The 141,007-nt window shown below is 38.8% G+C and overlaps 10 protein-coding genes and 1 long non-coding RNA gene across 32 annotated transcripts; 4 read left to right on the top strand and 7 right to left on the bottom strand.

Moving 5' to 3' along the window:
* Positions 1-4,808: 4,808 nt before the first annotated feature.
* a6 lies at positions 4,809-7,160 on the top strand. Its single transcript, XM_017254164.3, has 2 exons — positions 4,809-5,168; positions 5,283-7,160. Exon 2 carries the CDS (start codon positions 5,285-5,287, stop codon positions 6,596-6,598), a length of 1,314 nt encoding a protein of 437 aa, XP_017109653.2. The 5' UTR covers positions 4,809-5,168; positions 5,283-5,284; the 3' UTR covers positions 6,599-7,160.
* Positions 7,161-7,190: 30 nt separating this feature from the next.
* On the bottom strand, positions 7,191-10,319 carry LOC108134015 (uncharacterized). 8 transcript variants are annotated; one of them, XM_070278363.1, is made up of 11 exons: positions 9,430-10,319; positions 9,256-9,321; positions 9,012-9,149; positions 8,847-8,909; positions 8,664-8,729; positions 8,492-8,557; positions 8,309-8,374; positions 8,144-8,206; positions 7,972-8,037; positions 7,798-7,863; positions 7,191-7,690 (listed from the first exon to the last, which is right to left on the bottom strand). In XM_070278363.1, the coding sequence occupies exons 1-11, from the start codon at positions 10,211-10,213 to the stop codon at positions 7,299-7,301; spliced, it is 1,836 nt and encodes a 611-aa protein (XP_070134464.1). In that variant the 5' UTR covers positions 10,214-10,319; the 3' UTR covers positions 7,191-7,298. The 8 variants fall into 8 exon arrangements, with proteins under 8 accessions (XP_070134464.1, XP_070134465.1, XP_070134470.1 ...); XM_070278364.1 differs by lacking the exon at positions 8,144-8,206; XM_070278369.1 differs by lacking the exon at positions 8,492-8,557.
* On the bottom strand, positions 10,265-12,704 carry LOC108134016 (alpha-ketoglutarate-dependent dioxygenase alkB homolog 7, mitochondrial). The gene is made up of 3 exons (XM_017254163.2): positions 12,563-12,704; positions 10,580-10,905; positions 10,265-10,516 (listed from the first exon to the last, which is right to left on the bottom strand). The coding sequence occupies exons 1-3, from the start codon at positions 12,702-12,704 to the stop codon at positions 10,265-10,267; spliced, it is 720 nt and encodes a 239-aa protein (XP_017109652.2).
* LOC108134020 (coiled-coil domain-containing protein CG32809) lies at positions 11,720-34,403 on the top strand. 8 transcript variants are annotated; one of them, XM_017254168.3, is made up of 18 exons: positions 11,720-11,997; positions 12,990-13,120; positions 13,192-13,242; positions 13,339-13,484; positions 13,539-14,159; positions 21,749-21,839; positions 22,223-22,315; positions 22,761-22,875; positions 23,258-23,356; positions 24,996-25,159; positions 25,315-25,380; positions 25,465-25,548; positions 25,690-25,752; positions 25,903-26,365; positions 26,420-26,602; positions 26,666-26,759; positions 30,497-30,712; positions 31,398-34,403. In XM_017254168.3, the coding sequence occupies exons 2-18, from the start codon at positions 13,015-13,017 to the stop codon at positions 32,484-32,486; spliced, it is 3,744 nt and encodes a 1,247-aa protein (XP_017109657.2). In that variant the 5' UTR covers positions 11,720-11,997; positions 12,990-13,014; the 3' UTR covers positions 32,487-34,403. The 8 variants fall into 8 exon arrangements, with proteins under 8 accessions (XP_017109657.2, XP_043065619.2, XP_043065621.2 ...); XM_043209684.2 differs by having other exon boundaries at positions 13,189-13,242; XM_043209686.2 differs by lacking the exon at positions 31,398-34,403 and adding an exon at positions 27,977-28,020 and having other exon boundaries at positions 13,189-13,242; positions 30,497-30,673.
* b6 (pentraxin-related protein b6) lies at positions 14,268-20,497 on the bottom strand. The gene is made up of 5 exons (XM_017254176.3): positions 19,934-20,497; positions 17,680-17,773; positions 17,480-17,600; positions 17,147-17,368; positions 14,268-15,229 (listed from the first exon to the last, which is right to left on the bottom strand). The coding sequence occupies exons 1-5, from the start codon at positions 20,388-20,390 to the stop codon at positions 14,558-14,560; spliced, it is 1,566 nt and encodes a 521-aa protein (XP_017109665.2). The 5' UTR covers positions 20,391-20,497; the 3' UTR covers positions 14,268-14,557.
* Positions 23,334-24,127, bottom strand: LOC122320997 (uncharacterized). The gene is made up of 3 exons (XM_070277864.1): positions 24,085-24,127; positions 23,765-24,008; positions 23,334-23,710 (listed from the first exon to the last, which is right to left on the bottom strand). Exons 1-3 carry the CDS (start codon positions 24,098-24,100, stop codon positions 23,353-23,355), a joined length of 618 nt encoding a protein of 205 aa, XP_070133965.1. The 5' UTR covers positions 24,101-24,127; the 3' UTR covers positions 23,334-23,352.
* A 1,222-nt stretch (positions 34,404-35,625) lies between the features above and the next one.
* hfw (leucine-rich repeat domain-containing protein hfw) lies at positions 35,626-38,615 on the bottom strand. Its single transcript, XM_017254175.3, has 4 exons — positions 38,429-38,615; positions 37,009-37,871; positions 36,440-36,950; positions 35,626-36,374 (listed from the first exon to the last, which is right to left on the bottom strand). Exons 1-4 carry the CDS (start codon positions 38,444-38,446, stop codon positions 35,982-35,984), a joined length of 1,785 nt encoding a protein of 594 aa, XP_017109664.2. The 5' UTR covers positions 38,447-38,615; the 3' UTR covers positions 35,626-35,981.
* A 624-nt stretch (positions 38,616-39,239) lies between these two features.
* LOC108134024 (protein Nazo) lies at positions 39,240-43,186 on the top strand. The gene is made up of 2 exons (XM_017254178.3): positions 39,240-39,740; positions 42,869-43,186. The coding sequence occupies exons 1-2, from the start codon at positions 39,539-39,541 to the stop codon at positions 43,087-43,089; spliced, it is 423 nt and encodes a 140-aa protein (XP_017109667.1). The 5' UTR covers positions 39,240-39,538; the 3' UTR covers positions 43,090-43,186.
* dor (vacuolar protein sorting-associated protein 18 dor) lies at positions 43,143-46,614 on the bottom strand. Its single transcript, XM_017254177.3, has 4 exons — positions 46,157-46,614; positions 44,008-46,095; positions 43,796-43,947; positions 43,143-43,733 (listed from the first exon to the last, which is right to left on the bottom strand). The coding sequence occupies exons 1-4, from the start codon at positions 46,467-46,469 to the stop codon at positions 43,257-43,259; spliced, it is 3,030 nt and encodes a 1,009-aa protein (XP_017109666.2). The 5' UTR covers positions 46,470-46,614; the 3' UTR covers positions 43,143-43,256.
* Positions 46,615-51,871: 5,257 nt separating this feature from the next.
* Positions 51,872-100,140, bottom strand: br (broad-complex core protein). Of its 4 annotated transcripts, none has more exons than XM_017235074.3 (8): positions 99,229-99,534; positions 80,703-81,426; positions 77,053-77,241; positions 76,521-76,974; positions 75,681-75,948; positions 75,470-75,615; positions 75,185-75,235; positions 51,872-53,177 (listed from the first exon to the last, which is right to left on the bottom strand). In XM_017235074.3, the coding sequence occupies exons 2-8, from the start codon at positions 80,886-80,888 to the stop codon at positions 52,366-52,368; spliced, it is 2,106 nt and encodes a 701-aa protein (XP_017090563.1). In that variant the 5' UTR covers positions 80,889-81,426; positions 99,229-99,534; the 3' UTR covers positions 51,872-52,365. The 4 variants fall into 4 exon arrangements, with proteins under 4 accessions (XP_017090563.1, XP_043065774.1, XP_017090562.2 ...); XM_043209839.2 differs by lacking the exon at positions 51,872-53,177 and adding an exon at positions 56,248-57,544 and having other exon boundaries at positions 99,229-99,532; XM_017235073.3 differs by lacking the exon at positions 51,872-53,177 and adding an exon at positions 61,927-64,990 and having other exon boundaries at positions 99,229-100,140.
* On the top strand, positions 88,515-138,193 carry LOC108121140 (uncharacterized). Of its 5 annotated transcripts, none has more exons than XR_011443580.1 (5): positions 88,515-89,585; positions 97,441-97,641; positions 105,463-105,525; positions 132,846-132,920; positions 138,104-138,193. It is a non-coding gene; the product is annotated as an uncharacterized lncRNA (long non-coding RNA). The 5 variants fall into 5 exon arrangements; XR_001773111.3 differs by lacking the exon at positions 97,441-97,641 and having other exon boundaries at positions 88,616-88,695; positions 89,334-89,585; positions 138,104-138,173; XR_011443579.1 differs by lacking the exon at positions 97,441-97,641 and having other exon boundaries at positions 88,618-88,695; positions 89,432-89,585; positions 138,104-138,174.
* The last annotated feature ends 2,814 nt before the right edge of the window (positions 138,194-141,007 follow it).

Raw genomic sequence — 141,007 nt, 5'->3', positions numbered from 1 at the left:
GAAAGTGGGTGGTAAGTTGGTAAGGACCGACCTTCTTCCCATCCCCATGAACAACTTAATGCAAGCACACTTACAATTCCCACAAAAAAAAAAAATAAAAATAAAACTTCCACCAAAAAGTGTGGGCTGTGTATCGAATAGTCGCCAAATATAGATACATCTTTCATATATATATAAGGAATATAAGGAGGTACAAGCATAATGCGATCGTAAAAAGGCTTTTCATTGCGAGCATAAAGTATTAAGCTACTTTGCAGCATCTTTGCATGCATTACCAAGGATAATACACAGACAAACGTCGCAGGCCCAACTCCCTTCCAGGACTCTCCCAACATCCAAACTTGCACACGAACACATACTCGCTATCACGTATCCTTCGACCAGATTAGCAAGAGTACACTCTAGGATGAAATAATAGATGAAGTTATCTTAATATGATGGATTCTAATAAAGTTAATTTCCAAAAAATAATCCAAGGTTTTTAGATCTATAATCCTTTCAGATCTTTAAAGAAGGGAGCTATACTATTACAATAGATTATTATCTTATTAAAAATACTATAATACACAGTTCTAGATGATATAGAGTAATAAAGACAAGAAGATCCTAAAGTTTACTTCCAAAAAACAAATCTACAAAATTTTCAGACCTATTCCTTGAACCCCAAGTATACCCCCTCTCTATAGTGCCAAGACCCGTTTCCATTTCGATCCATCTCCAAAAGAAGTGTCTTCTTCGGGAAGATGAAGATGAAAACTCGCGAAATTCAATCCATCGCCTTGCAGCTGATAACTCGGCTGGTGAAATGAAATTGCCATTAACTTGGCTATCAGAGAGTGAGTGAGGTCCTGGATCCTGCGTCCTGGCACTAAGTCTCGTCCTTGTCCCCCTGTCACTCGGTCTCAGACGGGAAAGAACAAACCAAATTTATGAAATATGTATATGTATACTTGGCTTCGATTCGATTCTCATATGGTAGAATGGATTTACAAGCGTTTTCTGCAAGTGGCCGAAAAAGAGATATTTATTGCACTAGAGGTCCTTCCGCTGGTCATATGGCAAGGATGTTGCAAAAAGGATTCACACACTGGGATGGAGAAGGATGCCTGTATAAATACATTTTTGCGACGCGTTTGTTTATTTTTGGCTGCGACTTCAGTTAACTTCGTTTTGGAAGTACAACCCACACACCGCCAGCCAGGACTCGACCAGGACATGTATGCAGGACACACACACACACACACACAGATACAGAGACAGAGAACTGGTCGGCGACATTTTCGTTTTGGCATTTCGCATGCAATTTGCGGTTCATTGATTCGGAAGTTTTCCCATTTAACTTAAGCCTCTTTAACAATCCTATTGACGCAAATTTCTACTTACCGTTGCCTGCCACTTGTCACCGATACTGTTACATTGCTACATTTATAACTGTTTCCATCTAACAGATACATCTACATCTAAAGATACAGATACATATTGTAAGATACCTTTGATGCCGTCCATCTGTGTCCACTTAGAAGTCTGTGTCCTGTGTCCTGTCTCCGGAATTGGTAGCAAGTCATTCCACCTGCAGGATAATTATAATAATGTCATTGAGCTACAAGGATTCAGGGGTCCTGGCCTTTAATTGTTCAGATCCGGGGCTTTAAGATCCTTAACAAAAGATGCAGAGTGCACTGCACAAAAAAAGGGTTTAAATATGACTTTTAAAGATAGTTTCTTAGGGTTTTTTTAAGGTTAGAATATAAGTAATAGTGTTATCGATAAATAAAAGCTAGTGATGGGAGTTAATAGCCGTACATTATGAGACAGCGCCCCTCTACATATAATTCCAAGAAAGATTTCTATTACAAATCACCTTTAAACTTGATCCCCGATTTTAGAAATAATTAATAGGCTTTGGAAATTGAATCCTTAAAGCCGCTAATCCTCCATCTCCATGTGTGGTAACATAGACTCGACTAATACACTCCCCTGAAAAGCCCCCTAATCCTGTGAACATAAGGAGTTGCCCCAGTTAAGTGGGTAACTTCGATTCAAGCCCAGCAGCGATTCCAAAACCTAAGACAAAAAACTAAAAGCACCCATCGTTTATCAAAAAAACAAAAAAAAAGGACATGGACGTAGTGGGGGTAATCCTTGGAGTACTTCTGGAGGATCATCAAAGTAACCGATGCGGCAGCCACATCAGCAACAGCTCAGCACAGGCCTCATCAATGGAGCTGGCCGTCTGAGAGGAGGAGTAGCAGGGGATATCAAGCAGGATTCAGGATGCAGGACCAGGAAACATTGCCAAAAATAGGAGGGGGGAAGGGTGGGGGCTCCAAGGACAGGTGCAATGTGCAATCTTTTGGTATTTTGTTGGCTTTGCACATTTGGCGTAATGCCAAAACACAATAAAAAATAAAATAAAAAACAGGACGTGGAGTCCTTGCAAAAGCAAAACAACGCCGGCAGACTATGGTAGAAAACAACAAAAACAACAAAAACAAAAAGGACAATGCCAACTCAACTCTACTCAACACCTGAGAAAGGCAAACACTTGAGGAAGCAAGGAGTATAGAGTCGCAGGACCTCCAACTCCACCTCCACCTCCACCACCACCCGGATGAGCAGCAAGGACGTGCATTCATTCAAATCGACTTCAGGACTTCCTCCGCCGCCGCCGCCGTCGTCGTAGTCGCCGCCCTTGTCCTTTTGCAGAAAAGGAATTCATTTTAATGCAACAGCGGGGGATGGCGCATGGTGGCGTGGGTGCTGCCAGGAAACGTTTTGCCGGCACAGAGCAGGGTCCTGCCGCAGGAGCAGGAACAGTTGGAGATCCTGAACCAGAGCCCGAGCCAAAGCCAGAGCCAGGACGAGTCGATTACGGCTGCGTGTGGTGCGCCAAGATGCGGCTGCCTTATCCTTGCCGTTACCTCCGGGACCCCCGACCATCCTTTTTGGCGGATTTAAACGGGCAAAGTGCAATCCTCCGCAAACACAACACAAACCAGTCAAAAGGACCCGGTGCCGGTGCCGGTACCGGTGAAGGTGCAGGGAGTCCTTTGAACGGTAACTGGAACCAGAGCCGTGAGAGTCTCAGGCCTTGGGTCTATAATTTTTGTTGTGGTTCCTGTCTATTGTCTTACGACTGCTCGGTCTGCCATTTAGCCCGGTTACTCCCCCCCTCCCCCCTCGTCTGCTTGCTAGCCTTCGCCAAGGACATGCAGTTCGAGGGGGGACGCTCCTTCTTCCTTCTGGGGAAATGAGCCATTCGCGTGAATTACGGAAATCGGATCTGCCGCGCCCACCACTCGCCCGCCCTATTTTTTTTCCTCCCACCCCATCCCGCGGCAGCTTATTGGAGGACTCTGGGGTCCTGGGTGTTGCAGGATTCCCGATTCCGCGCCTGTCGATTCCCACTTGCCATTTAAAGCTAACCGCGCGCTTTTACTGAATCCTGAATCCTGTTGGGAAAATGATCCTTAAACTAGGAATACTTTTTTTTTTGTAAAATAGAGGTGGAATAGGGATTTCATAGATTTGTTATTAACCTATTTATTTTTTAAGGCAATATTGGTAATTAAGGCTTTTTTTTGAATGTTTGTTGATTTTAAAATAATTTTTTGAATTTCTTAGGTTTTTTTTAAACAGAAAATAAGCATAATAATATATAAACTACCTGTTTTGTGGGGTTTAGGATATTGGATATAGGATATAGTTTAGGATATATTTTTAGGATATTGTAGATATAATTATAAACATTAATAAGAGACATGTAATATTTTTAAAAATTTATTTAAAAGATGTAATTTTAAACGAATTCGAAAAAGAAGATACATTGTTCATGTCTAAAATTATAGATTTTTTTTAAGGAATTTGCTTGAATTTTAAATAATTTTTTTCTGTAGTATCGCTAATATATATCCTCACGATCGGCAAATTAAATAATGAACCAATTGAATAGTTTCTTAAAAAGAAACGATCGCAATCTGTAAGAAAAAATAATATAATTATGTTTTTTATAAAAAACTGTCCCTTAAAATCATAACCAAGTCGAGATATAAGCAGAATTTAAAGTTTAATTAACAAAACAAAAATTTATAAAGATTTTACTTTTAAAAAATATTTAATTTTTACATAAATAAAGCTTTCTATTAGTTTTAAAAACAAACAAAAACCGACTTTCCTTTTAAAAGTATGTTAAAAACCAAAATAACCTAGCTTAGTGTTTGTTTTTCATACTTCTTTTTAAAAACTTAAAATATATACAAAGTAAACTCCTTAAAACAAAGGATAACCTCTTCCGTAACATCCTCTTCTGGCATCCGTGGCAGAAGACGACGAATGGCCAACTGCCTTTAGCGGGAGTTCGTGCCGCCAATATGGTTGTGGGGCGGAGTGAAAGCTTATACCGGAAGCGAGTGAAAGCTTGGAGAAAGGCACATGAAAAACGAAGCGCCGGCGCCAAATGAGTGAAACTCACAATTGGGGGTGGTGCCAAAATGAAATTGAGTGGATTTTTAATTAAACAAAAAGCAGTGGGCGTTTTCTAAGATTTATCTAAGGTCTTTCAACTATTATAATTCTATTATAAGTTTTTTTAAATACCAAACAATTAAAAATGTATGTAAATAATTTTTAAAACTATTTTAGTTAATAAAAAATGTTTTTCTTAAAAACATTAAAATTTAAATAAGAGCGCGCCTTTTTTCAAAAACGATTATTCGATTGGTTTAACTATCGATAGTACTATGAGGGTGGGAAAAGTGTGTTGATAAACACCCTACAACGTTTTCGTTTAATCAGTATTGTGAAACGTGTTGAAAGCAATGTTGAGAATCGACACAAGTTTTTTGGCGTCGCAACTTGTTTTTTAATCTTTCTAGTTGACAAATAATAAACGATAAGGCTCGATATTTTGATCCTTAGGAAGCATAGTGCGGCGGGGGCCGAGTGCCTACGACCGCAGAGCCGCCATTGCGAGCAAGTGCAGCGCCCTGGAGCGCAACTCTCTGACGCAATTATGCAAGTTGCAGCCGCAGAACTAACTGTACCCGCCTCGCCACCCGTGGCAGCACCCCAAGTGGTAGTGGAAGTGGAAGTGGCAGTGCCCCAGAGGAAGATCCAATCCCGTTCGGCCCATGATCCTTGACCGCATCGAGGAGGAGCAACCACAACCAGTTAGTATTTGTTTTTGGGAATACAAATCCTTGCAATCTTTTCATTTCTAATCGTTTGTTTGTTTTTGTTTTTTTTGTTTCTCTGCTCGACGATGAAAACAAACAATAAAACAGACATGAACCAGAGACATTCCGAACCATTTTACATATCCCCCCGGCTGTTTGATAACAAGCGGTTGAAGCGGCGCCGCTGCCGGTGGATGGAACGCCTGAGGGAGCGCCAACGGCAAGTGATGGCCCAGATGCGCTCCCAGGCGCTCACCTCCAAGACTGAACGCGCCCGAGGGCGAGGTCGGGGGGTGAGGCGACGGCCAGGTCGCCACATAGCCGCCACCCTGCCCGCAGACGTCACCATTGACTTGCTATCGGATGAGGATGACGAACCAGGACCGGCTCGAGTCCACCCCATCCCTGTGGCAGTCCCAGCCCCAGTTCATCTACCCGTTGCTGTTTCTGTTCCTGCCACCAACCATCGTCCGCTTGTACTGCAGCCCAATATGTTGTTAATACCCGCCAGTAACCTCAGGCCACACTATGCGACCGAGAGCATCCTCATAACTAGCGATGACGAGGACACCACCATCGGCAACAGTCAGCCGGCAATGCGAAGGAGTTCACCACCGCCCCTGGCGCCCCTTAGCCTCTCGGACACCGTGGAGGAGGTGACAGTATCGCTGGTGCCGCGCACCTCCACCACTGCCAACTGTCAGGCGCGACAGCGGCACTCCCACCCGCCCACCAGTCTCCTTAAGACCTGTCGAAGAGCTCCCGCCACAGCAACCAACGGAATGACAGCCTGTGCCTCGAACAGTGGCAGTGATGGCTACCTGGAAGTGGACATCAATAGCAGTGGTCTGCCGGACGAAACCACCGTGCACACGGTCATTGCCAATCGCATCTACGAGCTGTCGCTGAGCAAACTTCGCGAGGGTCTGGCCTCCAGTGGTGTGCCGGAGTACTCGCACGATCTGATGCCGGAGCATCTGCAGAAACTGTCACCGGCGTTGCGCGCCAAGGTGGCTCCACTAGTGACACCCTCGCCACCGGCTCCCATCTCCCTAAAGCTGTCCAGTGACCTCAGCATATCCCTGATCTCAGACGACGATGATTGCGAGAGTGGCGGGCACGGGCTAGGGCATGGGCATGGCCATAACCATGGCCCCGTGCATGGGACCAGCAATAGCTGCCTGAAAGGAGGAGCACTTGGTCTGGGTCTGACACATCCGGTGGCGGCGGCAGAAGCCCATGCTGCTGCCAAGCTTCTGAAGCAGCAGCAACCACAGCTATCGGTGGTCCAGCACTTGCAGTATACTGGCGGTGGACTGACGGCGCCGGTGGCATTAGCTTTGCCGGTAATGGCCCACACATCCGGAGCGTCCCGAGCAGCTGGACTGCCCTTGCAGTTGCCACGACGTCGGAAACTGGGTTGAAAAGATGCTGATGCTGGATGGATCCTGGAGCCTGGAGCCTGGAGCCCGAAACCAACGCCATAAATCATTCCCCCGAGAGAGAGAGAGCCGTAGTTTTTTTTTTCTAGCCTCGGCTAGCTTCTAGTGCAAATATGGTCTTAGATATAGTCATACACCCAGTTTTTCCATCACAAACTATCACCTTTCCTTCCGAAAGATACCTATCTCTTTCACACTCCCACGCCTGCCGTATTTCCCATCCCTGTCTTTCTCATAATTTTAAGCTTTAAAAAGAAACGAGACAAAAAAAAACGTACAAAGGAATCTATAAAAAAAAATAAAAAATAAACAAAATTTATAAAAATCCCAGATATTTGAAAAAGAAAAAAAAAAGATTTGTAAAATTTATAGGAAAGATTTTAGGAAATTCCCAATATTTATACACACACGCATCAGTTAGTTTTTAGGTTTTACATTACAGTGTACATTCGATTAAGTGGATCAGTCTGTATTACTTTTAAAAAAATGATCAAGAAACGACCCAAAAATCGTGAAATAAAACTTTCTTGTATATACCTGTTTAGATGTTTATGTTTTATTTCAATTCACAGCCTTTCACTTTTCGGCACAGTTTAAGGTAAAAATTTTTTGTTTTTTTTTTTAATTAAATGTTTCTTAAAATTATTAGAAACTTTTGGTCGGAATGCGACGGAATCTCTGCTTATAGGTCGTCGTCAGTGTCCGACTTGCATTGTTGGTCCGATAGGACTTTGCAAGGAACACCATATGCCTGACCGTGCTCCACATACCAGAAAAGCTGGGTGGATGTTTCAAAAGCCTCGACATCAGCCTCAGCCTGGACACCAGCCCCAACCTGGACAGCAGCTTCAGATGATCCTGGTGGTTGGACTACAGAGATTTGGGTAGTGGCGGTCTGAGTACCCTCGACTTTAGTCTCAACATGGACAGCAGCTTCAGATGGTCCTGGTGGTTGGTATTCAGGGGTTTGGGTAGTGGTGGCCTGGGAGGAGAAAGTCTGGGTGGTTTTGGGTTCAATAGCCAGTATGTCTTTGATTTTAGATCCAGCAGCCTTCATCAATAGCTCATCGCCGTCTATATTTTGAAAAAGAAAAATTATTAAAATAAAGGGAATAAATCATAAAAATATTAATAAAAATATGTTTGAATTTCTAAATCTATTTTTAAAAAATCGAATGCACCTTTCGGTAGGTTAAAGCTGGTTTTAGATCCAGAAGGCTTCATCATCAACTCATCGCCGGCATTGTCTATATTTTAAAAAAGACAAATTATTAGAATTTGGGAAATCAATCATAAAAATATTGATCAAAATATGTTAAGGATTTTTAATCTTATTTTTTAAAACTATACTGCACCTTTCGGTAGGTTAAAGGTGATTTTAGATCCAGAAGGTTTCATCATCAGCTCATCGCCGGCATTGTCTATATTTTAAAAAAGGAACAAATTTTAGAATTGGGGAATAAATCTTTAAATATTGATTAAATATGTTTAGAATTTCTAAATCTATTTTTTAAAACTATACTGCACCTTTCGGTAGGTTAAAGATGACATTAGATCCAGAAGGCTTCATCTTCTCATTGCCGGCAGTGTCTGTTTTGAAATTTAAAAACAAATTTTTAGAATTTAGGGAATAAATTAAAAATATTGATAAAAATAGGTTTAGGATTTCTATTTTTAAAAAATTGACTGCACCTTTCGGTAGGTTAAAGATGGTCTTAGATCCAGAAGGTTTCATCAAGAGCTCCTCATCGGCATTGTCTATATTTTAAAAAAGACAAATTATTAGAATTTGGGAAATAAAGCATAAAATATTAATAAAAATATGTTTAGAATCTCTAATTCTATTTTCAAAAATCTTTAAAAACTATACTGCACCTTTCGGTAGGTTAAAGATGGTTTTAGATCCAGAAGGTTTCATCAACAGCTCCTCGTCGGCATTGTCTATATTTTAAACAAGGAAAAAATGTTAGAATTGGGGAATAAATCTTAAAATATTGATTAAATATGTTTAGAATTTCTAATTCTATTTTTAAAAACAATACTGCACCTTTCGGTAGGTTAAAGATGGCTTTAGATCCAGAAGGCTTCATCATCAGCTCATCGCCGGCATTGTCTATATTTTAAAAAAGACAAATTATTAGAATTTGGGAAATAAAGCATAAAATATTAATAAAAATATGTTTAGAATCTCTAATTCTATTTTCAAAAATCTTTAAAAACTATACTGCACCTTTCGGTAGGTTAAAGATGACATTAGATCCAGAAGGCTTCATCTTCTCATCGCCGGCAGTGTCTGTTTTGAAATTTAAAAACAAATTTTTAGAATTTAGGGAATAAATTAAAAATATTGATAAAAATAGGTTTAGGATTTCTATTTTTAAAAAATTGACTGCACCTTTCGGTAGGTTAAAGATGGTCTTAGATCCAGAAGGTTTCATCATCAACTCATCGCCGGTCTGGGTGGTGTTGGGTACACTAGCTAGTATGTCCTTGATTTTAGATCCAGCAGCCTTCATTAATAGCTCATCGGCTTCTATATTTTGAAGAAGACAAATTATTAGAATTTAGAGAATAAATCATAAAATATTGATAAAGTAGGTTTAGGATTTCTAATTCTATTTTTGAAAAATCGAATGCACCTTTCTGTAGGTTAAAGAGGGTTTTAGATCCAGAAGGCTTCATCATCAACACATCGCCGGCATTTTCTATATTTAAAAAAAGAAAAATTATTAGAATTTGGGAAATAAATCATAAAAATATTGATAAAAATATGTTTAGAATTTCTAATTCAACTTTTACAAACAATACTGCACCTTTTTTCGGGTTGCATTCGAGTCCAGCTCCTGGAATAGTAATCTTGTTGGTCCAGAACTCCTCGCCAGTCTGTGAAAATGGCATCCAGTCCCCAGTCGGATTGCGCTGTTCTTCCATTCCCAGTGCCAGGTCAGTACCAGCTTCACTTTCAGTTTGGGATTCCGTGTCAACTCCATGCTGGTTTGGAGAAGCAGCCATTTCGAATTGCTTCTGAAATTGTTCCATATTGTCGAGTAGCTCCTGAGGAGGTTGCGGTGCGCAATTGTTTTTAATATAATCCTCAAAAGCATCCAACTCGGTCTTGTTCTTTTTAGTCGAATCGTTGTCGTCCATATATTGGGGTATCTTACGCTTCCTGAAGGACGCAATCTGTTCTTTAGAGTAGACATAGCTGGTTTGGACACTCTTATTGGCACACATCTTCACGATCGGCTTCTGGGTAGGAACTTTCTTCTTGGAATTATTCTTGTACCAAATTATACCAGAGATAATAATAATCAGGACGGTAAACGAAAGTATTCCTGGCGCCATGGCGTAGAGTATTTCAAACATGTTCATTGGAGACTTCTTGATAATCTCGACGTCGCGCACCGAATCGGCAGGTTGAGCACGTGGGTCGATCATGTCCTTTATTTTTTCGATTGGAGCCAAGCATTTACCTTCCGCCAGGTCAGTTTCTTGATTCTCACCCGCCCGGTCGGTAATACCGACCAGAGGAAAAAGCTCCTTGATCCTGCTGCGGGTCCAGATCCAAGCCAGAAGATTGTAAAGATAAGTCAGCATTTTCGATGAAAGATCAGATATTTGTTATAAGCTTTAGGTTTTTTTTTTTCGTTACGGCTCGTTACGACAAATGACTGAGACTCGACGCTTTCGAAGTATCAACTTCGATTGAAAGGTTGCCAAATCTCCAACAAGAATCTCGTGGGTAAAGTGATATCGGGCCAGGCACGACATCACATAAAGGGAACGTCTGGGAAGGAACAGATCTGCCCAGTATGGCACTATCTTAGCATCCGAAACTTTGACCAATCGCATAACACTATCACTCAGGAGGCTGAGTCCAGCAATGGTGTCGCCACAAAACTATAAAGTTATTTTATTATTAATAAAAAATTATTATTTTATTATTTTTTTATTAATACAAACCCTTGTGCTGTCCACATGTGGCTTTATTACCCCACTCTCGGCCAGATCTAGGACATGTACATAGGGCATAGCCTGTCCATTAAAGGCCAATTGGCTTATCCTTTCAAGGATTAAACGATTCCTGGAATTCCAATTCCTCTGCTCTGTTTCCCTATAACCATGAATGGCCTCATCCCAGTGACTTGTTTCGTAAGGCAACCGGCGGAGATGGGGCTCTATTTCCTGCAGAAGGCTCTGCTCCTCCTCAGCTGTTACGAAATCCTGCCGGACTCGCATATCCTTTTCGAAGGCACATCTCTCCGAGGCAGGCCATGCTCCGGCAAAGTCTATAAGGTTGTGTATTGTCCGGGAAAATTTATTCCCCCACCTGGTTAGCCTTCTAAGAACTAGCATAGCTGGTCATTGGCCACCTGTGTCACCTTTTACCCTTTTCAGTTTTTTTTTTATTTTTTTTAAAAAGCACAATCGATAAACGATAAATATTGAGGAATATTTTTGTGTAAGCTATTAAAGATTTTTTATAATAGAAGGCATTTAAATAATTATTAATATTTTTTAAAATATATTTAAATTTAAAATAAATATTTTGTTTTATTATCGATTCTCCAATTTTTTTTTATTATCGAAAATTTCCAGCTTCACCGCCATGTTTTGGAGAAAAGTACTAGGGATGCCAGATTACAAAATGGCGGATGTTTGTTATGATTCGAATTCTGATGAAATATGCGTAATATTTGCTATTTGCCACTGTTGAAGAGTGTTTTTATAAAAAGAATGGATATTGAAGAACTATAAGCTTAGATCCATAGGCATATGACTATAAGCTATAAGTTATAGAAGTTGTAAGGTGAGATCTTTCATATTATCCATAAAAAAGCAATGGCTTCCTCCTGATTTGTTTTTATTATTTTCTAGCCACATAATTGTCTGTTAAAAACATCAAAAATAAAGCAAAACTTTCCCGCCACGAAATATCAACTGGAGAATTCAAAGAAAAGGTCACGCGCCCAGCACGCCTGATGTGCCAGGGCTTCCACGGGCCAACCCCCAATGCGCCTGCGCCGTGGCAGCCCCATCGCTATGGGACTCGGTTTAGGGCGGAAACGCTTTCCGGTGTAGATATACCAGAAATATTTGTGCTCTCCAGCCGTTCTGCCGTTCTGCTGCGGCTCTGGAGTGCTCGGTTGTGTGTTTTTTTAGTAACTCTCGGTGTGTCTGTGTGTGTGTTTGCAGAAGTGCAGGAGGAGATTGGCTATTCCGGATAGCAAAAGTCAAAAATCATAAAATCAGAAAACTTAAAGAAAAAAATCTAAAAAAAATAAAACTATAACTATGAGTTTAGTTTTGAGGGCCTAAGAGTTTAGAGCCCTTGTGTTGTGTGTGTGCGTGGGATTTTGGAATCTTTGCTTGAAAGCCAGGTGCGTTTATTAAAAAAAAAAAACAAAAAAAATAGTGAAAACGCCGCCGGCGGTATAGAATCCAATTCCTGAAAGAGTTAATTCTTAGAAAAATAAAAAGTCAACAATAAAAATGATGGGGTGCATCGCAATTGCATTGTCCTGCCAGCGAATCGTCCTGGATGTTTCTGGCACACACACCGCCGCCCCCTCCCATATCTCTCTTGGCCCTTCTCTAGGGAATTTTCCCCACTCTCCATTTTCCTCGCTCTCTCTCTTTAGTCAGAGCGTGTAAATAGAGGCGTTCTCGAGGAGAAAAACTGGGCAACGCCGCACCTCTAAATTCTAATCTAAAATTCCTTCAGTGCCCGCAATTACGGCGTAAAAGCGTGCCACTCCGTATACACACACCGACCAAAAACAACTCCTCTAGAAATATTTAAAAAAAAATTCATAAAATACAGAAAAGTAAGGAGAAAGTATGTGTGTTAGTGGGTGTGTTTTAAAGTCATTCGAGTGGGAGGCATCATCATCCACTCCCCGGGGAGTTTATCTTTGCCGGGTTGCATTGAGCCTACCTACTGACCAAAAATGCCAGAGATCTCTGCCAGGATTTTCCGTGGCGGAGTTTGCGCACTCCCATTGATGCTGAGGCCGTCCGCATCCTTTCTGCCACACTTGCCACAGTGTTGCACCGTGATGCTACTGCCACTGCTACTGCTTTGCATTCCACCACACCTACTCGCATTCTCAAAAGTCAAAGGACGAAGGGGCGGCCAAAAACCCAACCCATCCCCATAACAAAAAAAAAAAATCAGCATCCCACCCACTTGCCCAACCGCCCACCTACACACATACCCTTAGCATATATTTTTTGGCTTATCTACACCAAAAAGTTGGACCTTAAAACCAGTCCGATACCAAAGTATCCCAACGACATACATATGTACACATCCAGTTGCCGGTTGCTGGTGTTTGTTTTTCGGGAAAAGTAAACAAATGGTTATTTGCAGATCGTGATATAGATTCCTGGACAGGATGTTGATCCGCTGGAAGAGCAAAGACAAGAGCGCCTCCTCCAATCAGAGCGCCTGTGGCAGCAGCAGCTCCTCCTCCAAAAAGAAGCGCAAGGGACGCGAAGGCGGTGAGTATCCGGGCAGGTCCTTGTTGTCATCAATAGGGCGGAGAACTAGGTATCCCCATCTCTTCCAGAAGAAGACTGGCAGAATGAGAACAAGTCGGGACGAATGCCGCCAAACGAACAGGGTGAGTACAAAAATCATTTAAAATTAATTTCCTTAATTTTAAATAATTAATTAAGATAGAATTAAGAAGACCTAATGGTTCTGTTTAATTTTCAAGGCGGTGGCGATGAGCGAAGACGTAACATGCGACGGGACGATCCGAGGCGAGACACCCTGGGCGGGGATATGCTCGTCTACGGTGGCTCCCAGCATCCGCACGCCCACCAAATGGCCCCCCAGCAGCAGCGGGCCATGGACCTAGAGGTGAGGTCCAAACAAGAACTTTAAATTAATTAAAAATTATTATTTTCCCTCCAGATGAGCACTCGCGCCCAAAAGAACAAGAAGAACCAACCCATGCGGGGATATGCGCCCGTCAACCAGGGTCCGCTCTTCGACGATGATCCGGGCATTATGTCCGAGGTGGAGACGGCCAGCACGGGCTTTCGACGCGGCGGCAAGCAGAGGTCCTCCCTGCCCGTGGTGCGCACACCCTCCAAGACCCTGGAGCGTCCTCTGGGCCTGGTTTTTCTCCAATATCGGTCGGAGACGAAGAGAGCTCTGTTGCCAAATGAAATTACATCGATCGACACGGTGCGGGCGTTGTTCGTAAGATCCTTTCCCCGACAGCTCACCATGTCGTATCTGGAGGGGCCCAATGTCAAGATCTATATTCATGATGCCAGCAAGGATATGTTCTACGAACTGGAGGATGTGAGGTCGCATCTTCGGGAAATACGGGATCGTTCGGTGTTGCGACTATTCGAGTCCACCGAAGTGGCTGCCCCGCCCCAGATATTGCCCGGAGGTCCTGGCATACCACAGCCCCTGCCGCAGGCACAGGCGCCCAATGCCAATGCCTGGGATCAGGATCAGAGCTATTTCAGTGAGCCGGAATTCGATTCGGACTACAAACACCAGCATATACACAAATCAAAGGTGAGTGGGTGGCTCTTTTGGATAAAGGATATCCATCTGAAACTTTTTATACTCTATTATTGATATATATCCTTGATATATCCTTCAGTCTTAATGCAATCTCAAAGACTCGTTCTTGGTTTTAAATATGATACATCGTTTTCTTTATTATTCAATATCACCGCTTATTAATGGGTTTAGGGATTTTAGGGATTAGGATCTCGGCTGATGATTGGGAAATAATATCCTGTCCATGAGCGAGTCAAGGTGTTTGCCTCTGACATTGACTTACTCATGGACAGGCCGGAGAAGCGGAAGATCCCTAGCCAAAATCATACATATATACAAGTTATTAAAAAAAAAAAAATCATAAAAAGCTTAAATAGATTTCCGGATGGGAAGGAGCCACCGGAAGATAACTAGAAGTTGCCGCAAGAGCCGACACTGAGTCCTTTGAGGGCATTGTTCATCTGCTCGCGGACATCCTTCCAGGCAAACACGATGGCGCCCTGGAAGGGTTCCGTGTGGCAGGTACTACATATCGCCATCACCGCCTTGACCTCCTCCTCGGCCGGCTCCCGGTCGTGGGTGCTGATCTCCTCCTCGAGGTTCATCTTCAGGGTCAGGTCCTGTTTGAACTGCTGGCCCCCGAAGTCGGCCAGGCCATTGTAGATCTCACTCGCCCCGCTTCCATCGCCAGCAGTCGTTCCATCGTCCACCACGGAGCCGTCCTCCAGCAGGACCAGGCCACGTTTCTGGAGCTTCTTTTCCGTCTCCCGCTTGAACTTGATGTGGGTTTCCGTCTCGTCGATGAACTGCACGTTGGCCGAGTTGCTCAGCATGTGGAATCGATTGCCGCCACTTTGGGCGGGAAGTCCCAGCAGTTGTTGGGCCACCAGTCGGGATCCGGCATTGATCTGTCCATTCACAAAGTTGGTATTGATCGTGATGGCCTGGGGGTCGCTGCCTGGAGCAGCTGGAGGAGCCGGACTGGCACTATTCGCCGGCGGGGGATTGGCCAGATTAATGCGAACTCTGGTGGGGATTTGTCCGCTGGCAAGGAGTGTGTGCATCGGCTGGGGGCGATTTATCTGCAAGGGGATTAGAGAAGATATGTAAAAATAGGTTTTTATAGAGAAGGACCTAATAATTCATTGAAGAATATATCTTTAAAGCCTTAAGAACCATAACCTACTCTGAGGATAGACTTTTGCTGGGGAGACCTCTTGAAAAAGTGTGATTTCTAGGTATGGCCCACTGCGAAGGCCATATCTCGACCAATTCTCATCCGGTTCTTGCGAGGAATACCTTAATCGATTTGTGGATTGATTTCCCATGAATCTGCATCAAAATCTGGCAACAAAATATTTTTTAGATTTTTTTCATATTTTTCCTGGGCAGACCCCTTCAAAAGTGGGTTTTTGTCTTACAGCCCCCTGGGTAGGCCATATCTTGGCCAATTCTCATCCGATTCTTGCGAGGAGTACCTTAATCGATTTGTGGATGGATTTCCCATCATTCTGCATCAAAATCTGGACACAAAATATTTTTTAAATTTTTTTCATATTTTTCCTGGGGAGACCTTCCTTCAAAAAGTGGGTTTTTGGCCTATAGCCCCCTGGGAAGGCCATATCTCGGCCAATTCTCATCCGATTCTTGCAAGGAGTATCTTAATAGATTTGTGGATCGATTTACCACGAATCTGCATCAAAATCTAGCACCAAAATATTTTTTAGATTTTTTTCATATTTTTCCTGGGCAGACCCCTTCAAAAAGTGGGTTTTTGGCTTATAGCCCCTGGGAAGGCCATATCTCGGCCAATTCTCATCCGATTCTTGCGAGGAATACCTTAATCGATTTGTGGATCGATTTCCCATCATTCTGCATCAAAATCTGGACACAATATTTTTTAGATTTTTTTCATATTTTTCCTGGGCAGACCCCTTCAAAAGTGGGTTTTTGTCTTACAGCCCCCTGGGTAGGCCATATCTTGGCCAATTCTCATCCGATTCTTGCGAGGAGTACCTTAATCGATTTGTGGATGGATTTCCCATCATTCTGCATCAAAATCTGGACACAAAATATTTTTTAAATTTTTTTCATATTTTTCCTGGGGAGACCTTCCTTCAAAAAGTGGGTTTTTGGCCTATAGCCCCCTGGGAAGGCCATATCTCGGCCAATTCTCATCCGATTCTTGCAAGGAGTATCTTAATAGATTTGTGGATCGATTTACCACGAATCTGCATCAAAATCTAGCACCAAAATATTTTTTAGATTTTTTTCATATTTTTCCTGGGCAGACCCCTTCAAAAAGTGGGTTTTTGGCTTATAGCCCCTGGGAAGGCCATATCTCGGCCAATTCTCATCCGATTCTTGCGAGGAATACCTTAATCGATTTGTGGATCGATTTCCCATCATTCTGCATCAAAATCTGGCAACAAAATATTTTTTAGATTTTTTTCATATTTTTCTGGGGAGACCCTTTTAAAAAGTGGGATTTTGGCTTATAGCTCACTGGGAAGGCCATATCTTGGCCAATTCTCATCCGATTCTTGCGAGGAATACCTTAATCTATTTGTGGATCGATTTACCATAAAACTGCATCAAAATCTGGCAACAAAATATTTTTTAGATTTTTTTCATATTTTTCTGGGGAGACCCCTTCAAAAAGTGGGTTTTTGGTTGATAGCCCCCTGGGAAGGCCATATATTGGCCAATTCTCATCCGATTCTTGCGAGGAATACCTTAATCGATTTGTGGATCGATTTACTATGAATCTGCATCAAAATCTGGCAACAAAATATTTTTTAGATTTTTTTCATATTTTTCTGGGGAGACCCCTTTAAAAAGTGGGCTTTTGGCTTACAGCCCACTGGGAAGGCCATATCTTGGCCAATTCTCATCCGATTCTTGCGAGGAATACCTTAAACGATTTGTGGATCGATTTCCCATGAATCTGCATCAAAATCTGGCAACAAAATATAATCCGGAAAGATTTAACAACTCACCGTTGGCGGAGCCCTCGTAGTGCTGGGAACCTCTTGACCCTCGTGATCGAAATGATGGACATGATGATGCTTGTGATCCCGATGGGCCTTGCCGGCGCTCAACGCCACCCGGTAGACCTGGACGAGGGTCATCTCAAAGTGGAGGCCGTGGCTCACCTCGCCGGTGACGGAGCTGCCGCCGGAACGCAGCTTGCCGTTCGCTGGAACTTTGTGGCCCACAAGCTATAGGATGGCGATAGGTAGACAAGTAGGGTATATATTAGATTACTCAATCATTTGGCAATTCATGTAATTGGAGACAAAATGGCCAAAAGCAAACGCCAATCCACTCACCGAGTTGTGGAAGCCGCGCCCAATCCGTTCTGCCTTCAGCCAGGCCTGCCACTCGCCGGTCTTGCCATTCCACGAGCTGCACATATGATGCCACTGACGCATTTTCAATGGATAATTCAATCTAAATCAAAAGAAAAAAAAAATGGAAACCAGATTTGATCAATTGGCCTGATGATCGATGGTGCAGACACCTCACTTACCTGAACATTTGCTGACCTTTTATGGCCATCGATAGGAAACTGGAATTCTGCGCATTGGCGACCCAGATTTGTACTTCTCTTGGTTCCTTGCCGGCTTCAAATCAAAAAGATTGTGAAATTATAACACTTGCATTTTCAGATTTTTAGACAATCGAAAGTAGAAAAAATTTAAAATTATGTTGAGGAAATAGATGAGATTACTTGATCACCAGAGATCATTTAATCATTTAAACATTTCTCTCTATAATGGGAAGGGGTTATACAACCGGCTGGAATAAATCCTGTTAGGCTTAGCTCTGGCTATGGCTATGGCTCTGATATGCATATATTTAAATATGAATCACCCCAGCAGAGTGTGTGGGAAAAACATTTCCTATCTCCCCCTCCACTCCCAAATCCGGAAGCAGCTGGAGAGATCACCGGACCGCTACTCGAATTGAGGCTTTGGAATTATGTCAAATGCTAAAGTCAGTCAGTCGACTAGACAGTCGGTTGGATTCAATTTAAAAAAATATATATATATAAATAGCAGAAAAAATAATACTATGATATGGTGAGAAATAACTGGGGAGTGAGGAGTGAGCGACACCAACAATGAAGACCAAACGACCGACAGACCGACCACGACGACGACGGCGACGACGACATCCAACTGGAAACAGGTAAATTATCGCTTATGTAATGCGACCGCAACGCCAACAACAACAACATATAGTAACTAAATCGCAGCACCAACAACAACATTGGAGCAGTTAAAAATTTTCACAAAAAAAATTTCCGAAAAAAATACGAACAAATTTTTAAGACGAAAATAAACCTTTCTTTTGGTTGACTTTTCCATCATAAACTATAAAATATATTGTTAATAGGAGTCTATAATTTTTTACATTTTATCAGTTTATTTATAAAATATTCAAAAAATGTTAAGCATTTTTTTCAACTCAAATACATACTTTCTATTTGCATTCTAAGACCACTTTTCTTAGGAATTATGGTGGAATTTCATTACAAGTCTGGTTGACATTTAAACTAAAAATTATTCCAGACAACTACATGGAATTTATAATAGCTGGAATATTTGATGTTAAAAAGATATTGGTCTGGAATGTTTTAGTTTAAAAAATTCTTTTATATTCTTAGTTTTATTTTGTTTAAAAAATATTTTTTAAGCTGGGAAAACTTAAGCCTTAACTCTGTCTTTAAAAATGGTTCTACAAATTCAAGCTTGTATTTCTTTCAAAAAATCTTTAAAAGAGTATGTTTAAAATGGCTAAAAAATATTTTTTTTCTCCTAGAATAAGTTTTTAGCTTTAAAAAATATTTTAGAATTTTATAAAATGCATTTTTGAAAAGACAAAAATTTAGTTTTAAAATCCAGAAAAATCTATGTGTTTTTCAAAAACAAATGGTATAGGTATAGGTATTAGTCTGTTTAGGTTATTTTATAATAGATTTTTCTATAAAAACAAGGAAATATATTTAAGAATTTTTTAAAGAAGCTGGTGAAGATTTTAAAATCTTGAAGATTTTCTTTAAAATATTTTTAAACTATAAATCAGTCAAGTAACTATTTAATTTTCAAAAACCAATAATTACAATATTCTTCTAGAATATTTAAGAAAAGACTTCCTTGAAAAAAAAGGCCTTTAAACCACGAGGTTAAACTTTAAATATTTAATTCACTTTTTCTACAAATTCTGAACCCCATTTTCTTTGAGTGTATCTCATTAGGTAGCTGATAGCCAGACACTTCCTATCAGCGGCATGTCAAGACCCATTTGGCGAAGCACACCTTTTCTATTTTGACATTTGCCACCACACTGTGGCATCTCCGGCAGCTGTCGATCAAGGAGGAGCCGCCAGCCACTAGACGGCATCTACCAGATGCCAGCCTCCGTCTCTGTAATCTCTGAGCTAACGATCTCGGAGCATCAAGCGGAGCAACCTGTCGTCTGGCTGGCTGGATCAGGAAGTGGGCTTCCTTTCACTTTCGCAGCCAGGTGCGATCCATTGGAGCGTGGCCCACAAATTTCATTGCCCAGAGCGAAGGTCTCTGTTACTGTTACTCTTACTCTTACTCCTATTATTATTATTTTGTTTTTTTTCTGTCTGTTTTTTTTTTTATGGTGGGTCTGCCCATCAAAAGATCTGCTTATGCAACAGTTCATTGAGATCGCTATTGTTGCAAAGTCACGGTGATAGCCGGAGTGAGAGGTGGCAACGAAAATCAAAGCCATATCTTTGGATTACTCACCCTCGTAGGTCAAGAGGACATGGTCGCCAGTGTGATTGGTGAATCGCATCCAAAAGCATATGGTGAACTGGTCCAGTTCCGGCAGATGATTACCATACTCCACTTCCCCATCCTGGTTAAAGGCAAACTTTTTCACGCTGCACTCGTTGGAGCCGTACAATGGAGTCCTTGTGAAGCCATGATCCTTGGGCACAGTGGCATCCTCCAGGCTGTAGGACTCGTACTGATCCTCAAAGGAAATGGGCCTGGCCCGGCTAAGGAGTAGCTGGGGGTCCTCGTCCTCGCCGGCACCTGTGGGATCCGTGAAACTGGTGCTCAGCTCGTGGCTGCTGCTCGCCGCCCCGGGATGCGATTGTTTGAGGCTGTAGGCCGCCGTACTGCCACTGATGGGCTTCCAGGCCAGAGCCAGGGATGAGCTGACCCCCAGTACGAGTAACACTCTGAATATTCCCTGCATTTTTTAAAGTTGCTATTTAGTTTATAATCCTATATTTTTTGTTGTCAAGTCCTAGGTCTGCAACGTCCGATTGCCGCGATGTCTCGCACTTCACTAATCATCCACGCATGCGCCACAGCCAAGTTGAGTTGCTTTGCGGCCAAAAGCATTAAAGCCAAGAAAAAAAAAAAATAACAAAAAAAAAATTGTATAAAAAACAATAACACCACTATGCCGCGCTCCAATCCGGCGCTCAGCTGCTCTCGCCGAGTTGTAACAAAAATTGTAAACTGTTGGGATTTTTTTTCTGTTTTTTGTATTGAAATTGAAACTGAAACAGAAACTGGTTGAGAGGTTTCTGCTGTGGTGGCTGCAAACCAGCAATTGTGAATGAGCCAACAACAACAACAACAGCAATAACTGTAGCAGCAACAACAACAAGAGCCAAGAAATAAAACCACCAATCCAACCCAACCCAACCATCCATCCAACCACTTGCACCACTGGCATTGCACTCAATAATTTATCATTTGCAATTATTATTATGATTTATTTTTGGGTTTTCGAGACAAGAGAATAGATCCTAAAAACAGTATTGCCCCTGACCCACTGGATCTTATGAAGAATAGGGAATATTCGATTTGGATCCACTAGCGGGTGGTGGCCAGTAAGTGTGGCAATTAAATGGTTATTCATCTTGCCACTGCCACCGTCCCTGGCACACGCCTCGATTTTAAAAGCGTGGATCCGAATCCATCACGCTTCAGTCCAAAATCCAAGTCCAAGACCAAGCCAAAGTCAAGGCACTGCTAAAAAATGTTATATAACTTTTACAAAAGTTGAGAGAAAAAATCGTGAAGAAATTATAAAAAATAAAGGCCAAACTTTTAATAGTTTTTGTCTTAAAAGAGGCTTTAAAAGCCTATAGAATTTATAGAAAATAATTTATAAGAGAAATAAAACCCAAACAATAGATTTAAGACTTCTAATAAACTAAGTTTTAAGTTAAGAAATTAATATAATTAATAATAAGACTAAAACTATCATAAATATTAAACCAGGAAAGGCTCTCTCTATTGTAGTTTTCAAAGACATACCTATTAGGAAAATTATTTTAATAAAATAATATAATCTCCTAATTTTCTCCCAGTGTATGTTTATGAAAAACGTGCTTGTATGTGCAATGTTTTTTCGTGTTTTAGGGGATAGGCCGCTAAATTAAAAAGAGGAGAAACCATATTTAACTTTTCGCCACTTGAACGAAGGCCAATTGGCAAAGTAGCAAAATCAGTTAGCCCTCCGGCCATTCATTCAACAAATCCCCTTTGCTATCACTCTATAAATATTTATATATTTTTTTTTTGTATTATATTTTACAGATTGGAAAACAACCGGCACCGTACTATGTTGGCTCCTCCCAGACCCTGCCCCGGGGCATGTACTCCTCAGAACGCAACAAAGTCTCTATGGGTGCGTAGCGAGTCGAGGGAATTTCGACTAATTTTTTCCTACTTTTCGTATTCCCATTTAGTGGACCCAATTTTCAGTTAATCGATCCAACAAAAAAAAAAAGATATATATGTATTATTAATAAAAAATAATTTTTAAATAATTTCAAATGTAATGATACCTTTTTGTAATCCTGATCCGTACATCCTTGACTTCTCTTGCGTTCGGTTCTGTTCAGTATTCAGTATTCTCAGTTCTTCTCCATCCATGTGGATTATCCAAAATCTATATATGATTCATGATACCATCCATTAACCGATTACCACACCATCACCACAATTTACCCAAAAAAAAAAAAACAAACAATCTGAAAAATATTTTATCGAAATCGAAAATATAAAAAGGAGCGCCAGTGAAACCACTCAGATCACTTAATCCAAGGGGTAGCATGGAACCCCTGTTCCCCTACACCCCGGATCAGTTATATAGCATTCCAGGTACACAACGAGAACTTATATTTTAGATATACATACATAGCTACCATATAGCTAGCAAATAGCTAATAAATAGCTAAGATATAGCTATAGATATTGTGCCATATATCTATATGAAATCACAATCATAACCATTCGTCATTCATATACTTCTTCTGATTTAAACATTTATTGGCTTTGGCTTGCTTTCTGGATTTGCTGAACTGAAATTTCAATTTATCTATCAATTTTATGAGATTTGCACTAAAAAATTATGCCATTTACATAATACACGACAATCGTATTGGAAAGATTTCAATCAAAATGCATCCCCCATCCGTTTTTACTTTCATTTTTTATTGTTTGTCTTTTAATTTTTGTTTTCCCAAATTCAAGACACTTTTAAATATATTAAAACTTAAATATTATTCATAAAAATTCTTTAAAACTAATGTTTAATGATCGGTAGATGGTTATACCAGTTCTCCGGAGCGGAGTAGCCGTGGGAATTACGAAGAACCCTATTATAGTCAATATGGAACCAGGGGTACTGTTGTGGCTCCGATTATAGATGAAGAACAAAGGTGAGTTTTAGAGTAGTATTATTTGATATAAAAAAAATATTTAAAAATTTGTTTTATATTTTTTTAACATATATATATTAATATCTTTTATTTAAGCTATTATTTAGCCTGATTGATTAAATATAATTTTTTTAAAACAACTTTTAAGAAACCTATTTCAAAAATTTAGAACCAGAACTATCGGTTCATGTTTATAAGAAAAAGTCTCTTGTCTAAAAATCGCATAACTTATTATATATTCAAGATATTGTTCTCAAATGTTGTATTTAAGTTCTTAAAAAGTTAAGAAATAAAAAAAATGTGATTAAGTTATCTAAATAATTTTTTAAATATTTTTTTTAGAGACTTTAAAATTTGACTAATATTTTTAACATTTTTTTAGCGATGGAACCCTTACCGAGGATCAGTATGCTCTCTATGGAATCAAGGTGGGACCCAATCGCCTGCCACATCGTGGAAACCAGATCTACGATCCCACTAGGTGAGTATCCTGCCCCGAATATTCCTCATATACGAGGCATAGTCCTGCTGAAGAATACTACCAATAGGACTAGGATTAGGTTTACTTCTCCGGCCCCTTCTATAGACCTTGATGCGTTTGGTGTTTCCATTGGAGGCGGCGGTGCTGGCCACTGGGTGGAAATACGTAGTGCCCTTGCTCTTGATGGCCTGAACAATCAGACATAATAGATAGCCTCCGAAAGATAGAAATGCCAGACCCGTAATGCTGATTTGAAAGAGAGTCTGAAGTTTAGTCGGTTTCTGTTCCTCCCAGGAACTCGGCGAGGGCTGATGGTGATCCGAAGAGTGCCAGGGTCCAGGATCATGACCACCTCTGAGATAATTATTTTAAAGGTTATACCCAAACTTTTAGTTTTAAAATTCTCACCTATCTGCTGCCATTAGAGGCAGTCTTTCTGGCATTTCTTCCTTTCCCTCCAATGGAGTTTCCATAATCGTTGCAGTGGTTGTTGTGGATGTGATACTTCTACTCATAACCGAGTAATCGATGCCCGCCTCATCGACAAACTCCTCCTCCAGTTCCATTCTCTGGACCGATTTCTTGAGCAAAAGCAGTTCATCCACCTGGAAATTGGCCAGACATCGCGCAAATCTTGCCGGCGTGCTGGTCACTTTCGATCAAATGGTTTACACAATTGCTTAACTTTTATTTTTTTTTTCTTCCACGTTAAGATTAAGAGTACATACCACTGCAAGTAGTCATGTTGCTTTTCGGTTTTTTTTTTTTGGATCCAATCCCACTGGCCTTCGACAGACGACTGAGCAATCTGCTTCAGAAATTGCACTACTTTTGAACCGTCACTGGGTATTGTTGGGGTATATTCGACAGACTAGACTTGGTGGTTTCTATTCATCATTTTAAAGCGGTAGAGGGTATTAGCTTGGCTGTGAGTTAAAGCCATAAATAATAGCCACATTCTTGCCGGTTTGTTTTGGGTTTCTTGGTTCACGCTCTCATGCACAAAATGCAGTTTTTCATTTCAATTCCGATTCCGGTGTGTGAGAATCTTAACACTCTAAAGGTTATTAGATTAATAGAGCTAGAGATTTAAGAAATTTGAAAAATATTTTTAAAGAAAAGGTTTAAAAAGGGTAGGGGAGTAGGTGATCTAACCTTGTCCGACTGTCCATTTTTCCATTTTCATTAAATTCTTATAGCTTTTATGTATTTATACAAGTACTGGAATTAAAATAGAAGTCTTCAAAAATATTATACCAATATTAGAAAAATAGTATGGAAAAATAGAACCTTTATAGCCCTGCCCTCGTGTCCGATTTTTCAACTTTTGTGATAAAAATAAGCCCCACTAGAGCATTTATCAGAGCTTTTACATATCTAGACCTCTAGATCACCATAATTTCTTTACTAACTCTCCTTTAAAAAACCATCTCAGTGGGTTAATCTTAACCCAAAGTAATTGGAGCACTACAAACGGATATGTGGCCCAGTAAACTCAAAGCAAAAATTACAAAAAAAAAACACGCAATACTTTGGCGACATGTTTGGACTGATTTCGCGTGTTTTCGCTTTTATTTTTATGCCTTTTTCTTTAAAATGCGTCTTTTTGCGTTAATTATTTTCGGTTTTTTGGTTTTAGGCCAGAAGACCTGCACCGGATTCGCGTGGAGCACATGGAGCGGCAACTGGCCAACCTGACGGGTCTGGTGCAGAAGGCATTGGTTAATCAGAACCCGCAGATTGCACCACTGGCGGTGCCCACATTGGATCCCAATTACCTGGTCGTTCCATCACAGATGCAAGGTAAGTACTTTTCTCATTTTTATGGATATCTGTGTGTGTTTTGTGTCTCTGCACTCAGCTTTGATGCTTCGATGCTTTAAGACTTCAGGTCGTCAGGATCTCACATCCTTTAATCCTTATGCTTTGATCCTTTTATTTTTCAATTAAATGCACAGCCAATGGCTCTGGGGATGATCTGTACATTAGGGAGAAAGCTCCCAAGTTGGGCAAGAACTCGTGCCGTAAGTTGAAAATTTAAAAAAAATAAATATATAAGAGTCCTGGCCAAATTCTAGACATCCTTGCACCTTGTCCTTGTCTTGCAGAAAAATCCGTGTCCTTTGAGAAGTCAGTGTCCTTTAGCGATGACATACAGGGAATACCCAAGTCTCACAGTCCTCTACATGCTGGTAATTTCAACTTTTTAGATATTTTCTTTTAAAGATTATTAGTTTCTTCTTTTGTTTATTAGACTTTTGGTTTAGAATTATATCTTTAGGGGTTTAAATTGCTTAAGATCTTTCTGTTTTCTGTGTTTCCACCTGGGATAGCTGATACGAAGCCAACCAAGCCGGCAATCAAGTCGTCCACCCTACCGCGCACCTCATCCCAAGGTAAGACACCCGGATCACGCCTGCCACAGTCACTGATCACCGATCACCGATCACCAATCACTGATCACAAGAATCACCACTCACCTCTTACACTCTTTCGTTTTAATCCTTAAATCCTTATAAATATAATATATCATTTGAATATCTCAGAACGCGATCGCTTGAAGCCTCCTCCGCCACCCAAACCCATTGTTTTGGCCCAGACCGCCCATCCCAGCTACCGGGCGGACATTGCCTTGGCTCCCGAGGTCTACAATCATTTGCGTGGACTCCAAAAGAAGGCCAAGGATCTGCGTATGGAGGTACGCACCCTGAGGCGCCTCTCCCAGGCCCAGGCCGTGGCCGTTCGCGAGGACATCAAGGGCACTTTTATGCGCATTCGGGCCACACTCTTGGCCAGCAGTGGCAGCTTTTGGGGCCATCAGGGCGATCAGGATGCCACACGGATATCGAGAGAGGAAGAGCTCTACAAGCAGGAGGTGATCCGCCTGGAAAAGGATCTCAGCGACCTGGAGGCCTCTGTGGAGAATCTACGGGGCGAGGTCATCAATCGGCGAACTCGCGTCAACATGACCGCCGTGGAAGACATGGCTCTGGTGCTGAGCAGGGCCAGGTAAGCTGTTAATTATTTTTTAAATAATAATATTAATAATGTCCTGTCTTCTAGCAAAACCGTGGCCGAATTAAAGCTCAAATTCCCAGCTTTGTCCAATGGACTGCGTTGCATCCTCTCCAATGAAATGGAAAAGGTGGTACGCGAAGAAAAGTTCCTCAAGGAAGAGCCCGATCGCCTGGAGTCGGCGCTACGTCGCTGTAAAAAGCTAACCGGCACCCTAGTGACACTAAAACGGTTTGTTATTTAATCAAAAAAATATTAAAAATATTTAGAAATTAGAATATATATCAATTATAGCTTGGCAAGTGTTCAGGAGCAGAGACTGCCGCCGAATGAGCCGACCATCAGTGAGGAACCACCGCGTTCTGCGGATATCTCGGCGCCCGACAAGGTTAGTGACTGAAACTGAATACAGGACTTGGGCTTTTTAGAACAAGGACTTGGGAAGGGTAATGGTTATTAGGGACATAACAGGGGAGATGCAGAAAGATCCTGATACTACACTGAGTTAGTCAACAAAATCCAAACAGATTCAAAAATGTTCAAGTCTTCATTCCATTCCAAATAAAACACACAAGTCAGTGTCCGCTGTAGGACATGATTTATTTTACAAAATATATACTAATGAATATTCTAACAATATATATTATATACATATGTATAAAAATATTTTTCAAAAATATTTTAAATCCAAAAACTAGATGCTTTTAATCGAAAATGTAATGAGTTTGCCGAAGCTTTCATTTCGCAGGACAACGTCCATCTGTCCGTCTGTCCGCCAGTCCTTCTGTCCGTTTGTCCGCCTGAACTCTGACCCATCGGGTGTATATATATATTAGATTTACAGATACTGTAGTGAAAGCAAAACTCTTTACATGATTATCATTTTGAATTGGGTACTTGTGTGCAAAAAAAAAAACAGAAAAAAAATGAAAGAAATTTTTATAAAAAATAATACAAAAAACCCATTAGTTGTATCAAAAACTGAAATGACCTTGATTACGTTAACACTTATTCGTTTGTAGCCTTTGGTTGATAAACATGATATTATTTATTATTTTGTGCGATTATCTTATGAATAAGTTGCAATTGGCTGTTGTTACATATAAATAGTGTTTTGGTTCATCGTTCATTTCACACACGCACACAAAACCTGAAAGAAAAGAAAAAAAACAGAAATCAAGTCAAATACATTTCGAAAAAATATTCAAAAATAAAATAATGGACAAAAAATGTATTAGAACAGTGTCTAGCACCCTGCCAAGCACCGCGAAGCTTCACCGATCCGCTCCAGACCCTCAGACCCTTTGAAACCCTCAGACCCTTTGGCTCTGAAAATCCCTCTAAGCTTTGCCTTGTTGGATCTTATGGATCTTATGTTTAAAAAAAACCAAACACAAAACACACAACTACAAGAAGTACTCTTATTTCTCATCATCACATGCCGAGAACCAACAAAAAAAAATCAATTTTTAATAAGAAAAACACAAAAGAGTAATTTATATAGCTTAACGTCTTATAAAATGAGGTTTACCTTCGTTTTCTCTTCTTGCCTTTTCTCAAACATTTTTTGAATATCGTTTACAACAACAACTACAACCCACATAGTTTAACTGGCGATGGAGTTCAAACTTCAAAGAGGCAATTACTGAGTAATGACTGAAATCCAAATATAAAAAGAAACATTTACAAAAAAAAACAAAACCTTAAAAAAAAATTAACCAAAAAAAAATCCAAAATACAAAACCCCCAAAAAAAATAATTTATAATGAAAAAAAAACCCTTTCTTGAAAAGATGAAAAAAAAAAATAATAATATAAATCAACTAAGTCAATTTTCTTTTTGCTAAACATAATTTGCTCTGCATTAAACATACTAGTTTATATTTTGTATACTATTTACTACTGCTATAAACTTCTAAACTAAACTAATACTCGTACTAAAACTCAATCCACATATCTCAAAAATCATCAAAAAAATCAAAAAAAAAAACAAAAAAGCTGTCCATAAATGCCACCGAAGACAATTCCCAAAGCAATCCCTGAGCAAAACCCGTACCAACAGTTGCATATTCATGTTCGTATGATGTACATATGATGTACATATATTCAATAAGTGTGTGTGTTTCGGTGTGTCTCTGTGTGTGTGAGTCTGTGTGTGTGTGTGTGTGTGTCAGTTCTTTACTCCAAAATCCATCATCTCATTTCCGTATTACCTTCAACTTCCAAATTCCGAAACTGTCTCGAAGGACCAAAATGTAGGATAATGAAGTACAAATCATTTTTTTGATGAACCTTTCTTCATAGCTCATAACTAACAAATACTCTAAAGTGCGAATGAGTTCAAGTCCCTGGTTTGATTTTATTGACCTTTTTTTTTTGCACTTAATAATCCCATCCACTGGTCCCTTACCTCCCTGTATCCCTTACATGGAGTTTGCTGCTTTGCAAGTCTTCTGTTCTGTTGATGTTTGTTCTTAATTCTATGTGTTGTTTGTTTTGGATTCGCAATCATTTCATCTGCACGTGGTCCGAAAAGAAGAGCATTAACTTCCACAGAAATATAATACTTCCACAGAAACAACATAAGTTACAAAGATACTCAAACACTGAGATGCAGATAAAGATACGTTTTAATTGCCGCCATCTACCGAATTTTTTTTTTCATTAAGTTTTTATTCGTTTTTTTTTGGTTTTTTTACGAATAGCAGACAATGGAGTTGAAAATCATCATCATTTTTTTTGTTTTTTAACATTTAATTAATATTTTGTAGTTGCGAGCAATGCTTTTGTGTGTCGGTGTGTATCGATATTAGAGAATATGTGTATGTATTGTAAAAGACCCATGTTTTATGTACCATCCAGCTTCCTCATCCAAAACTACTCTCCACTCCCAATAATGTTCCAGACAATTAATCTTAATCAGACAATCGAACGGCCAATTGTATTTGCAGTCAATTTTAATCTCAATCCAGTATGCAAACAGTCATCACTGTTCAGTTCAGATCAGTCACTGTTCTCACTCATCGATTGTTGTCTTTGAAGTTTCAACAATCTATCTACCTATCGATCAATCAATCAATCAATCAATCAACCAATCCAGCCATCCATCATCAATCACTCACTAACTATGAGTTCTGGTTTCATACATACTACATCAACCAGAACTAAGTAGTCACTAAGTCATTACCACAATCACATCAAAAACACTTAAATCACAAAATATATATCTTTTTTTTATATGGAAGGTAGGATCAAAATATATACCAAACACTTGGTATTGAGAAAATATAGCAACTTGTTTCGGTATTCATTTTTTGAAAAAAAAATACTGCTTATATAAAATATTTGGGAACTAAAAAATAAATATCGAACAGCACTAGATACTTTTAGTTTAGAAACATATACATAGTATATTAACACTCTCAGTCAGAATCGGTGAAGACTTCTTTCGGAATCATGAATGCATTTTTGTGTTTTATTTAGACCAATACTTATAGAGCTGCTAGAGAATCGAGAAACCACTAACTTACTTCCCTGGGAGTCCAAGTCATCATTCATTCCCCCCGTTTCGATGCTTTCTCTCTTCAGCTATATATCTACTCTATATATACTCTCATACCCGACATGCCTGACATTACTTGCCTGATGATCTCCATTATCCTAGTCCTAGATTTTAGATGCTTTCTGCTTGTTGCTTGCTTGCCGTTAATTCTAATTAAATTATATAAATAATAATAATTATTATTAAATGATGTGTTTTTTTTCATTGGACGTGTCGGTTCTTAATATTAATCCTATTTTTTTTTGCACTGCATGATCCTGCATATTTCCATTCTGCACTCTAGCTAATATATGTATGTATATTGCTGGGTTACTTCCGTTTCCGTTTTTTTTTACGTATCAGATATGTGTAATCGGATATTGCAGTTTATTATACCTATGTGTATCCCTTACGCGTACGTAATTGCCCAAAAAAAAAAATTATTAACAAAAAAAATACTGTAAACTGTAAATGTGAGATTGTTATTCGACTCCTAATTGTACTCTGTATTTAAAAAAAAAAAAGTTAATGTTTTATAAATATGTGATATATATTATATTATTGCGATATGATTTCGTCTTGTAGCCAATCCCAACACCCAGGATGGGGTCGTTCACTATCGGCGGGGGACTCGCACCCGAAAACGCACTCGATGCTCTGCTAGATGAGCTCAAGACCTTCTCCAAGCCCATTGCCCAACAGCAGCAACAGCAACAACAGCAGCAGCAGCAGCAACAGCAACAGCAGCAGCAACTGCAGCAGCAACAGTTGCAGCAACAGCAACAACAGCCACAATATGAGGTAAGTTGTGGGGTTTCATATGATTAGAAAATAATACTAGTTATAGTATGTTTTCGGGAGTTATTCTTGGAAGAAAGTTTAGTATTTTCAATGAAAATTGAGTCCCAAGTACCAGGTATTGTATAGTGTTTGAAGATTATTTTATAATTATTGGTATGGTATAGTATTTAATCCTTAATATCGGGTATCTTATAGTATTTTAGCAAAGGTTTTATAGAGAAAAGTTTTTAATCTTAAAAATGGGATATTTTAGTAGTAAACTTTGTTCCAAGTACCGGGTATCATATAGCTTTTAAAAACTATTTTGTATTATAAAGTCTAGTAGGTGATTTTATCTCTTGTATCGGGTATCTTATAGTATTTCATATAGAATTTCAAAGCCAATAAGTATATTTAGTACCAGGTATTATATAGTTTATAAATAGAGACTTTATAATAGAAAGTACCGGGTATCATTTATCATTTAAATAATATTATGTATTATGCATATAGTATAGCAGCCAAAGTATCTCTTGTACCGGATATCTTGTAGAATTTTATATAGTATTATATATGGTAAAATATAGAATTTCAAAGTCAAAAATCATACCTAGTACCAGGTATTATATAGTTTATAAATAGAGACATTATAAAGGAAAGTATCTTAAGTACCGGGTATCACAAATTAAATTATAACCACTTTTAGATTCGCCCAGAGGATTCGGCATCCGATGAGAGTGCCCAGGCCGCTGTCCAGAGCACCGTCACCACCCAGATCTCGCAGGCCCGTCTCTACACGGAGGCCACCAGCGTGCAACAGGTCACGACCAGCAACATGGTTATGGCCGTGGCCCAGGCCCAGCGCGGTGTGCTAACCCATCAGCAATCTCAGTCCCATAATCATAATAATAATCAAGTTCATAATCCAAATCCGAATCTGAATCTGAATCAAAATCAAAGCCAATCACAGCTGATGGTGCACACAAATATGGGCAGTTTGAGGCGTTTGCATTCGTATCCGAGCGAATCGGATGGCGAGGTGCCACCGATGGCAACGGTAATGGCAAATGGGGGCACCAGTAGCAGCAGCAGTAAGCCGCCAGTGCCGGAGCGTAATGCCGATCTGATTACCAAGGTGGGTCACAAGCGTATACCGCCACCCCCGCCGCCGCGCACCAGCTCACGCAGTCCACTGGCCAGTCCCACCAGTCCGAATGTGCCACAACAACAACAGCAACAACAGCAGCAGCAGCAACAGGATGGTGGTGTTGCCGGAGTAGACTCCTCAAGCGGCGACAATTCCAGCGGCAATGAGTCCGGTAACGATCATGTCCAGCGTCAGGTGGCCCTCGAGATGAGACACCAGGAGCTGTTGAAGAAACAGAAACTGTTGCAGGAGCAGTACCAGCGGTTGCAGCAGATGAGCAAGCTGCCGTCGGTGGATGTGGCATGCCCCCCGGGAGGGGATAACGGCGGCGCCACCAATACCCTGCGAAAGCTCGGCAGCGAATCGAATATACAGCAGAAAATTGCCGCCCTGAGCCTGGCCTGTGAGGCAAGTGGGGCAGCTGCGGCGGCGGCGGCTGCTGCAGCCGCTGCTGCGGCAGCATCCACCAATGGCGGTGGCGGCGGAATGGTGGTGATGTCCAGTGATGCTACGGGCGGTGCGGCTGGCGGTGTTGTTGCTGGTGGCGGTGGTGGTGCAGTTGCTGCTGGAGGCGCCGCCGTTGCAACAACAACAACAACAACAACCACAACTACTACCAAGCAGGTGTACGAGACGGAGATACTTTAACACAACTGGAAATTGGCTTGGAACGAGGCTAAAATCGATATATGAACAGAGCCCCCCCCTAAACACTGACGTGAAACAGGACGAATGACAGGACATACACTCTCTCTCTCGCTCTCGATCTATCTCTATCTCGCTCACATCTCATATTGTATTTAGCGTCTTAATGTCGTACATTGAAAGAAAAAAAATATGTGTTGCACCATCAACCATCATCATCATTATCATCATGATTATAATGATTGTAAGGATAACGATAAACGAAATCGAAAACGAATTGAAAATCAAAATAAAACAAAAACAAAAACTAAAAAAAAAGGATAAAAAGGATAATTGTGCACTCTAAACAGAAAGGCAGAAAGAATATTAATGTATTTAATCCATGTATTTGCTTACATTGATGTACTTGTTGTATGTTGTATGTTTTCGTTGTTACTTTCGAAAAGAAGTTGCACACAAATGTTGCACGAACACACACACACACACATGCGCAGAGAGAAAGGACGAAAAGGACTCCCTGGGAGTTGAAATATTAACAAGCCACATCCTTTCCCCAAAAAAGATAGCACATCCTACACATACTAGTAGTTAAAGGATCTCAAGGATCCAAAGGATTAGCAGGCACACACACACATACACGATACAGGCTCTTCAATCACTCACCAATACTATTATGCATATGTACCGAAAAAAACCACACATACATATGTACTTAACAAAAAAAAAAAAACCAAAAAAAAAAAAAATGAAAAAGGAAACCATATATAATGTCACAGATTTTTATTATATCCTTGGTACCGGGACGTGAGACTGATAGTTCTATATATGTAGCTCATCAAGATGCATTATTGTACTTGGAAATATTTTGTTAGACAAGGTGACTTAGCTAATTTTTAACCAAAAACCTTTATAACCTTAAACCCTTAATCCCTGATCCTGCCACCAAATAACTTCGGTTTACCGACGTTCTCAAACCCAATCTTGTTAGGTTTTTTTATTTTTTTTTTTTGTTTTGTTTTCTTCTTAAAAAAGCCTATTAAAAATAGGTTAGAAATCTAGAAAGCATTTAGAAGCAACATGCAACATCGAATCCAGTAACCAGTTGGCCAACAAAAAGAATCCTTCAAAATCCCCCCGGCCAACATGGGTAGTATTCGTGGTTGAGAGCTCTTGACTGCATTTATATACCTATTCCACTTACTATATATATGCATATAGACTAACACATAACACATATACATATACACCACATATATACATATATATACGATATATATATATATGTTTTAGCGAATCAAAATGTTTGTATAGTTAATTGAGAAATCGTACATAGATTTGTTACTTTACTGCGCTCAGTATTATAAGCTTTTAATTATTTCAAATTTGAAAGTAAAAAACAAAAAAATATGGAATATAAAAATAAATTTGTTGCACCTATGCCAGATTTTGAAATAAACACACACAACATCCACACACACCATGCATACCCCGAATATATTGTTCAATTTTCAAAAAGACTAGGCATAAGGATACACAGAGCCCCCTGCCCTTTAGGAGAAGAAAAAAAAAAAGTATTATATCTGCATTTCATAGTTATATTACCATGTATAACCCCCCCGAACACATAGACTTTTCAAGACTCCCATCCAGAAATGAGAAAAAAAAAATCCTAAAAAAACTGAAAAACTAAAACCAATCGAATCGAAGACTAATAATGCCAAAAAATAAAAAATAAAAATATTTATAAACTGCATTCGATCGACGAATATGTATAACATATATATATATATAAAATAAATATATATATTTACATGCAAATCACGCAACGAATACACACGGAAAAATAATTTAAAAAGAAAAAAAGGACACTCTCACACACACACACACCAACGACGATTATAAAGATAATAAAAGGTCCCTAAAAAATAAATGAATTAAATTAAAAACATATAAAATGAGAATCGAAGAAACGAATAAATTCCAAAATAACTCAAGCTATTAAGTATAAAGTTAAACAATGTCCTTGAATGTGCATCGTACACCTAACTATAATCCTTATAAGGCACACACACACACACACTTACAGGATACACAATCTGACACACTGACCCCTCACATTCACTCACACACTGATACTTATTAAGCAAAAAAAAAGGAGATCACGATCACGATCCATTATCCTGCCACTGGGCAGAAGGATGCAGCCTCGCAGCATCCACAGAGTTAGAAATGCGTATTTTTTTCTTAATAATAATTATTCTATTTGAATCACAACAAACCACAACAATAAATATCATTCGTAAAATGGAAACACAATTGAAAGGGTAGTTTCTTTTAGTATATGGACGAGGGGGGAAGGTATTCTTTCAGAAGAATTCTAAAAAAAAAAAGGTTTATAGAGAACTTTTTTTGATTATCTAGTTTTTAATTTAAACATTAAATACTTTTTTGAAAACATTTACTTTCTTTTTAGTTTCTTCTTTTTCCAAAATTCTTTTTTGGAGGTGTTGGATGAGTTTTCTTTTAGAAGAACTCTACGAAAAGATCTGTATACAGTTTCTTTAGATTATCTAATTTTTATTATTAAAACTAAAGACTTGCTTTAGATGGTCAAAAGCTTTTCCTTTTGAGTTCATTTTGCGTTAGAGATGGATAGTCTTTTCTTTCAGAAGAATTCTTCAAAAAATGTCGAGTATCTAGCTTTTACTCTAAACATTTAAAACTCTAATTAAAAGGTTTTAAACGTTTACTTTCCAAGATCTTTTTAGATGCATGTGGAGGTATTATCTTTTAGAAGAATTCTACAAAAACAGGTATATCTATTTTTTTAATGCTTATATAGACTATAGAAAACCCTATTGAAAGGTTACAAACTTTTACTTTTTTAATTATGTATTTTAAACTGGAGGTGGGAAGGGTTTTTCTTTTAGAAGAATTCTACTGAAAGACCTGTATAGACTTTCTTTCAATTATATATATATTTTTTTTAATCCTTTCATCTAAGACATCCTTGAAAAGGTTGGAGATGGTAAAGATTTCCTTTCAAAAGAGTTCTACAAAAATTGAGGTTGATATACCCCTTTAGATTTATATTTTATATGGTTTATATATATTTCTTTTAATCTTAATACTAAAACACCTATTTAAAAGTTTTAAAAACATTTACTTTTGAGTTTCTTTTAATAGTTTATAGTTTAAAAAAAAAATTGTCATCATAAACACATAGTATTACACATCTATATAATTAGAATCGTACATTGTCTACCTAAATAAAATCAAGTCTGTATATTTCCAGATGCACCCACAACATCAAAAACAATATATATATATGTATATGCATTTGGCTCTTAATCCTAAACGACTAAAAACAACAAAAATCGTGTTGAAAAGGCACATTGATCCGCTAACGGAGGATATTAGAAGGATAATGCCTTCTGTCATGTCAACTATCTCTCACTCTCTTGACTCTACCCATCTCTGTCGGTTTCGGAAGAATCTTTAAGATTCGCAAAGCCAATCGCAAGGCAACTTGGGCATCTTGCTGGCCGGCCAGGGTAGATACCCGGCTGTCTTGAAGACCCAATAGTCGTAGGAGACCTTGGCGATCAAGGCCAGCAGAAGGATCACCTCGGCTGCTATCAGATAGTAGATGTAGTCCGTCCAGTCTGGCGGGGATTGACAGAGCTTGGCCTCCTGCAGTTCGATTACACTCTGGGCTGTGTTCCGGCACCGGATCTCCATGTAGTCGGGTATGTCCGAGCTGCGCTCCTTCAGCCAGTTTTGGAGCGTCTTGGCCGAGTTGCAGTCGCACTGGAGGTGATTGCCCGCCAAGTAGATGCGTCGCCCCAGCCCCGAGTCCATCAGGGCATTGTTGAGGAAGTATTCCGGTATCTGCAGAGCATAACACCTTGCATTCAGGGATGAATCCCTTAGAGAATAGAGAGTAGCGTGCTCACCTTGCTCAACGAGTTGTTCCGCATGTAGATGCGCTGGAAGGTCTCGATGAACTTGGTGCCCTCGAATTCGTACATCGACGAGATCTGATTGTTGTCGGCCACCAGTCGGTTGATGTTGTGGTAGGTGGGATTGGTCTGGAAGTGATCGCCCAGGCTGGTGATCCGGTTGTTGGTGATATTCAGCACAAAGGTGTTGTCCGGCAGGCGCTGCGGCAGCTCCACCAGGTTCATATTCGAGCAGTCCACGTGGCACTGCGGCTTCGACTGATTGTCCTGGATGATCATGATGTTCTCCAGCTTGCACCGGCAGCTTCCATGATTCGGTATATTGGGACAGTTGGTCAGGCAACGTTTACGGTTCTCCAGCTGCTCCACAGAGACCTTATCGGTGGATTGGAACCACTGGCGTGTGGCGTTGTACTGACAGTAGGAATGCTCGGGATTCACAAAGTTTATGGACTCGTTGTAGATCAGTTCATTCAGAGGATTGCACAGCATCCGCATATTGCCACTGGAAGGGATTCAAATGCTTAGGAAACTAGGAGCTAGGAGCTAGGATAGACACTCACCTGATGTCCAGGGTAATGTTCTTGTTCTGATTCCGATGCGGCACCACTGAGAGATTGTTGTGTGACATCCCAAAGAACTCCAGATGGGGCACATCCTTCACCGCCCTGGCGGGTATGTCGGTGATGTTGTTGTTGGAGATGTTGAGGCATTTGAGGGCCGACATCCGAGGGAAGGCGCCCAGCAGACGCGTTATATTGCCGTCGGTGATGGCCAGCGACTGGAGGGATCGGAAGATGGGATTGGAAAAGTCCACAGTCTCCAGGGTCATGTTGCGGACATGCAAGTTGATCCATTTGGACTTGGTGGAGCAGCTGGAGATCATGGTCATTTGGGTGATGTTGCAGCAGTACCAGGAGTTGGGCTTAAAGGGATGCTCCTTGCAGTGGCAGGTGTTGAGGGAGTTCTGGGCCTGCTCCGCTGCCTGCTCGTCATCCGGACGGGCCTCATCCTCCAGGCTGTTGCTTTCCTGGCACAACGACTCCTCCGCGTAGAAACAGTGCTTCAGATACTCGGGCTGTTCGGGAGCAGCAGGTGGTTCTGGCACTGCGGGAGTCGTGGAGGTGGAGCTAGTCGTGCTAGTGGTGGTCGAGGAGGTACTACTACTAGTAGAGGTGCTAGTGGTGGTACTGGTGCTGCTCGGATGGCTGGTAACCGCTGCCGTTGGAGCAACCACACTGCTCTCTGTGGTGGGGATGCCCGAGTTCTCAGAGCTGCTGGCGGGGATTACCTCCGCAGGCTCTGGAGCTGCCGATGGGATGAAGCTGGTGTCCTCGGGAACTGCTGCCAGTTGATCTCCCAGCTCTGGTCTGGCCGTAGTTGGGCCCACAATCAACAGTAGCGGAAAAAAGAGCCAAGCGGCGCCCTAAAATGTTACAGAAGTCTTTTATTTTTTCAGCTACGTGTGGTGGGTGCACCCCCTCTCTAGATAAGGGGGGGGGGGTGTCTAAGTACCGACATATGCAAATATTGGCTTAGTACTTGTTTGCCCAACGAATTAGACGGCAAAGAGGGCTTGGCCGTACTCGGGCAATTACGGAAAGTGTTACGGCGCGCCCGTAAGCCCCAACCACCCTCCTCCCTCCCTGCCCCATGTTGTGGGTTTATATTACGGGCCGATTTTAGCGGCCCGAAACTTGCTAATTCGGCAATTAATTAACGAGGAATCAACAAGTTGGAGATGTGATAAAAGGCCAATAAAAAGATTAATTGGAAAGCCTCCCCCGGCCAGTGGGTGGTAAATGGCCTTAACGGGCGTTACGGTTTCGGTTGCAACAATCATTAATATACAATATGTTCTTTTCTCATTTAGAGATAAGTATTTTTTTTCTTTTTATTTATTAAAAATAAAAAAAATAAATAAACTCACAACACACACACACTAACAAACAGCAAAACAACAAAGATGCGCGCACGACTTACGTGTTTGGGGGAAAACATTATTTTGGCTTAACCGCTGGCCACCCAACTGCTTGGAAACTAAGGGACAGACTTTATTTAAACAATAACTAGTGTCTTAGTCGCGTCTAAACAATTAGATAGTCCAGGAATTAGACTTCCTTTTTCATTTAAATGATTTGCGCACATCCCAGGCGAAGAGTATGACCGTTATGATTTCCCAGGGAAATAACGGGAAGGTTTGGCGTTTTGGACACACTGCTTTAAACTGCTTGCTTTTTAAATTAAATTTGATTTTATTAATTTAGGAATACTAAGAAGAATATGACTAAGTTCTTATTAAAATTAATATAAGCTGATAATAATCATTTAATTGTATTATATAGATAGTTAATTAAAGTTTTTTATTTAAAGAAAATAGGTTGTAAGTACCTATTAAATATATTTTCTTTTTTAGTCTTAAAATCTTAATTTAATTTTAAAAAACATGCAAGTCTTTAGTTTGTCTTAATAAAAAAATAAATTTTTGGTTTTTGGAGTAAAACATAGTTTTAAAAAACTTAAACTTAAAAAACAATGCTTTAAATATTTGTCCCAAAACTTTATTCAAAAAATACCTAAGAAGTAACTAAATTTAAGGACAAATTTTTTATTGAAAGTCTAAAAAAAAGTTTTAAAACAAATATTTAAGACATAAACACTAAAATTTATACTATTAAAAGCCTTCATTTTATAAATTAACGAAAACAAGCAGTTTAAACTGCTTACATTAGAAAAATCCCTTACTGTTGTCCCAAAATCTGGTATGTTCTTACTTCCCTCTACTGGTCACACTTTCATCAAAGTTTGCAACAAATAAACAAAAATTGCGTCGCCCGCTCAAAAGTTTATTTTTAATTATCTGTTTTTATAGTTTATTTACAATCTCAGCACCCAAGCTGGCTCTATAAATAGTGTTGAGAATTTATATTTTTCAAAAATATAAGTGTACTGCTTGAAGGATTTGGAACTGGATGACACATTTCTTGATAAGGCGACAAAGCTCCAAAGTCTAACAAAACGTTGTCGTCACGAAATTACGAAATTCCCAGCCAACAGGAGCCCTCCACGTAGCAGCAAAGTTAAAGGTCAAAGATGCCCATCGATACCCGGGAACTGATGGAGGCGATTGCCATTGTGGCGGACGAGCGCAATGTCCGGGTGGCCGTTAAGCAGTCCGGCAAGGGAGCCGCCATTTGTGCCGCCTGCTCCTTCGCTGGCGGCATGCTCCTCGGTCCTGTGGGCCTGGCGGTGGGCGGAGCTGCTGGTGGAATTGCCGCCTACAAGATGACCAGCGGTAAGTTGACGTATGCCACTTGGGATTGGTTTCCAAAAGGCTACTTCATCTGTCACATTTATCTCATTATAGAGCTCCAATCCTTAAATTTCCCTCTATGAATTTTTCCCTTTTTATAAAAAATATCTTTATAATTAATAGACTTTATTCCACTAAAGGGAATCGATCCTTATTGGTCAAGATATGGCCTTCCCAGGGGGCTATAAGCCAAAAACCCACTTTTTAAAGGGGTCTGCCCAGGAAAATTTTGAAAAAATCTAAAAAATATTTTGTTGTCAGGTTTTGATGCAGAATGATGGGAAATCCATCCACAAATCGATTAAGATACTCCTCGCAAGAATCGGGTGATAATTGGCCAAGATATGGCCTTCCCAGGGGGCTATAAGCCAAAAACCCACTTTTTGAAGGGGTCTGCCCAGGAAAATTTGGAAAAAAATCTAAAAAATATTTTGTTGTCAGGTTTTGATGCAGAATGATGGGAAATCCATCCACAAATCGATTAAGATACTCCTCGCAAGAATCGGGTGATAATTGGCCAAGATATGGCCTTCCCAGGGGGCTATAAGCCAAAAACCCACTTTTTTAAGGGGTCTCCCCAGGAAAATTTTGAAAAAAATCTAAAAAATATTTTGTTGTCAGGTTTTGATGCAGGATGATGGGAAATCCATCCACAGATCGATTGAGCTATTCCTCGCAAGAATCGGATGAGAATTGGCCAAGATATGGCCTTCCCAGGGGGCTATAAGCCAAAAACCCACTTTTTTAAGGGGTCTCCCCAGGAAAATTTTGAAAAAAATCAAAAAAATATTTTGTTGTCAGGTTTTGATGCAGAATGATGGGAAATCCATCCACAAATCGTTTAAGATACTCCTCGCAAGAATCGGATAAGAATTGGCCAAGATATGGCTTTCCCAAGGGGCTATAAGCCAAAAACCCACTTTTTGAAGGGGTCTCCCCAGGAAAATTTTGAAAAAAATCTGAAAAATATTTTGTTGTCAGGTTTTGATGCAGGATGATGGTAAATCGATCCACAAATCGATTAAGGTATTCCTCGCAAGAATCGGGTGAGAATTGGCCAAGATATGGCTTTCCCAAGGGGCTATAAGCCAAAAACCCACTTTTTGAAGGGGTCTCCCCAGGAAAATTTTGAAAAAAATCTGAAAAATATTTTGTTGTCAGGTTTTGATGCAGAATGATGGGAAATCCATCCACAAATCGATTAAGGTATTCCTCGCAAGAATCGGGTGAGAATTGGCCAAGATATGGCCTTCCCAGGGGGCTACTAGCTAAAAACCCACTTTTTGAAGGGGTCTGCCCAGGAAAATTTTGAAAAAAATCTGAAAAATATTTTGTTGTCAGGTTTTGATTCAGAATGATGGGAAATCCATCCACAAATCGATTGAGGTATTCCTCGCAAGAATCTGATGAGAATTGTCCAAGATATGGCCTTCCCAGGGGGCTATAAGCCAAAAACCCACTTTTTGAAGGGGTCTGCCCAGGAAAATTTTGAAAAAAATCTGAAAAATATTTTGTTGTCAGTTTTTGATGCAGATTCATGGTAAATCGATACACAAATCGATTAAGGTATTCCTCGCAAGAATCGGGTGAGAATTGGCCAAGATATGGCCTTCCCAGGGGGCTACTAGCTAAAAACCCACTTTTTGAAGGGGTCTGCCCAGGAAAATTTTGAAAAAAATCTAAAAAATATTTTGTTGTCAGGTTTTGATGCAGAATGATGGGAAATCCATCCACAAATCGATTGAGGTATTCCTCGCAAGAATCGGGTGAGAATTGGCCAAGATATGGCCTTCCCAGGGAGCTACTAGCTAAAAACCCACTTTTTGAAGGGGTCTGCCCAGGAAAATTTTGAAAAAAATCTAAAAAATATTTTGTTGTCAGGTTTTGATGCAGAATGATGGGAAATCCATCCACAAATCGATTGAGGTATTCCTCGCAAGAATCTGATGAGAATTGTCCAAGATATGGCCTTCCCAGGGGGCTATAAGCCAAAAACCCACTTTTTGAAGGGGTCTGCCCAGGAAAATTTTGAAAAAAATCTGAAAAATATTTTGTTGTCAGTTTTTGATGCAGATTCATGGTAAATCGATACACAAATCGATTAAGGTATTCCTCGCAAGAATCGGGTGAGAATTGGCCAAGATATGGCCTTCCCAGGGGGCTACTAGCTAAAAACCCACTTTTTGAAGGGGTCTGCCCAGGAAAATTTTGAAAAAAATCTAAAAAATATTTTGTTGTCAGGTTTTGATGCAGAATGATGGGAAATCCATCCACAAATCGATTGAGGTATTCCTCGCAAGAATCGGGTGAGAATTGGCCAAGATATGGCCTTCCCAGGGAGCTACTAGCTAAAAACCCACTTTTTGAAGGGGTCTGCCCAGGAAAATTTTGAAAAAAATCTAAAAAATATTTTGTTGTCAGGTTTTGATGCAGAATGATGGGAAATCCATCCACAAATCGATTAAGGTATTCCTCGCAAGAATCGGGTGAGAATTGGCCAAGATATGGCCTTCCCAGGGGGCTATAAGCCAAAAACCCACTTTTTGAAGGGGTCTCCCCAGGAAAATTTTGAAAAAAATCTGAAAAATATTTTGTTGTCAGTTTTTGATGCAGATTCATGGTAAATCGATACACAAATCGATTAAGGTATTCCTCGCAAGAATCTGATGAGAATTGTCCAAGATATGGCCTTCCCAGGGGGCTATAAGCCAAAAACCCACTTTTTGAAGGGGTCTCCCCAGGAAAATTTTGAAAAAAATCTGAAAAATATTTTGTTGTCAGGTTTTGATGCAGATTCATGGTAAATCGATCCACAAATCGATTAAGGTATTCCTCGCAAGAATCGGGTGAGAATTGGCCAAGATATGGCCTTCCCAGGGGGCTATAAGCCAAAAACCCACTTTTTGAAGGGGTCTCCCCAGGAAAATTATAGGAAATCCATCCACAAATCGATTAAGGTACTCCTCGCAAGAATCGGGTGAGAATTGGCCAAGATATGGCCTTCTTAGGGCATCGTAGTCACAAACCCTCCCAACAACCCGCATCCTGCCGCATCCTTCGAATCCCAGCTCAGCAATAATGAACTAATCCTTCTCCTGCTTTATTTTCAGGAACCTTCCGTCCGCTGGGAGAGATCCTGCTGAACGATCTAACCGACGACCAGAAGGAACAGCTGGTGAATCACGTCTCCAGGGCCGTGGCTGAGATCCATCCCACCGACGTGGTGATGCTACTGCCACTGATCGTCCAGAACGCCTCCATACAGCAGGCGGTGCTCAACACGGTCATGTCGTTCGTGACCAACGAACTGCGCATGCAGATCGTCGACTGACCGCCATCCTGTGGCCAAGTCGATCCTCGAGAGACCTGTGACTTGAATGTGGCTTGTGATTTGTATAAGTTTATTAATAAATACTCGTCTATATGTACACGGATATTGGAATATGAAAAGAAAGCAGGAGGCATGGGGGGCAGGCAGGGGGGTCATCTAGCTAGAAGCTATTCCCACTCGACATTGACCTGATCCCAATCGTCCACCAGCGGCTGGTCCACGATTTCAATGTAAAGGCCACAGAACAAGCAATCGGCCGCCAGGATATCTTCGATTTGGGTTCTAATCTTCATGCGTTTACGTTCCAATTCCATAGCCTGTTGCTTGGAGACGGCACCGAGTGACTGCTGGGACTGAATCTCCGCCTCCAGTTGGTGCTTCAGGGCGGTCAGTTCACGACTACGTTCCTTGGTTAACAGCGGCACCACTTGCTTCTCCAGGCAATCGTTGTGGAACTTGTGGCCACACATAAAGGCAAAGAACGGTTTGGCCAGCGCCATCATGTGGCAGAGGGAACAGTTGTCCTCGGTGGTAATCAGAATCTTGTGTTCCCGCAGCTTCTGGAGTTCCTTTTGGACGCGATCGGATTGCTTCTGGGTTTCGTCCATTTCATGGCGCAGTTCCTGAATACTTTTGTTGTATTTCTGGAAGAGATTAAGAACTCTTAGGACTTCTCTTTAACAAGAGAATTCTTCTCCAGGCTCACCTCCAATGCCTCACAAATGGGATCCTTGAAGTTGTCGATCTTCTCAAAGTCGGCAAAGAATGGCAACAGATCCTCGATCCGCAACAGATCGCATTCCTTGAGAAGATTCAAGGCCTTCTTGACGTCATCGGTGTCCTTGATGTCGTGGTAAGCTGGAAAGCAAGTGGATTTTCAGGACAAAGGATCAAAGGACATAAAGAAAAGCAAGTCACCTATCCTCAACCACAGTCGCCTCTTAAGCTGGGCATCTGTTGGCCGGTTGGCCGTCTCCTTGGCCAGCTTAATGTCGAATGTCAGGGCCAGGGCCACCGCCGAATCCCACATATTGAGGAGACACTGCAGAAAGACACACGCCTCCTTCACATCCAGATCCGTGCATACTTTGAGGGCGTACTGGATGTTGTAGTGGACGAGGGTTTCGTCGCGACCCTGAATCTCCAGGTACTTCATCAGCTGCTTGGGCTGGTGCTCCGCGTACAGGTGCAGGAGGATGTTGTGCACGGCATCGTAGGTGGTGTTCAGCTGGTAGATGGCAAACTCCAGATAGCGCATCGTCTGCTCTCGCTGCTCCTTCGTCTCGATGACCACCATTGCCGGCACTAGCTTCTCCAGCTCCAGGCGAGATCCTTGCGCCATCAGCGTGTCCACTGTGGGCTTGGGCAACTGGGCCATCAGCAGGGGAGTGTATTTGTAGAAGAGCTGGGGCTTCCTTTGCTGGGCCAGGGTCTGCAGCGCTTCGGTGTAGTTCTCGGCTTTCAGCTGCTGGGTGACCACCTGCTCGTAGTCTCCGATGGCGATGGCAAACTTGGCCATGTTGGTGGGATCGGCGTGCTGGGCAATCAGCTGCTGGGCCTCGGCACTGTTGTTCAGGGTGAAGGCCAGGACGTGCGGATCCGCCATGAACTCGTCGTACTCCGTCTGCCACGCCTGCCGCCTTTCCGCTTCCTGGTCGGGCATATTGATCTGGATCAGATAGAGATCGATGAGCCACAGCACCATGGCCTTGACAGCATTCCCATGGTCTTCGTCAACGCTGGCCAAATCCAGGGGCTTGCCGGTGGTCAGCTTCTGTAGACGCTTCCTCACGTAGTTGATGATGGGCCGCTTGTCGGGTAGAACCATGAACTTGAGGCACACCTCCTCGAAGGGATGATCCGTTTCGGCGTAAAAGTTGGCGGCCACCTCGTGGGAGCCCTCTTCAAAGGCAGCCTCCGCCCTTCGCTCGAGGACTACTTGCAGATGCTCCAGATTCCCAGCCGCCGAGGCCATGGCCCGCTCGTACTGTCCCTTCTCGAGGTAGATGTGCCAGATGTTCCTCTCCTCGTTGGTCACCTTGAGATTGAAGAGCGCCTTGGTGGTGTAGACGTATATGGAGCCCGTTAGCTCGTCCCGTTCGATGTTCAGGGGCCTGCCCACCTCCGCCTCGTCGAAGGACTCCTTGTAGACCAGCTCCTGGTTCAGCAAGCAGATGGCCCGGATGTGGTCCGCATAGAGGAGCACGGCATGGAACTCGGTGAGGACAAAGGCCTTCGGAATATTCAGTCGTCGCTCCTCGTAGGAGAGGTAGGTTTTCTTGTCAAAGTCGAGGGAGATTAGGGTGTCGCCCACCAGCGTGGCGCCACTAGTGTCCTCCACGGCCAGCTCACCCACTCGTATCCCAACTCCGCACAGCCACGCCCACTGCTTGGGATACTTGCTCTGGGGCGTGGCGTAGAACCTAAGCTGAGAGTAGGTCAGATCCGTTTTCCGTTCCTCACAGTGCGGCTCCTGGACGCCGCTTACATAGTTGGCGAAAATGGGATTCAGGGAACGCTCGTCCACCCGCAGGGTCTCCTTGAACGCGTATATGCACTCGGGACTGGTGACCACCACCATATACTGCCTGCCGATGGATGCACGCAAGAGCCTCAGACCTGTGATGGGATATTTCAGGCGTCCCAGTCCCAAATCATAGACCTGTTTCTTTGGTATGCTTCCCTCCCCGGCAGGACTCAGTTCGGTTTCAAAGATCAGTCCCCGACTGGTGCCCAGGAGTATGGAACCCGTGGTGTTGTCATTACCATTAAACGGATTAAAGGCCACGGCTGTTATCTCGTGATCCTTGAACTTCTCGATGCGGCGGACCTTCAGGGTCTGGGCTTGCGCCGTTTGGGTACAGTGGACATACAGGAAATCTGGTGAGACACCAGAACCGGCTGATTTCGGTACCAGAGACACGATCAGATGGTGTCCCGTGGGGTCAAGGAAAATGCGGGTGATCTTGTAGCCGGTGCCGGAGAGATACTTGTCCAGGGCAGCCTCTGTGGGTGGATATTCATAGTTAACGAGGATTCAAATCAGGTTTTAAGGTAAATAGCATACCGCCCGGTGGAATGGCTCTGGGCAAGAAGAATCTCAGCAGGGTCGTCCTCTCCGCGTTGTTCATGATGCAGAATAACCAATTCTTGGAGACGGTCAGGTGCAACATCTCCCCGTTGGCCTTGGTGGGGATGCGGAGCAGCATCTTGTGCTTGCTGAAGATTCCCTGGGGCTCCTCCTCCTCGTCATCTTCGAAGGGGTTACCGGAGGAGGTGGCCACAAATGGATTACCGGAGGCGGCCTGTGGTTTGCTCTGCTTTGGCGGCCGGTCGACGCGGGGCAGGAATGTGGGTTCCTTGGGCGTTGCATGCGCCATTACTGCTGCACTTTCTTGGCCGAGGGGGGCAATAGGTCACCAATGGTTTGTGCTATCTTCGCAAATTCCTTTTGTCTTCAATGTTTACTATTTCCCTAATTTTTCCCCATACGCCCACAATCCGCGAATATCGATAGCCGTGTGTAACTATCGATAGCAGTGTTGGAAAGTGTTTCAAAACGGTTACTTTTTGAATAAACTTTCAAGCTTTAAGGGGGGCAGTCAATACAATAAACTAAAATATAAAATAAATAAAATATATAATATTTTATATAATAGAGCTGGAAATACCATTAGTTTTTAGTTAAAATGTAAACCATGCTGTTTTAACAATAAACTCTCAGTAAAAAACAAAGATTTTAAACCTAAAGCGAGGATTTAGCAAGAAAAACTAAGCATTTCTTACGATTTTAAACCCATTTCCCCCCTAAAGCTCACTCTAAAGCTTATTTTGTTTTAAAGATAATATAGCTTATAAATTTTAAATGTTTCAGAGATTAAATCACATTTCTTTTAAAAAAGATGAATTATTTATGTTTGCATAAATGCAATTAAAAATATAATATATAATCAATAAATAAAAGAAAGATAATCCCAACTATATACCTCTGAGTAACACAAAACCTACTCATTTTAAGAATCTATAAAAATAAAAATATTTCTTGGAAAAGCAAAATAGTCTTTATTAATACATTTCAATGTGATCTCAGTACTCTATGGCCATTATAGTGATTATGTTTCTTGGAAATCAATGTTTTTCTATATCTATTCGTGCCCGTGGGTCATTAGAATTCCTTAGAAAACCACATCTATTTCTTTTAAAAGCATTTTATTTTCCATTTTTGCAATCATACGACTTCCAAGAATATATAAAACAAGTCATTCCTAGCGTAGTTCTGACATACTAACCCCAAAAAACCCAGTTTTAAAGAATTAAACTACAGGGGATTTTTGTTTTTTAAATTTTTATTAATAATTAGTGTTTTTCTTTTTGTATACATGTAATTATATTATTTATATATATTTATGTTTGATGCGTGTCTGTTGGCCATTGTCGTTAACGGGGGTCATAACACTTGGCATGCACAATGCAATCCGTTGATAAACATCTCTCGTATCTTTGTATCTTTTCATCTTGTATCTTTCATTCGACTCAACTGCAATCTTTCACTTCTATTTTGTATTTTTAATTTTTATTTTTAATAAATGTTTTTTTTTGTGGTACGACGACGTATTTGAGTCACAACTATCGTCTAAAGTTTGTTATTCGTTTGATTCTTTTTTTGTTTTTTTTTTTTAATAGTGTTAGTAATAAAAAAAATGTACAATTATTTTTGTATACATGAAATCGGTTCGTTTCTCATCTCGTTACTTGTGCAGTTTATTTACTAATATTTAATCTTTGCTTTTTTTATTTACTTTTAATGATAATTACTCATGTTTCTCCTTCAATTCTCTCGACTTTTTAATAAATTCGGACTTTAAAAGTGTTCGAAATTACAGATATATATTATGTCTAGTAAAACCTACCAAAAAAAAAAAAATTAGTTATATTCTTTATAATGTTTCTCGATCAGGTTTCCATCTTCAAGTACAACTAATTGCATGTGCGTGGACTTATCCTTTTGTTGTTTTGTAATGATTATTTTGGCGAAGGATGTGTATCTGTATCTTTATCCGTATCCGTTTGAATATTTTTTTTTTGGGTAAATTATATTAAATATGTATATATTGTATAGCCGAAAGTATTTTGGAAAATGCAACCGCATATACATTTTTGACTATTTTTGATAAAATCCAAAAAACATTTCTCTCTTTTCTTTTCTTCTCTTTTTTTTTGGCAATAAAGTATAAACATCGTTATCGCTATACAATTAATTTTTAAAATTTAAATTTTTTGTAGTTAATCACAGATTTTTTTTGTTTTAAATACCGAAAAGTTAAATTAATAAACAGCATAGTTCCGAAATGTATTTTTATGTTTTTTTTTTATAGTCACATATACATATATGTCTGTACACATCAAGATTTATTTGTTCACATATATATTGTATATGTTAATGTATATGTTGTATATGCATATGTATTTTTTTTTTTTTGGTTTTTGTATAATATTTAATTAATAATTTTGACTAATAATTTTCAATTATCTAATTGTTTTGTCCGAATTTTTGTAATAATTTCCCTTCTCATGTGATATGCGTTGCATTTTCATCATTTAATTTCATAATTTCTCTTTTCTTATCTCTTCTTCGATCAATCAGATACAAACAGATATATATTTTTATGACGAGGGGTGGAGTGGGCAGGGTAAAAGGTCTTAGGTGAAAGGGCAGGGGGGCTGGAAAGTGCGTCAAATACATATACGACTCTAGGTTTCTAAGAATATATCTTTATATGAACGTTAGAGCTATAAACTACATTAATATGATTCAAAATCTTCTTATTAATGGTACGAATTAAACGCTTCTCCATATTTCTCAGTTTATTTTGGCCATGCTAGAGTTCCATATCCGATTCAGATTCGGATCATATATATATAAATATATATAGATAATGTGGTAAGGGCGGTATCTTCCATTTGTTTTTTTTTTTTGTGGGGGATTTTGGAGACTTCTTACAAGTTAGAGTAGTTCCTGAACAGTTTCCCTGAGGTTTTCATAGACATTTTTTTGTTTGTTTTTCGTTTCTTGTTTAAAAACTAAATAAAAAAAAAGTTAGAAAATATAACCAAGAGAGAGTAAGCCAAGAGTGTAAAATTTTGTTTTTGTTTTTTTTTGAAAATTATTGGTTTATTGTGTGTGTGTAACATAAGGCCAAACATATAATTTTGAATAAGTTTTCACTTTTTTTTTTGTTGTTTTAAACAATATACGTGTATAATATAGAGGTGCACAAAAAATAATACAAAAGTTCGCATTCACAGTTTTTTTTCTCTTTTTCTTTTCCTAAACATAAATTTTGCGAGTGATTTAAAATAATCGTCTCGTTATTGGGATAACATAAGTTACAAAAAATTAATATAATATATTATATATTTAATAAAAAAAAAATATATAAAAACAGCCAAAACGGAATTTCGAACAAGGAAAATGAAAATTTTCACTTTGTCAAAGATTTTTTTTTCGTAAGATCACAGTTTGTTTTTGCATTTGCATTATTTTTCGTTTTTGTCTCATATTTTTTGTTTTTTTTTTTATTTTTTTGTTTCAAAAAATAATAATTATAAATCGGATTAATTACTTAAAATACAAAAGAGTCATCAAGTTGTTTAATTTCGCTTTCAAAATTATAGATATAATATAAAGTAATAATGTATTTATTAATAATAATATATATATATATATAAGTGTTTTTAAAAACTATAAACTAAAATTGTACAAAAAAATCATAAATATGTGTGCGTAGCAGATGTTTATATGTGAGTGAGTGTTGTGTGTGTGTTTGTTTGTGAAAGTGGATTAAATATATATTATATAATATATATTTAAATCTATGCCATGAAAATATAGAGAATCCTAGGACATTATAGCTCCTCTCCATTCATTAATCCCTTGCTTTCGAACTTCTTGAAAAACTGAAATTGTATCTTGCCAATAGATTGAATAAATTACTATTTTTTATATATTATATATATTATGGATCTGCTGAGGGATGGAACTTTTTGCTTGTACAACTGATGTCCTTGTTATCCTGGTTAACCCTCTCTCATATTATTCTTATCCTTCTTTCTCCTACACCAATCCCATGGTTAGCATGGCACAAAGAATACTAATAATCCTATACCTACGGCTGCTCTACGATTTTTGTTTTCTTTCTATATCTATTTTCGAATGACAAGAAATCGACAAGAAAAACTCGCACTTTTTTTTTGATAAAGAGTTCGATCTGATATGCCCAGTTTTTTTTTATTTTTTGTTTTTAGTGGAAGATGTTTTGTTTTTTATGTTTTAGTTTTTAATTTTAAGAAATTCCTGAGACATGAATTGATACACATTGTTCGACTTGTTTTTTTACTTTTGCACTTGGGGTTTTTGTTTTTATATTTTAAGGGGCAGTTTTTAAATGTTACCCTGAACTTTAAATATTTTATGATATATATATATATAGAGAAATATATATATATACTTATAGCTGCATAGCTCCCCTGAGAGTTTGTAATTATTTACAATTTGAAAAGTTTTGCTGTTGCTACTGCTTCGTCTTGGATTTGAATCGCATTTCTAACGTTTTACTTTTTTTGTAAAATTTTTCTTATAAGTTTTTAGTTTTTTAGTTTTTTTTAATAAAAAAATTTAAATTTCAGAACATTTGTACTTCGCTGGTGGAAAAAATCACTGAGTTACTTTGCGGCTTTTGTGTTTAATGCTTTTTTTATCCTTGATTTGCAGCTCTCTCTCTCTCTTCTATAACTTTGTCCCTTTTTTACTCCCTGTGCTTGGTAAATCGTATATATATATATATAGAGATATATATATATTTATATATGTTATGGTATATGTGGTAAATGGTGTAAAGTATATACATGTATGTATACATTTAGTATAATTGTTGCTCTTTTGATGCGTACGCATTTACAAAATTATTTCAATTCGTCCTTAAAATATATATATATATATATCTACATATACATATACATATATATATATATTTATTTGTGTATTGGTTTATATTATTTTTGTATTTGTATAAGTAGAAAAAAAGGACTTTTGCTACGACATACTTGATATTTTTTTATCCCTGATAACGTTTTACTTTTGTTTTTTGTTTGTTTGTTTGTTTGCTTGTTGCTTCTCTTCATTGTTATATATGTTTAACATTAATTGTTTGTTAAATCTTAAATTGTAACCTTACAACTGTCCTAGCTTTACAATTAGTTTCCTTCGAAAAAAAATACACACATCCTTAAACTTTAAAATCCAGGCTCTTAGGCCTTCACCATTTTTTCTTCAATATTTTATTTAAATATTATTATTTTTTTTTAATATTTTCTGGAGAACATGAAAAAATAAAATAAAACTCAAGTGTAATTCAAGTCAAAAAGGGTTTTTGGTTTAAGATTCAGATTCAGTTTTGATATGTACCAAAAAAAATCACCTTCTTGACTAAAATCCACTCTTTTTTTCTCTGAGTGTAAGCTTGTAATGGTGTTTGTGTGTATGTGTGTGTGTTTTTTTTGTGAGTGTATTATGGGTGTATGTGTTCTAGTCCTTCGTTCTCTTCCCATGTTTTCATTTTGTTTTTGTTAAATGTTTAAGATTTAAAAAAAAAAAACATAACTCTAAACACTAATAAGTATTTAATTGTTTAAAAAACGCAACTTCACGCTTGATTTCTTATATTTTTTCTTATTCTTTTTTTTCGCTTTTTTCCAGCTTCCAAGAGGTATATATATTCTTTTATTATTTGTTTGTTTTTTTTATGATTTATCGAAAGTATTTACACGATCCTTGAGGTATTGCACATGAAGCAGCGTAATTGCTTCCACTACTAAGTAGCTGAGAGCAGCACAAAAAATAATATAATATATATCAACTAAACTATTATAGTAATGTTTGGGGGAAAAAAAAAAACAAAAAAAAAATATATATATAGTATATTATATTATATAATATATATGTAGAAATAATATAGAAGGCTTCATTAATTAAGATTATTTAAAAACTAGAGTCCTAGAATTATGTAGAGGCTCTTCGAGAGGCCGTTTGAAAAAAAAAAAAAAACCATTCTGGTTTTTGCCTCCTTTTGGTTTTTTTTCCTTTTTTTTCAATATTTTGTTGGGCAAAGTGTGTGTAGCTGGTCTGAGTGGGTGTGTGGGTTTATATTATCATTAATATTATCATCTTTTTTTAGTTAATAATTTTTTTTTTTAAAAGATGGCCTGCCAACTTAGCTCCTATTGGATGCCCGGCGGTGGTTGTCCCAACTCGCTGCCGAAATCGAACAGGCTGGGACGGGGATGGGAGAGCGCATGATGGTGCGGATGCGTATGCGGATGAACGCCATGTCCCCCATGGCCACCGTGCGCTCCATGGCCACCGGCATGACCCACCAGGCCGTGCTTGATGGCCGACGTCTTCAGCAGTCGCTTTAGCATGCCACTGGAACCTCGATGTTGCAAGCTCTTGTGGGTCGTCAGCGAATTCTTGGTGCGATACCGGCGATGACAGAACTCGCACACATACAGGGTATCGGACTGTTCGTGCTTATCCTGGAAGTGCCGTTTCAGCGAGTAGTAGCACGAGAAGGTCCGGCGGCAATAGGGGCACTCCTGCGGCTCATTGATCCCGCCACTGGTCGGTGGTGGCATTCGCAACGGCAGCTGTGGGGCACCTCCAGCTCCGGGGGGACTTCCTCCATTATTATTGTTGTTGTTGTTGTTGCTATTGCTAAGGCCATCGCTGTTGTTGTTGCTGTTGCTGCTGCTGGAGATGTTGTTGTTGTTGCTGCCATTGCTGCTGGAGGAGGCGGATGAGGAGGAGGTGCATAGATTGCTGCCCAAACTGCTGCCGACACTGCCGGGGCGTGGAGGCGAGGTGGCATGCTTCAGGACAACGGCATGGGCGTGGCTGTGCAGATTGTAGACGGCGGCGGCCAGGCTGCCGTTCAGGGAGCTGGTGGGCGAGGTCAGGGCCGTGGGCGGTGACGGTGGCGATGATACGGAGCTGGTGGGCGAGGTGGCTGCTGAGCGGGTGATGCTGTGCGGTCCTGCACAGGATTCAAAAACAACAACAATACAAAAAAATACATTAAAAATCATCATTTCGAAATATTTTACATATTTTTAAGGAAAAGGGATATTTGTGGTGTTTTTTTTTTGGTGTAGAAAGTGGGTGGCTGGGTGGTTGGGGTGGCTTATAGAATAGTGAAAAAATCTTAAAGATTTACTCACTAAGTAATATTTGATATTTGAAAAAAAAATATATATATATATATTTATATTTTTGATTTTTTGTTTTTAAATTCTTAATATTTCTTAAGTAGAGAGAAATTAAGAGTGCAAGTTAAAAGGTTCTCAGGGATCTGGACTTTAGGTTATAGCACTAATTAACTTCCTGAGTTTGAAATTTAATATATATATATATATATATTTAAGTGACTAGCGTAGAGAGTAGAGAGTAAAGCGTTATAAAGTTTAATATTTTAATATTATTATTATAATTCTTTTTTTTTTTGGTTTGTATATTATATATATTTATAAAGATAGAGGTATATAAATGCATGGGCTGATACAATCTCAAAATCAAACTAAACTTTCGATACCTTGATTTTGACTTGATCTAAATGTTATAATTATATATGCAGATGTGTGGAGTTATGGCAGAGAAGGCGTCTAACTTTTTTCCTACTATAGTTACTAGTCTCATACCGTCGAGTAGCGAGTGATAGTTACTCGCCAGACGGCAATCGTTTCCGATCGAGTATCTGTACACTGTACACTTGTGACTATATATATGTATAGTTCGTAAGGCGTAATAAAATAGGTGGGGGAAATTAAGCTATTTAACAACCGATTGTACATATATACATGAACAAAAAAAAATAAAACATACAACGAGTTACAAATAGTTACGAGTTATAAACTACTACAACCAAAACAAACAAACAAACAGTGCACATGCAATATCACAACACGAAATTGGTGTATTAATGAATGTCAAATGGATGATAGTGTGTTTTGTGGAGGAAGTGGAAGTGATGATGGAAATGAAAATGAAAATGCAGGGTAGGAGATGGTAAGCGGAAGCGGAAGCAGCAAGCAGCGAGTGGATTTAAGCGAGTGAGGCAAGCGAGTGACATGCAGCGAGAGAAAGAGAGTCTAGCGAGAGCAAAGAATCAAAAGTAAAGCAATAAACATTAGACTAAATTAGAAGCTAATCGCATTTCGAATATGACTTTCAGATGTGTCGTTTAATTCAAATTTTGGTCGTTGGTTTGGTTGGTTTGGTTTTGGTTTTGGTTTCGTCGGATAGGCATTTTCTTTTTTCTTTTTTTGAGGTTTAGAGTTTTGTTTGCTTTTCTTTTGTGATGAAATTAGGATGTGGAAATCGAACAAAAAACTAAAGCTTTTAAGGTTAGGTGGTTTTAGGTAAGTTAGGCAAATGATAAGCTATGATTGCAGTTAGTAAGATGTGGGCCCTCGAATCGAAGGGCTCGGTTTCGAGGTGGAAGCGTGGCGAGACTGGATTCGAGTTGTCGTGGCCCTACGACGACGCAAAACTTACCAAAAAAACGAAATATATTGTGAATAATTTGAGTAGACTGAGTTCTATATTATTATTTAGATCTATTATAGTTGCAGCGTTCGTTTTCCATTATTTTTATTATATATATATATATCTATTTATGATATTTATAGTTATAAGTTGTATTCTTTTTACATATGTGGGATAAGACTCTTGCTTATTTTTATACAGTTGCATCAGAGCGGATACAGTGGTGATGAGACAGAGAGAGTGGAAAGAGACAGAGGATAGAGACAACGATACTGGTGGGGAGGGGGGCGGTGGAGAGTCAACGCGGCGAGAGAAGGGAGCACAGGATCGAGTTCAAGAAGATCAAGATGAACAGTGGAGGAGCTAGGAGCTGAGAAACTGAGAGATAAATGTTAGTCAGATCTCATTATCCGACAGCTAGTTCTACGGGTGAGTAGTAGTAGTATCCTCTATTAGTGATTCCCGTTAGTTTCCAAATTCCGCAAAAATCGATCGAGAAAGTAGCGAGATCGCCGAAATTTGATCACTACGGTTAGTACAGCACAGCATAGTTTTAGAGAGTGATAGAGAGTGTGAGTAGAGAGAGAGAGCGAGATAGAAGGTAGAGATATAGTTTTGATAGATAGATAGCCTTTAGTATTCTGATTCTGATTATTAGTAGTATTGGTTAGGCGTGTGAGCGAGTAGGAAGTAGAAGTATAGCGAGTTCGACTACGGTAGCGAGTGAGGCGTACTTACAGGTCGCAGATGTATTTTTTTTTGTACATGAGAAGTGGTTAGCTATGCTACGGCGGTCTAGTAGAAAGTGGGAGCGAGACGAGAGAGAGAGAGAGAGAGACAGAAAGAGAGGGGTGGCAAGAGTTCGGAGGCACTTGAGCAGGCAGATGTGGTTACAATATACATACGAGTATTAGGCGGCATTAGGAGGAGACTCAGATAGACAGCGCCCTTCTATTGGTGCTCGGTCTGAGATAACTGAGAGTAACGAGTAGAGAGAGTAACTAGTGACGAGGAGCGAGTTAAAGCTCCCTGATTCGTTAGTGTGTAGATAGAAACAGAGTATTTGAAAGATATACTTGTGTGTATAAGTTATAGGACCAATAGAACCGAGCTGCCATAGATAGAGCGAGAGAGACTCGGAGAGTGATAGAGAGAGGTAGAGTCGAGTTGCCATGAGATAGAGATAGATAGCATGTATGACTAACTACGTATCTGCGCATGGTCGGATACTTTTGGATACTTGGATAGTTGGCTACCATGTAGTAAGGTGTTTGGGGCTAACCTTTGGCAAGCGCGTGATCTTCTACTTTGACTGACTAACGAGTAGCGAGTGCGGGTAGCGAGTAAGCTGGTGGATGACGAGATCAAGTTAGCCAGCTCAAGTCCGATCATTTTTGGTAACTGGATTCAGCATTCTGGATTCATATCTTCGTACTTCTCGATATCAAATAACGCTCTGATTGTTGATTGATTGATTGATGATGATGTCAAGCCGAGCCATTCCATTGCCACGCCGCATTGGTATCGAGTTTTCAGATAGCTCTGATTATACTTTTCTTCTCTTTTTAATTCCATTATTAACTATTCATCTATATAGTTATATTTCTATATATATATATTTTGTTGTATATAATCGCTTGCTCTATAAAGTCTATATATATATATATAGTATATTTGTTTTGTTGTGGAAGAAAGCACATTATAATCTGTTTCAGTTTGTCTAGTTCGAGTAGGAAGTTACGTAGTAGTATTTCAGTAATTAGTTATAAGAAAGGCAACTTGTGCGAGGTCCAGAAACGCTAAGAGAAGCGCTCTAATTGTAAAAATTGACTACAAGTACGTTGTATGAGGTATAAGGTAAAAGAAGGCCACAGAGTGTAAAACAGTTAATATATGTATGTATATCTCCATATACTGGTCCATATATATGTATGTATGTATAGGCATGAGTTTTTGAAAAGTCAGCAAGTCTACGTTTAGGTTGACATCGATGTATAGGTTAATTCATATTTTATCTAATTCTAATCCTAATATCTAGCGAGTTTCAAAGTGTCCTCCATTATCCTATATCTATCTTAAAAGTCTAGTGTCTTTTTTTTTCTGTATTTTTTTGTTGTTGAGAATAATACGTTATAATGTTTTTGTATACTATAATAACTATTTTGTTCGCAAAACGTCAATATATATAGTAGTTTCGTATAGTAGGTATATGTATGTTTGTAAGATGTGTATATATCACTACGTAATGGCATTGCTTTAAGTTTTGAGTTCTAGTGTTTTAGAGGTCCCTAGTTGCTAGTTTCTAGTTGCTCGTTGTGGCAATCGAAGATTGGCTGCTATGTCCCGTCCGTTGATAGAGGTAGTAATCATATAGTGTCATTATCTGACGCTGTTGTATCATCAATTGGTATTGATCATTCACCAAATTCGTTGGTCTTTTCCCAAAGTCATGGTCTAGTTTAGTATTTGTGTTCAAGTTCGGTGCTGTTGTGGTCATGGTCATGGAGGAGTTAAATTTTTTCATCGATGTCTGTGCTTGTGGCGGATGATTGTGGTTCGAATGTGGCACGCTGCTCGGGCAAGCCGGCAAGGGCGTGGCAAGATGGTCTCAGATTGACGAGTTGAATTGATTGTAGAGCTTGATGTCCTTCATTTCCATTTCGCCGGGCCGGGACTTGTGGTAGGTGTAAATGTGCGTCATTAGGGAGTTGCGGGAACAGTAGACCCGCTCACAGATGGCGCAACGATACTCCTCTTGGCGCACAGCATGCTTGTCGGCAATGTGACGCTTGAGCGAGGCTTTCGAGCAGAGGAGCTTACCGCACAGCTGGCATGAGAAGAGTTTCTTGGGCGAGTTTCCTGCAAATTGGTAGTGGAGTGTTGGATTTTGGATAATGGTTGTGGTACTTTTTTTGGTTTTGGTATTTTTTTTAGTCAATCAATTACTTGATTCAAAAAAGAGAGATAGGACCTTATATCGTGTGGGCAACAACCGTTCTTAAGCTAAGAAATGAGTGTTTGGGGGGAGGGGGGAGGAAAAATATGTCTCTGGTCTGAAGTTGATTATATATTTATATATATATTGGGTTTCTGATTTTTATTCTGATTTGGTTCTGTATGAATGCGATAACCACACACGAATATATATGGATATAGCGGCTGATATATTCGTGAGTGGTATTTTATGGTGATGGCAAGGACATTAATTATAACATTACATATATAGATACATATAAAAAATTATAAATTATATAGATATATCCGAGTGGCATTTCGATTGGTGTTTTTAAGGATATTCTTGTGGTGGAGCAGAACCATCACAATTGGAGATGGCATAAAATGGCGATGGACTGGCCCGTGTTATCGACTGACAGACAGGTTAACGGTTACAACTATCGGTTATCTGTTATCGGTGGTGAATTTAGTGGAGTGGGGTGTTGGTGAAGGAGACTGGAGTGCTGGATCGTGGTGGGGATTTTCTTTTGTGTGTTAATATACGGCGATCTTTGTTAGGTTAGGCCCGATGATCAACAAGGACAACACTGAGGCGATGAAGCAGAGAGCAGGGTTGGGTCAAAACTGGATGAAACCAGGAGGGTGGAGACACACACACACAGCGGCAAAGGCACACACATTATCGATTAAACGATAAACGATTAACGATCAACCCATTTCCATAAACCCAAACCCTTTTGGGGCAAAGAGACGCTTAAGAAAGAAATCCTCGGCACATACAATTTTTTCACTTATATACATTCTATTTATTTAAATAATAACACGATATCAGTTGGTTTTCTTATTTTCTTTTTTTTTTTTCTTTTAATTTTTATGAAAATACTTCATTTTCCTTCTGTAGTGTAGTGAGTGTGTCTGGATTGTGATTGATGTTTCTTGTTAATATATTCCTTCCGATCATTAATGAAATTTATGATTTATGGAAATAAATGGGACTTTTTATTCGGAACGGTATGGTTTTACTTTTTTTTTGTATCATTTTAGTATTGGTTTTTCTAATACACAAATACATAAAAATTAGTAATTATTTAAACTGTTTTTTTTTTCTCATTTTTATCTTATTTTTTTGTTGTTGTGGCTTTGCATATATATAGAAATATATATGTAAAGTGTGGTTTGATTTGCTGTGGATGTGGGGGATTCTTTTTTGGGGGATAAAGTAGTTCTAGTGCTGGCACCTTGCTTATATACAAGTGTACGTACAGGAGACAAAATGTACATTTTCTTACTAGGCTAGAGTGGAAAACTTAATAGTTTTATTGTATTCGTTTTGTATTTTTTTTGTTTTTTCATTTTAAATTTGTAATTTTTGCTTTTTTTTGTTCGTTTTAGTTCTTGAGTTCGTGTTCGAGTTGGAGTCGCCAAAGTAAAACGTTTAAAACTTGTTACTATTTCGGGTACGATCTTGGATCGATTTATGGCTTCTGTGGGGGGCTAGAGAGGTGTGGAAGGTTTAGGATTAATGGGGGATTTTGATTTATGGGATTTATTTCTATCGCTATAAGTATGTAAGCGTCAGTGTGTACGTGTGAGTGTTTTTGCAACTAGATGAGATAAATTGGTATTGTATTGGTTGTTGGTGACTTTGATTCTGTTTCTCGGTATCGGTATCTTGTCTATTTCTATGCATATTTCGATTGAATACGGGGTTTAGTCGAGGATATAACCCTTTATAACCCTCCCCCATATTCTTATCGTCCTCTTGTATCCTCGGATTGGCTATTTGACTTATGTATGTATTGTATATCCATGTAGTTACTGCAGTTAGTTTATTTCTTATATATCGCGTATTGTAAATTGTAATTGTAGTCGTTAATGTAAAATTGTAATTGTTAAGCTTTATGTGGCTTGGAGCTAATGGTTCATTGGATAATACGGTTCAGTATGCATTACATTCACTTGGGAAAATGGAGGAGGGGGATTTTATTTTTATTTTTTTTAATGTTTTTTTTTTTTGGGAGATTTGGGAACATCTAGAATAGGAAAAAAGGATAAACATAGTCATAGTACACACGTTAAACAGGCGAACCTACTATTGATTAATCGGTATTTGTTTAAACGGTAATCGGTAATCGGTATTCTGTTATCGGTATTCTGTAATTGAGTTTTTTTTTATTTTTTTTTTTTTGTTGTTTTTTATTTCGGGCTCTTACTGCTGCTATTTTCGAGTATCAATATGCTATTAGTTAGTTAGTAGTTTGGTTAGCTCCTCAGTTAGTTGCTTGAGTTTGGTTTTTTATTTAGTTATCCTGCGTCTATGTACTCACATGATGCACACTCTTGAGGGGGGGCTGTGAACTGTTATCAATGATCGGTGATCGGTGATCGGTAATCGATGATTTGTGATCGATGATCTGTGACCAGTGATCGGTAATCGGTGATCTATTATCATTTATCTGCGTTGTCTGTTAGTAGTATAAGATTTTACGTAAACAACATTAAGGTGCAAAGCTGCGACATCTTCTCTCCACGTGACTCGTTATCGATTTTTTTTGTTTTCTCAGTATTTTTCTCAGTTTCTTTCATTTTACATTTACATTTCCACATTTATTGAACATAATCATTTATAATCATAGGTTTAAAAAAAAAAATAATAATATATGTAGGTGACATTGCGGGTTAACAAAGGCCGCCGGCGAGCTGAGAGGACAGCACTCGGGTACATTTTAATATTTAATATTTTATATACGATATATGGCATTTCTTTTGTTTTGTTTTTCAGACGAGAGAGGGTCTCCTTATAGTTAAAGTTACAATATTACATTATTCTCGACATTATTTCATTACATTTTATTTTTTTTTTCATTTTTTATGGTGCATAAGCTATGTGGTAAATCGAAAATTTGGTATCAAAACGTGGGTGATTAACTTAATCAACACTTCAGACTTTTCGTTTGCCAAAAGAAGCAAGAAAAAATACAATACAATGGGTTTTCTTTTTTTTGTTGTGGGTTAAGGGGTATTGAAGGAATTTTGCTTGCTTAGTTACACTAAGTGGTAATTACAATATAGGTTTTGTATAAAAAATAAAATTCGACTATACTCGCGCACACAACGTAATCCCCTCCTTATATCATTTCGTTCCACGGGCATGTAAAGATGCCCCCCCCCTGGGCTGGGCTTTAAACTAAAAGGCTATATGCCACTGATCTCAATCGCTTTCTTCTATATATATAATATAATATATACCCTCTCTCCAAATCAAATCCCAAGTTGCAAATTGCACGCGGTTCCATATCGGTTCGGTGTACTCTTCCTATTCTTTTTTTCTTTTTCTTCACTTCTAAAGGTCAGTCTTTAAATTAATGCAACGTTTAATTATGCAAAGTATATAGTAAATCATCTAATTTTGATTATCCGTCATCGTCTGCCAATTGGAAAGGAATAATATTAAGCAGCAATTGTCAACTGAGGACTGCAACAATTTCATTGTTTCAATTTCAGTTGTTTTATCGATTTGTTTTTCGATTATTATCATCGAATGTTTATAACTAGTCAGTCCTGGTCCGCATATCCTCTCCGAAAGAAACCCTGCCCTCTCCTCTCACCTTATAAGTTTTCTTGTATGTACAGTACAGTCCAAATGAAATATCTTTCCGTATCGATAACTATCGATATATATATATCGCTGTGTTTGCCGAGTTATGCTGAGTCATAGTCTTAGTTATATATATATCGTACTGTGTATTTATAGATGTATATAAATGTGTGTGTGGTGATCTTTCGCAATTGTAGATAAATTAATAATATTTATCAAAAAAAAATATATATTTTTAAATATTACACACACACTGTTTTATCGCTTAAGCCTAGGCTATGGCTATCTTTTAAGGTTTTTAGTTATTTTTTTTACATTTGACCTTGCTACTCATTTGATGAATATTAAGTGGCTGCTAAATATACACATATGTATGCTTTTAATATATATAGTATTTCTGATATCTTACTATGATACACGAGAAAAAAAAAAACAAAAAAAAAAATGCATTAGTTGTATGTCATTCTATTTTTTGTTTAGAGTTTTTTTTACTTTTATTATTTTTTATTATTATTTGGATTGATGTGCGAAAAATGGAAAGTCTGTACAGAGATGGCGAATTGCACATATTTTGTATTTAGATTCAAATTCAAATTCAGATTCAGATTCAGTGGGATCCTGCTGCATCCACATATTGGATTGTTGGATGATGATTGAAGGATGAGAATGCCTTGTAATACTCATGGATGTTGTAATGAATAATGATCTAATGATGATATTAGAGTGCAGTCCTTAGATTGTATGACAATTTTGTATTTTAAGGCCATATGTTAACTTTTTTCTACACAAAAAATAAAAAAAAAAAATAAGTAAATTTAGGTTTATTACTCATACGCCGTGTGGCTGGCCAACAGGTCGTATGAGTTATATTTTTTTGTTCTTACTTTGAAAGAGGAATTTTTACGTTTTTTTTTTTCGTCAAGGACCACACACTAAAAATCATACAAGTGTGTTGTCTGTGTGTGTGTGTTTGTTTGTTTGTAACAGTCTTCTAGCCTGGCTCTAAAGCTTGCTTCTGGCCAGGTTCACTTTTCTCCTAGCCTAGTTCTACTAAACTCTGACAAACTCTATCCAATCTACGCATGGCGATTTATTTAAAAAAAAAAATTATGCTTATGTGTTACGAGTTGGATTCCGGTGCCACCTGTTTAATTCTTAGTGGGAGTGTTACAGTGTATTTTTTCTTTTTCTTTGTTTTTTTTTAGTTTATTTTTTAAATTTTTTTTTATAATGTTTAGCTTTATCGTAAAAGACTTTTGTTTTTGCTTGCTTTATAATCAAGTCGTAAATAATCACAGTTTTTCCATTTGCCTAAAAATGTTTTTCTTTTTGTCTTCTTGTCCTCTTCTCTCCTTTCTCTTTCGCTTTCACTTAAGCATTTTTAGCTTTTTTCAGTTTCTCGATGTTTCTTTTGTTTTTTGTTTTTCATTTCCATTTTCTTTTTATTTTATTTTTGTTCTGGCCGAAAAAGTCTTTGAATTTTCCGCTCTGTGAGATCCCAAAAAAAAAAATATCGATATCGATGGTTGATCGATATATGCTCGATATTTATCAATTATTATCGACATTTATCAATATTATATATTACAAGTGTATCCTTTTATCCTAAATGCTTTATGCTCCTTCTCGGTTATCGATCGGTCGGTTCTGCTCCTTATCCTTCTTGTCCTTTTTCTTTATCCTTTTTTTGATCCTTTTTTGATCCTTCACGTGTGTGTGTGTGTGTGTGTGTGTATATCGCCTTGCTTATTGGTCTAATAAATTCATGCGTTCGTAGGGATGCTGCTGATGATGCGGATGTCCATGCGAATGCGAATGCGGATGGGAATGCGGATGCCCACCCAACTGATGGGGATGCGGCAGTGCCGGATGTTGATGCAACAAATGTTGCGGCAAATGATGCTGCAAATGATGTCCCGCCGAATGCTCCAATTGGGTCAAGTCCACTGTGGGTGTGCCGCTACCCGAACTACCGCCATAATCCCCACCGGCACCAACTAAGCCACCAACTCCACCAACTCCTCCTCCAGATCCTCCACCGTTGTTACCATGATTATTATTGCCAGCTCCCACTGCCTCTGTTCCGGGGCCAGGACCCGCTGCTGCTGCTGCCGCCGCTGCCGCTGCTGCTGCTGCTGCGGAATTGTTGAGTGCCACATGGAACAGTTGCTGCAAGAGTTGCTGCTGATCTTATAAGAAGTCCATACAGGGTTTCACAATTCCCGGTGAGGATTGTTGCTGCTGTTGTTGTTGTTGTTGCTGTTGCTGTTGTTGTTGTTGTACGGCTGCCGCTGCTGCTGCTGCTGCTGCAGCATGTTGCTGCTGTTGTTGCTGTTGCTGCTGATGCACCGCCGCCAGTTGCAACGTTGAACTGGCCGTGCCGCCCGCAACAGCAGCGGCTCCCACAATCGGCGATAATAATAGTTCGGCGGCCGCGGCGGCAGCAGCAGCAGCCGCTGCCACAGCATTACCGCCACCGGCGCCCGCCCCACCCACACTGCCCACACCGCTATTGGCGGCAGCGGCCGCGGCACTCAGCGAACTCAGCGATTGATGCAACCGGCTGCCGGGGCTCCCGGCTTGCCCCACCCCGCCGCCATGATGGAAGTACGAGTGATGGTTCTTCTGGCGCCGATGGTAGATACTCTTGTGGTTGTTCAGGGAGTTCAGGGTGCGGAAGACCTTGTGGCACAGGTTGCACACGGCATTGTTGAGGGGCTGGAGGTGCTGTTGCTCTTTGTGGCGCTTCAGGGTCAGCTTGGTGCTCAGCAACTTGCCGCACACATCGCATCTATGGCACGCGTTCAGTGGCAACGGCAACAGGAGCCTATTGGCCTGGGCCACGTCCTGTGCCCGCACCGATGACAGCAGGCTGGCGGCTGCAGCGGCCGTTGGTCCACCGCCACCACGCGATCCGCCACCACCCTGGCCGCCCCCACCGCCGCCACCACCACCCCCGCCCACAGCCGATGAGGGCGAGAGCGAGGAGCGGCGATGATGCAACAGATGGTGGTGCTCCAGCGGTGAACCCGCCCGGGCCAGGGCGTGCGCATGGGCGGCATGGGCGTGGGCGGCGTGTGCATGGTGGGCGGCCGCAGCGGCAGCGCTCAGATCATGGTGTGTGGCATGCAACTGATGGTGGCTGGGCAGCAACGACAGGGGATGTTGCCCAAAGTGGGCGTGATGCGAGGGCGGTGGCGGCGGCGAGGATGTCGATCGTTGATGCTGATCCATATCATGATCTCGTTCTCTCTCCCGCTCTCGCTCGCGTTCCCTCTCCCTTTCTCGCTCCCTCTCCCTTTCTCGCTCCCTCTTGATATAATGGGCGTTGGGTGAAGGCGAGGGCGTGGCACTATCTCCTAGTCCTTGAGAGGATCGCGATAAACTTCTTTCACTTCCAATCATATCACTGGACTTAGAGCTTTTCTGTTGTTGTTGTTGTTGTAGCATATCCTGCCCCTTGCCACTGCTACTATTGTTGTTGTTATTATTGTTGTTGTTGTTGCTGCTTTGCTCCTGTTTCAACTGTGGACTGCCTAGTTTAGAATGTGTTGTGGAATGATGTTGTTGTTGGTGGTGGAGTTGTTGTTGTTGTTGTTGTTGGTGATGGTGTGGTGATGATTGTTGTTGTTGGTCTACTGCTTGGCTTGTTGGTTGGTTGTTGTTGTTGTTGGTGCTACTACTATTGCTAGGGGTACTAGTACCGCCACCGGGCACTATGACGCCGCCGAGTAGGCTGCCGGTGCTGCCACCTATACGGTCATATAGGAAGAGAAGAAAAAAAGAGACAATAGTGACTTTTCTGTATATTTGACTTTGTTGTTATTATTTTTTTTTGGTATTTTTTTTTTTGGTATTTTTTTTCTTTCTTTGTTTTTTGTTTTTCTTTGTTTTTTAGTTTTGTTTTGTGAGGTTAAGTCATGTCGGTGTCATGTTTGTTTTTTTGTTGTAATGTTGTTAGTATGTCAAGTATGTCTGTTGGTGTAATTGTTGGAATTTCTGTTTGTCTTGTTATGGTTTTGTTTTTTTTTGTCTTTTTCTTATTTTTTTGTTTAACTTTTATAACACTAACAAATCCAGGCTCAAAACAATGTAAAATTCTTCTCTAAATTTGCTAACTTTTTGCTTTCAAACTTTTATGCTTTTCGATTTGGTATTTTTTTTGGTTTTGGGGAAAAATTTTGTAATTTTTCTCAAAAATATTTTTGATTTCAATTTTTTGGGTTTCTTAATTTTTTTTTTTGGTTTTTTTTAAAACGCATGGAAATAAAATGGAAATAAAACTGTTGGTTGACTGTTGTTATTGTTGCTGTAGCTTTAGCTGTAGCTGTTGTTGTTGTTGTTGTAGTTGTATTCTGTGGTGAATTGTTGTTGAACTCAAATTGGAAATTCTGGCAGCAGCTGACTTGTGGGGACGACACAAATTCGAATTGGAAATGATGAGCATGATGCCCCACAAAACAAAACAAAAATGTTGACAGTTGCAGTTGCAATTTTTTTTTTATAACTACAACTGCAGGGTTGCCACATTCATAATTGCCAAGCTTGGGGATCATAAACTCGTTGGAAAACTTGTTTCATAATTTTGTGGTGTCAATTGGTAATTTTAATTGATAATTTTTGAAGTGATCATTGTTTGGTAGAATTTCGTCACGAATTTCGTGGATAATTTTGTTGTTATTTTAAAACCAATTTGTGGAGTTTTTTGTTTTCAATTTCGTCTTCAATTCCAATTCAGTTTGCGTTCAATTTTCAATTTCGTACGATTTCTCAATTTTAAAAAAATTTGTTCTTATTGTTTTTGTTAAGTTTAGCAAAATTTTGAAGCATGTTTGGCCTGATTGATTTGTTGTATATATAAAATGTTTAGTATTATTTTGATTTTTTCTTTTTTTTTTTAGTTATTTTGTTTTTCTATTTGGTTTACTTGCAAGTTGTCAATTTTTTCTTGCTGTTTGTCACTAGTGTCTCTTTTTTTTTTTTTCTCTCAAACTCAATCGCAGCACCGTTGCCTGTGTTGGGTTCGATTGGGTTTGGATTTAAATTTTAAAAAATTTTTCGGGTGGATCGGATTTTTTGGATTAGGTTTCTTTTTGGGGGGGAAGTATCGATTAGAATTTGATTAACGTGCGAGGGGAGGGGGGAGGCGGGTTGGTTGCAAGGTCACACACAGCGGGTTTCATCCAATTTTCAATCAAGGTCAAGGGGATTATAATTTGATTTTTTTCGGGGAGATCGGGACACCTCTCAATGGTCGTAAGGGAACCCAGTTACTTAGCTAAAAAAATCAAGGTCGTGGTGGAGTGGTTGTTGTGGTGATTGTGGGTGGGTGGGTGATGGGTGGATATTAGTAGTTTTTTTTTTCAACTGCTTTTTGGGGGGGAGAAAACTTGGCTTAAAGTAAAAGGTTTCGGTTCGGCACACATATCTTTTGGGAAAATGAATCAAATTCTATGGAACAGAGCCAGTCTAGCTTTATATTAAATATAAATATGTGTGTGTTTGGTGGGTGTGATCGAGTGCATGATGTTTGGTGAAATGAATCCTGGATGAAACACGAATGAATCCCAGATGCTTCCCAGCGGAATCATCGACTCCTGTTCTGGATAGATCCTGGGATGTTTTTGGTTAGTTTTTCTTTTCTATTTTTTTTTTCAGATCGACTGACGCCTCGAATGACATGCATACAACACCGAGGTTTTCATTTACAGGTTTTCTTGGGGGATCTTTTGGGGGGAGACTCTGGTTTCAGATTTTCTATTATCTGTTTTTTTTTTTTGTGGAAAAATGAAATATTCGCTTTGATGTGTATACGTTTATTGTAATTATCATGAATTGAATTAGAATCGTAAGTGGAGTTCTTCGCACAATACCTCAATCATCGCTTCATATCTTACATTGGTTTTTTTTATGTTTTTTTTTGTGTGTGAGTGTGATTTTGTGAATTTGTGTTTGTATATATATATATATATAGATATATATATGTATTTTGTCTTAAAGATAATATCTGTATCTTTACTTAGCAGCACTAATAATTAACGAACACAGGTGTACTCATCAAAGTATCCGGTCAAAACATTCGCATAACTAACATTAAATATACAAAAAAATTGTTAAAATTTAAACAAAAAAAATGTTTAACTATAATTAGGACATTTTAATGTTTTTTATTCTTAACCTAAGACATATGCATCGTGATTTTAATATGTGGTGTGCTAATGTGTGTGTGTACTTAATTCTAACTAATCAGAATCCGTAATAAGATATATATATATATTTATTATCGAAAAGATCTTTGCAATTGGTCGGTCGTTCGGTCGGTCGCTCCCCTTCCTTATATCTCTTTTTATTTATTTTTTTCTCTTAAATCTATAAATTGTAACATCATATATATATATTTTTATATAATTTTATATGCAATGGTTTTACAATAAAAAAAAAAAAAAACTTTTATCTTGGTCTTTATTTAGAGTGTTAAGAGAGATAATATCCTCTATTGTTTGTGCCTATATAGAATACGCATTGCTTTTATCGTGATAAATTGTATTTAGTTAAAGCCATTTCGAAGAATTCACTACGGGCACCGCTCTGCTCTTAATCTAGGCTCCTACTTATCGGTATTAAGACTTGATTAGCTGATAAAGTGGTTTTCTGTGTGGGGAAAAGAATTAAGAGTGGATGTGATTTAGAGTGCTCTTATGTTTCGGAGACTTTTTTTTTCTCTTATTTTAATTTTTTTTTGGGATCTACTTCTATCGATTTTATTTTGTATAAACTGTGTATCCTGGTGTGGGTGTGTAAGTGTGTGCTTAGCAACTACTAAAGGCAACTAATTGTAACTAGCCTAGACTGTACTGTAGTGTGTGTATGGTATTTTTTTCTTCTTTTTTTCTATATAGAGCTGTTTCTGTAGGGGAAAACCAGAGATATTATCGATTATTATCGATTCTTTTGTTGACAGACTTTATTCCAAAAATTCTAAATACTTGGTATATATCGATTAAATCGATATGTACGGTTGTAGCTTTCGTGATAACCTTGCCTATCGATTTTATCGATAACTATCGCTGCTTTTCCCTAAAACCCTATTTATATTTCCTGTCCTTTACAATCGATGCCCGTGTGGCAAACTTAACAAGATGATCCCGCCGCTATCCCCATTCGATTTGTGGCATTCCCCCTCAACTGGAGTAACCACCATGCCGTCGCGCCTCCACGCCATGCTGATAATCGAAGTACATGAAGCCCTAGGAGGACGAGTGATGATTCAGTTGCTGCTGCTGGTGCTGTTGATGGTAGAAGCTATTGGTCGTCGATTGATTGGTCACATCCACATTTCCAACTCCCGGCTCCTGTTTCGGTTGCTTCAGATTGCGATGATAGATGCTCTTGTGGTTGCGCAGACTGTTCAACGAACTGTAGACCCGCTTACAGATGTTGCACACCGGCTCCTTGGTGGGTCGCATATGTACGTTCTGAATGTGGCGCTTCAATCGCGTCAGCGAGCTGAGGTTCTTGTTGCACGGATTGCACCGGAAGTCATCCCCTCCACTGGCGGCTCCACTATTACCGCCCGAGGCATTCAGACTGGTATTTAGACTGGTGTTGAGACTGGAATTGTTCAATGAACTATTGGCACTACCGCTCGTCGATGCCGATGCCGAAGCGGAAGCGGCCGCCATATTGGCCATAACTGCGGCCAGCATTTGTTGTTGTGTTGTTGGTGTATTTGTGGGGGTTGTGCTACAGCTAAGGATACCGCCATTTGGTGTTTGGCTACCGCCACTGGTATTTTGTGACGATTGTTGTTGTTGTTGTTGTTGGTTTGGACGCAAGGCGGTGACGGATAGACCGTTGCCGCCATTGCTGCCACCATTACCGCCGCCATTGTTGTTATTGTTGTTGTTGTTGTTGCTGCTACCACCATTTCCATTGGAGGCGAATGTGGAGAGATTAAGGCCACAGATGCTAGAGGCATTTGTAATGCCTGTCGATAGTTGTTGTTGTAATTGTCGAGTTGTTGTTGTTGTTGTACGGTTGTTGTTGGTGTAGTTTGTATAAGTTGTTGTTGTAAAAGTTGTTGGTGATGGAGTTTTTGTTGAGTAGTTGTTGTTGTTTGTTGGTACAATGTTGGAGTTGGTTATCAAGTTGTTGTTGTTGTTGTTTATTGTTGGAGTTGTTGTTGAAGTTGAAGAAGCATTTGTCGTCAGTTTACCTGACGACAATTTTTTGGGGGGAAGAAAGTCAGAAAACGTCGCATTAGCCCAAGGACAACGAGTTTTTTTTATTGAATTGAATTTTGCCTCTCAATTTTGCGTAATTTCTCATTTTGGTATTTTTGGATTTTGAATTTTTTTTTTTTGGTATAAACTTGGTATTTTTTCGTGAGGGTTTCTTTAAAATGCCGGATGGTTTTTTTTTTATTTTCAGACAATGTTAGCATTTTTTGCATCAAATATATATAAGTTTATTTTTATTTCTTTTAGCAGCTTAGCTAATTTTTTGGCTAATTTAACTTTGGATTTATTTTTCGATTCTTTTTTTAGTTTTTCTTCTTTTTGTCTTTCTGGCGGGTGACAGAGAGATAGAGATAGATAGATTGATAGATAGACAGACAGAGAGAGAGATAGTGAGTTAGGGGTGGTCGGATAAGGAACTAGGATGGTCGAAAAAGGATTCATGTTGGAAAAGAAAACTTCGCATGTGGGAAAATGTGAGAAAAATTGATTTCTTCTTTGATTGTTCGTCGACGTTTAAGTTTTCAACTCGAAATCGAAATCGATGCCGATCTAATCGAATTTATCGAATTCTATCGAATAATAATGGACACTACCGATACTCAACATGTGCAAACTGTTGTTGGGGTTTCTTTTGGTATTTTTTTTCTCTGGTATTTTCTGGTTTAAAGGTTGTGGTTGGCTTGTTTTTTTTTTTTGGTAATTGGTTTCTGGTTTTGTAGTTGTAATTGTAATTGTAATTGCTGTTTTTGTTGTTGTAACTTATTACCATAGTGTGCGTTGGTGTGTTTTTTTTAATTTTAATTTTAATTTTGTTTTTTTTTTTTTTTTTTTTTTGTAATTTACAAAGTAAATAGAGGAGAAAGAAAGGAGTAGAAAGGAGGAGCAATTCAATTCAAACGTGAGAGTTTTCTTTTTTTTTTAGGGGGGGTTGTTGTAGGGAAGGAGGCAGAGAATTTCTGTAAGTGTATTTCTGTTTTTGTGTGGTAGTGTGTCGTTTGTATTGGTGTCTGTGTGTGTGTGTTTCTTATTTTTTATTTTTTTTGTGTTTTTTTTTTGTGTAAACACCATCACCATATATTGTATTTCTGTAGTTCCATGTTCGTGTGTTCCCGTACCTAATTGTTTATTTTTTTTCCAGTGTCTCTTTTAGTGTGTGTGTGTGTGTGTTTGTGTAGTTTTTTTTGGGGGGGAGGGGGAGTTGTGTGGGGTTGTGTCTCTTAAGAAGCACTAAAATTAAACCCTTGCCAAATCATCACTTTCATCTGCAACATCATCATCTCTCTGCGGCATCTTAGCGATACTTTCTTCATTTTTTTAGCATTTATCGATATCGATTTCAAATCTCTTATTATCGGAATTTTGTTAAAAATTTACATAGTGCTTAGATTATAGTTTTTGCTTTTTGATTTAATTTTTCAATGAGCCATTAAAAGGGGTTTGAGGTAAGTATGAGATTTTGATTTAATTTTTGGAAGTTTTTGATTTTTTTATCGATATTTTTTAAAGGTATTTTCTAACCTCAAACCCCTCGATAGCTCGCCAATCGATAATGATCGTAATTCATTCGTGGTGACTTTCAATTCGAGTGTGCTTAGGTGGTAACTTAAATAAAATACATTTATTTTCGTAATTTTTTTTAGGCGTATTTTTTTTTTTTAATTTATTTTCAGGATTTTTTTTTTGTCACCAATTGTGAAACTTAAAATTAGTGAATTTTGAATGCTTTGCACGGGAGTTAAATTAGGTATTATTCTAGGTATGCTAGGCGTAAGCTAATACTCTGATATCTCTGTGTGTGTGTAGTGTGTGGGTGTAGTATGGGTGTGTTTCTTTGTTTGTGTGTGGAGCAACAACAAATATACACATATATATATATACAAACATATACATATATATATATATAGAGCGAAATTTAAAGCGAATTTTTAATTAATATACTTTGAAGCCTTGATTTCAGTTTTTTTTTGGAGGTATTTTCTCAGTTTTGTGTACTTTAGTGCTGGGGTTTTGGATTTCCAAGGGGGGGTTTCTTGGGGATTTTGGGTGTATTGTGATTGTATCATGTATCGAGTTTGTCGGCTCCCCATTTTTTTTATCAATTCCTGGGGGGGTTTGGGGGCGGGTTTTTTTTTAGTAAAGCGGTTTTATAATACGTATGCAGGGGTAGGGGGGGTTAGATCGATCAATTCTTAACAATATTTATGTATGTAATCTGTTTCATATATATACGTGTGTTGGGTGGGTATATACACATACATATATACTGTAAAATATACGATATATATATGTATATGTTTAAATCTCACGATTTTTTGAGGGGTGGGGGGTATAATTTTTCAATTTTGGTCAGTTAGTACAATTGGAAAGTAAATAGAGATTAGCGTTAGTCGATCAACTTTGGTGTTAGTTATCCTTTTTTTGGTGATCAAGTTGTGTGTGTGTGTGTGTGTATTTTTTTTCAATTGTTAGCTGTTTTTTTTTTGAGCGCATGTATGTGTGTGCGTGGGCGTATGCGTGTGCGTGTGTTGGATGTATGTTGGTGTGAGTGGGTGAGTGAGTTTGATCTTTTTTCCAAATATTTTTTTCCTTTTTTTTTTTAACGAGGCTCTCACGATTGAGTGTGTGCTTTTCTTTCTGTGTATGTGAGTGCGTCCTGTCGATTCGAGTGTGTGGTGGTGTGTGTGGGGGTGTGTGGGTGTTTTTTGAGTGATCGAATGATCAATGATCGATGATCAATAAGCAATAAACGATCGCAGGATCAAAAATTCGATCAAATTCGAGGTTTGAGTTGAGTTTTGGAACGTTGTGGAACGCGGAACGGAAATCGCGAAACGTTAACGGAACGAAACGGAATGGAATACTCGCGTAACGCGTCTAGTGTGTACTGTACTTTTATTTTCGAAGGAGTTTTGTATGTGTGGGTGTTTTTTTTTTTTAAGATAGAATGTGTGTGTGTGTGGGTACAAATGCCAATCTGTGCTGAGCTCTGTCTGGATCCTCTCGCAGTAATGAGGAAAAGGGCCTGAGACTATCAGAAAAAAAAACCTGCGGGTGGTGTGCACTTATTTCTGTATTCGCATTTAAAGTTTTATAGGGGGGGACACTATATATTTGTGTGTGTGTGTGTATGGCCGAATTCAAGGGGTTCGAGTTGAAATGAGACAGAGAGAGAGATATACCCCCAGACAGGGGCGTTGGATATACAAGGGGGTTGATATTTTTTTTTTTGGTGGGTAAACGAAAACGAAAAACCGGAAACGCTTTCCATCTCCATCACAGGCTGCGGGTTTTTTGTTTTTTTTTTTTTGGGAATGGACCTCGACAGTTGTTAACAAAAGACACATTGAAAATGAATGCGGTATAATTCACGAATATGTTCGAATGCAATTTTTATTGTAAATAAAGCTTTTCTTTTGACTTTGCTAAAAAAAAAAAACAAAAAAAAACATTGGGAGCGGGTCGATATGGGTGGTTAATTTTGGTTTTAGGGGGGTGGGGGTTGGAATGTTTTTTTTTTTAAGGGGGGGTTTACATAGTTTTAGACACAAGCACGACGACGTACAAATAAAGGAAAGAGTTCAATATTCAATATATATATATTAATTATGTAGGTATGTAAGTATATATTCGATCTTTCAAATGCGTTGCGTTTTACATGGAAAACTAAAAGTTGACACCAATAAAATTTCGATTGCAAAAATGTACTCGGTGTTTTTTGGCTCAAAAAATTTATATATCTGAGCTTTTATTCCGGTATTTAATTTGAATAGTTTTTAATATCATTTTTTGAATGTCTAGTGTTTATTTTTCTGCTTTTTGAAGGGGAACAATGAAACAGAAACAGAAACGGAAATGAAAAAAAAAAGAAACATAACGCAACAAATATTTTTACAAAAAAAAATAAAACTCTTTCCTTGGGGTTAAAAAAAAACTAATTAAAAAGGATTAAGGGAGGAATTTGATTTGGTTAAAAATAAAAACGTAAATCTCATTGGATAATAAAAGGGCAGGGGGGTCACGTTGTTAATTCGATTTTGATATCTAGGCGTGTGTGTGTGTATATATATGAATGTATTTATATATATTTAAGGGCGGTAAGTGTAAGTGCGTGTTGCTGGGCATTTATTTTTTTTATTTATTACGAATACAAAAAAAAATTAGCACACAATAACGAAACAAAATGGGAAACGGAACAAGAACAAGAACATTAGAGAAACAGGAAACGTAAACGGAAACGGATTAGCGGATTACGGAATTACGGAATTGAAATGACAAAGGTTAAGAAACACATGTATATATAACAAAAATAAAAAAAAAAAAACAATAAGGACTTAAAAGGACTTAAGAAGACTCAACATATAATTCTCTCTATTTTCGTCACAGTGTGGGTATGAGTGTTTTTCTGGCATTTTAGCAATTTTGTGACTTTAAGGCAATCCCCGGCAATCAAGAGTGAGTGTGTGTGTGTGTGTCTGTGCCCCAGAATGTTGCGGCCTAACCACAACAGCACACACACATACACAATTTTGTTATAGAATTTTGCTAAACACTCTGCGGTTGGAGTTAATTAATTCCGCGCAGTTCATCAAACAGTTCTGAAAGGATGTGTGTGTGTGTGGTTTTGGAAGGAAGCCTGTTGCTTCAGCAAGTTTGTTTAGCAATTATGCCCAGCCATTCATTATGCAACACTCATCACTGCCAGGGTTGCCATTCTCGATAGAGCTTAAGCATGTCTAAGACGGAAAACTAAACTGCATTTTGTACTTATTTTATTTATTTTATTTTTATTAAGGAGGAGGTCTCTTATGACTTGGCGTGTTTGGTTTTGGGTGGTACTGTGTATGTGTGTGGGGGTGTGTGTGTGTATGGGTGGGTGTGACCGAAACAAATGAAAACATTTACCATCGAAACAATCAAACAAGAAAGAAATTTGTATACGCTTTGTATATGCTACGACGGGAACTCGATTTAGAATCGCAACGAACTGAAAAACCGTAAAAAAAAAGATACGTTGTCTCGAAGGACCATTCGTTTTATAATTCGTATTTCGAGAGTTCGACTTCGGATTCGAGTTCGATTCGTATTCGAGTTCGAGTTCGGGTGCGGATATGAGTTAAAGTCGAAAAAAAAACGGGAAAATAAATCGAAAGTTAAATCAAAAGTCCTGCTCCTGATCGACACGATATATTCTCTGTGTGTGTCCTTTCAAGTCAGTCGGAAACGCAAAAAAAGCAAAAAACAAGAAACAAAATAGCAACAAACAAACTAAATTTTTACAAAAATTATGCCAAAAAATATTGAAAAAATAAAAATATTTTATTATTATATACGTATAATTCTTCTTCTCTCAGCAGTTTAAGCAATTTAGGCTTTGAATTTTGGTTTTGGATTTTGGATTTGTATGAAAATTTGATTTTTTTTTTTTGGATTTCTATTGATATTGATAACTTTTTTCTTTTTCATTTTTTACAAAAGTTACTATTTACTGTTTCTTTGCCTTTCATTTCTTTTTTTTTTTTTTTTGGTATCTATATTGGATCTGACTTGATTAAGACTTGGATATTTCTGGTATATATATTATACTACTATATCTTTGGTACTTGCATTTGCATTTGCATTTGATGTAAAAAATGTAATAATGAGCTTTTTGAGCGCAAATAGAGCGAAACAATAGAATATACGGAATAGAGAAATGCTAGGACTCACCTTGAGGGGACACGGCTAAGTCACCGGACTGCTGCAATTGTGTGTTGAGACCTGTTTTGTGTCCGATGGTCAATTATTGGTCATAGATTAGGTCACAGACACAGGACAAGGACACAGTCAGTTTTTGGTGACAGATCAAAAGCAACAAAGTATAGAGAAAGAGAGACACATCAAAAGAAAGAAAGAGAGGGAGAGAGAGAGAGTGAGCAGAGAAAGAAAGCGTTAGTTAAGAGTCAGTTAGTCTCGAATTAAATATCAATTGAAATATATATATATCTTACGCACCGAGCAACGCTGAATGATCGATATTGGCCATCGGGAAGTTGAATGCAGCTGTTGGGAACATCTTGCTATCTGCCGGTGACATTATAAACGGCGGGGCGTTATGGTGTGCATTAAGTCCATCACCGATTTCCTCATCATTGCCAGAGCTACAAAAAAAACACAATTATAATTATAATTATTTTATGGTTAAGAATAGGTTAAAATATCGTACCTCAGTGAGCCCTTGCCGCCATCACCACTGCTGGAACGGTTGGCATCGTGCTCGCCTGTGGAATCATTACTGTGCTCGTCCTGGGCATTGGCATTGTTGTTGGAACAGACCAGTTCCATGGGCTCGGACTTGACATCATCGGCACCGGAACGGGCCAGGGGCGAGGGTGTTAGGCTGCTCAGTTTGTCGCTGATAGAGATTCCATTGCCGTTGCTCGCTCCATTGCCATTGCCGTTGCCAGAGTTTCCGTTGCCAGTGGGTCCATTGCCTGGAAGGGGTTTTCGAAGGATGGAAACTTTGATTATCAAGTGGATTTTGGTGTCTTAGGCTAGTTTCACTTGGAACTTTGGTCACACTAATGATTTTAACAGTTTAAATAACAAAAGCCTATGCTTTAACCTTTGTTAAATAATTTTAAAACATGAAACCAACGATAGTCTTACGCTATAACCATCTTTCAACAATTTGTCCTAAGTGTTACCATCTTTAAGCAAGTTTCTATAGCAGCTAAGGTCACACTTTTGTTTTGAAATTAAATATTTAATCTTTCAACAGTTTAAAAAACAAAAGCAAAGACTATAAACTTCATAAAATCATGTCCCAACACAAAACCAAAGAAAATCTCAAGAAATATCCATCTCTTAACTTCCTATTTTTAGTGTTACCATCTATAAACAAGTTCCTCTTGTAGATATGGTCACACTTTTGTTGATAATGAAATATTTAATCTTCTAATAGCTATAACCAGACTATAAACTTCACAAAATCCCCAAAAAAACTCAAATCTATAGTGTTACCATCTTTGAAGCACGCTTCTCTTGCCACTTTGGTCACACTTACGTTTCTCTTCCTTAAGCGGCGGTGTATTGTTGTTGTTGTGGTGCTTGATGGTACTAAAATCGGCCGGTGTCTGCTGGGGCGAGGCGCTGCGGGTATGGAACGGCGGCAAGTCGGGACTATTGTTGTTGCTACCGCCACCGGCATTACCGGAACCGGGCAGACCATTATCAGAGCCACGCAAACGTTTCAGGGCATGGGTGGCAGCATCCTCGGCCACCACACTGCTGCGCTGCATCATCGCCATACGCTTCAGCAGCTGATTGTTGATGTGAGTGTTGAGCGAGGGTACCGACGGTGGTGGCGGTGATCCCGCCGACTGGCGGCTAAATAATGTGGAGGCGCCACCATCGTCGTGCAACGATGCCCCATGATGGGGCAGTGGATGGGATAGAGCGTGCGAATTTAATGGTGTACGTCCGCCGGCATTGGCCAGATTCTGGATTTGAGCCAAATGCTATATATATATATATTTATTATATTATATTTTATTTATTTTTAAAATATAGTTTCTATTTTTAATATTTCTACTTACGCTATGTGTATCCTCGGCCTGTTGTTGTGTTAATCCTGAAACACGCAGGACCTCGGCTGTTTTGAGGAAGGACTGCAAGGACTTTTGATGAACATTAACCTCGCCATGATAGATGAACTCCACCAAGGAATGCAGGTCATTAAAATTAACATCCTGCAGTAATATAACCGGGTGCTTGCAGGGAGTACTCTGTTTTAAAAAAAAAATGTATAAAAAATATATATATGGATTAGTCAGGGAATAATGATTCAGTAAGTATTACCCCCGGTCCGGTCCTACCGATAAGCCTGTTTGCCAGGGTAATTATCAAGGGGGCTCTGGCCCAGACAACCTTCAATTGTACTACTATATATATATGTATATATATGGTATATTGCAATTTAAAATGTCAACAGGCCAATGTGTTTAAAGCGATTTGAAGTTCGCTTTCGATCTCCATATGTACACTCTACACTTGACACTAAATGTGCAAAATATATATATATATCTATATATATCTTTTAAAGTATTGGTATATATACTCCAATATTCAGGGCCAGTGCATTCCAGTTTTGTTGAAAAAAAAAAAAAAAATTTCACTTATCAAGTGGAACTTCAACAAAGGGAGCTGGTTGCTAGAAATTAGGTCAAGTCTCGCCTCTCGCCTTGTCTTTTGTTGCATCTTATGGATGCATATGTGTTCAGTATCTGAGTATCTGAGTATCTGTATCTGTACTGGATATATATATATTTACAATTGAGTTAGCACTCTTTCTGTGTGTATGTATATATCTTGCGAAATTGAGGTCAATTTGCAGGAGAGATGATCAGTTTCCTTTCTTTCTTTATTTTTTATTTTTTAAATAATATCTGCATCTGGCAAATGCAAATGCAAATTGAAGGCGTGTCGTCGCATCCCTTTTTTTAACACAAAAGCCAGAAGCGGGGAAAAATGCTTTTAGCAAAAAATTCCTTTAGCCATTAAGCCAAGTTGTTGTTTGGCAGTTTTTACACCTAATTAAAATAATGCGCTGCAGTTAATTAAATATTTATGCATAGGCGCAAAGTCGGGGCACAATTGCGACGCCAAGTACCCAAGGGGTTCTTCTACTTCTACTTGTATTTTGTTTTTTTTTTTTGGATGGGGCCCTCTGGACAAGAGCCAAGAAGAGTGTTGTCTGGATTTTGTGTCCAGCCAGGGCAGGCCAGTCAGGCCAGTCAGGGCATCCAAGGCACTCCTTCATTGCCTTTTGTATGTATTTCAAATTGAATTTACAAAGTTTTGTGCCGCTTTTTGTGTCGACACGGTGTTGGGGCACGAAATGGCACAACCAGAGCTGGAGAATGAGGCAAAGTTTTTTGTATACTAATTTCTTGGGTACATAATTTCCACAACGAAACTGGACTGGGGTAACAACAACAACAAATAAAATGCAGTTCCCTTTTTAATTTTTTTTTCTTCTTGCATTTAGTTGGCCTTTTTAACAAATTAAATGCTGACAAAAAAAAAAGGAAACTTTTGCCAAAGTCTTGACATGTTTCTTTCTGGAATTGCGTAATCAGAACAGGGTTCTGGGTTCGACTACGCCCTGACTGCACTTTTCTCCTAATTGCAGTTCTTTTACAAAAAAGTCAAAAAAAAAATACCAAACTGACAACAAGTTTTATTTGTTTTGTTTGTAGACATCGTCGCATAATTTGGAGAAATAATAACGAAAAAGCCAAAAATGAAAGTTTTCTATCATGTTAACAAATCATAGTAACCGTAACGAGGAAAACCGTAAGTAAAGTAAGGTCGAAGGAGGTAACTTTGTAATTTATATAATTTCTGCAGCAACACAACTAGTCTAAAAGGGGGGTACTCCTTCTTTTATTTTTGTGTCTAACTATAAGTCTGTCCCTCAGGGCCCTCAATTCACAAAAAACCGCAATTTCGTGCAAATATTTTCAATGCAGAGTCAGTCGCAAAGTTTTTGGCGGGCAAAACAATAACAACAACAACAACAACAATACAACGATTCACATAATTTTAATGTCATAATAAAAATAATGAAGCAAAAAAAAAAAAACCATACTCTAAAAGGGAGGTCTCTGCTGCATTAGTTGGAAGTTTATTTTACCGACTTTACAAAAGTTGGCAACTTTGCAAGGATTAGCCTTCTGGCTGACTGGCTGGCTGGCTGGCTTGCAACAACTTCAAATGTAGATGCGTTGCATGATCCAAGCACACAAATCAATCATACCTACTAGTGTTGTAAAAGAATAAAAAAAAAAAACAAGAAAAAAGGGCAAAAAACGTAACTCATTTGCACCGCAAATATCGCATGGCTAGAAATTACAGAAAAACTTCCTTCCTGCCATCCTTCCTGGCCCATCCTTTCTGGGCAGGGTAACTTTTGTTTGGCGTGTCCTGGCATAGTCCTGGCAGGGGTTTTTTTTTTTAAATAAATTAAAATGCCACCACAGTTGCAACTTAGTCTGGGGCTATAATATTTTAGCTAAAAGTCCACGCGCCACATGCCACTGTTTAAATATTAAATCCCTAAAAATATATTAGGTCCTTATGATTCGTGATATTGCAGTATATACATATATATATACCAGTGGAGTGGAGTGCTGGTACCCCCTCTCTGTCTCTTGGAGGACAGGAAACTGAAACGACGGCTGTGGCACACATGTGCAAAAATCTGTTTCTTTTTTTTTTCGTTTCTTTTTTTTCTGAATGTGGCAGAAGATAAAGACACACACAGAGATGGGGGGATTCGAGTGAGAGTGCGAATCGAAATGGGGAACCGATTTAAGTGGGTCACACACACACACTAAATCGAGAAGATAATGCATTCAACTTGATGTAACTGTAAAGGCGGAATTACAAGAAAAAAAAGTGCAAGAGAAGAAAATAAGAAAAAAAGAGCAATATATCACAAAAAAAAAAAAAAAAAAAAAAAAAGCCTTCGATCGTTTTGAGAAACCTAAGAGATTCAATTGGAAAAAGAAAGTATATACTAAGGATAACCTAGATTTTATTTAGTATTAGTAGGACCAGATAAAAAATAGGTAGAAAGGGGGAATACTAGAAATTAAGGGAGAAACGGACACCCGGACAAAGAGACAACTTTAATGTTAGGAGTGTGTTTTGTTGAGACTGTACTTTATTGAAATATACGTTTCTTTCTTGCTTTTAGGGTATAAAAAAACTATCCAGTCTTTATTTTTAAGTTTTCTAATTTAAATTCAAAAAGAAAAGAGCTATTAAACACTCTGGGAATAGAAAAACAAACTAAACAAGGCATATTCTAAGAGTATGTTTTGTTGAGACTGTACTTCTTTTTAGAAAAGAAAGAAAGACTGAAGAAAGAACTGGAATATAGTTTGAACTGTAGAAAGAAAGAAACTAGTCTTTAGTTTTAAGTATTTTTTACCCAAAAAGCAAAAAAAATATAAAAGACAAGACTTTTGAAGAAAAGACAAGACTAGTTCTAAGAACATGTTTTGTTGAGACTGTACTTCTTTCAAATACATGCAATTTTATAGGTAACATTAAAGATATGAAGTATAAACTCCTTTCTTTTCAGTTTCTTTAATAAAAAATACCAGAAAGTAAAGGATAGTACCTTTAGAGATAAACTCCTTGGAGATAAACCCCCTAATGTCTAAGACAATGAACTTACCTTAAGCAGCTCACGGAAATAGGGACTGCAGGCTGAGAGTACAACGCGATGTGCCTTAATGCTGCGTCCCTCGCAGGCCAGCGTTACATCCACAAACGCCTCATCGTCCCTCAGATTCTCGAATGCCGAGGTGATGCTGCTCTGGTAGTTATTCCAACGCAAACAAAAGTGCTGTGTATCGTCCATGTCGGCTGTTTGATCCTCCAGCTCCTGATCCTGTTCGTGAAAATAGCTAACGGTACGACGATATAACGGATCCTGTTCAATCGAATCCGGTGTTGGTGCTGGAGTTGGTGTGGCTGTTGGTGTAATTGATGTTGGTGTTGCAGTTGGTGTTGGTGTTCTTGTTGTTGTTGTTGTTGTTATGATTGATTTTGAAAGGATGGGTGTTGGTGTAGTGGTAGTGATTGGGGTTGGTGTTGGCTGCCGAGCGTTGTGGTCGTTGTTGTGGTTGTTGTTGTTGTTGTGATCGTCGTCAACCGACACAACGCTGGCCTTCTTCGAGGTCACCTTCTTGCGTATTTTGGCGGCTTTTCTCTTGCCCCTTGCGACAAAAAATTGTTCTTTTATAGAAAACCAAATCTATGGCTTTCTATTTCAAGTTATTTTCTTTTTTTCCTTGCTTTGGTGTTATTTTTTATTTTAATTTAATGCTTCTTCTGATTCGATTTGTCCAGTTGCTGATTATGTTGAGTTGCTGGTCTATTCACTAATGATTATTTAACTGCAAATGAAAAGAAGGCAGAAGAGCAAACAATTAGAATTCGACTTGAAATCGGATTACAAGTGGATCAAAAAAAAAAAGAATATCCCCTTCCCTGGCCAGTTTTTAAAATTTTTCTCTGTCATTTGTGCTGCGCAAACTGAAAGTTGTGCATTTGTTTCTACTTTGCCTACGGTTTTAATTTTTTTTTTTTGCATTAACTGCTTTACTGTTTCTGGTTCTGTTTCTGTTTCGCTTGCAACTATGCGAAATGTTCAAAATTGTTAACAAATGCAGTTTAAAATGTCAACCACGGCGACGACGCAGCAGCAAAAACCCATTTCTATGTCACCATGCGAATCAAAAATGAAATAAACTATCAAGACGACAATTAGCACTCTGCACCACCACTACCGATAAAAAAAAATAAAATAAAATTAAAAAAAAACCAAGACTCGCAGACGGACGCAAAAAATTTATAACGAGTGCAAGAAGCAGCTCTAAAAAACAACAAAATACAAAAGTTTAAAATATATATAACAATAAAAACAAACAATACAAAAAAAAGATCATATATATATATATATAGAAATGAAATTCAAGTGAAAACAGCAAACGCATCGCAAATGTTTAAGAAGTTGGGGAATAAATGAATAAAAAAAATATAAAACCGATTTATAACAAATGCGAAAATATGAAGAATAGCATTAAACACTTGTCACAGTTTCTAAAAAAAAAAATATATATATAATTTTAAATGCTTTTTGAAGAACTATAAAAAAATAATGATCTTAAAGTGATAATAAGGAAGTTCACCAAAGAAAAATTTTAAAAGACTTTTTATAGGCTTTTGAACTTTCTTTTTAATCTCAGCTGTTTCTAATTTTTTCTAATATGATCCTTAAGGTTCTAAATAGTAAAGTTTTTAATAAATTCTCTTAAGTATTTTATAAATCCTTCTTTCCTTACTTCTAAGGCTTTAGGACATTATTCTATAATCCCTAAAACATGGTCACATTTTCAAAAATAGTTTAGAGAATTATCTTCAATATTCCTAGAGGCTTTAGCTTTTTTTCTCATAATTTTCCTTGAATCCTTCAGTGAATTTAATATTTTTCCAAGTATTCTTAGAATTCTTCCTTCATTTCTTCCTTGCTTCTAAGGCTTTAGGACATTTTTCTATAATCCTGGTTTAAATCCTATTTTTCTCTAAGCATGGTCACATTTTTTTTTGTTTTCTAAAACAACTTTCAGAGAGTTACCATATCTTCAAAAACCTTTTCCGATAATCCTAGAAATTTATAAGACTTAGAAATTCTTAAAAAAATCCTTTAAAAATATTAAAATTAAAAAAAGTTAAGAAATCCCCCCAAAAACCCCATATAGATCACAAATATTCGAATTTTGAATAAAATTCCATTTGTAGATCTTGCAGAAAAATCACAAAAATGCAAAAAAAAAAATAAAATTTAAATACAGAACATTAAAAAAAAAAAAAAAAAACTTTCACAAAGCTATTTCCCATCCCGCTCGCACTCGCGCTCTCTTTCTGGCACTTGGACGATAAGCGACGGCAGCGGCCGAGTAACAGCGGCCGCAACCGAGACGGCAACTGAGGCAGCGACTGCGGCAGAGCTTTCGCACGACGATGGCATTGAAAGTGAAAACTAAACTATTAGATAAGTTTGTGAGGCGTGCGCTGCACTTTTTTTTTTTTTTTGTTTTTTAAGAGTTTCTAGATAGAATATAGTCTATGTATGTATTTGTGTGTTTATATTATTAAATATATGTATATATATATAGAGATATGAAGGTATATGTGTGATTATAAAAATAGCAGAGGTCTTTGTCTATGGGAATGCATGGATATCGTCATCCCATTACCAGACCAGTTCCCAGTTCCCATTCCCAATTGGTATTCTCATATACCATTCCCCATTCCCATTCCCATTCCCATTGAAAGATCCCATTCCCATTCCCATTCCTATTTGAATTTGGAGTGAAGTTCCCCTATGGAACGTTTCCCATTGCTTCTCCAATTGCAAGCTCACCTTTCTCCTGCTGCTGGCGCTCTAATTGGAATACGATTCCTTTTGTCTGATTAGCTGGGAAGTGTTCTTCTTATTGGCCACATAATGTTGTATAATTTCTTAAAGAGCATTTTAAGCTCATTTTCTTGTTTAATAAAATATTTTTTTTTTGGTTCAATGGGGTTTTTTTTTTTTATGCTTGTCTTGCAATTTTGGAAAATATATATGTATATATATATATTTTATTTTTTTTGCACACTCAACAAAATGAAGAAAAAAATGCCCACTCACACACACACACACGCACGTTTTGGCAGGACAGGATATATGTATGTATGTACCGTTATTTGATTTATATACCGAACCGAAAAAAACACCAAAAAAACTAAACTAAACTTTAAATAATAATTTAAGAAAAAAAAAGGGAGCGACCGACCGAACGAAACCGAATAACTAAACTAAACTATCTTTGAGATACATAATCGAGCTTAATAGCTCAAAACGAATGCAGGATCATCCATTTGGATCTCTATAGTGTCTATATGTATTTGTAGAGATGACAAAAAAAATGCTTTCTTCTATTATATTATATTTTTTTTTTTGTTTAGTTCTGAGATATTCCGGTATTTTGTATTTGTTGCGTTTGATGATTGCAAGCGTAGAAACTGAACTGAACTTGCGCTAAAGAAGAAGAGAGAGTGCCAGTGGCACTGCCACTGCCCGGCACAGCTCGCGCCTCAGCCTCAGTCGCAGTCGCCGCTGGCAGAACACAAAAAAGCGCATTAGGCGGCTGCCGAAAAAGTCAGCACACACACACACCAACACACACACACGCAGCAATTACTATTTTTTTTTTTTTTTTTTTTTTTTTTTTTGGCAATGTCTGGATGCGGGAGCAAGAGAGAGAGAGAGAGAGAGACTAAAGCGTGTAAGGGAGAAAGGTGAAGAAGCCGGGGAGCGACAAGGCGCGCACGCTCTGTTTGAAAGGCTCTATCGAAAGGATTGAACAGGGATAGCACTAATCAGTCAGGATGCGGGTCAGAAAGAGAGAGAGAGAGAGAGTAAGAAAGAGCTTGGAGTGCTAGGAGAACGTTCTCCATGTTAGAACGTAGAATTCCCAGACGCAGCACACATACAAAGAAGCTTCCAAAAAAAAAAAAATTCATTTTTTGCCAAAAAATGTTTCGATCTCACTCTGAGACTGCTCTCTCTCTCGCTCTGTCTCTCTTTAACACTCTCTCCTTGGCAATTTTTATACTAGAATCGGAATTTTGTGCATAGAACAAAATAAACGCGTCGCAGTCGCAGTCACAGTCGCAGTCGCAGTCGCTGCTGCCGGCTGACTAATAACTAAAAATGGCCCCAAGGGGGGGGAGGACTAGCAAGGGGGGAAGAATTTGCCAAAAAAAAAATTATCACAGTCCAACTTCAATAAACTAACAAAGAGCCCAAGAAACAGGCATTTAGATACTTTTGTATCTGTATCTGAAAGATTGCATTCAACTAGTGGGATTATCTTTAAATTTTAAAAGGAAAATAGCAATAAAATCTTTTAAATTGTATTTAAAATTAATAAAAAAAACCTAATAACATGATGAAATAGTTAATCAAGTTTTTATGACCTAATTGATGAGAGTGTGGGGATCGTTATGGATTAGTCTTTCCAACTAGATTTTTTTTCTAAAAATTTTAATTTTTTTATTATTTTTTTTTTTCTGCATATAACAGATCTTCAGTCCCCGACTCACACACATACACACACATACATACATATACATAGCAATGCCCCGTAGTGTTTACGAACTTTCAAGGCTAAATACTACATTTTGTTGCTGTTTTTGTTATTGTTGTTGCTATATTATTATTAAATTTTGTTTGGAGCAGCCTCTCTTTCACACACTGACTTCTGCCTCTATCCCACTCACTCCCATAGCCTTCAAAATAGTTCTAGAAAAAGTTGATTTCGTTGCAGTCATTTTTTTTTTCTTTTTTTCGGCTCTCACTATTTGTATGAGTATGGGTGTGAGTTTGAATAAAAGCAATTATTTGGCTGACTGCGCTGTGGCTTATAAAAAGCCAAAAAAAAAAAAAACCAGAAAAGAAATAAAAATAATAAACACAAAAAAAAAAGCCAAAAAGCAACGACAAATGAGATTAGATAGAGCAGCAGTAGTTTATTCAGTTGGAAACTAAATTGTATAATGGCCACAAAAATAGAAGTATATGTACAGAAAGTCAGACCAGATATGAGGCGGAGGGGGGATATACTATCTAAAAGTTTAACAAGATGTTCCATACTACACTTGAAACTATTATAATTTTCTGTCTTTTTTTAAATAATTTATAAAAACGATAGATTTTGATAGTTTAGATAAGAGGATTTTAAGGATAATTTGTTCCATCTCTAAAAAAAACTCTAAATATTTTTAAATAATTATATAACCGATATATTTCGATAGTTTAGGTAAGAGGATTTTAAAAACAAGCTTGGTTAGAGCTCTCCCATCTCTAATAAGACGAGAGATATTCTTTAATCAGCTCATAAACGATATATTTCGATAGTTTAGCTTAGCTTTAGATAGGATTTTGAGGACAAGCTTGGTAAGAACTCTCCCATCACCAAAAAGACAGCAGATAATCTTTAAAAATTTCATAATCGATAAAAATCGATAACTAGACTTTAAGGACTAGCTTTGTTAGATCTCCCCCATCTCTAAACAATTCTTTTATTTTAATAAATCGATAATTTTGATATTTTAGATAACATATACTTTATATAACATTATTATTAGAACAAACTTCTACAAACTGATCTCCCATCACTAACTGTATCTAACAGATAGATCTATCTAGGCAAACTTGTTTCTCTCCCACATTTCTTTGCGTGCATGTCCGTGCGTGCGTGCATGTGTGCGTGTTTGAGTATGTTTGCTTTTTCTTTCTTTTTTTGTTTGTCCGAAAACTTTTTTGCGGATTTCTTTTTTGACTTTGCCTTCGTTCCCTATCTTTGTTTGGTTGGCCTGTGTGTGCGATTTCTATTTTCAAGGTTAAGTGATTTAGTTATGCACACACATGCTTACTAGTCTGTATGTGTGTGTTTGTGGGACTATCAGCATTATTCCCAGGTCCGATTACTCTATTCCGAGGGAGAGAGAGAAGAAAAAGCAAAAAGCTAGAAGAGTGACAAGTTCTAGGACAGTTTACAAAACATTAAACAAGGTCAGTCCACACAGCCACAGACCAGCCCCACCACCCAGCTACCAAAGCCACCCAAGCCACCCAAGCCACCTAGCCGGCACCCTGTCTTCCACTTGTTGCCGGCTAGACGTTCTGGCGCCCACATCGCACACATTTCCACCCCTCCGCCCCCCCGCCCCTTCTGGATGCACACCCCTTTTTTTCCCCCTCACGACTCGGACAAATGTAAAATCTAACGTCCAATGTGAGTGTGTGTGTGTGTGAGTGGGATGGGAAAAGCCATAGAATGAAAAGCGAAAGTTTCTGTGTAAAAACTAGTCGAGTGAGAGGGAGAGCACGAGAGGTGGTGACGTCGTGCAAGAAGAGAGCGCATTACAGAAATGCAGCAATGTATGCTACAGGGGGGGGGCAGCCTTCTTTAGTCCCCAGCGTCCCCCTTTTTTTGTATGTGTGTGTGTGTGGCTAGACAAATGCTAGACACAGTACACATGCCAGCATGGTACTTGGGGGCACCAGAGAGGCCATAACGGGGCATTTGCATTTTTTTTTTTTTTGTAGAAATAGAGGGATAGAGGGCACCTGATTAATGCGTGTTAATTGGGCCATTAAAGCTAATTGCCATTAGAACAGCATGAGATGAGGAGAGAAAGTACAACAAGAGGAGGGGCATCAGCCAGACAGAGACAGAGAGACAGATGTAGAGAGTGAGAGAGAGAGCGGCATTCAAAACAAAACCCAATTCTTTAACTCGTAAACTGAGTCCAAGTTCAAGGTCTTGCGTTCAAAAGCGTCTGCTCTGCCGACGCAGTCGTTGCTGTGCTGCCACAGCCAAAACAGCGCTGCTTAGCTAGTTGCGCATAATAGAGAGAGAGCAAGCGTGAGAGTGAGAGCATTAGAAAAAAAATACAAAAAAAAAGCTCACGCGACAGATAAAGAAAGAAAGAGCCGGCGAAAGAGAGAGGGAGAGAGAGATTGGCGCGCGCGTTAGAGCGTAAGCTTGGGAGCAGACACGACAGGAAAGAGGAAGAGGAACTGTCTGCGAATCTTTTCTCCTCCTGCCACCCAGACAGTCCTACAATCCCTAAACACACCCCACTCCTCCTCCTTCTAGCCTGTCTGAGGCCTATGTCTACTCTCTATCTATCTCTTTCATACAAACTTTTTTGGTTTTGGATGAAAAATTATAAAGAACCCTCACCACTTTTGTCTACGCTTCAGGTTTCTTCCTCTTTGGCTTTCTGGTTTTGCGAACTCATGATTCCCATTCCTTTTGTTTTCTTCCCCCGCCCCCTTCGCGACAGACCAATTCTACAACGCTGACAAAGTTGATTTCGATTTCTATTGTTAGTGCGCTGCGACTGCGCCGTCAGCTTCGTCTCACCACCTCTCTCTTTGCTCTCGTTATTCGCCAGCTTCGCTTAGTTGTTTTGCATTTTTGCTAATTTGACCTTCACCTTAACCTAGTCATCGTGTCTCGGACATTGGGTCGTTTACCTCACATTCGCAGCAGCAGCAGCAGCAGCAGCAGTGAGCCAAAGTCGAAAAAGGTGTTCTCTAATACAAGAGAGCCCAATAGAGAGAAACAACAAGAGACAATATGCCAAGAGCGCCAATAAGAGAGATCAGTATCTATGTGTGTATGTGTGAGGGGGAGCAATAATATTTCCAATTAGAAACCAATAGTGCTGAACTCTGCTAGCAGTCATGTAATACCTATTCCCTCTCCAATTACAGTTAGTTGGAAAAGAGCGTAAACTGTTAGGTAGGTAGGTGCCAGCTCGCTCCCCCACTCTCACAGTCTCTTTTCGCTCTCAACTATTTTCTTGTCTATTTGTTAGTTTCGATTGCGAGAAGAGGGGAGCTCTCTCTCTCGTCTCTCGGAAAACTAGCCATGTAAGTCGCGTCTACTGGTCTACTCTTGAGTCAAAATAGAAATCGAGTGCGAATAGTTTTCGCGCTAGATCTGTTGGACATTTTCCTTCACATTTTTAGTTGCAAGAGAGACTCCAAAGGCTTTGGATCGTTGAAACTATCTCCCACCGGGGGGACTCGTAACTAACGGGTAATGTAACAAGTAGTCTTCTCTATGCGTGTGTGTGTGTTTTGTGTATATGTGAAGTAAAAATTTATAGTGTAGTTTTTGGGGTTTCCCAATTTTTTGTTTTTTATAATTTTTTTAGTAGTGCTTGTAAATAAAAAATAAAAAATAAAAAAAAAGGAAGTGGAAGTGTTTTTTTTTTTTTTTTTTTTGCCGTCTGATTTTCGCTGTCGTCACCGTCGTAGCGGCAGCGCAGTCGCCTTCGCCGTCATTGGGTTTTTGAACTGCGCTGTGCGTTCAACGCCCCCACCGCTGTTACTGCCGTCGTAACCCCCAGCCCCTCCCCTCCTCCTGTTTTTGGCATTTTTCGCGCTTCGTGCAACTCCCAAAATGTGTACGTCTGTGTCGGCCCGGCCATTATCGCTCGGAATTATTCGCCTGATAAGTAGTACGCCGCCTCTCGGTCCCCCTCCCCCAGCCCACCATGCCCCCCCCATGCTGCAGTGCAACAATCAGTTATTGGCCCGCCGCTCTAATGAACGTTGAACTGCAAAAAATTGCAAAAGCGTACGAAAATAACAAACAAACCGGATCAAAGGCGGGGGGGTTGGGGGGTTGGTTGATATTCATATTCATAAAAAAAATTATATAAAAAAAAAAAGTGAATGGAAAATAAAATAAATATTTAAATAAAAAAAAGTATTATCAATAAAAAGAAACCCCCTTGTAATGTCGCGTCCCTGTGGAATTCGCGTTCTAGCGGTACATCCGCGTCGCTCGATCGGCTCATCCCCACCACCACTCCACTCCACTCGCTCACTCCCACATGCATGCGACTGCTTTGGGTGGGGTGCATTCACCTCTATAGTGCGCTCTCTGTTACGCGCACACAATCTCTAACTGGCAAGATCACTGTAAGTACACATATAGTAGAGTAAGAGTGCAAGAAAGAGAAAGCGAGAAAGTTGTGGGAGCCTGGAAGTAACTGCGCCATTTGTATTGCTAATTTGCATTTAACTAAAAATATAAAAAAAAAATAATAAAAACAAGAAAAATATACGAATATGAGATCAGTATATTTGTTTTTTTTTCGCCTATTTTTGTTGAAATTTTAGCAAAGTGAATGGGAATTGTGGAATAAATATCAAAAATGTTCAAGTTCTGATTGGAAAATATATAGTTGACGTTGGCAGAATAATATGCAACGTTTATTAAAATATTTTCCTTTTTTTTTAGGCCAAAGGATGGGGGTGGTGGGATGGGGTGGTCTTCTAAGTTTGCCAGCAAAGCAATATTGGGGAGAAAAAGGAAACGAAAGAGAGAGAGAGGTAACAGTGCAAGTTGTTATCCATCTCTTTCTCAATTTAATTCGCATTACATGGGATTTAGCTTGTTTGCTTTTTTTTTTTTTTTTTTGCTCGTTTGCCTTGCATTCCCATTCCCCCATTCTTTATACTCTATATCCCCATTCCATTTTTTTTTTTCATTTTCATTTCCCTTTTGATATGGAGATGCATTTACATGTTGTTGTTGTTGTTTTTGTGTTTTTTTTGTGCTTGTATTAAGAGTGTGCGTGGCCAGCTCATTAATTTTATAGACCATTTTGCGCAACACACACACACACACACACACATACTAACACACACGCATGCGATCAATTGACACACATACTGTTATGCACTACCCATACTCCCGCTCCCGCTCCCGCTCCCGCTCCCGCTCCCATTTCCCGCTCTCTGTCCTGGTTCCCATCTTTTGTTGATTATTCGCACACACACACACACTGCATCAGCAGAGCAGCAACAATGTATTAGCAATTCTCAGCTCTGCTTGTGGCGCTGCCGACTGCGCTGCCACTGCGCCGGCGAGGTTAAGAAACTTTTTGGGTTTAACAACATTGCACAAGGTTATTAGATAAAAAATGTGCTCGCATCGCGGCCCCAACTGTGCGACGGAGAGCGGCTGCTAGGGCTGCTCCTCTCTCGCGCTTTGCTCCTCGCCGCTGCTCTACGGCACTCTAAAGCACTGCACTGTTCGAAAAGAAAGAAAGAGGGAGAGCTAAACTCTGCAATTCTTCTAATTTTTTAATTCTTCTGTTGAGTTCTAAGGGCTTTTTGACTGAAAAAGCATGCTTTTTACTTTGAAAAGTTGCTTTTTAATATTCGAATTTTTAATAAGACACTCTTTTACTTCGAAAAGCATGCTTTTTACTATCAAAACTTGCTTTTTAATATTTATATTCTTATTTAGACACTCTTTTATCTACAAAAGCATGCTTTTTACTAAAAAACTTGCTTTTTTATAGTTCTATTTTTATTTAGACACTCTTTTACCTCAAAAAGCATGCTTTTTACTTTAAAATTTACACTTTATTACTGCAATTCTTATAAAGAACCCTTTTTCATTAAAAAAGCATGCTTTTGAGTCGTTTTTAATTCTAAAAGTCCTATTTAGATCCCTATTAACTAAAAAAGCATGCTTTTTATTAAGAAATTTGTTGTTTTTAGTACTAAAGTTCCTATTTAGACTCCTTTTTACCTTAAAAAGCATGCTTTTTATTTTACAATTAGTTTTTTCAATATTCCTGGTCTTATTATTGCACTTTTAATAGAAAAAGCATGCTTTTTGAGGTAAAAGAGTGTCTAAATAAGAAAAAAGATATTAAAAAGCAAGTTTTTACAGTAAAAAGCATGCTTTTGTAGATAAAAGAGATTCTGAAATGAAATGAAATGAGTTGTTTTTTGTATTCCAGTTCTATCTTAGAATTCTTTTTAGCCTAAAAAGCATGCTTTTTCGTTTATAATGGTTTATTTCTAAAAGTTACAAGTTCTTTTAAGACAATTATGACTAAAAAAGCATGCTTTTTATTATAGATTATGCTTTTTAAGTTGAAATTGATTATTTTACATATTCCGAGTCTATTTTAAGATGTCTTTTTACCTTAAAAAGCATGCTTTTTCCTTATAAATATGCTTCTTTAATATTCCAAGTCTTATTTAGGCAATTTTAACTAAAAAAGCATGCTTTTTATTTGAAATGTTATTTATTTCTTAATGTTTGCAGTCTTTTTTAGACTTTTTAAGCTGGAAAAGCATGCTTTTTTCCTTCCATTTCTTCCACTTCCATTAGACCCTAGTTTAATTTTCGAGTGCATTTTTTTTTGGAATATTCAGTATACGATCGGTGGGCCTCGTGTGTGAACTTGCAGATAGGATGGCCGACTAAGCCGAAGGGGTTCGCTACGGAGAGGGGGCGAATGAGACAGCGAACGAGAGCGAGCGAGTAGGCAATGGATGCGACTTATTTTTAGGCCCCCCGAGCACACACTCTCTCATGTGTATGTGTGTGTGTGCCCAAGTTTTGTGTATTTTTCGGGAATGGCAAATTTTTTGGCCGTTGATCTCTGGACGAGTGTTTCTTTTTTTTTTTTTTGCTTTTTTTTTTTTTGCTTTTTTTTTGTGCTTTTTCGTTTCTTGCTTTTTGGATACTACCCCAAGCACTGAATGTCAATGCATTGTTGCAAGGTTGGAGTCGATGCGCATCTGGCTTACCAAGTGTACACATTTGTGGGTTTTTTTTTTCACAATTTTTTTTTTTTTTTTTCAAGTCTAGAGATGATGGGGTCACCATCACAGTCACGGCCATTGTCACTGTTTGTCACAATTTACCGTTAAGAGAGTAACTCGTCTCGGGTTACGCGTGTCATAGCCAAAGCCAAAGAAAAATATAACTTTTTTTTTTGGTATTTTTTTTTTTTATATAATACCGACCCTCGACGTCTCGTCGTCTGGGTTGCCTCCCTCGTGTCTTTCTTTTCTTTTTTTTTTCTTGTAAACTGAAACCCTTGCCAATTGAAAGTCGCAGAAAAAAAAAAGAAAACTTGAAAAACAGTACAAAGAAAAATGTCAACGAAAGTGCAAGAGAAGAAAACAACAACAAAAAAAAAGAACAAGTAACTTAAGCGATCGGATCGCAAAGAAGAAGCCCCGTTCCCTGTTCTTCCATGCTCTTCTTTTCTTCGCTGTCTGTCCTAGTCTTAAGCACTCTTCCTCCCCCCCCTCCCCGAACTATGCACACATGACACTCATGACCAACTGACTGACTGAGCCAGCAGAGAAGGAGCAGAAGAATTCGAAAGAAAGGAGAAGGGGGGGGAGTTAGTTACATCGGTTCTTCCATTCCATGTCTGCCCAGGCAGAAAATAGAAACATCGCGAATGAAGATGAAGGAGGTGGAAGAATCTCGCAGGCAGAAGAAAGAGACCAGTGAGACAGTGAAGCTTATGTAACCGGAAATTGTAATAATTAAGAGGTTATGTTTTTGAACTAGTTCTCAAGAACTAGTTTTGAGGTTAGAAAAGACTCTAGAGTCTACACTCTCTTCTAGACTTGTCTTTCTTAGTGAGTTATAACTGTAGATATCTAGGCTCTTCTTTGTGCCTGTAGACTGTAGACTGCAGATTGGTGGTGACTATGCCATTTGTTTGTCTATCCTATCCCGGCTCTTGGCCTTGGGGGCCTTGCAAGTTACCGTTTCCGAGAAGTGTAGCCAGTGTTGCCAGTCTTGTCAGTCGTCTCTCTCTCTTCATACCCCCACACACCCATGTCTAAAGCGATAACTATGCACTTGGCCCTGTTGCTTTTTTTTTCTTTTCTTGTCAAGACTTGTTTCGCTTTAGCTTTCGCTTTTGTTGCTGTTGTAATGGTGGTGGTGTTTATTTTGCAACTCCTCGACGGCCTTGAATGGATGATCATAATGATGATGATCATGACTTTATAAAGCTAGAAGTTATATATGACTCATATATGTAGTTGGTCTCTCTCTCATGTACTGTACTCCCTAATTGAGACAGTTGATTGGTTTCCAAGGCTAACGGAAGTACAAAGCTAAACTCTTCTATCCTATAGAGGATATTACTGTATGTATGTATGTATGTATGTATGTACTACTCTTTCCTTAATGACTTCTAGTTGCCATAAGCCATAAGAAAGAGTAAGAAAGTGTTTTTTTTTTTTTTGATTAACTGTAAATAAAGGGAGAGAAAGGGAGTCATCATTCCATGCTTCCGTCTTTCACTCTTTTTCTCTTCCTTGGTGGGTTTTATCTTTCTCTCACCCTAAGCTTTTTTTTTTTTTATTATCCCGTTACCCCGTTTTTCGGAAGCCATGCAATTTGTTTTTACTGTTATTTTTTTTTTTTTTTGCTGCAGCAACAATTGCAGCAACGGCGCCCCTGCCATCCAACCTTGAATGTCGGCCAGTCGGCACACACATACAGATGGGGGGAGGGGGAGACTAGAGAGACCACCAGTTTGGCGAGCAGTCTCCTCTGCTCCTCTACATCCCACGTGTGTGTCCCCCACCCCATCCCTCTTACTTTGGACTACGCCCCTGTCTGGTGTCGTAGTCTGGCTCTCCTCCGTCTCTAGTTTTTTTTTTTCCCCCTCTTTTCTGCTAGGCACGCTTTGTTGGTTCCCTGCAACTTTCATTCAGTTTTTCTCTCGTCGCACGACTTTCCCCCCCCGCCACACAGTCCCTGCTGCCCCGTGGGGATGGTTGGTTGGTGGGCTCCCTCGCGTTGCAGGAATGCAGAAAAATGTGTTAGTGGAGTAGTAGTTGCCATTACGTCACCTTGCCACAGACTCGATGGGTGTGTGTGTTAGTGTGTGTGTGTAGGGTACCGGTCTTTGTGGTTAAAAAAAAAAAAAAGTAGGAGACTGAGAGGGTCGGCTAGGTAGGGGGTGTTTGTAAGGTGGCTTCTCTTTCTCTCTCTCTCTCGCTCTGTGTGTTGACTTGTCTGGGTCTCGGTCTCGGTCTCGGTCGCCTAACAACAACAACAACAACAGGAAGAAGAAGAAGAAGAAGAGGCTGCATCACAAAGCTAGACGAAGGACTAGAAGGCCCTCCCCCCACCACCACCACCCACCCATCGTGCCTGGTGCGTGTCTGGCGTGGCGACCATTTCGACCTTTGTTATTGTCCCACATTTTCTACAGATTTTTGTGAAAAGCGAGAGTTTTTCCAGAGAAAGCTTACCTTTTTTTTTAGCTTAAACCTGAGTGAGAAAGAGAGTGTCCTGAGAGAGAATGTCCTGAGAGAGTATGTGTGTCCTGATCGAACAAGGATAACAAGGATAACAGCAAAAAAAATATAAAAATTTTATAACAAAAAAATAATCGCACTTTTACACTTTTTTTTTGCACAAAAAAATTGTTAAAATTTTTCTTTAAAAAAAATTATTATTTTTAATTAATTTTTTTAATTTATTTTTTTTGGAGCCACGGCCACAACAACGACGACGTTAGCTCGGTGCGACGTTGAACAGCAAACTGCATTGGGACTCGGACTCGGACTCGGACTCGGATTCGGATTCGGATTCGGGCGGCTATCCGAACTGTTAGCCGAACAGTGTTGTCCCCCCAACGAGCCGAAGATCCAGAGATCCTCAGCTTGCCTCAAGTTTTGCAAGACTGCAAGTCAACGAGCGAGATAGCATGAGAGTAGCAGAGACAGAGACAGGGCTAACTGTGCCAGCTACTGTGCTGTAGTAGCTGTGTATCTTTGTATCTTTGTATCTTTTGGGTGTGTGTGTGCATCATCACATATGCATCTTTTGCATGCAGATGCAGTCCAAAAAAAAAAACCAAAAAAAAAAGGGCCTGGATTCGCGACTCTTCTCCATCAAACGTGCTAATGAGAGAGGGGAGTAAGGGGAGGGGGAGGGGGAGAGAGAAGAAACCTCAAAAAGCAAAGCAAGAAAGAGGACAAAAGAGACCAGTAGAGCAGCTGCAGTTTGGATGCCGAAGAAGCTCCCTTCAAATGTCCTTCTAGTCTTCCATTTGTAATCCTGATACTTCTAGAAGAATTCTTCTTCTTCTGCGCTTCTTCTTACCTGCTGGCACTGGTTTCCTCATCCTGATTAACCCACATTTTGCGGGATGATCTCTTGCGGCACTTTCCTCTGCACTGAAGATTATTCTGCACTTTCTTCCGCCTCTTTCTACAAGTCTCTTTCTTCACAGGCACACACTAAATGTCCGCATTAATTCAAGGATTTATGTTTTTTTGTTTTTTTTTTTTTAAGCACTTGATACAAAAATTAAAAATAAAAAAAAAAATTTGTAATAGATTTAGAGAGTTTAGAACCCCCTCGTATCTATTCCTAGTTAGGCGATCTCTGTCTTTGTCTGTTGGTATTCCTTTCTCTGTTGCACACAAAACAAATAAAATGATTTTTAGACCAAAAATTGTGCGTTTGGGATGAACTAACTTTAGTAACTGAACCGATCGATTAAAAAGCTCAACTGAGTTCCGAAAAAATGCAGTTAAATGTGTTGGGTTGTTTGTGCCGTCGCTGCCCTCGGCCTCTGAGTGCGTATCTTTGTATGTGTGTGTGTGAGTATTTGTATCTGTGTGTGTGCCTGCCCAATTGAATCAGAGAGTTGTATCTGTATGTGTGATTGTTGTATACTTTATATGCCGCCTGTATGTTTTTTTTCTTTTTTTTGTGCCTTTGCCTTTATTTTTTTGTATTTTTTTTTTGTTATATACTTTTCATGTATATTTCTTTCGCTTTTTTTGGAGTGCAGCGACGCCGACTGCGACCGCGATCGCTGCTGCATTTTTACAAAAGCTGAGCAGCAAAGTCGCCAAAAAATAAAAAAAAACACCCGAACTGAACCGAAATTTCTGCGCAGCTATCCGATGGATCGTTTTGTATGCGTTTCGGGTTGATTCTGCTCTTTTTTTTTTTTAATATATTTTTTTTTTTTTTTATAGAAGTTTTTTAGAGGGTTGGGGGGCCATAATGTAAAGCTATGAACGAATCAACAGCTCTTGATCGTTTAGCTCTTTTCACAAATACATAAATACATAAATACATAAAATACATAAAATACATATTCTTTATTAAATTTAAAAAAAAAGACCATAATTATATATATATTGTTTTTTAGGCGAAAAAATTGTTTGCTCTGCTCTGTAAATAGAGGGTAAGACATGCAACTTTCGCTATATCTGTAGCTGTATCTGTAGCTGCATCTGTATCTGCAGCAAAGTATCTGTATTTGTACAGATACAAATACATAAAGAAAAGGTTTATCAGTTCTTCCCCTCCCCTCCTTCACATAAGACCCTGTCGTCTTCCAAGATCCCAAGACCCCAAATTCAAAGCCAAGAAATTCGGCCTGTTTTTTTTTTTTCTCCGGTAGGCCCTTTCTGCTGATGTTGGCATAAAAAACGACTTGTTTAAAAAATTTTTGTCGGTTACCCCCTCACCATTACCGCATTTTATTACATGGCTCCCCTGTTTGCCATAACCCAGATTCCCGATCGCCCTTTAGGCTCCCCCTCCCCCGCCTTGCAGATCTCTCTTTGGAGGCAATCTTTCCTTAAACGCATTACACAGGAAAATAATTTTATTTAAGGAATAAAAATTATAAATTTTAAGATTTAAGATATGAGTTTTTATAGATTATTATTTTTTATTAAATTTTTAGGGTTTGTATATTTTTTTAATAATTTTTCTTTTAAAAAATTTCCATCTCTGTGTATTATTGGCCCTGAGAAGAATTGAGAGAGAAGAAACCACTTGAGAAACTTGTTGCCACTTGCATCTTGTAGTTTTTTTGCTGCGTTTTTTTAATCTTTTTTTTATATTTATTTTTTAATGCGTGGCTATTTGGTGTTTTTTTAATTTTGCTTGTCTCGCACTTGTGCTGATATCTGATATCTGACCTCTCTTACCATTTTTATGTCGGTTTTTTTCAAGATCACTAGGCTTTACTGTACTTGTAAGGTTCTAAGCTCAATGCTCCTTTGTTTTGGGGCCTGTGGAACTGTGGAGCTGTTTTGCAATTACAACCTGGCATTAACCCCATAGGGAGACCTCGACAACAACCTCTCTCGGCAGCACAGTCGACTGATCGCATTGAACTTGTCGCAATTGCTATAACTTCTAATTGTGGACTGGGTTAGTCACAAAAAAAAAAAATAAATAAACACAAACACACACAAAAGTCCCGAAAAAAAAAAATATATATATCGAAACACGAGGCGTATACGTAATATACCGAGGAGGTCAACGAAACGCATTAGAGATCTTTCTACCCAAAAAAAAAAAAAAAAAGAGAACAATTGTGTTTACAAGAGAAAAGCTTTTGGGAAAAAAGTTCAATAACCCCTTTCGAAGACTGCTGGCATTTGGAAGAACTTGAAGGAGAATCCAGAATGCGGAATGCAAAAAAAAAAATACACACATATATATATATATATATATACGATCAAAGGCAAAGTGTGAATAATCGGAATAATGGGTTTAGGGAACAAGGGAACTTTCGTTCACGAACGTATGCATGTTTATATGAGATATCTTTTATCTTGTGTGTATATATATATATTATTTTTTGAGAGAATATATATGGCATTAATATTACAAATAATTCATTAAGAAAAAGGCCAAACAAGTATGAGAGATATTTGGAAAATCAATGGGGAACTCATTCTCATAAGAACTGTCTCATTCATGAAGATAATTATGTAAAAAATCCAAAGAATTTTAGTTATAAACTAAGATGAGATTTGGAAAATTAGAAAAATAAATTATAGCCGCAAATAATGAGTAATTTAAAAAAAATGATTCAAAAGCTTAGTTTAGAGAGGTTTTAAATCATAAACATGAATAACTAAGGAATTTAGAGATTAAAACAAGTTGTTATAAATTTAAAAAAAGAGTGATTTAAATAATTAAGTAACTAATATTACTTTTAAAAATAAACAAAATCCTCTAAGAGCCCTAAGCTATGCTTTTAAATCAAAAACATTAACAACTAAGGAAGTTAGAGATTAAACTTAATATTTTATAGACAATTAATAAAAAAAACCATTAAAAAACCTAAAAAAAACCTTGAAAAACCTTTTAAAATTAAAAAAACCGCCTAAGCGCCTCAAACTATGCTACAAAAATGCTGTCCTGATAGTTAATAGATGTTTTAAGTAAAAGATAATAATAACTAAGGAAGTTAAAGTTTAAAACAAGTTGTTATGAATTTTATAGACATTTTTAAATAAATAAAAACTTAAGAAAACCTTAAAAAACCTTTGAAAATTATAAAAAACCCTCTAAGCGCCCTAAGCTATGCTACAAAAATGATGTCTCTCTAATAGAGGTAGTAGTTAATAGAGGTTTTGAATGAAAAACATGAGTAAATAAAGAGTTTAGATATTACAATTAAATATTTTACATTTTTTAAATATAATTTTCAATAAAAAAAAAAATCTTTAAAAGGTAAAAAGAAGCCCTTCTAAGCGCCCTAAACTATGCTACATAAATGTAGTGCCGCTAATAGAGGTTTTAAATGAAAAAAACATGAATAACTAGGGAAGTAAGAGATTAGAATGAGATATAATAAATGTTATAAATATAATAAATGCTATAATTTTAAATAAAAATCTTAAAAAAAGCCTTTGTTTTTACATTTCTTTAAAAAACCCCCTTAAGCGCCCTAAAGTATGCAATAGAAATGCTCTCCTGCTAGCTTGCCGGCTACGGCTAACTTACATGTTTCTGGTGGCGCCTCTATTGTGAACGTCCTGCCTTCGAGTGTGCCACGTGCATCTCTTCTCTTGCCCCACACACTCACACAGCTTCAGTTCTCGCCTCACTTTCACTTTTTTGCACACTACTGGACAGTTACAGTTACTTCTTTTATTTTATATATATATATATATATCTTTATATATATTCTTGTTCGAGTTCAAAGTCAGTGTCAGAGATATTTCTGTTTCTGTTGCAGTTGCTCGATTTTAGTTTCTTGGTTCTTGCACTTTTTATTTTTATTTTTTAAAACTAATATATAAAATAAATTATTGCACTTTGAGGGGGGGAGCTGTGTTTTTATTTTTAAGATTTTTTTTAACAGAATTGTATTGTTGGAGATGCTTTTTTTTGATTCACCAAACAAAAAATGAAAACAATCAACAAACAAACCGGAATGCGGCAATAAGGATGCTGTCCTGCTGCAAGGATCATCAAGGATATATAACGGTATTATATCGCAATATTTGGGTTCTTTAAAAAAAATTGAGTTTTCTGATTCAGAATTTTTGTTTATTTTTATTTTTATTTATTTATATTTTTTTGAAATATATATATTTTTTTTTTGTAATTTTTTTGGTCCGCGTCGCAGCACGCGCACGTAACGAGCAACAAACAGCAACTAACGTTATTTTTAAAAATCCAACTCGATTGAAGTCCAAGTCGGTTTCCAACGCCGCAGCAGCAGCAGCCGTAGCGACAGCGACGCTAACCGTGGCAGCGAAGCTGCACGAAGTTGCCACGAAGTCGGCACGACAGGACGAAGCATCCTTTACAGCGGGCAGCGCAGTCAACAGCAATCGGTGTAGCTTTGTTTTGGTGATGCTGCTGCTGCTGCTGTTGGCGGCGTCGCTGTTGCCGCTTCTGCCGCTTCTGCCGCCTGGCTAGATATCCTTGGGTGCGCGAAGCGGCAAGAAATAGAAAATTTAGCACACAATTGAAGTCATTACAAATACAGATACACTAATACACACACACAGACATAGGCAGAGAGACAGTCACTGATTAGAAGGATAATTCCAATTGGAATTGCCCGAAAAGCTATGCTATGCTTTGTGGCAAGTGCATTTCAAGTGTAGAATAGATAGGCCTATCCCCTCTACACCCTCCCACCACTAGCTCCACTACCCCCCCTCTGCTCTCTGCTGCTGCCGACGGCGACGGCGACGTCATATAAAAATCACCCGCCAAACAACGTACTAAACACTCATTACTCATTTCGTTTGGTTTGTGCCTCCCCCCCCCCCCCTCCCACACCTCCTCCACCTACAAAAAAAAAAAAAGCAACAACTATTTACACACACATAAACACACACATGGACAATTTCCCTTCCAAAGAGAGACAGTACAGAAGGCAAAAGTTTGCTCTTTTTTTGCTGCGTGTGCCGTTAAAAAAAAGGATGCGACTGCGACGTCAACCGAAGCAGAGAGCCAAAAAAAAAAAGCACAAAAAAAAAAAGAAAATCAGAAACAAAACAAAAATGCGAAAAACGAACGAAAAATGCTAAAAACCCAAAAGCGGCAGCGCAGCCTGAAACAAAAAAAAAAAAGAAAGGAGAAAGGAGGGAAATGGGGAAAGGCAGAAGAAGAAGAAGAAAAACCAGGAGCAGGCAGCATCACGACAAAAAAAAAAAAAGAGTCAGTATGTGTGTGTGTGTGTGGAAAAAATCCCGTAACCGTAACCAACCCCACTGCATCCCACACACACACACACACATACAAAGAGAGAGTCACACACACACACATACAAACAACCCCTGTGCCGATGCCGGCAGCAGTTGGAAATTTAAAAAAACGCGTTTACACGACGACGACGCGAAAAAAAAAAGTTAAAAAACAACAACAAACACACACACACACACAAAACAACAACAAGAAGAAAGCAGAGAAGGAAAAAAAGGAAACAGAACGAAACGAAAAATGAAAAATACAAAAATTTGTAAAAAAAAAAAATTACAAAAAAAAAAATAACAGGGCTTTACTCACACACATAGAGAAGCGAACTACGAGCCGAGCTACGGCCCCCCACCCCCACCCTCACAACCCCCCCCAAAAAGGGGAAATCGACGCACAAAAATAACCAAGCGAATAAAAAGGATAGCGTGTGCGTGTATGAGAGAGTGAGTCAGTAGGCGTGTGTGTGTGGCAGTGGGAGTGGAAGTGGGAGTGGGAGTGCGTGTGAGTGAGGAGAGAGAGAGAGCAGTTTTTTTTAATTTTAATTTGTTGTCTTCCCGCTCTTTTGGAGTCTACCGCGCTATAACGGTATAACGGCTATATGGTTCCGCTGCTCTAGCATTACCCCAAAAAGTATGCAATAAACGACATGAAATGGAGGGAAGCTGATGCGGGTTGGGGAGGAGGGGGATATATAAGGATATATGTTAAGGATATTTTGAAGATCACCGATCACTGGAGAGAGAGAGAAAGAGGAAAATCCATGTCACCTTGTTTAAAGAGAGAGAGAGAGTTTCCAGGACATGTCGCGACGAGTCGCTGGCGACGTCTTAACGGTTACTAACTGGCCCCCAAGAAGCTGGCTATTTCGAGTCTGGTCCTCGACTAACAAAAAAGTATCCTTCACTGGCAGGACAAGTGGTGAGGGGTGGGGTGGGGATGCCGCAGGACGAAAGTCAAGCATAGACATTGCCGGCAAAAGTCGCTGCCGCGTGGTGTGTGGCCTTCATTGTCACGAGCAGCGACGCCAGCGTCTCGGTCTCAGTCTCAGTCTCGGTCTCAGTCACTGCCGCAGGAGGTCAAAGTTTGGGGAGCACTTCAAGACCAAGACCGAGACGGAGACGGAGACGAAGACGGAGACCAGGACCAGGACCCGTCGCCCTGTTGCTTAGGCCGGTTTTTTGGTAGCTGACCAAAGGCACTGAGAGAAATTCTGGGGTTTTTATTATCACAAATAAGGGGGGGATTTATTATTTTAATTACAAAAATATTACTTACCTGATTTTAATAGAGAAATATCATTAATTATACTTTTTATGATACTTGAGAATGATTTTTATTGAAAATGAAGAAAAAACCGATATATTTATCGATAGTTTAAAAAAATTACTTTAAAAATCGATAATAAAAAGATGCGTTTTTTAACAAAACAACGATTAAAGTATCGATAAACTATCGTTTAATCGGAGTAGATTATCGAAAAACAATAGAAAAGATATATTTTATTATAAAAAGCGATAAAATGCAAAGAACTAATGTAAAAAATTCAAAATTTATCAGAAAAATAAATGTTTTTTAACAAAGCATCGATGAAGTTATTGAAAAACTATAGATATTTCACAATAGATCATCGAAAGATAATATATGAAATATATTAAACTTTAATAAGTACAAAATTGCTAAGAAAATATATAAAAAATGTAAAGTTAACGATTAAAGAATAAAGAAAACGTATATTTAATAAAACATATGGCTTAAGTTATCGAAAAACTATCGATTCTCCATAGTAGATTATCAAAATGTTATAAATAAAAGTTATAACAATATAAAAAGGACCAAAATATTAAGGACATTTATAAGAAAATCTAAAAAGTGATTAGAAAAAGATATATTTTTTTTAACATCTTCATGTTGTAGGCTATCGATAAACTATCGATTATCTATATAAGATACTTCTACATAATTATCGTTAATTGAAAAGTAAAAAAAACCCATTTATTAGCCATCTTTAGCTTCCATTTCTATAGTCCTGCAAGGGCTTCTCTAGCTAACCAGCCATTAATTTTAAGAAATCCAAAACCCTTATTATCGATATTTTCTTACTGTGTACTCCCACCACTAAACAGAGAAACTTAGAAGCCGAGGTAAACACTGCGAACTACGCGCATACAAATGAGCGTAATAAAATCAAATGCTGATAGTGTGTAGTTGGACGCATTACCCGAAATCAGCCGCCCACTTGCGCCACACACAAGTACGCATTCACCCACACAAACACACACACAAACATAAGAAGTAGAAGAAGAAAAGGACGAAAGTAAGAAGCAGAAACAGAAGCAGAGCAAATCTACTACACGCAATCTTCATTTTCAACGCCATCAAAGCCATTCCAATCATCATTATCGTCGCCATAATCATCAAGTAAAGTACCCACCAGTAGCGCCTCGACGCAGGACACCCACTGTCCCCCCCAACTCCTCTCTTCCCCCCGGCTCTCTAACCTCTTGCTGTAGCTGGCACCCTGAGAAGTATGCTATGCTCTCTTAGACGAAAAAGGACGACGTTGCCGAGATGCCAACAAGTGCGCCCCACGAAGCGTTATTTTTTTCTGGTTCTCTTTCTTGGAGAGCAGTTTCACAAAAGAGAGCCCAGGACCCTGACTGTATGTGTGTGTGTGTGTGTGTGTTAGGTGCTGGATAAGGATGTGAATGTTGACGTCTTCGTCTGTAGTTTCGCGTAGTTCCTTCTGAATGGAATATCCTGAGGAGGTGGGTGGCAGAAAAAAAAAACAAAAAAAAAGGATAAAACCAGCAGGACAGGACATGCCGGCAAATGCTACAAATTATTTAAGCTGCATGTGGTGGTACAACTTCAAATCGTCGAATAAGATACATAGATACAAAGATACAAATTCAGATTGCATATAATTTAGATTACACCCACACACACATACACTTTCTTAAGAAAGTTGGATGGTAGGTTCTCTTCAGCATGCTTTTCTTCACAAAGTTTAAATAACACACACACACACACATACATTCTCATAAACACACACATATGCAAATTATTTTCCAGGACCGAGGGCGGGGGCGAACACAGTAATTAGCCAATAGGAAAAGCTTGAGCTGGTGTCCTGGTGTGAGGTGGTTGTGTCCCAAACAGGGTTGCCCCGTATATGTCATCCCTCACACATGAAAATTACACACACACACACACATACACTCATTTGTCACTCATACTGGGTTAGGGGTAGGGGGGTTTCTTTTTTCTTTTTTTTGGGTGAGCTTAGGACTTACCGGTCTTGATCCTTCGGCTGCCCTTGTGACCCTTTTTGGGAAAAATGTATATCGTCGCTTACCTGTCGGTGATCCTGTCGGTCAGCGATTGAATCTGCAATGATAATAAAAGGGTTTCAAAGGTCAGACAAAGGGGTCACTTAAATAAATACATATATTTTTTATGTAAATCTTTTAATTAGAAAATTGTTATAATTCTCAACAGGAAAGTTGGAGGGAGAAATTATTCATGTTTGAACAGGTTTTGTAAAGAGGGTTTTTTGATTTTTAGAACTATTGAAACTATACTTATAGATCTTTTACTTTATACCTCTTCTCCTTATTGGAAATTCATTTTTTTCACTATAATTCTCAACTAGAAAGTGGGGGAAACTAAATCAAGTTTAATCATGTTTTATAATGAGTTATGTAGTTTTTGGAGATAGAAACTATCTTCGGTTGACTAATAACTAGAATTATCCTATAAGTAACTATATTTATAGATCCTTGACTTCATATCTATATATATCCTAATTGGAAAATCGCTCTAATTTCGCTATATTTAGTTTTTTTTCGCTATAATTCTCAACTGGAAAGTTTGAAGAAAATAATTCATGTTTAATCAGGTTTTTAGAATGAGTTTTTTGATTTTGAAACTATCAGCAGTATAATTATAAGTATACTATGGATCCTTCACTTCATATTAAGTCTCTTAATTAGAAAACTTTCTTTTCTTGACTATAATTCTCAACTGGAAAGTTTGAAGAAAATAGTTCAAGTTTCAACATGTTTTGTGAGTAGGTTTTAATAAATATTAACCCTATACCTATAGATATATTATAATATTATCCAAAAATTATAGATTTGAAACAAACTTATCGTAATTAGAATATTATACGATATTATATAGTTAAAAAAATATTATAGTTAAAAAAAAACTATAATTCCCAACTAGAATTTCAGAATGAAATACTTAAGTTTGAAACTACTTCGGAGACATGTTTCTGAAACTATAAGCCTTTGAAACTTTCTAAACCTAATAAATACCATATATTTGAAGCTATACTATAGCTACTATATTTAAAACACAAATATCTTTATAAGAAATCCCCTTTTTTTGAACTACAATTCTCAACTAAAGATTCAGAAGAAATAAAATTACCTTTCTTTCAAATTTTAATGATTTATCTTAAAAATCCTAAGCCTATATCCTATACCTCTATATCCTTTGTATCTTGTTCTATTTCAGAGCTCTGTGTATCCCTGCAGACTCCTGGGCCCGTGATGTCCTGGGTACTCGTCCTGCCTATTGGTAAGTTGTGCCTTCCAATTATTAATTATGTGCCTCGTGAACAAAAAACGTTTTCACATTCTCTATATATATATGTTATATGTACATATATGTATATGTTATTTGTATGCTTATGTTTATGTATACTTTAGCATTCCCCTCCCAACACCCTCCACCTATTTTTATTATTTTTAAGCCCCCCCTTTTTGGAACAAAAAAAAAAAAGAGTAAGCTTCAAGTGTCAGAAGCGAACTGAAATTTGTTGCTCCACCTACTTTGGGTGCCTTTGTTTTTTACGCTCTCGTTTCAGTGTTTTTTTTTTTTTTTTTATTTTTTGGTTAATAAATTACGCACATGGGGGGGCAAACACTAGACACCACCAACACACACACACACATACATATACACACATCGCCCGGAAAATATTAACCAAACAGAGTGAGAGCCGAGCAGAGCAGTTAAAAATATTTAAAAAAATTTCAAGTGGGTTGGCAAAGGCTCCCCAAAAAGCATGCGTGTGACAGAGCAACGATGGTTGGGGAGTGGGGAGGGGGTACCACCACTTTTGGTTAATTGCCAAAAACAACTACAAAACGACAGTGAAAAAAAAACCATATATATATATAAAATATCCTGAACAATGTCAGGATACAAGGATACCGAATCGGAAATACCCTCGAAGGATATATAATTTTTTTTCGGGGGGCTTTCGGTATGCAAAGTTGAGTCAACCTCAGGCACCCTATACTTTCTCCTACACCCCCCCTCCTCCTCCTCACTTGTACATCCGCGTATTTATTTTTTAGCAAAAAAAAAAAAAAGTTACGCGGAGCTTATGTAAACGCATTCCATCTCTCTTTCGCCCACTCATATGAATATGTAACCATATAGAACAGAGGTCGGCACGGCCCTATCTCGGGGGCATAGGAAATTTCTCTGCCCGAGCTCTGCCACACACACACAGTATACATGTGTGAAACGTCATGCACACAGCCTACTTTCTGCTATTCGTTACTAACACTAATGCGGTAAAATCATATCAATGTATTGGGGTGCCGATCCCTGATATAGAACATTGTCGAACTGCCTACGGTTCTTATTCTATACATGTGTGTGTGTGTCAGTATGTGTGTGTGTCATGAGTATGTGTGTGTGTTTTTTTGGTGCTCCCTTTTTATTATTTCGCGCGTCGCAGCCAGCAAAAGGTACATAAATTGCAAATGTATTTGTGGAAAAGTGCGTTGTGGTGCGTGCAGATGAAGATGAAGCTCCCCCCTTACCATACTATACACCCCCCTTTCTTTCTCTGCTGGCGGCAGCAACGGCAGCGGAGCTGCAAAGCTTATTTTTTAATTTGTGAGCTACCACCCCTACCCTACCTCATCAGGAACCAAAAAAACCCAAAAACGAAATTCGTTGCCAAATAATTTAACATTTTGCTAGGGGGGGGTGGGGAGTGTGGAGGGTCAGGGGCAGGAGTATATGTAGATTTGGGAATTGTGAAAGATAATTTAGCCAAAAAACTCTAGATCTTACTATAGTAAGGGTATAGTATATGCTTTGTGGGGGAAAGGAAGTATCTTTGAGGTTTCTAGGATGGGGTTTCTTTTGGAAAAAATTATTAAAAATATTTAAAATATTAAAAATATTAAAAATATTAAAAAAATAATAAAAAAAATGAATACTTAAAATTTAAGTATTTTAAGATCTTATACGAATATTTTTAATTTCTCTCTATTTTTATTTTTAATTTTTAAATTTTTTTAATGAATTTTAATAAACAAGGGAAACCAGAAACTATGTATATATATTAAAAATATTATATCTTACCAGACTTAGATTATAAAAAATAGTTTTATATACTAAAATAAATAAAAAATATATTAAGAAATTAAAGAGCCCTGAAATAAAACCTTTTTATACCCTTGCAGAGGGTATTATAATTTTGTCCAAAAGTGTGCAACGCAGTGAAGGAGACATCTCCGACCCTATAAAGTATATATATTCTTGATCAGGATCACCTCCTGAGTTGATATGAGCATGTCCGTCTGTCCGTCTGTCCGTCTGTCCGTCTGTCCGTCTGTCTGTTTCTACGCAAACTAGTCTCTCAGTTTTAAAGCTATCGTCTTGAAACTTTGCACACACCCTTCTTTCCTTTGCACGCAGTATATAAGTCGGAACGGCCGGGATCGGCCGACTATATCCTATAGCTGCCATATAACTGATTGATCGGAAATGGTATAACTTTGGTGTTTTTAGAGTTAGAGAGTTCAAATTTGACATGAGAGCTATTTTTGGCAAAATAATACGACATGCCAAATTTCATAAGGATCGGCCGACTATATCCTATAGCTGCCATATAACTCAACGATCGGAAATGACCCAACTTTCGTGTTTTTGAAGATAGAAAGCTGAAATTTAGTACAGACTCTATTTTTGGTTAGTTGATCCAACCTACCAAATTTCATTAGGATCGGCCGACTATATCCTATAGCTGCCATATAACTGAACGATCGGAAATGACCCAACTTTTGTGTTTTTGAAGATAGAAAGCTGGAACTTGGTACAGATTATATTTTGATCCATCCTACCAAATTTCATAAGGATCGGCCAACTATATCCGATGTTTGCGATATATATCCGGTTTTAGCTGCAAGGGTATATAAACTTCGGCTCCGCCCGAAGTTAGCTTTCCTTTCTTGTTTTATATTAAAATTAATTAAATTAAAAATATCTTTAAAACGTTTGCTTCTAAAACCCCAAGATACTTTTCAATCCCAAGATATCAGATGATTAGATTCTAAGATTCTGTTTAGTTTCTAATAACTATTTTTATTAATAAAAAATATTAATATTTTCTATAAAAAAAAGAGCATTTATTATTCAGTTTTTTATATGTTTTTTAGAATAATTTCCTCATCATCATCGTCTCTGTTTCGACTTCGATGGGGCTTCATCGCCCCGTCGTGTGCTTGCTTTTGAGTCGGCTGTTTGTTTTAACTTGTTGTGGCGCCCCCCCCCTTCCTCCACCCCCTCTACTCTGAGTACTCCTATCCCTTTATGCCACATCCTGCCTTTTCTGCGAGCACTTTCTTTTTTTTTTTGGGGAAAAAGTTTTTTGCTTTTTCTGCTGGCATGTGCGTGCCCCCTTCCATAGCCCCCACCATACCCTACTTGCCACTAACCATCTTGCCTCTTTAGCATTCGCGCTAGTCTGTTAGTGACAGTCGCTGCTGCAGTCGCTCTGTCGCAGTCTCAGTTGCCGTCGACAGCAGCCAATTTAATTTTTCATATGTACACAGGAGTCCGCTTCTCCAAAAAAAAGAAACCAAAAAAAAAAAAACGGGGAAAAGTTTTTCTAATTCGCATTTGTATTTAATTTGATGGAGTTCTCTTTCTGGCAACCAGTGCCTCCAAATACATACCACCACCATCTAAAAAACAGACCCCCCCTTAAGGTCCTCCTCCTACCCCCCCACCCCCTTTTCATGCCATTTGCAAACAGTGTTCGCCCTTTTTTTAATGGGGTGCTTTATGACAAACTTTAAGCGCGCGACTCTAAACATTAAAATTGTACATGGCCCATGTGGAGGTGTATCCTTAATGTGTGTATATATGTATGTGTGTGTGTGTGTGGGGGGAGTGGGTAAGGTAGGCTAGAAGCATGGTTGGGGGTAGGGGGGACCGGCGGTTGCTTGATGCGCGTACTTCTAACACCGCCCACTAATGCCAACTGTGTCTAACTGGTGGAGCGATTCGTTCTCGCTATCTCTGTCTCTGTATGTGTGTGTGTGTGTGTGTGCGCATATGTAAAGTGTATCCCCCCCTCTTGGCTACCCTCTTCCACACTTAATGCGTGCGCGTGTCTGCGGAGTAATTTTTTAACTAATTTTCTATACAAATTTTTAGCATGTCGTTCAGGACTCGCGCACACACTTTTTCTTTTTTTCTTTCTTTTTTTTTTTTTTGCATACATGAATATGTATATGTTTTAAAGGATGCCTATGTGTGTGTGGGTGTCCTTATCTTGGTATGTGTGTGGGTGTGTGTGTGTGTGTTGCCTGCTCATTCGTTCATTTCTCATTTCTGTGGGGCCGAGATGTGCGCAGTCTAAGGACTTTTAATGGTAAGCCTATTTCTAGTCAAGAGAACTATACTATTTTGGGAGTATTAAGATCTATGGGAATTTTATTAATATTTGAGGTAACAATTAGGGAGTATATTCGACCAAAAAGGGCTTTTCAGCTTATAATTCCCAACATAGTAAAAATATTTCTAAAGTTAGGATTTAAAAACCCTGTTTTAAACAAAGAATACATATCTTTGGGTTATCTGGAAGATAATTTTCTTCGTAAGTAGCTTTATCCGGCTATTAGATACTTATTTTCATAACATTTTCATTATAAAATATTAAGTTTCATTTAAAAAACTGAGATATAATCACGGATAATTTTTATGCAAATAAAAAATGTCCATGTCATGTCACGGTCGCCATATAACTCATAAATATACATATACAGAGCAGTTAACTAACTAAAGTCTATGTCTTTGGGTTATAGGGTAGATAAGTTCCCTTTTAAGTTTGAATTTCCATATTTTCATTCTAAAAAACTCAGTTTGGCTTCAAAAGCCTTGTAAAAGCCATGTAGGTGACCAGATAGATTCATGTTTGTGCTTGTTTCAATTGTCACGGTCGCCAAATGGATGGATACCGTTATTTAAGGTAAGCTGGTTATCCAAGAGATAATTTTTCTCTCAAGTTGCCTGTAATTTCCAACTATTTTTTATATGGAAAGCAACTTTATAGCAAGAGTTAGGATCTCTGTAGAGAAATCACTATAATATGAAGTAAAAATTAGAGAATATCCTCTATCAAAAGGGTTATACCTTCAAGGGTTCTAATTATTAGAAAAGATAACCTAAAACTTTGACTTTTAGGCTCCTACCTCCCAACTAACTTTGAATGAAGGAACCACCTTATAAACCGCTTTATAATATCTATAAAAACACCCCCTTAAATATTAACCAAAAACATAATAAACCTCTAATTAAAATACCCTATAACAACCCTATACTCATATTTTCCTATCCAATCAATTGACAAAAAAAAAGAAGAATAATGAATAGAAGCCGATTATTGCAAGTCATATTTTCGGAATGCGAGTCCTTCTTTTGTGATCGTCTGCTTTTTATGATGATTTGACAGGACGATGGTGCCAGCAAGCCCACCATGCGAAGGACGAAGGACACAGAGGCAGTGATTTGCATTGTTTGTTAGCAATGTCAGCTGCCAGTAGATAGAACCAGCCACATGTCCTTAGTCCTTACTATATATGTACGTATGTGTATGTATGTGTTTGTGTGTTTGTGGATTTTTTGAGGGCGGGACACTGGCGACGCGTCGCTGTTAAATATTACATCAAAATAAAATTAACATTTCATTTGAAAGCGTTTTTCTTTTTTTTTTTCTCATTTTTTTTTGGAGGCCTGCTTCATCGATAAATTTCACAGGACACACAAGCGGCTGCTGCCTGATTCGATTTTTTCTTTTTTTTTTTTAATAAAAAATCATTACATAGGCAAATATAAATATTGCCCCGTCCATCCTGAAATATATATATATATATATATATATGTGTGTGTGCTGAAATGTTGCGGTAAAAAAAGATCGGGCATTATATAGAAAAAGCCAGAGTGACGCCAAATATTTTCTGCCATTATTCATGGGGCTTTCATTTTTCACAAAAATGCATTTTAATTGTCACATAAAATAATTTTCCCAGAGGGTGGGGTCTACAGAGGGGGTCTAGGGGGTAGTCTAGAGGGGGTGTATCCATCCAGAGTTCGTCTATCCAATTTTTATAACCAATACATATAGTATAATATATATATATATGTATAGGTTTGTCTATCTATGTTGATGACCCTTTCCCATTTTTTATTAGGTATCTGTAATTTGAATTAGGGTTAAAACTTTTTGACTGCATTGTGACCTGACCTCTCCACCCTCCCCACTCCCCCTTCTCCAGTGACCTCTCACTGTCTGACAAAAAAAGAGAAAAAAAAACGATAATAATAAGTGGCAGCCAAATTTTTGTAAATACATTTTATTTAGTGCGGCGCGACAGGCCAACATCCCCCCCTATTTTCAGCTCTGTGTGTATGTGTATGTGTGTGTGTGTGTCGTAAAAAAAATTCAAGGTAATACGTGGGGGGATGGGGGGTGGAGAGTGGGGAATGGGGAATGGGATGCTAGAGGAACAGGGGACTGCTATTTTGCACAACATATCGTGGTCGTAAAAAATAATACAACTACATCCGCAGACACGCGCTCTCGCTAAGCCCAGAAAAGCGCAGAAAAGGCTCCACTGTTGTGCCCCAAACACCCCTCCCCCCCTGTCACCCTGCCTCCCTGCTACCACCCCTCTATCCAGAAACTTGAATACCGGAACACATACGCGCGATTCTAAAAAATTAATGTCGCTTTCGTAATTCGAACGCAGGAATTGGCGCAGCAGCCTAAGCAGACACTACACTGCAAAAAAAACTAGAAAGGACTTTCAAAAAATCAAAACAAAAATTTAAAACAATTATTCGACAAATTAATCGTGAAACAAAATTCAGAAACACCTTTTTTTTAATTTTTGCCAGAAAATGTGGGATTTTGGGGTATGGCCCACTGGGAAGGCCCTATCTTGGTCAATTCTAATCCGATCCTGGCGAGGAATACCTTAATCGGTTCCTGGATCGATTCTCCACCATTCTGCATCAAAACCTGACAACAAAATATTTTTTCGATTTTCTTCAAAATTTTCCTGGGGAGACCCCTTCAGAAAGTGGGATTTTGGGGTATGGCCCACTGGGAAGGCCATATCTTGGCCAATTCTCATCCGATCCTTGCGAGGAATACCTCAAACGATTCTTGGATCGATTCTCCACTATTCTGCATCAAAACCTGACAACGAAATATTTTTTCGATTTTTTTCAAAATTTTCCTGGGGAGACCCCTTTAAAAAGTGGGATTTTGGGGTATGGCCCACTGGGAAGGCCATATCTTGGCCAATTCTCATCCGATCCTTGCGAGGAATACCTCAAACGATTTGTGGATCGATTCTCCACTATTCTGCATCAAAACCTGACAACGAAATATTTTTTCGATTTTTTTCAAAATTTTCCTGGGGAGACCCCTTCAGAAAGTGTGATTTTGGGGTATGGCCCACTGGGAAGGCCATATCTTGGCCAATTCTCATCCGATCCTTGCGAGGAATACCTCAAACGATTCGTGGATCGATTCTCCACTATTCTGCATCAAAACCTGACAACAAAATATTTTTTCGATTTTTTTCAAAATTTTCCTGGGGAGACCCCTTTAAAAAGTGGGATTTTGGGGTATGGCCCACTGGGAAGGCCATATCTTGGCCAATTCTCATCCGATCCTTGCGAGGAATACCTCAAACGATTTGTGGATCGATTCTCCACTATTCTGCATCAAAACCTGACAACAAAATATTTTTTCGATTTTTTTCAAAATTTTCCTGGGGAGACCCCTTCAGAAAGTGGGATTTTGGGGTATGGCCCACTGGGAAGGCCATATCTTGGCCAACTCGCATCCGATCCTGGCGAGGAATATCTTAATCGATTTGTGGATCGATTCTCCACCATTCTGCATCAAAACCTGACAACGAAATATTTTTTCGATTTTTTTCAAAATTTCCTGGGGAGACCTCTTCAGAAAGTGGGATTTTGGGGTATGGCCCACTGGGAAGGCCATATCTTGGCCAATTCTCATCCGATCCTTGCGAGGAATACCTCAAACGATTCGTGGATCGATTCTCCACTATTCTGCATCAAAACCTGACAACGAAATATTTTTTCGATTTTTTTCAAAATTTTCCTGGGGAGACCCCTTCAGAAAGTGGGATTTTGGGGTATGGCCCACTGGGAAGGCCATATCTTGGCCAATTCTCATCCGATCCTGGCGAGGAATACCTTAATCGATTTGTGGATCGATTCTCCACCATTCTGCATAAAAACCTGACAACGAAATATTTTTTCGATTTTTTTCAAAATTTTCCTGGGGAGACCCCTTCAGAAAGTGGGATTTTGGGGTATGGCCCACTGGGAAGGCCATATCTTGGCCAACTCGCATCCGATCCTGTCGAGGAATATCTTAATCGATTTGTGGATCGATTCTCCACCATTCTGCATCAAAACCTGACAACGAAATATTTTTTCGATTTTTTTCAAAATTTTCGTGGGGAGACCCCTTCAGAAAGTGGGATTTTGGGGTATGGCCCACTGGGAAGGCCATATCTTGGCCAATTCTCATCCGATCCTGGCGAGGAATACCTTAATCGATTTGTGGAAGGATTCCCCACCATTCTGCATCAAAACCTGACAACGAAATATTTTTTCGATTTTTTTCAAAATTTTCCTGGGGAGACCCCTCAAAAAGTGGGATTTTGGGGTATGGCCCACTGGGAAGGCTATATCTTGGCCAATTCTCATCCGATCCTGGCGAGGAATACCTTAATCGATTTGTGGATCGATTCTCCACCATTCTGCATAAAAACCTGACAACAAAATATTTTGTCGATTTTTTTCCAAAATTTCCTGGGAGACCTCTTCAGAAAGTGGGATTTTGGGGTATGGCCCACTGGGAAGGCCATATCTTGGCCAATTCTCATCCGATCCTGGCGAGGAATACCTTAATCGATTCGTGGATCGATTCTCCACCATTCTGCATCAAAATCTGGCAACGAAATATTTTTTCGATTTTTTTCAAAAATTTCCTGGGCAACCCCCTTCAGAAAGTGGGATTTTGGGGTATGGCCCACTGGGAAGGCCATATCTTGGCTAATTCTCAATCGATTTAAGATCGAAATACCTTAATAGATTTATTACATTTAATATTTTTCGATTGTAATTAATTAATTAATTAAATAAAATCTAAAATAAATATTTTCCAAAACAGAAAGAAGTAACTTTCGGCGGCGAGAAATCAAATGAGTATGATTGTTATTCATTGTCATTCAAAATTATAAAGCTTCTGTGATATAAAGAGGGGCCAGGACTTGGCGGGGGGGTGCCGAGTGGAACAGGGGGTGTGCCACAAAAAAAAGGAAAAATAAGGGGGGCCCGAGACAGAAGCGAGAGCAGAAGCAGACTCACTTAAAAATTCGAATGTTATAGAAAAGTGAGCAAAGCACGACGTCGGCGAAAAAGAAAGCAGTGACAGGGTACAGAAGGGGGTGTGGTGGGGTAGGGGTGGCTACAAACACTGGCAGAGACGGCGGCAGGTGGAGGGCAGGGGGCCAAACACACACACACACACACACAAAGCAGAGCCGGAAAAAAACGAACTCAAATTACATAAAATGAAAAGTTCTCGTTACGCGGCGCATTTATTGCGTCCTCCCCGCCGCCTTGAGAGACCCCCCTTTATTTTTTCTTCCTTTTCTTCTCCTAATGCTCATCTCTTTCTAACTCGACAGCAGCGACTGTGGGGAGACCCCCTACTAGTACGCCGCCCATGGCTGGGTCCCTCTGGCTGATTACTACTTTTATTGCTAGGAAATATCAGAACTTCTTCTGCTTGCCAAGGTGAGCTTGTATCTGTGTGTGTGTGTCTCTGTCTGTGTGTGTGTGTGTGTGTCTTATGTGTGTGTGCTTAGCTTTTTAGGCGAATGTAAAGGGGAAAGCATGCTGGGAGGACGAAAGAGGGGGGAGGGGGGGGGCGTTACTCTTGTAACTTGCGCGGAAACAAGGTTTTTATTTCACCATTTCTTTCTTTACTTTTCACTTCGTTTATAGTCCCCCCCCTATACACTTGAAAAAATAAGGGGTGTCTTGGAAAAAAAGTTTAATTATTTAATTATAAAATTTATTAATATTTATATTTTTAAAAAATTATTTTAAATCCCTCCTTCTGGCTTTTCTAATTTTGCAAAATATTTGTAATTTTTATAGCTTAACCACCCCTTAAGTGTATATCCTTGCATGTATGTGTCCTGTGTGTGTCTTGTATGTGTGTGTGTGTTTTTTTTTTTTGAGAATCCTGTCCTGTCGCTGCTTTTTCTCAGCTGCCTCTTGCTGCCTGACTGTTTTTTATTGTAGCTCTGTATATTTTTTTTTTTTTTCAATTTTGACGTCGACGCAGCCGTTGCAGTCGCTAGTTAGCAGCGCTTTCCTCAAAACCCCCCTCCGAGGTCTTCCACGACCTTCAACCACCCACTACCACCCCCCCATTAACCATCTTGCGGGTCTCTATTTTTCGTTTTTTAACTACGTGTTCGTAGTTAAACAATCTCGTCCTTTGTAAGTGTGTGTGTGTGTGTGAGTGTGTGGCATGTATGTGTTTGTGAAGCTGAGACTGAGACGCTGCTAACTGAGGCAGCAACCGGTGGGGGAGGTGGCGGTTGGCTGAGGGGGAGGAGAAATGGCAAAGGGCTTACAAGTGCAGGCGGGATAAGCGGAATTAGTAGTGGAGAAAAGGTGATTTTTTAGACGCGCCAAAGGCACTGAGAGAAATTTCTAAGAAAAAAAATAAAGAAAAATAAAGATGCACTGTAATTTATAATTATTTTTAAAAATTGTTAGTTAAAAAATTAGTCAAAAAATTCATAAATAAAAGTAAGGGTTTAAACCTTGATTGGAAGGTCTAGTGACCTAGGTCTAGGGAACCAAAAGAACTCTCTCTTTCTCTTTCTTTCAAAATAAAGCCCCTTAAAGATCCTTTTAGTTACTCTTTATTTCTCTCTGTGTAATATCCTTATGATAAGTGGTGGGGTCGTCCTCCTTACCCCCGCCCGCCCCCTCCTTTGTGCTGCCGCTGCGGTGTTTAGAGAGAACTGAATAGATGAGACATACCGAGGCGCCCCTCCCTATAGTATGCCCCCACTCTAGTCTATATTTTTTTACCCGCCCATGGACCGACAACTAAGTACCGTTACCGAGAGCAGCCTAAAAAGTACGTGGAGAGAGAGTGGGTGGAGGTGGAGTGGGTGGAGAAAGAACAACAACAACAACAACAGTACGACACGGTGAAATGAAAACGAAAGGAGAGAGATAGGAATAGAGAAAGAGAGAGTGTAAGAGCGAGAGGGTAGGCTAAGGGGGTGAGGCAATGTAACTTTGAAAATAAAAAGCACACGAGGGTTGCTTGATATATTTCTTGTGCAATGCTGCTGCTGTTCAGTTGACGTCGCTGCCAGGAGCAGCGCAGGATTTGTATTAGTTGTTGTTGTTGTTGTAAGTGGATATTAGGGGGATATGTATATGTGTATGTGTGTGTGTGTGTGTGTGAGGCATCCTTTTATATTTAAAAAACATACTCATTTCAATATCTAAGTGCGGGTGGTCTACCCTCCCCCTCTCTTATTTCTGGTACGCCCCTTTGAAGGCACTTATTATTACTTTTAATATCGTATTTTTTTTTTTTTTTGCTTTTTTTTTTTGCAACGTATGTAAGAGTGCGTGTGTGCGTGCTTTTTTCATGCTTTTGCCGTCTGTGCTCCTTTTTTGTTAGTGGTTACCCCCCCTACTACCCTACTACCTCCAGCCGCGACAGTGTCCTCCGTGTCCTCGGAATGAATGAGCATACGCAGACTAAAAACGAAAGTAAACTTGACAGTGAACACAGAGAGATCCTGGGGGCTCTTAGAAGTCCTGGAACGGGAAGAACTGAATGGCAAAAAAAAATCTGCGGGTATCCCCCCCTCCTACTCTCCATAGTACTTTTGTTTAGTTTTTACTGATAAGCACGAATATGTGTATAGAGGGCGACATCCCTATAGGAAATTATCAACTATTACTCTGGCAACTCTGTTTTAGATTTATAAAGCTTCAATTATTTATTTATGTCGCTGACTGTGCCGTGTGCGGGCCATAAATTAAATAAAGTAAAACACAACAAAAGGAAAGAAAAAGAAATATTTTTTAAAAATCTAAAAAACGAATTAAAAATGCTCTACCAGAGATTTAAAAAATTATTAAAATAATAAAGAAACTAACTAAGAATTAATATAATTTTTCTCATAATTTTATTTTAAAAAAATTATAACTAAACCTCTTTAGAAAGAGTATCATTAAAACATCATACCTCTTGGAACTTTAGTAGGCCCGTTGGTAACAAGGAATGCCATAAAACATACAAATGGCCAAATAAAACATTTTAAATGTAGCAACAACAACGAAAAAACGAAAATAAGAAAATAGTATTGTGCTTAGAAAAAAAAATACAAAAATAAAAATAAAGCGGAAACAACATGCGAGCATTATAGGTATAGAGAGAGGTACTTCCACCCAGAGGGAGGCTGGGTGGGGGGGCAGGAAACATTAGATAGATTAGATTAGATTTTTTATGCTGCCTTCCAGAGAAAAAAAAGAAAAGAAAAACATCTCAAGGTGAAACGTTTCCAGCTGTCAGCGGCAGTGAAAAAGAGAACTATCAATTGCCAAATACCTGGAAAACTTTATATATATACATATATGTTTATATATATACTATCCAATTCCAATCTGATTTATATCAATTCTGGAAGGAAAAGCTATAAGTTTAAGTAAAATTTTTGGAGGCAAAAGTTTGTTTGGCTTTCACCTTTTCTAACTACCCTCTTGTACTTTTCTTCTAGTTTTTCTTTTTTGGCCTTTTCCCGGGGAATTATCTCTTGGCCGAGACAGGACATCGTCTAGTATTTGAGGCACCTTATGCAAGCAGTCGCTTGGATTCGGGTCCTACCTTTACCTTTCTAGCATTCCTACTATTTCCAACCCTCTGGATTGAGAGTCCCGGTCCTGGGCTCTGGGCCTGGGCTCTGGCTCTGAGCGTACAAAAACTTAGAAATAATCACCGACATAAATCTTAAAATGGGATGCTGTTGTGTTGCTGTTGTTGTTGTTGCTTTCTTGCCTAACTACTCTCTTTCGCTTTTTCGTCCTTTTTAGGTAGGGGGATGAATCCCAGAACAGAAAACAAGGACGAGGCTGTAGTGTAGAGGATGAGGTGGGTCAGCTGGCCTGGCACAGAGCGTGGCAAATGAAAAATAACTTAGAAGCACGTTTTGTGGCCACGTCGCCCACCATTTCTATGCGACTTTCTATGCTACTTTCAGTTTTTTTTCCCCCAGCTTGCCTTTTATTTTTTTTTTGCTTTAGTTCCTTCTAGAATTGCTTTATATTATTGCACATAGTTCAGAGAGACAAAATGCGGCAAATTCTAAAATCCATTCGAGCAGAAAAGCAGCAGCAGAAGTAGCCACAAATGGCGTTGGGTTTGGGGGTGGAGGTCCAGAAACAGAAACTTTGCTTTCCTTTCGCTTCGATTTCACTAGATTTTTCCACTCAGGTCAGGACACTGACAAAAATTAAGACTAAAAGGTCACAATTGATATACAAATTATTCAAATTTCATGCCTTATTAAAGATGGTCACACTTAAGTGTTACAAAAACCTTAAAAAGACTTAATCAGATAAAATAATATTTATTAAAATTTTTTAAAATGTATCTTTTGTGTAGAAGCCACCCATTACTTTGGCAACTTGCCTCAAAAAGCTGGTAAGCGTGGCCTTCGCATTGGCACAGTGGTCTCAGGTCCATTGCCACTGTTATTTTCGAGGGGGGACGGGTAGTGCCTATCATTGGAGTTGCGCTTGCAAAATTAAACAAGCAGTTGGCAGCTGCTTCAACATCTTCGATTGTACGGAGTTGCCCTTTGTTTGTCATATTGTAGAAGCCAAAAAAAAAAAAAACAATTCAAGTTCCAACGCCCAAGCACAAGTGTGTATGGCTCGAGTTTGGCATGTGCAAATATTGAATGTGCGAACGAGAAACAATTCCAATTGTTTTGGCATTCGGTTTCTGTTTGATGGGTTATATTTTTGTATTTTGTATTATTTTGTATTTTTTTTTCATCTGGCAGCTTGCACAGACAACATACTTCTAAAATAATTTGTAAATAGCAGTGCATTTCATTGCGCTCAATGAACTTTTAATTCAAGGACAGTGATGGTTAAACGAAAGTATATTGACTTAAGAGAGATATTAGTCATGAAAAGGGGTTATAAATATTTTAAAATATTTTATATTCCAACTAATATTTATAATTTAAAAAAAGTGCATTTTTTAACGACTTTATATTAACTTTAGAGACATATTAGTCATGAAATTTGGATATTTAAATCCTAAAATTACAATTGGCGCCTAACGTGGGACCTTAACCACTGTGCCCGCCTAACGGAACTAGCAACTAACAACTAAGCACCGCAACAAGCGGCCAATCTTCCTTAGCTGCCCCCTCGTCCCCTTTAAGGATTTTCTTCTTTATTCTTCTCTCTCTTTCTATCTCTATCGCTTTGTATATGTGTGTGTGTATGTATTTAGGGAGTACTATAATTCAGCGTTTGCTTTTAATGGCTTTTTGGGTGGGTTGGGGAGGGTGGGTGGTGTTTGGAAAAATGAAAAGAATATTTTATAGTTGAAAATACGATGGCGTCTTAGAAATCTAAACATTAAACTTGCCGAAAACTTTGTGCCAACCACCGTAAATGCCGAATGCCGCCGAATGCTGGGCCAACCCTCCTCCAACCAACCTGCCCGGGCACACAAACCCCCCCCATACCATCGCCCACCTCTAGTCGCGACCAAAGCCGCGTCAAAGCCAAGGGCGGGAGGGCGGTAGGGGGGTAGGAAGGTGGTTGGGTTGGGTTCGAGTTTTGGGTTTTTTGGGTTTGGGTTTCGAAGGCAGTTTGGTTTTTTAGCTGCGTGAAACTTACAGCAACAGCATCTGCGACTATTTCGCTGCCGACGGCGGCCCACATCCCCCTCCCCCCTTTCTTCCTTCCTTCCACCACCTTGCTTACACCGATGCCGCATTTTACATAAATCTTCTTTTCAAAAAAAAAAAAAAGGAGAAAAGGAAAAAAATAAAGAATGAGGAAGAGAGAGCGCGAAGAAAAAATAAATAAACACTAATGCCAAGGCAAAGGCAAAAAAAAAAAAAAAAGGAAATAAAACGAACTAGAAAATTTAGTATCTACACACACACACACACACGGATACAAATACAAAAGTACGCACACACACACACACACACCGATGAGCGGCGAAAAAGAGAAAAATTTTTTATTACAGCGAGAAAACTTAATGGCTGCTAAGGTTGCGGAATGGCATGGTGGGTGGGGGTCTGGTATGGGAGGGGAGGGGGGTATGGCGGGTTGAGCGGTAGCCGGAAAGTTCCAAGACGCTCACGAAGCTACGAAACGATGCTACAACGACGACGATGAGGAGCAAGGACGAAGGACGCAAGGATAGGGACGCTATTCTGGAAGCTGAAAAGCAGTTGACGAACAGTTGCGTGGGCACAAGGGTTCCCAAAAAATTATAGAGGTAGGAGAGGGGGGGCAAGAGGGTAGCTTCAGATTTCGGCAACATTCAGTACCCCCAGTACCCCAAACCCCACACCCCCATCTCACTCCCCCCAAAACATTCAAATGAAATGGAACATATTTCTTTTAATTTCGAAAGGATAGGGTTCGATGTTGTGTCTCTTCGTCTGACCCAGATATATCCATGGAAACTAAGAAGAAGAGCCGGGTATAGTCTCAAAGAGGGGGTAGTCTCATCTAAAGTTTCATTGTAGAGCACTAAAATTAAAAGGGGTCTACCCCCCAAAGAGTCCCCCTATCCTTAAATGAAATATCCTGCTCATTGATTTGGCCTTCCATCTGCGTTTGACGAAAAAGTGGGTGAGGGGGATGGTCTGGAGAAAGCTCTCTAAAATTGTAGTTCCTCCTCACACCACCTCCCTCCCCCCCCCCCCTCTCTCTTCTTAACATTACAATCGCGAAACTCATTCAAGGATAGCAGCTGCGTCGCAGCGCAGTTTTCTTCAAAAAAAAAAAAAAAAAAACGAAAAATTTTTCTATATCGATACTTTTTATTTATTTCGCTTTTTTGTTTCTGGGTAGCCCCCCCTTAGCCCCTTAGCCCCCTTCCCCGGATCACCACCCGCCCGCTACTCTGTGTAGTTGTGTGCGTCGACGTCGCTGCTGCTGCTGCCACACTGCTTCGCTGCTTCGGTTGGCGTTGACTTCGACTTCGTCTTTCGACCTTGTTATTGTTGTTGCTGCTTTTTTCAATTTTATTTCTCTATATTTTTTACGATGCTCGAAACTACCCTTAATGATGCTGGCTGGTGGATGCTGACTGCCCCTGTTACAGTACTGTGCCTCATGCCTCATGCCACATACCTTATGCCTCATACCTTATGCCCTGCGGCCCTGTACCTTGCCACGTTTACCTTTCTCGAGGTATAAGTTTTTCTCAGTGAAAAATTGAGAAAAGTGGGAAGAAAATACTCATCGATTTAATAAATATTTTTATTTATTTATTAATTATTATTTATATTTTTTAATATTAAAAAAAAACTATAAAAACTATCTATATCTTCTCTCACTTCCCTTAATCATATTCGTATCTCAATTTTAAAATTTTGAATCGAATTTTGAATCTGGAACTGACAGAAACCATCGATGGGGGGGATAAAAAACTGCCCCTCGAGAAACAAACTCTTCTAATTTTACATTTTATTGTTCCTGGCCGTTTTTATTTTTTCCTTTTTTTCTCTTTTTTTCTTTTATTTTTCTTCTTTTTTTTTTAGGGGTTTATAAAAGGGTTGATTAGGAAGAAGTAGCTGACGTTGGCCCTTTTTCGTTTATAAATCTATATGCTCCGGTAGGTATGAACTGTACTGAGCGGAGCGAGCCAAGGACCAGGACGAAGTGGATTCAATTGTATATTGGCAGCATACTATCCCCGCACCATCCAAAAAGAAAAAAAAAAGGAAATATTTCTACCACCATGTCTGGTCCAGCGTTAACTTTAATGACCTGAGCATGCTTTGATTTTTGTTATTCTGCTTTGTGGTCCCCCCTTTTTTTTTCTTTTTATTATTGCGGCCAATACGAGAGAAATTATTAATGCTCGCATAAAGGATATAAAGGATATAAGAGGCGGACGTCTGGATAGTAAAAGAAATTTTTTTTTGCGGTTTATAGCCCCAGGGATCATCTCCTTGTGATATCTCGTAATGAATCCAATTTGGAGTCTATGGTTTATGAGAGCATAAATGTTGATGGGCAGCATCTTTATGGAGAACATGGTCACACTGTAAGACTAGATGGCTAGACTAAGACTTCTTAAGATCAATGATCTTTAAAAAAAGTAACTAAAAAAGGTCTAGGCTTTAGAAAGCAAGACCACACTGGGAGGTCTTTTGTTTTACTTTCTCATCTGGTCACTCTTTTCTCCCTTTAATGATCTTCAAAATGTTTAAAAAAAGTAACTAAAAAACGTCTTAGTTTTAGAAAGCAAGGCCACACTGGGAGGTCTTCGGTTTCACTCTCTCATCTGGTCACACTTTTTCTTCCCCCAGCGATCGATGATCCCAGACTATTTAATTTCCCTAACGGCCCCGTCTGCTATTTAATTTATTTTATTTAATTTTATTTTTCCTTTTTTTCTTTTTGTTCAACCTCAACATCATGCCCCCCTCCTTCCCTCCATCCCTGCTGTCTAAGTTACACAAAAATCCTTTTACCTTTGTCGCGGCATTTCGGAGCTGTCGCAATCCGCGACTCTGGGTTGGACTAACTAAGTAAACGCGGCCCACGCAAAATGCGTTAAAAAAATTAACAAAAAAAAAAAATACCAAAAAAAAAAGTAGAGTAAGTGAGTGAAGAAGGTAAAACAAAATACAAATACTACCTTAAAAAAATTATAAAAAAAAACAAAAGAGAAAAATGCTTGGAAAATAAGAGAAAAACCCCAAAAAAAAAAAAATAAGAAAAATTGAAAAAAAATGTGGCTGAAATAGTAAAAGAGAAGCAACAAAATGGCAGAAAAAGTTTTTTCGGCTTAGTTGAGCAGGACGACTGGTACAAAGAGGGGGGCTATGAGGAGGGGCTATAGGGGGGGTATACCAACTGGGACTGCCTCTAAAGTTGGTGGCAAAGTTAAAATAAACGGCAACTTGGCATTAGAGACACACACACACACACACATACACTTATACACCCACACACATATACAGATGAATGTTAGGCAGCCGCCATATTAATGGCAATTGGGTGGCAAGCATTCTTTCTCTTTCTAGTGTATGTGTGTGTGTGTGTGCGTGTTGGTACATGAATATAAAACTTTATTTTTATTTATTCCCTTTTCCTAGAGGGGAGGAGGGGGTGGAGGACGGGGGGGAGGCATGCCTGCCTGCCTTCCTTGCCGCACCGCGCACATAAAGCAAAATTTATTAGAAAACATTTCATTCTCATTCGGATTGGCGGTCTCGCTCTCGCACAAAGGATCCTTCCTTCCTTCCAGACCAGACCAGACCCAGGCCGAGACCGAGGCCGAGGCATCCTTCCTTCCTTTCTCCTCCTCCTTTCTGTTGCTCCTCTTTAGCTACTTCATCTTCTACTTTGCTTTTTGCATGTTTATTCGCAATTGTTGTTGTAATTGTTTTCATTGTTACAGTGCCCCCTTCTCGCGGCGGCTCCTCTGCTCCCCTCCTCGTCTCCAAGAAAAAAAAAAAACCGAAACAGGGGAGCCGAAAAAGGGGGGTTATATAGGGGGGGGTGGTAGGGGAAAAAGGCCAAAACAAAACAAAACAGAGAACCGAGAGAAGCGCGGCTACAAAAATGTGTGGCAACATCTTTAACGTGGCTACAATGGCGTCGGCATAGAATTATTGCTCCTGTGCCGCCCCCAGCCCACCGCCACCTCCCCCGCTTCGGCAGCTTCTTGCTGCCCTCTGACACCCTTTGCCCCATGCCACACCCCCTTTCCCCCTTGTCGGCTTCTAACCCCTCTTGATGGGTCTGGTGTCTATGTTTGGAGACATGGTTGTAGTTGCGGATAATGGGGGTTACTTGGTTAATTAGTTACTTGTTGTTTTTTAGTATTTTTATAGTATTATTTTGGTATTACTTGTAGTATTTTTTCAAAATTAAATAATAGATTTTCAAAAAAACGTATTTTCTAAGGTCTTCTTAAAAGGACTTAGAAGCTTTGTAGAACCTTTTATATTTGCTACTTATATATCTAACTAAAAGGCATTTAAAAGGGTATTTTTTTAACATTACTTGTAGTATTTTTTCAAAATAAAATACTAGTTTTTCAAAGTAATGTCTTTTTTCTAAGATTTTTTAATGCTTTAGGCCTAAAAAGTTTTTCAAAGAAAGAATTCAAGTTGGGCAACTTGGCTTATTAGTTACTTCTAATGGTATTCTTAAAATATTAATTGTAGTATTTTTTCAAAATAAAATACTAGTTCTTAAAAACGGTATTTTGAAACACTTCTTTTCTATAAGGACTTTGAAGCTTTTTAGAACCTTATCTAGTTGGGTTAGTTAGATACTAGCTAAATTAGTACCTAATTATTTAAAAGGGTTTTATTGTAATAGTACTTTTAGTATTTTTTCAAAATAAAATACTGCCTTATCAAAATAAGGTCTTTCTTCAACTCTTCAACTTTTTTTCATATCAAACTTTTCTAGAAACTCTATTCATTCCAGACCTCTTAAACTTTCAGATTAGTACAAGTACTAACTTAGTACTATCCTAGTAGTAATTACTATTAAGCTACCCCCCCTTTAGCTACGCCTCTGGCTCTAAAAACTCTGGGATTCCATTGATGCCGAGAATCTGATTCAGTATCAGATTCAGCTGCTGCCTTGCCAGGGTCCTTTGGATGTCCTGGTATTGTATTGTAGGCGTAGGCAGCATCAGCATCAGTAGGAAGAAGAGGAGCAAAAAAGGAGGATGTCTGTAGGATGGGGGGAGGCGTGGCAGGCTCCAACCAACTAAACCCCAGATGGCGCACTACACAAAGTTATGATATAATTTGGATTTCTTTTCGCTAAATTGCTTGTACCAACAATAAATATGTATTTATGTTGGCTGTTACCACCATGGGCACCACCAGAATGGGCGCAGGACCTCCATAGCTGCCAGGGTCTATGGTGGAGTGGAGTGGAGTGGAGTCCTTCCTTCCTCCCTCCCACCCACCTCCCTTTATAGCTCGCTCTATATTTATACGAGGAATGCCTTTCAGTTAACATTTTTAATAATAGATTAGGAGGGGAGTCCTGGCCAAAAAACAGAACCTGAAGGATTCCTAATAACGGGATTGAGAGCGACAGAGAGAGAGAACTAGAGAGAGAGGGATAGAGATTCGCGATTTTGTGGCCTGTTGTGTTGTTGTTGTTGTTGTCATCCGCGAAAGAAATAAAAATATAATATTTACATACGAAGTATAAAGGAAGGCAACTAACCACCACCACCCACCTAAAAATATATATATATATATATATATATGTTTGGAAAAAAAAGAAAGAAAAAGGACCAAGTCCTGGCAGAGACAGCGGCAGAGACCGCGACGTTGGCTGATTTACATTTTTAATTGTAATGTCCAAAAGGGATAACCAAAAAAAAAATATATATATAAATATATATAGATATATATATATAAACTAGCTTAGATGGTGACAGGCTTTTAAGGATTTCAAGGATACTGCTGAAAAAAAAGGACTCTTGATAGGAGTAGTAGTAGAAATTAGTCACCGCTGCCTGGCTGCCTGGCAACACTCGAGATTAAAAATTAGGCAAAAAGGGTAGTTTAGCTACAGGATATACAGGACTCACACACACACATACACTAACAACAAACCGTTATGTACTGTGTAATGAAATGAACACACTTCTTACCCCCATGAGAGAGAGGGTAGCGAAGGGTAAGGGGAGTGAAGTGAAATGTATTATAAAATGTGAGTAGTGTATGCTAATGGGAAACGCGAACGTTTTGGCGCTCAACCTCCCCCCTCCCCCAACCCTTAAGCCACACACACACAACCCCCCTCTTACTAAGTACAACTTTCCATCAAGTAAGAAAGAGGGGGGCACGGGGCATGAGGCATGGGGCATGTGGCAAGTAAAAATGGAAAATTTGTTTCTACTTTTTCTGCGTGAGGCACACACACACACACACATACACCCCCCACATTGTGTCTAATATATGCAAGTATATGTGTGTAGCACCCCCCCTTTTTTTGGTTGCCTCATCTTATGCCACACGTCGTTTGCAATTTTTCATTTTAATTTTCATTAGCGTTTTTCTCCTTTTTCCTGCGTGAGTATGTGTGTGTGTGTGTGTGTGTGTCTTCGATAGCTGTCTTTTCTTTTTTCGTTGCAAAGTTACCACCCCCCCTAATCCTCCCTCTTTTGCCACTGTAATGTGTGGCAAAAGAAGCGCGTACAAGAAGCAAGTCCTATACTCCAAAAAAAAAAAAAAAGAAAGGAGAAAGCTTGGTTCTGCTTCTTCCTCAGGAGAGGGGTGATGGTGGGGTGGTTGGGTGGCTGGGTTGGAGTCTTCAGCTTTCTAAAATTCCGCACATGTACTTTGAAATTATGTAATGAGCGTATAAAATGTAAAAATGTTTTGCTGCGCCGCTTAAGTAGTGAGCAGAGACTCCCAAGGATGGAGTGATGGAGGTTATAAAGGGGGGTATACATATATATATATATGTGTGTAGTAGTAGTAGGGGGGAGTACTGCTATGGAAGGGCAAATCAAAGCAGCGACAGCGACAGGCAGCACCAGAGAACCAACGAAACTTTGCGCTCGCGTAATTTTTCAATTTGGCAGCGGAAATTGCCTAGGGAGGTGACGCTCACACACACTAACACACACATATACACCTACACTTATGCATATTCATATATGTATGTGTATTAGTATGTGTGTGTGTGTGTACCTTAACCCACATGCTGCTGCTGTTGACGCTGACGAAGCTTTGCCGCCGAGCTCTCATGTGGCAGCTTTACCGCACAGCACCCAGTACCCCCACGCCCCAACCCCAAACCCCAACCCCCCACCCCCACCGCAGCTGATGCTTTTTCTAATAATTAATTTAAAACTTTTTCTTTCAAAAAACTGAAGAACAAGAGTGTACCCCCTTTGGAAAGGCAAGCAGGACACCTAAAAAAATAGAGTACTTGCCTACAAAATATATAGAATTAAAAATTAAATATAGAAAATATAAAAAAAATATTTTTAAAAAATCTTACATTTATAAATATTGTTTAAATATTTTTTTAAAATTTAAAACCTAATAAGAACACCCCCTTTCTTCGCCAACAGTGCCTTGGCAACTTTGTGGAACATTTTTTGGAGGCGCCACTAATTAACATAAGAGTTAAAAGGCAGTCTTGCAACACTCTCTCTCAAAAAAGCCAGAAAAGGATAGAAAATAAAAGGGCGGAGCTTTCCTTCAAAAAAACAAAAAAAAAATAGAAAGAAATGGCAACCATTTTGTGGCAACATATCCCACACACACCACACACACATGCACTAATTGGCCCACCTACCCCCGATGTTGGAAAAAAGAAGAAAATGATTATATTTTCCAATGCTTTCACCACTAAATCAAGACCTCATGTCTACCATACATGGTACTTGAACCCTGACCCCTTGAGTGACATGCCATAGGCCAGAAGTCAACACGCATCAACCGTGACCTCCAGGGGCGGCCCTCGAACCCAAAACGCTTTTTATCCCAAAAGTGAGCATTTCGAAAGCGACAAAATAATCGGCATTTTATAAGCTATTATACAATGCTCTTGGGCAGCTATGTATGACCCCTGACCTCAGAGCTCAGACCTCATAATAATAATATCCTGTCCCGTTTCCTGAAAAATGCAAATCACAGATAGAGTTAGAGAGTAAGAGAGAGAGAGAGGAAGGGAGATGTAAATGAGCTCTAACCCTTGGCCTAACCCGGTGACCTCACCACACACACACACACACCCAACCCCCTGGCCAAAACCGGAATTCCCTCCCCACACATGTGGCAAATCTTTGCCTAAAACACTTAGCCAGAGACATGCCCCAGACGTAGATGGGGTCATAGGGGTTAGAGGGCATATGGCTTAAGGTTTATAAGGGTTGGGGGGGTTGTCCTGTCCTGTTTACTGCTAACTGGTTGGGACACCAAAAAAAAAAAAAAAAACCCGTCCAACTTGACGCTCGAGAGTAAGTGATATCTCTCGACTGGTTCACTGGTTGTCCTGTCCCGTCCTGTCATGTCCTTGCCACAAAAAAAAAAAGGGTTCTCTGGTTAGAGGTCAAGGGGGTGGCAAAGCTCACACATGACGGGGTACGGGATCCTCTAACTGAATCGGATTCAGTTTCAGATTTCAGATTTCGACTTTAGACCACTTTTTTTTTCCATCTCTATTTCCATTTATTTTCACTTACTTTGTTTTGTTTTGTTTGCTTGTCAACAATGTCCTTTTCCGTTTCGAATCCTTCACACAGGACTCGTGTTCTTTCTCATGTGTGTGTATGTTTGTTGTGTCTCGTCTGTGGCCATTCGGGGTAGAAAATGATGAAAATTTCCATATTATCGAAGTTCAACAAGAGGGCGGGGACAGACAGGACTGCCGGGACATGAAGGACTGCCAGGACCAGTCAGGACATTCAGGACCATTCAGGACATTCAGAACCATTCAGACAGTGTGTGTGATAATTTGTTGATTTGGGCTGGAGCTACTTGTTGCATATCACCCTAAGGGGCTGGGGATGTCGAGTCACGGTCGCCATGCCGGACTTCAAGGGCATGCCACAAGACGTTTTTGTGTGTGTCTGCCTGTGGTGGTCGAATATCCTTGCTCCCTGACTGTCTGTCTTTCTGTCTGTCTGTGTCTGTGTGTGTGTGAGAGTGTGTTAATGTATTCATTGGAGTCCGGACTCTCCGGATGCCGGATGCCGGATGCCTGATGCCGGAAGTAGTAGTCAGCAAGCCATAAAAACTTAAGGAACAGGGAGGATATGTGTGTGTTTGTGTGTTTCGGGCATATGCTCTTGACTGGTTGACACACACACATATGAAAGTCAAGGATACACACACACACACACACACACACAGAAAGACAGCAACAGGACTCGGCTAGCTAGAAGGAAGGAGGTGTTGACTGAGGTTGCCCGACTTTTCCTTTTTCTTTTTTTTTTTTTTGGGTGCCTGGCTGGCAGGACGAAGTGAAAGTGAGTCACATGCCAGGACGACAGTGTCGACAAGGACGACTTTACTTGCCTGGTCAATTGCCATGTGTGTGTGTGGGGGCGTGGAGTGGAGTGTGGGTGTGAAACGACCTTGGCCTTACTTTTGCCTTTGTCGTGTGTGTGTGTTTGTTCGTCCTTTCTTGGTCCTTTTTTTTTTTTTTTTTTGGTTAGCTCCTGTAATTTTATGCGGATTATCACAGCTTCTCACATACACATACATACATATATCCTGGCTGGCTGGGGTGTACAGGTGCTTGTCAGACGACGTCTGCCTTTCAAGATGGCAGCTGTTTTTTTTTTCCAGCAAGGTCAAGTCTCGCCTTTTGCTTCAACTCGGTTGCCAGGCAAGGTCGTTTCTTCAGCCCCCCCTAAAACTGGGGAGGTTCCGGAAGTTAAAAAAGCAGAAAAAAGCCACCAGAGAGCCCAGTCGGCAGCAGCAACAGCACGACACAGAAGGAGGCACTTCAGCAGCCGGCATGGCGGACAGTCTGGATTTTAATTTCAATGATGCTGCTAAGGAGGGGGGATGGAGCAGAAAACACCCAAAAAAAACAACAACCTCCCCCCTAAAGAAACTCCTTCTTTACGGTGGCCACGCAACGTCCTTGAGAAGCAAGAGAAGGAGAAGGTGGTGTGTGTGTGGGTGGGTGGTTGGGTGGTTGGTGGCTTGGCTTTTCTTTCTTTTTTTTGTCTCTAGGTCATGGCACCTGTTGCAATCCATAAACCCATCGCCTTCTAATTAGTTTCCCAACTCAATACCAATGTCAATAATCATTAAGGCCATATATGGATATATGAACTCATGAGTTTGATTTTTTATTGAAAAACTTTGTTTTGTGGTCGAACATGAAAATGCAATAAATCATTGAAGGTAATAATGGCTTTACCCACATTTTGGTCTTAGTGTTAATATTATATATCTCCAACACAGTATTTGCATTTTCCACTCAACAGCTAAACTTTTCACGAAAAGATGGCCAACAAAAAAAATACCAAATGAGAAATGGCAGCATCGGCTTTTCAAACAATAGCAAAAAAAAATAAATAAAAAAAAAACTATTAAAAACTGACTTTCTACCACACATGTCTGTATATCCTTACAGGATACTCACACTCACACTCACATTTACAGTCACTCTGAGATATAACAAAGCAATACAAAGATACGGAATACAGAATACAGTAATACGTAATACGGATACAAATGCAAAAAACGAATAAAAAAAAAAACAAGAAACAATTTATAATTATTTTAATACAAAAGCGCTAAAAACAAAAAGCGACAACAAAAGCGAAAATTGCATTAACAATGCAACTCAGTCCAGGTCCCCCTCCCCCTTCTGCCCCTCCAAAATCCAATAAGTAGACAAAAAAAAATAAAAATGGGAAAAAATTATAACCCAAAACCCCAAACACATGAGAGCATAAAAAACAAAAAAAGAAAAATAATAATAAATAAAGAAGGAGTGCACGAGAAGCGAAAAAAAATACCGCGCCAAATTATATTATAATTATATTTAAAATGCTGCCGACGGGGCCGACAACAGCCACGCCCCCTTCCCGGCTTGTCTCTGTCTCTATGTGTGTGTGTGTGTCCATGCAGCGAAGTAGAAAAAAAATTACTAATAATTTTTGGTGGAAAAAAAAAGTATAGAACATGGCATAGAGTTTCAGAACAAAAAAAAAAGATACAGAATTGTGAGAGGATACTCTACAAATAATACTCTAGGAAATAATAGAAAAGCCTAGGAAATAATACTAGTATATCTGGGGAATTTTTAAGATTCAAATATATAATGCAGAGTAATTTAAATAAAATACTAATGGAAGGTTTAGCTTAAAGGGAAATTAGACTAACGTACAGTAACGGACAGTAGCGGACACATACTTAGATATTTGGGGGAATTTATTAGAATATATAGAGATATATATTTAAGGGTCTAAGTAGAACGGATATTTAGTTTAAAAAGCATTCCTAACCTCAGGAAATTTTATACAAATATATAAATTTTTACTAACGGACAGTGGCGGACAGGCGGACAGATGTAGAAATACTTAGATATTTAGAGCAATTTATTGGACTTTATAGAGATTTATCTTATGAGGTCTAATAGGCAAGGATATTCAGTTTGAAAAGCATTCCAAACTTAAGGAATAATAAATAAAAACTAACGGACAGAGGCGGACAAACGGACAGCTAGTTTCCCCTAAAAATGTGAGATATTTAGGGATCTACATATATCGATCTATTAGCGGACAGTAGCGGACAGTAGCGGACAGACGGACAAGAGAACAGATAGAAAAGCAGACAGCTAGGATAATAGAGAGATACTTATAGACCTTAATTCAGAGGTCTATTTAAGAAAAATTTCTAGTCTAAAAAGTATCTAAAACTTAAGTAATTTTAATTAATTAAGTAATAGTCTTAGTAATTAATTTTGCTATTATTGTTGGTCTAACTAACGGACACGATTTGTTGGACAAATCTCTTATAAAAACCCCAAAATCATAATCCCCTCTATAGCTAACCTACCCCAAATTACTCTCTAGAGCATAAATAGATGAAAATTAAATGAGATTTTGCGCTGAACTATGAGCTATATGAGCTACCAGGCCTGTCTTCTAACTTTTTTAATTTTTTTTTGCATAATACTATGGTAGAGATGTATAAATATATATAGTTACAACAACAATGACATTGACAACAATGGCAAGAAGTAATCGAGGGGGAAGGGAGCACTGGCGGATAACAAGCGAATACATTTTCAAGCGCTTCGGGAACACGTATCACGTATACGCCATGTATGTAACACGGTTGCCGCAGTGCAGCCAAAACAAACGTTTAGACGAATGTGTGTGTGGAGGTCCTGTTTTTTTTTCTTCTTAGGTCCTGGCCAAGTGCCAAAAACTCTGATGCTAACTATAATTTGCACTGTTTGTTTGTTTTTTTTTTAAATATATTTTTTTGTGAGGTCAGTTATGGGCCATGCCAGGCGATTATGGTTTTTTTTAAAGGATATTCTAGGGTATTCTGGCAAATCGAGTCAGTTGTATATTCGTGCCAGTTTGTTGGCTTAATTTCAGGCGTACTATTTATTTTTTTGGTATTTAGACAAAAATTCAATTGCTGCCCTAACTGACTTTGGCATAGACAATATGGATGAATGGCGGATGGGCCGATTTCCACATGAATTTATTACAAATGCAATTTGTTTCATTTCCCTTACAGGCATATCTACCAAACACTAAAAATATTGCGAAAATATGGCCAGAATTTTGAGGAATTTTAAAAGTTACTATAAAGGTAAGTGAAATTTTGTATCTAAAATCTTAGAGAAATCTTAGAGATAAGAAAATGCGCGTATCTAGCCTTTGACCTTTAGAGTTAAAGCTTTATTTCTTTTATCTTTTTTTTTTGGCAAATATTTGATATATATTTTCTAGCAACTGATAAGGTCTAGCCTTGACCTTGCTTTAAAAAAAAAATCTTGAATTTCTGTATCCATAATTCTGGTACTTTTGGGTCTAAAATGCGGGGGGAGAGAAAAAAAAAAACAGAAACGTAAATAAAATAAATATAAACGACAGGGCCAGGATTCAGTTGCTCCAGCTGCTCCTTGTGCGAGTCCTTTTTCGGCGCAACCGTTCAATCAACACCCCATTTGACTAACAACAACAACAACAACAACGCGAAAAAAGGGGGGGTCCCACACACACATATACACACAACACCCACACTCACACAAACACTATTCTAACATTTCGCGGAGCTATAAAAATATTTTTGAACATTTTCTTTCTTTCTCTCACTCTCTCCTCTACCCATCTCTTTCGTTTGGCCCTAAACCCATCTCTTTCTCTCTTTCTCTAAGGCAGTGTCTTTGTAGAAGAAAACTGTTAGAGCTGCGAAAGTTTGGCGTCTGTTTGTCTTCAGAAAGGCAGAGAATTTATTTTCATTTTTTTTTTTTTCATTTTTTTGGGGGCTAGAACCCAACAACGTAATGAGCTGTTAGTGCCATCTTACTCTAACACCAAAAAAAAAAATAAATATATACACATAGCGATACAAAAAAAAATAAAGATGAAGAAGAAGAAGGCAACAAAAAATAATAATAATAATGAAAAGTTTTATGCATAGAAAGAGCAAGGGCAGGCCAGAGAGAAAAAAAAAGAATATAATTTTTTGGGTAAAGAGGAAGGGCAATGTATTTGAAACTAAACTGCAAAAATAGAAGAAACTTGGAGAAGAGGAGCTGCACATTAACCATCATCCTCCTCCGCCACCTAGAACCCACTACCCTCCCTTTTATCTGGGCACCCCTCTCGTGATTTACCCAAAAACTCAACATAAAGAAAGTTGTAACTATGAAAATTTTATAAATTCCGCAGATTTTCTGGCGCTAAGAAATGGAGATGGAGATGATGGTGGGCTAGGAGGGTCTTCGGTTTAGTCCGCGGTTCTATGGTCGTTTGGGGCAACCTGCTGATGAGGAGCAGGGGCCGCAGCCGACTGCCTTTGATAATGTGAGCGTTGGCATTTCAGTTTGCTCTTCTTGCCACTTCTTGGTGCCTCATAGTTGCTAAACTTTTGCACCATGCAGACATGGCAGGGGCCTAGTGGCAAGATAGAGTGGAATGGTAGTTGGAGGCCAGTAGATGGGCCACTCGAGAGGCGTTGCTTTGATGGGATTGCCGCACAAGTCGTAATACTTAGCAACAGAGTAAGTGTTTCACTTTGGTGGCGGGGGAGGAGCGGTGAACAGGACGAATATTGAAGGATATTAGTTTAGTTTTTCGACAAACTAAGAAATTGATTAAAAAAAGCATGCTTTTAATTAGCCTTTGATTTGGTTTCGAAGGCAAATATTGAAGATTGGGGTCTCTAGGAAGAATATTTCGGAACTAAACCGAGAAAGCATTGGGGATATGTGATATCCGGTACTTTCAATAGCCAATCAATGTGAAAGCATGATTTTCTAAAGAAACTCATCTAAAAAGCATGCTTTTTCAAACAAATTTTTCTAAAAAGCATGCTTTTGATTTGGTTTTGAAGAGAAATATTAAAGATTAGAGCCTTTAAGAAGAATATTAGGGCACTAAGCCGAAAAAAGCATGTGTGGTAGACGATATCCGGTACTTAATACACAAAATTATCAAAAAACCATGCTTTTTTTAAAAAAATAGCTCAAAAAGCATGCTTTTTCCAACAAAAATAGTTAAAAAAGCATGCTTCTTCAAAAAATAATTCAAAAAGCATGCTTTTTCCAAGAAATAGCTCAAAAGACTTTGGCTGTTTCAACAAATAGACCGATAAAGCATGCTTTTCCCAAGAAATAGCTCAAAAAGCATGCCTTTTCCAAACAATAGCCCAAAAAAGTATGCTTTTTTCTACATATTTCTCTAGAAAGCATGCTTTTTATTAGCTTCACTTTGAAAAAATAGATAATATTAAAGATTGGGTCCAATAATGAAGTACTTTGGGCTTTTAACTCAGGAAGCATATGTGGTATATGGCAACAAGTACTTCCAATAGCAATATTGCTTAAAAAAGCATGCTTTTTCATTGGTAGGCCCAAGAATAATGGGATATCGTTCTTAAATCCAAAGAGAATACGTGTAAAAGGCATAGATGGTTAGTTCCTTTTCATAAATAGTTTTAAAAGGCATGCTTTTTAGAGAATATTGAAAAATTGGTCCTAAACCTTAAATTAAAAAAAGCATGCTTTTTCTAAGCATTTATAGTGGAAACAAAGCAAATATTGAATGTTAGCTCCAATAATAAAGTTATTTGGTATAAAACCGTTGCTTTCAATAACTAAATTTTTTTAAAAAGCATGCTTTTTATTAATAATGAGCAATTTTAGACACCTAAGTTATAAATTCAAAAAAGCATGCTTTTTGGCAGCTTTTATAGTGCCAATTTTGAATCTTAACACCAATAATAAAGTATTTTGGATAACACCACGGCTTTTCTAGCGAAATTCATTAAAAAAGCATGCTTTTTCTTAGTTTTCTAGAGAAAAACTTGTAAAAATAATTTAAAATTTGCCAAGAATTATTAAATTCAATAGCCAAACCCTAAACAACACAGATCTGCAAAATTTTGCTATAAAATTGGCTCATTTGATTGAAATAAATTGTGAAAATATTTAAAGGCAAATAAAGGGAAGGCCGGAGGAGAAGAAATCCATAAAGGATGAGGCTGAGCCTGATGTTTGGACTGCGGTTGTGTGGCGCGGGCGGAGGAGTAAACAACAAAATTCATTCAAATTCAATGAAAGTTAATAAGGATGTCTGATGGGAGACCCTCCCAGAATCTTGTCTGAGGCTGGTATCCTGGCTGGGAAAAAAAAACTCCGGACCAGCCGATTGAATTATTTAATAAATTAATTGCGCAAATTAAGTTCGAGACCCGACCACGCCCACCACATCCCAATTTACTTTTTGCGGCTGTGATAAAGTAATTAAGAAGTTCCGTTTTCTATCTTAAGGATACAAGTGTATCTCTAGATGCATTTCCCTTAAGAATCGTAATTTAGAAATTGTTGGGGTTGCAAAAATAGAATGGAACTTTCCAGCTAAGTACTTCTTATATTTTACCCTCTTTTCAAATACCAATTTGAAGGATAATAATAATAAAAAAAAAAGAGGAAAAAATAGAAAGAAGCAATCATCGATCGATAATTTTTAATGTAGTCGTATTTCTTTTTAAGCACTTGCTGTTGTACCTTTTTGGCTGCCTGTCGTTTCAAGTTTTTTAGCTCCCCAACCTTTCAATATATACATATATTTATATATATTTTTTTTTTTAGAGAGCCCCAAAGCCCCCAGACCCCAAGTCCTTCATCTAAAACCCTGTTCAACCCATCTCTCTCTCTATACTTTTCGGTTCACTTCAGTTGAAATTTGGCTTCGGGTTTCGGGTTCGGTTTTTCTCTGAGCTTGAGGGTTTTTTTTCTTTTTTTTTTTTTTTTTTAATATTTACCCAATTCATCAAAAAATAAGTAATTATAAACTTTTCAGTTTTTCTTGCGTCTATGCTAGCTCTGTCTCTTTTCCACTCCAACCGATATACGTGTGTATGTGTGTGTGTTTCCCGTTAGGAAAACGCTTTCCCTGCCTTTCCTTTACATTTTCCTTTTCAGTTTTTTTTTTTATTTTTATTTTCAGCTTCGATGATGTCTTCCCCTTGAATCCTTGAGAGGCGGCAGTACGCCTCCAACGCCCCCTCCCCCCCCAACTCCTCCTCCCTTTTTCTTTTCATTTTTCTTATTTTTTTTTCGCTTTTCTTTTTCTGGCGCGCAAAGTAGAAAAAAATTGGAAACAACCCCGAAAAAAAAAGAAAGTTTTTGTTGTATAAGCGAAAAACTAAGCTTCTATTCAAATTCTACGCCATCGAGTGCTTCGTTTTTATTATTCATTCATTCTCCCCCTCCCCCCTCCCCCCCTCCTATCCCCTTTCTCTATATCCTTTTTTTCGTCCTTTTTTCTTTCTGGTTGTTGTTGTTGTATTTTTGGCACAAGCGAATTGAAAGCACAAGGAAAAAGTACAAAAAAAAAAAAAAGATGAAAAATGTAAAGAAAGAGGAAAGTTTCCGATTACCGTGGGGGCGGTAGAGGGTAGTAGGGGGTGTGGCAGGGGGGTGTGAGCATTGTAGGCCCAGCAAAAAGCCAAGCACTAGTCGCTATAACCCCCTTACAGGGCATGGGGGGGTGGGGGGATTGTGTACAAAAGGCAAATGCTGAGGCGGTGGGTAGAGTGTGGGTGGTGGGTGAGTAGAGTGGGTGGGTGGGTGTTTGAGTAGAGTGGGTGGCTGGCAGGAGCGATACACGCGCGTCTTTTGAGCATAAGTAGAATATAAAAATTTTGCGATTATGAATTTGAATAAAAAACGATACGAAGCCAAAAGCAAGTACTACTAGCAAGCTGGCAGTCGTCGAGACGCTGACGCTTCGCAGTCGCGGTCGCAGCCAAAGTCTCAGTCACCGTCTCAGTCGACTTTGCTGTTAACGCTTGACAATGTAGTTGTTGCTTCTGCCGCTCCTTGGTCCTGTATCCTTGGCTGGATTAGAAAGCTGTCAAGGATGGGGCAGATGGGGGAAGGCAGTCATTTTTTTTTTCGCTTCCCCCGAATAGTCGCTGCCTACGCTTTTATTTGTAGTTGTAGTTGTACACTCGAAAAAATCAATATATATTTTTAAGTTTGTCTAACTTTTTTGTACATAATTTCAAAAAAAAACTTTGTTACTAATCTAGTTTTAAGTTATAGTTAAGAATATTTGTAAAATATATTTTAAATATACATATTAATAAATAATATATATTTAATGTAGTTTTAAGTTTAAATTGTATAAAGTATTTAGTTTAAGAACTTCAAAATTGGTTGGATGAAGTTTAATATTTTCGAAAAATTAAGGTATTTATTTATAACGATTTCTTTTAAATATTTATTAAAATTTTTCCTACATTTTTTCTTATTTTTATAGATTTCTGAGCCCAAACAGAGGTCCAGGTTCGAAACGGGAGGAGAGACGACTGTTTTTTATACATTTTTTGATTAACATTTTTGTAAAAAAAAGAAAGTTTTATAATAAAGTATATTTTTATAAAAATAATCCCATTTTTTATAGATTTCTGAGCCAAAACCGAGGTCCCTAGGTCCCTCTATCTTGATTCTTATAGATTTCGGAGTCAAAAAAAGAACCAGGTTCGAAACGGACGAGAGGAAATTCTTTTTTTTTATTTTTTTGCTTAACATTTTTGTAAAAAAAGGAAAGTATTTATAAAAAATTCCCCAAAACTTTTCTGGTTCTTTATTTTTCAAAGATTTTTAAACCAAAACTTAATTTTTAATAAATTTTAAATCAAGTTTTCTTAAAAAAATAAAACTTCCAAGAAAGACTACAATTTTTTTGCAGTATTTTTCAGCTTTAGATTATTATTTTCATTTTTTTTTGGTACATTACATTTTTCACTTGCCCCTCCCGCCACCTACACCTACACCTAGCCCCCTCCCCCCTCTGTCTCAAATCACAAAAGCATCGACGATCTCTGTCGACGCTGCCTTGGCATAATAATAACACAATCAATAATAAGAGGAAGAGCAGGTCCTGGCGAGGAGCAGCACCAGGGGGGTAAGAAAATGTGAAATAGTAGTAAATAGAGGATTGCTGTATTAGAGGCTGGTGCCACCGTTGCCGCCACCGCCACCGCCACCGCGATGTGTGCGCCCTGTTAAGGACAAAGGCGGCAGGACGAAGGATAAGGACGAAGACGAAGACGAGGACACAGACAGCGAAGAGCGACAGGCGACAAGAAGATGGCGGAGTCGACGTTGGCAAATGTTTAAGCTAAGGATTAATATTTTTGTGGATATTCCTTTATATATATATATATATATATATATTTTTTTTTCATTTTTAGAATTTTGTACTTACATGCGAGTCCTTGTTGCTCCTTGTATATGTATGTATGTGTGGGGGGGAGGGGGTATTAAAATGAAGGAGAGACAGTGCAGATGTAGCAGAAATCTTTGTAAGCAGTTTTCACTTCCCCCCCTCCAAAAAAAAAAAACCCCGAAATGATGAATAGAGTTACTCAAATACAAAAAAAGGCAAGAAGGATGTCTCAGGATATGCGTATAAGTATATGTATGTGTGTGTGTGTAGTTCAAACATGTTTAAAATTTCTATAACGTTGTGTGCTGGCTTTGATAAGTGGTGGAATGGTAAAATGGAAATGGGAGTGGTAGTGGGAGTGAGTCCTTTTGGTATTAAGGACGGGTGTCCTGACAGCAATAACTTCTAGTTCGCTTTTTCTTTTCTTCTATTTTTTTTTGTATTTTTTTTTAATATTGTTTGGATTTGACGTTCGCAAAGGGATATATAGACGGCATCCAAGCCAAGCACCACAGTGCTTTTCATTAAAATTTTCCCTAGTCATTTGACAGTATGGTGGGTAGTGGAAGGAAATGATTGATAGCTCCTTCGCCAAGGACCACGACTGTCATTCACGAAAAAAAATCCAAAAAAGGAAGTAGGTCTCTTTGCAGTTTCTAAGATTCTACGCTTTCAACATAAAGTGATAAGCAAACCTGAGAGGCACGAGGTTTTAATTTTAGCATTTGTTTGTATTTTTTTAATATTATTATTTTTTTTAATATTTGTGCCTCGTGCAGGGATCAGTGAACCGCCAGTTATCACCAGCCAGTGAGAGAGAGTGAGAAAGTTCGACTCTGCAACGGGGGTGAGATCCAAAAATTCTAATATTCATTCAACGAGTCATACTACATAGGCTTTCAAAGTCCGGGAGTCATTGCCCTACCGCGGGGCATCTCATCATCGTTATGATCACCTTTTTGGTTCCGATTTTCGATCGGGCTTTCGGCCCCGGGGGTTGTGAATCATTTTGGCCAAGTCAATGCTCCCTCTTGCTGATGCCCCCTCCCCTCTCACTCGCTCTCTAAGCACCCTATGTGCGTGTACCGCCTCCGGAAAGCTTTTTGACCATCAAAAAATTATAAAAAAAAAAAAAATAAACTATATATGGTGTATATGAAATCTAAAGGGGGGAGGAGGGGGCATTCGCAGGGGGAAGACCGAAGAATTGGACAGGGAGAACGTAGAACGGAGAACGCTGAGAGCCGCTGCTGCAGCGCTGCCGGGTGAGATCACCCGAGTGCGTCGCAGTGCGAATTTGCCAAAAAAAATACAATCGAGGTGGTATGAATAGTACTAGTACCTTTTTAAGGAATATTATTAAATATTATATGTATATATATCTAATATTATATCACTATATTTAAGAATTTCAAATTGTATATTTATTAAATAAATGTAAGCTTCTTAAATAAAACTTCTTAAAAACTCCAGTTTGTTTCAATTTTATTTTAGTTTTAAGTTGGTTGATATTTGCAGGTAAGTTATGTTCTATAAGTGTATATATTTTAATAAATAAGCTTAATAAGTAGATACTATGATGAAATATATTGTGATTATATTGAAAAGTTATCAATTTTATTGGAAACTATACTATTTCGGTTCAAAATTCAGTTAAAGTCTTCAAAATTATTTAAAGGAAACATTTTTAAAGATTATTAGACTATTTCTTAGATAAAACGATAGTATAAAAAAGATTATTCAGAAAAATTATCAAAAACATATTGAGATTTAAAGACTTTTAATATAAGATTTTAAAGAAACACTGAAACACACGGTTTTTTTTTTCAAAAATATCCATAAACATCTATTATGGCTTCTTTTTTGCTTGAAACTTTATCAAAATATTCTAAATTTATTCGTTATCAATTTTTTGTATGAGATATAGAATCAAATATAGGAAAGAATTAATATTTTAAGTCTAATTTTATAAATATAACCTTTTCTGACTAA

Source organism: Drosophila bipectinata, chromosome XL (genome assembly GCF_030179905.1).
Source record: "Drosophila bipectinata strain 14024-0381.07 chromosome XL, DbipHiC1v2, whole genome shotgun sequence".
NCBI classification, from domain to species: Eukaryota; Metazoa; Arthropoda; class Insecta; order Diptera; family Drosophilidae; genus Drosophila; species Drosophila bipectinata.
Note: the sequence above shows the minus strand (reverse complement) of the source record. Positions and strands in the feature narration are given on the sequence as shown.

Coding starts and splice junctions, on each gene's coding strand:
- a6 (XM_017254164.3), top strand. CDS start 5,285: ATGAACCAGAGACATTCCGAACCATTTTACATATCCCCCCGGCTGTTT.
- LOC108134015 (XM_070278363.1), bottom strand. CDS start 10,213: ATGCTGACTTATCTTTACAATCTTCTGGCTTGGATCTGGACCCGCAGC. Junction 9,322..9,429: donor CGAATGCAACCCGAAAAAAG/GTGCAGTATTGT, acceptor TTTTAAATATAG/AAAATGCCGGCGATGTGTTG. Junction 7,864..7,971: donor CACCTTTAACCTACCGAAAG/GTGCAGTATAGT, acceptor TTTAAAATATAG/ACAATGCCGGCGATGAGTTG.
- LOC108134016 (XM_017254163.2), bottom strand. CDS start 12,704: ATGCAAAGCAGTAGCAGTGGCAGTAGCATCACGGTGCAACACTGTGGC. Junction 10,906..12,562: donor AGAGATCTCTGGCATTTTTG/GTCAGTAGGTAG, acceptor ACAACCTTATAG/ACTTTGCCGGAGCATGGCCT. Junction 10,517..10,579: donor CACATGTGGACAGCACAAGG/GTTTGTATTAAT, acceptor ATAACTTTATAG/TTTTGTGGCGACACCATTGC.
- LOC108134020 (XM_043209684.2), top strand. CDS start 13,015: ATGTTGATCCGCTGGAAGAGCAAAGACAAGAGCGCCTCCTCCAATCAG. Junction 14,160..21,748: donor AGCATATACACAAATCAAAG/GTGAGTGGGTGG, acceptor TATATTTTACAG/ATTGGAAAACAACCGGCACC. Junction 25,549..25,689: donor TCACAGTCCTCTACATGCTG/GTAATTTCAACT, acceptor CACCTGGGATAG/CTGATACGAAGCCAACCAAG.
- b6 (XM_017254176.3), bottom strand. CDS start 20,390: ATGCAGGGAATATTCAGAGTGTTACTCGTACTGGGGGTCAGCTCATCC. Junction 17,774..19,933: donor TGTCCTCTTGACCTACGAGG/GTGAGTAATCCA, acceptor TTTGATTTGAAG/CCGGCAAGGAACCAAGAGAA. Junction 17,369..17,479: donor GGCGCGGCTTCCACAACTCG/GTGAGTGGATTG, acceptor GCCATCCTATAG/CTTGTGGGCCACAAAGTTCC.
- LOC122320997 (XM_070277864.1), bottom strand. Junction 23,711..23,764: donor CCTCTAATGGCAGCAGATAG/GTGAGAATTTTA, acceptor TAATTATCTCAG/AGGTGGTCATGATCCTGGAC.
- hfw (XM_017254175.3), bottom strand. Junction 36,951..37,008: donor AACATTACCCTGGACATCAG/GTGAGTGTCTAT, acceptor AATCCCTTCCAG/TGGCAATATGCGGATGCTGT. Junction 36,375..36,439: donor GGAACAACTCGTTGAGCAAG/GTGAGCACGCTA, acceptor TATGCTCTGCAG/ATACCGGAATACTTCCTCAA.
- LOC108134024 (XM_017254178.3), top strand. CDS start 39,539: ATGCCCATCGATACCCGGGAACTGATGGAGGCGATTGCCATTGTGGCG. Junction 39,741..42,868: donor CGCCTACAAGATGACCAGCG/GTAAGTTGACGT, acceptor CTTTATTTTCAG/GAACCTTCCGTCCGCTGGGA.
- dor (XM_017254177.3), bottom strand. CDS start 46,469: ATGGCGCATGCAACGCCCAAGGAACCCACATTCCTGCCCCGCGTCGAC. Junction 46,096..46,156: donor CAGAGCCATTCCACCGGGCG/GTATGCTATTTA, acceptor ATCCACCCACAG/AGGCTGCCCTGGACAAGTAT. Junction 43,948..44,007: donor GCGACTGTGGTTGAGGATAG/GTGACTTGCTTT, acceptor CTTGCTTTCCAG/CTTACCACGACATCAAGGAC.
- br (XM_017235073.3), bottom strand. CDS start 80,888: ATGGACGATACACAGCACTTTTGTTTGCGTTGGAATAACTACCAGAGC. Junction 75,949..76,520: donor GCCGCTTAAGGAAGAGAAAC/GTAAGTGTGACC, acceptor AACCCCTTCCAG/GCAATGGACCCACTGGCAAC. Junction 64,991..75,184: donor CTTAGCCGTGTCCCCTCAAG/GTGAGTCCTAGC, acceptor ATGACCGTATAG/GTGGCAGCACCGGCAGCCTA.